Below are 144,179 nucleotides of genomic sequence, written 5' to 3' on the forward strand. Positions count from 1 at the left end.
AATCTGGTATGTGTTATTCTGCTCATTACTTAATGCAGATTTTGCTCAATTGTCAAGGAGAAACTCCTTCAGACCTACAAAAGTAGCCAGTGAATTTATGTAGTGTACACATGGCATAAAACTATTTAAAGGTTTGTGCCCATTATTTTTCTTAAGCTCAAGCTATTTGTACTTGATGAATCCAGTACTTCTGCTGGACACCACTGACATCCGTATTTTCTTTTTAAGTAAAAAGCAATAATTCCTTGTCAGATTCATTTCGTAACTCGCATGTTCAAGTACCCATATGTCAGCCCAGAGATTCAGTTGTTCAATAGTCGCACATTTCAGATTTGAAACACTACAACCAAGTTTCCAGTGCAGAAAGGCTTCATTACAATATGAAACATCTGGAAAGAATAGTTGCAGAAGAAAGAAAATCAAGCATATGACAGAAACAGTGTTAAATGTTGCACTAAACTTCATCAGTTGTTTCATATTCTTACAAACATTGAACTGGTCTCTCCTGCAAATTATATCTTTGTGTACTTAAACACTGTCACTAGGTGATATAGTAACATGATGGTACTGCAGTGTGCCAAATCTTCTATCTGCACTTCATAGAACAACTTGTCCTTGCTTGTTCATTGTGAAAATTTCAAATTAACATTGTGCAACATTTTTTGTCAGGCTGTCTTCTAAGATACAGCAGTTATAACAAGCGGTGGGCATTCCACACATCTCATGTTGAAGGCTTCAAACTAGGCCAATTTCTGGACCGTCATCAAGGGTTTGAGAAAGTAAGTACTGAAGAAAGTGATGATGAAGCCAACACAACCAACACAGACTTATCACTCAAGGCACAGTTTGCGTAGCAGCATACTGCAATCATGTCTAGTTTTTGTCTACTATTTCTTAAGCACATGGCACAGTTAATGAGGGTATTATGCAGTAAATAATATATTTGCAGTGAATCTCTTACAGTACAAATGGAAACATACAGTATATATTATGCTATATTTTTCTCCCTGAAATAGTTTGTCTTTATTGTTAACACTATATTAGATGTAAAGATAACAGAAAATGGTAACAATCTGCATGTTCTTTGCATACTTGATTTTCATCATGTTGAAATCACATAAGATGCTAAAACTTGAAATGCTTCAACGCAATGAGGATGTGATTTCTTGGAGAAATTTTTGGATCAAATAAAGGAATCAAGGCACTGCCAATTTCTGAAATAAGGAACATATTCATGCATTAAAATATGTAGATCAAAGTACAGAGAGAAAAGGGGCAATTTTTAGTAGAGATTACCTAATTCTTGTAAGAAAAGTAATCTGTCCAAGAGAATTATTGTTTCCACTAACGGTGCCAACATCAAACGAAGAGTGTAAAATGTGACAACTTTTTTCCACTCAGACAGGCTTAAACAAGTTTCCTCCGAGAAGTAGTCTTCACTTGGTATTTTCACACCAAGTCTTGCAGTGGCAATCTCACAGTAGCTGCATTAAATTAAAATTACACTTAATATGGAACTAAAATAGAGTATATCTGAATTATCATAAAAAGTGTAAAACCACAGCTAATGAAATATACATTTAGATTATTAAATACATACACAGAAAAATAAAACTGAGATGATAATAGCTGTGCCTAAAAATTGTAATGAACATACATGAAAGTACTAGCAATACAGAAACACATGATTTTGTGCATATGTAAGAAAAATACATCAACACAAACTGTACAGGCAAAATTGTGGTAAATGTATAAGAATATGAAAATATATGCAGAAGAGTAAAATCTTTCAGATAATCCTTCATCATATGATGAGCTGCAAACTTCATTATGGGCTTACAAGAAGATAATTGGAGAAGGCAGTATAATAGAGCTCATGCTGTGTGCTACCCTATTTACTATCTATTGACATATTCTTTTCCTTTCTAAATGCAAAATGAAAACATTATGTGGGGAAAAACCTAAAGACACTAAATGGTATCCAGAAAGTCCTAAAATAATGGAGACAGTTACAATATTAGAGAAGGAAAGTTGCAACTCACCATATAGTAGAGATGCAGAGCAGCAACAGGCACAACAAAAAGATTCACACAGTTATAGCTTTCGGCCATAAGGCCTTCGTCAGCAATAGACCCACATACACACACGCAGGCACACACGTCTGCAGTCTCAGATAACTGAAACCATACAAGTTACCTGAGACTGCAGACGTGTGTGTAAGTTGCATTTGCGCGCGCGCCTATTGCTGACAAAGGCCTTAATGGCCGAAAGCTATAATTGTGTGAATCTTTTTGTTGTGCCTATCACGACTCAGCATCTCCGGTTTATGGTGAGTAGCAACTTTCCTTCTCTAATATTGTTGCATTCCATCCTGGATTTTCCATTGTTTGATTAATGGGAACAGTTAGGCAGAGATGATGATGATGATGATGATGATGCTGTAACTACTGATTTAGGAGAGGAACAGCAGTGGCGGGGATTGGCAACTGTTTAGTCTTGACAATAGACATTACGAGGATTAAAAAAGACATGCTCTGAAAAGATTACAGGAACTGTTTTACATTTACAGTTTCAAATTCTCACAAGATGACCTCACATTTCCATAAATTCAGCTGTTTACACAAGCTCGAAGTATGATAAGACTCAAACAGATAACCTTTTGCGGCACTGAAGTGACTCCGGCAAGCTCAACATTTTTCTTCGACCCACTCAAACTCTTAATCAATGCTATTTAGATTCATCATTATACCATAAATGGATGTAAAGTCAATATAGATTAGCATATGAAAAGTGGTTTTTCAAAAACTCAAATCAAGAAATTAAAGTGCTATGGGAATCCAGCCTTACTTTATGAATTTTCATGTTTTTAATGGTTTATTTATTTATACACTTAAAAAAAAAGATCTGTCACAAAATGGGTCAGGAATGAGAGAGTAATGTGATAAAACAGCACATACAATGAAATAGTCTATTTAGTACATGACACAGCCAAAACTGACCCTAAATGTTACATGATATGAGCTTGGCTGTGACTAGTAAGAGTTTTGTTAAGTGCAAAGTGGTGCCTGTAATTTTTTGCTATAAGCTTAGCAAGTTATAACTCAAATCTGTTTGACTGTTTACCAACATTATTAAATTAACTGACAAAAGAGAGAGAGAAGATGAAAAGATGTCTGTGTATGCTTCCTACATTTGGAATTACTGCAAGATGGCAGTTTGCGAAGTACAGAATAGGGGACACCTTACAGGGGTGAGTGAAATTGCAAAATCTTTTCCAGAGAGGAAAATGAAAAGTACCCTTACTTAAGCACTTTTAGAATGATCTATGTCAGTGTACTATGAACTAGCTCTTATGTCCACTTGATAGGACACCACACGTCATAAAAACTCTCTCTCCATGCTATACAGAATACTAGCAAGCACCAACTCAATAGAAAGATTATAGATGATTTCTAGAGTAGCAAGGGACCACTGAGAAAATATCTATTGCTACTGCAGTTTTATTTTGAAAGATATAAATGTTGTAGGGAAGTTTTTGGAGAATGTAAATACATTAGGATTAAAGAAGACCACTCACCGAAAAACAGAAGTATTGCGTTGTCGATATGCACACAGAAGGAAAGAAAACTAGCTAGCTTTCGCAGTTATCCTTCCACAAGCTAGAGTAAAATACACATGCACACACCTGTGACTACATGGTGCCAGCTAGACTAACAGTCAATGTAGGATCATAAGTGTGTATGTGTGTGTGTATTTTACTCCAGCTCATCAAAGGATAACTGCAAGAGCGTGCCTTTCAACAACTCGACACTCTTGCTTTTCGGTGAGTGATCTCCTTTAGCACTAATCTGTTTTGAAAAGTGACATAGAATAATAGCAGTAGCAAGCTTGCACTTTTACAATACAACAAAGCATCAGAGTCCAAACAGGCAATGGTTTACAAATATAATACATCCATTAACAAATTAAACAATGAATGAGTGATGATAAATGACATAATGGCAACTTACTGTTGAAGTACAGTATTGGTCATCATTTGATTGTTGCCCCTTCTCCTATACATTCAACACATAGGATTTTGCAAGACAGTTTTTCATTTCACCAACAGCTCCTTATCCAAACTAAAATCCAGAAATATTTATTTAAATCTTGGGAGTAATATAATCAGTGTTTTCCCTGAAGCATAGATCCTTCTGTCACTATTATATCACATAAGAAAATGTGTAATTATTACTGGGAGTGACATATTCTGGTAGATAACAAAAGCTTAGGAACAGCATGCAACTAAATGAAGTGTTATTACTTGTGGTTAATTTGAAGATGATGATTACTCAGTTACAACTAACAAAGATCACAATATTGCAACATTGATTAATTGCAAGAATACTTCCCAGGATGAATCTTGCATTCTGCAGCAAAGTGTGTGCTATTTTCAAATTTTCCGGTAGATTAAAACTGCACACCAGACACAGACTCAAGCTATCCGTGATAGTTTTGTTGGAAAGAGAACTGGTTGCGAAAGGCAAGAATCTGAGTTCAAGTTCTGGTCTGGCACAGAATTTTCATCTGCTTGGGAGCTGCAATGATAATATCAGTGAAGTGTAACTGGCAAGGGGGAAGTGGGAGGGGGTGATGCAAAATGGTATTCAGATTATGTGTAAATAACACAAGATCTGTTCTGAATCTTTCTAGCTGCTCAATATTGCATCACAGCTGGCTTTCTTATCCTCAATCATTGTCTGGAAGAGCCCAAATACACACTTGCAAACTGTCCATCTGTCTTCACTGGATCGCCTTGAGAACTTTAAATATTGTCTTGATTTTTTTATTTCCCTATCACAGAACATCAAAACCGAAAGAAGGATTATTAGAAGTAAGAATGTTGATAATTATTTCCTTGGGATCTCAACTGAACAAAACACAATATTTGTGCCTACATGATTCGCCTTTATTCTTTGCAAGGCATATTCAGTAGCCTGGAATATCTACATTTTTTTTTACACTATCTGGTTTACATTTTTGACACTGTTAAGCAGTTCTGGCACTTTTCGTTTTTCTATGATGTAGTGATAATTTGAAAGTTCTACTCACAGATTTTGTGGGTGCTGATCTACAAGTGGTGCTCTTGTTTCTTTGTTAAAACTGTTCTTCTTCTATACATGCAATGTCCAAAACATAAACCAAATAGCACAAACAAAAATACATACATATTCCCAGGCCACTGAAAATGCCTTGCAAAGAATAAAGGCAAAATGTGTATGGCATAAAAATTGTGTTTTATTCAGCTGTGATTAGACTGTCCCAAAATAATAATTATCAACATACCATAATATTATACGCAACTGAGGACGATAGGAATACAAAAGTGAAGATGTTAAAATTAAGTATTTGCAAAAGGTGAAACATTAAATGACTGATACATGAAGAATATAAATGACACAACAGAAGTAATACATACGGACTAAAAATTTGAATATTTTTGAGATCTCACAATTTGCACAATGACTGTACGTTACTTTATTACCAACAACCAATTTCAGTCAGATATCCTCATGTATAAAATGACAGAAATTACGACATTAGATCATGAGATCTTGTATCTACATCATTGTTAAAGATTAACTGCATCAAAATCATGGAATGTAAGAAAGCATCCAAATAAGTAAATACCTTTGCAGAATGTCTTTTGGCAGTTACTAAACTAAAGCAATATCTTGATGTCGTTATAATCCATAGATTTTCTAGATGAAATTGTATAAATAAATTCTGAAAAGAAAAGACTGTTAATTTTGTTCTGGCAAACAGAATAACGGTAAAGCTGATTTCCTTCAACTGAAGGTTTGCAATTTCTGTTTTCAGAACCAAAAAGTAATATTCTACTGGAGAGATCAAATTATCACAATAAGAGATAGTCCTGTGTGCCTTTTCATGCTTTTGTAAAGCAGTTAATTACCAAGAACTGGCCACTGTGCTACCTGCACATTCAGTGCAATCCAGTAACATTGTAAACCTAGTAATAACAAAATCCTGCACCTTTTCTTCCTTCTCTATTAGCAAATGAATGCACTTATTCTTACTCTGCACAAAATATGGTGAAATTTTTATGAGTAACCAACGAACAGTTTTGTAATTTAAAAATGTACATTATTTCAGATCCAAGTATCAACCCTACTAACATGTTAATTTTCTCCAACATTCCTTGTACAAATGAGGCAAACAGAAAATCCGAAAAATATTAGTGTTCATGTTCTTAGGTTGTAAGAGCAGACTGATAGGTCAGTTTAAGTTTGCGATTAGTTTATTTAGTTTGTTAGATGAAAATCTGATTAACTAGGAAAAAAGGCTGGAATGTAATTTAATCTGAACAAGCATGTGAAAAGGTTTACTGTCCTCCATAAGAGCGCAATAACACAAACAGAAATTGTTACTTGTAGGATTTGGTTTCACAGGTACTGCGGACTGATGGAACAGAGGGTAAAATCAATAACTAACAACAACTATTTTGAGCTAATAAGGATGTGCACACAGAGAGTAAAGGTGACTTCAGTACATTTCGGCAAAAATGTTCACACCATACATTTTTGTGTCTGTTTTAGAAGCAATTTTACAATGTAGTATATCAAGCAATTGAATAAATATAAAGAAAAACATGTGACTAAAGTAAATGGAAATCTGGCTTCTACTTGATGAATAGATTATCTGAAAGATTTATCAATACAAACAAAAATTTGTTTGAGTGAGTTAGTTCTGTAAGTAAAATTTGTAAACTGAAGCATTCACAAAAGTTTTCCATCAAAGGAATCAGTATTTCTGAAAAAACAGCAAGGATTAATATTATGTGTAATTTTTTAAATAATAAATTCTGATGTTCCTAAGGAGAAACTGATGTAATGTATCAGCAGTGTAATGAGTTGGTGTTATGCGCCAAATCCCAGAATAAATTTCCTGCGACAATCAGCAAGTTTGTTTCAATACACCATCCTCTGCTGTGCTCTCTCTCTCTCTCTCTCTCTCTCTCTCTCTCTCTCTCTCTCCCTGTGTGTGTGTGTGTGTGTGTGTGTGTGTGTGTGTGTGTGTGTGTGGGTGGGTGGGTGGGTGGGTGGGTGGGTGGGGGGGGTTATTGTTATTAAGTCTCTCAAAATAATGGGAAAAAAGGAGCGGGGGGGGGGGGGGGGGGGGGGCAATATGGAAAAAAGATAAACTCAAAGATGAAAGGCAGAGGAGTGGCAACTGGTCTGTATTACAAGAAACTGACAATAGTTGGATTACATGTATCCCCAACTATTCATAGTGACCCATAATAATGACTTCACGAGGTTTTCATCTTTTATTATACCTCAACTAATTGTGTTTCATTATTTAAGTTTCTATACGGTGAGGTCTCTCTCTCTCTCTCTCTCTCTCTCTCTCACACACACACACACACACACACAAAGATTATCCTGAATATAAAACAATATAAAATTACCCCCACTTCCCTAGTGACATCCCTTCATGAATTTTTATTCTTAACATATTCTGACTGATCAAATTTATAAACTATTTTATTGATATGAAGTTTTTTAAATTTGCCTAAAAAAAGTTAGCAGTTTCTGTTGTAAAGAGTCATGGTGTTTTCTTAGATAGATTATATGATGCTGTACTTATCTGGTTTTTGTCAAAAGCCATGGGAAGGCGCTGAGCAAGTGCTGTTTTGTACCGTAATGTAAGCCACACCCTCTTCATTGTCGTCATGCACTAGCTGGTATTTGCTTTGAATTTCAAGACACATACAGCTGGAAAATTCCTCTATCACCGGCAGCTTCATTTGGATAATTTACCAGGTAACTGGGCAGCCTTAACTGTGTTCATCCTGCACTTACTGAACAATCTGCTACTCCAACCTTTACTTGGTTCCCTGAGTGTTTCGTGCATAGAACTGGTATCTCTAATTTATTCTTCATCTGATGCCACCTACAAACGTTCGCTTCTGTGACATCAAATTTTCGTCCTGCAGCACACTTTTTTGTGGCTCCTGCTTCATGAATAACCATTAACTTTAAATTAGTCTCATATTGTCTGTGTGAACCAACTGTGACCCACAGTCTCATAGATTTGCATTCATCCTCAAATGGTAGAATTTTACTGTGTTTTAACCGAATTTATTGGCTTTTAGCTTAGACCATACAGTCAGCTCATACATACGTGTGTTTTCTACTTCAGAAATAGGCCTTTACGTTGAAAGCTAAAATATATAGCAGTCTTTTCATTGTGCCTGTCTACAACTCAATGTCTCCTATATATGGTGAGTATCGATCTATCCCTTTCATAATACTGTTATTCCATCCTGGATTTTCCATTGTTTGTTTCTGCCTAATGGATTTTCTTCCATCCCTCAACCCAGTGCTGTTTTCATTTGTTGCTATCTTCTAATGCATTACTTTATTCAGTGTCTCTCCTTTTCTTTCTCTTCTTTCCTGTGTTTTATCTTTTACCTTCCAAACTGCACACACTCAGATTTATGAATCACACTGCATCAACAATCTCGTCCACTCACAACACATGGCTATGCGACTGTACAGATTGCTGGAACAGCATCTCTTCCCAACAATACAATTAATCCTTGACCTCCAAATTGATCACATTTACTCCCTCACTCTTGCATACTTTTTGTGAATTTTCCATACCTTCCTGCGCCACACAAATTTGTTGAACCTAGACCTTACCAACGCCACTCCCCCCCCTCTCTCGTTAGTTCCGCACATCACCAAATCCATTCATACCTGCTCTCCCCTCTCTTCAAATACATTCACCCATCAATCCACATCCCACTATTATTGTTTTTTGTTTATTTTTCTATTTGATGTCACTGTGTTTTCACATCATTTTTAGTTCATTTTTGCTTTCCACTTCTGGCCCTACTCCCTCATTTCACCTTTTCGTCCCCATACTTCATCCATTTCATTCTTTTTGTCAGTTTTTCCACATATTTTCACGCGTTTTTTATCCTTCACTATGGATCCTTGCCCCTTCCATCTGTGCCAATACAGAAAAGTTTCCCAACCCCTAGTCAGAAACGTGCATTGTTGCCTAGCACATGGAATCATCCCAAATGGCCTGACCATCAGATTACTCATCTCCAACTGCAACCAACCCTCCCACTATGACCTCTTATCAGTTCAAATTCCAGCAGTCCACAGCCCTCACCAACCTAGTCCTACAAAACCATGTAAATCAGGCTCAATCCTTCTTGCAATACCTCCTCTCCATCCATAAAATTCTCTTTCTCAAAGTTCCTGCATCCCCTCTTGCATACTGAAACTCTTTTCCTTCTTGGACTTCAGCTGCATGCAAAATGCCATCTCAAAAACTCTCCAACCTGTTCACCTCCTACTCCTTCCTTGGACTACCATTATCCATTACCTCTGCAAGAATCTCCAAACTTTCTCCCACATCCACTCATAAATGACAAACCTTGCCTCGAAGACTTACTACGTTCTCAGAAATTCACTTCCCCCATCATACTCAACTCAGAAACTGAACAAACCCAGCGCGGGATTAGCCAAGCGGTCTAAGGCGCTGCAGTCATGGACTGTACGGCTGGTCCCGGCGGAGGTTCGAGTCCTCCCTCGGGCATGGGTGTGTGTGCTTGTCCTTAGGATAATTTAGGTTAAGTAGTGTGTAAGCTTAGGGACTGATGACCTTAGCAATTAAGTCCAACAAGATTTCACAAACTTTTTTTGTTTTGTTTTTTGTTTTGGACAAACCCAAAACACAGTCTTCAACCTTTCCTCCTAAAGCCTTAGTCCCACAGAAATATCAATCCTTTCCAAAGGTCTTACCTTTTGTCAGGCTGGACTTGTTAAAGACTGTCTCTCCTTTTCTTGGTCTGTACAGTGGAAATACTTTATCGCCAAACCTACTAATCAGACTCAACCAATAATGAACACTGCCCGATTCTGTTCACTCCTCTATCTAACCATGACCTGACCCAACTGGCCCCAAATCACCCCCTGTTACATTACCAGAATTCCTTTACCTCAAATCTTGCCTCACCATTGTTAACCCCCAAATCTCTCAACATGGAAACCAACCTCATACGCATAAAAAGAACTGCAATTCATCACCTAAAAACTGATCCTGACCTTGCAATTCCACCTGCCAACAAAGGCTCCACCACTTTGGTTCTGAACCACATAGATTACCTGGCAGAGAGACTGGGCCAACTGTCAGATTCATCCACCTACAAACCCTAACACACAGACTCCGTTCAGAAAACCAACAGGGCCATCAGCCCCTGCTCAAATCCCTAGGCCCAATCCAGAATCTCTCTCCTCAGCTCTACCACTTCTTGCACTCGTGCCTTCTACATGTTTCCTAAAGCCCATAAACCCAACTACCTAGAATGCCTCATTGTGGCCGGTTACTGTGGCCCCACTGAGAGATTCTCTGCTCTCGTAGACTAAAGCCTTCAGCCTATTACCCATAACCTACCCTCCTATATAAAAGACACCAACAATTTCCTTCACTGACTCTCCACAGTTCCTGCTATTTACCACATGATGCCCATTCAGCACTATTGAAGCCACCTCCCTCTACACTAAAATCTCTAATGCCCATGGCCTTGCCACTATTGAACACTACCTTCCACAACACCTGCCTGACTCCCAACTTACAACCTCCTCCCTGGTCACCCACAATTACTTCTCCTTTTGAAGGCATCGCCTATAGACAAATCTGTGATGCATCAGTGGTCACCCACATGGCACCATTCTATGCTAAATTATTTATGGGCTATCTAGAGGAACCCTTCCTAACCACCAAAAATCCCAGACCCCTCAACCGGTTCAAGACATCTCCATGATCTGGACGAGGGTGAGGACAACCTATCCACATTCCCCCAAAACCTCAATGCCTTCTCCCCCCATCCATTTCATCTGGTCCTCCCCAACCCAACAGGATACCTTCCTCAACGTGGACCTCCAGGCCAAGGATGGCTACATCAGTAATTCCATCCATATTAAACTTACCAACCACCAGCAATACCTCTACTCAACGGCTGCTACCCAATCCATACCAAGGAGTCCCTTCCATACATCATAGCCACTCATGATCGTCACAGTCCCTCTCTAAATATACAGAGGATCTAACTGTGGCTTTCACAGACAGACCTATTACACAAACAGATCTCCTGTGCCTTGTACCTCCGGTCACTTACCGTCTCTTATATACCCACCATTTGGCCACAAAGGAGCACTCCCCTCATAGCTCAGTACAACCCAGAACCACAGCAACTGAATCACATTTTATGACAGAGTTTTGACTACCTCTTGTCATGCCCTGAAATGAGGAATAACATATCCACTATCCTTCCCAACCCACCCACAGTCATACTCTGCCACCCACCAAATCTATACAATATTCTTGTCCATCCTTACCTCCCCCCCCCCTCCCGCCACCAATCCCTTGCCTCATGGCTCATATCCCTGCAATTGACCTAGATGCAAGACCTGGCCCATATGTCCTCCCACCACCACCAGTATCCACTCTTGTCTGGTCACAGCACAGACATCCCCTATCTCATCAAAAGCAAGGCTACCTGTGAAGGCAGTCATTTATTCTACAAACTAAGCTGCAGCCGATGAGTTGCTTTCCATGTGGGCATGACGACTAACACGTTGTCAGTCCGCATGGATGGCCCCTGTATAAACTGAGGCCAAGAGACAGATGGGCCACTCAGTTGCTGAACATGCTGCTCAACACAATGTGCTTCACTCTGGTGACTGCTTTACTGCATGCACCATCTGAATACTTCCTACTAACACCAGTTTTTCTGAAATGCACAGGTTGGAACTCTCCCTGCGCAATATAGCCTATATTCCCATATCTCCATGGCCTCTACTTTCACTACTTCTTGCCCTCCATCAACTTAGTCCCTTCCTTGCTCCCACTCCAGCACAACACAGCCTTCCATTTCACCAATGCATCCACTAATCTGTTTTCCTTTCCCCTCACCAAACCTTCCCGAATGCAGCTTGGAGCTTTACCCTGTTCTCACTACATATCTTAACACTCCCAAAGGCAGTGCTAAATCTCCCCCAACCCAGTTGGCTTTTTGTTATTTTGGAGCTGTCAGTATATATATATGTTGCCTCCTGATGCTGTCTTAAAAACTGCACCAAAATTTTAATGTGATGCTGTCTTAAATATTGCACCAAAGTTTTAATGTGAATGTTAGCTTCGTGGTCAAAGGTAATGCCAGTTATTATGTTCACCTTAGACATTTTCAATGGGAATGAGATCATAAAAGTATTTAGTCTAGGTGCTCTAATGAAATGCTTTAAAATCTCCTGAGTATCTAAATACGCTTGGACTAGGGAGGAAGAGTTGTAGTGAACCAGAAGCACCCAGTTAAGCACTGTATGGTTAGGTTTGTGGCAATCAGTTTCAGACTGTTGGACTCATATTGCTTTCTTTTAGGAAGAAATTTGGCACACAGATGCCACCCATGTATATAGACTGGAGGTTCATGTGCTTTGACCAAGAATGCAATGGTAAGCATTGAGCACATAGCTCCCAAACAAGTTCTCAGTGCTTTATATTGGCATTTATTAATTCTGTTGAGGTTAACTGTTCAGTTGCAGATCCATACAACCACTCCCATAATCAACAACCGGACATATCATCATATGGTAAGGCATTAGTGCTTTGTCGACGTTCAAGACCAACCCGTCTTGTCATAGCTTTGATTATGTTGACAGCTGTTTCACATTCCTTAGCTACATGTTTTTGTGCGCCTTCAAGATTAGATTGTGGTCAATGAAGTCACAGGTATTTAACTACCATTTCCGAAGGGAAATGGTGTGGGCTTAGTGCTATTACCGCAGGCAGATTTGCACTGTGCCTCGAAAACAATACTGCATTTGATTCAGCTGTGGATACATCCAGCCAATTTCTTGTGAACACTGCTGGACCATAAACACTGCAGTGTCAGCTGTGACTTGCACTCTTCTAGGGATGTACTTTCCATGTAAATACATGTATCATCTGTGTATTCCCAAACTTTCACCTTTTCTGGGAATATCCTATGTAGGTCAATTGTGTAGGTGTTGAACAGAGGAGGTGTCAAAATGACTAGCAGCAAATGATCAGCGAGGTAAGATAACAGGTGTTCTGCAAATGCGAGGGGCAAGTGTTGTGCCTTAGTTTTGTGGCTAGCCACTGTGAATACATGAACACAGATGCAGCTTAGGGTCAGAAACAAAGCTAATAGATACATATTTTGGCTGAAACAGAGTTTTATGTGATTAACCACGTGCATGAGAGCATCTTCAATAACTTTCCCTGTGTGAAAATCTGCCCTATTATTATTACGGATTAGGTCATGATATTCCTAACTGGAATTTAACCATTCTTTCCACACTCTGTAGGGAAATTGTCATAATTAGGTATGAGGCCACCAAATCATGATTCTTCCTGGGTTAGAGTGTAGTTATCATTTTGCCTACCTTTTGTGGCTCAAGCTGTAATGTTCAGCCCACATTTTACTGTAAATGTGTATTGCAGAAATGATGCCATACTGTAGTGAGTTTTAAATGAGTTAGGGACTTCTTTTACCAGAGATAAAGTTGTCTGTAGCCCGACCACTGACAATGGCTGTAGAAGAGGGTGACTGTCATCAGGATCTTCATCCTTTGTGCTAGATGTGTATTTGAGGAGGGAGGTGTCTGCTTTTGTAATATATGTTTTGTAACACAATTCGTAGACAGCAAATTGGTTTCCACTTGCATTTTTTGCAGGCTGATGTAGCTTTTTGGTTTCTATGTCATTTCTGCAGTTCTTCCTTATGTTCACATATGGCTCTCTGACATTCAATTTCCCACCACATAGGATTGGCTCTGTTTGTAATGCAATACGGCTTCTGTTGAGGAATTCTCTCTATGGTGGCCTCAGCAATGCACTGTGTTAGTTTGGGATAGTCAGAAATTTGGTCCTTAGATGTCTCTAATTGTGGAAGGCTCACTTTTAATCTGACAACATATTTATTCCAGTTAGCTTTCCTGATTTTCCATCTCTGTGTAGGGTATATCCGGCTTGGGTCTTCCACTGCACCAGATAAAGTCAGAACAATTGGCAGGTGATCAGAACCCAAAGGTTCTACTTCTACTTCCAGTTGGTTAGTACTCCCACATGAGGTGATGTGAAGGTTAGGTCAATTGCTGATCTTGTCTGTAGCTGTAGGATTATTCTTGAGAGAGACATGTCATTCAGCAGCACTTGGTTTTTGTCTTTTAGGACTGCCATCAGTAGTTCACCATTGTGATAGTTGTGCTTGCATTTCCATGATGTGTGATAGGCTTGGAACTCCCCCACCACAAGCAGTGGATGACCAAATTGTTGTAACAGAGATGTAATACTGGAGCCTGATAGTAGCTTGTCAGACCAGAATCTGAGGCTCATGTGGATATTGCTTGGCATGTATGTTTTGTTTGCTGAAGTTAAGTTTAAGAAAATCATAAGGAATAGTCTATTATCATCAACATGCACGCATAAAAGAGAAAGAAAACTTGCTAGCTTTTGGAATAAATCCTTCCTCGAGCTACAGTATAAAACACACACACACACACACACACACACACACACACACACACACAATCATGCACATAAAACCTCCCACACACACACGTTCAGAATTTTTCTACTATATGTATAAGGAAAGTTTTATTTTAGAAGTATAGCTACCCCTCTGTATCCATTATTTCTGTCACTTCTAATGACGTAGTCAGGGAAATGGAAGTCCTTCATGGACCTGAACCTCACTTCGGAAAAGTCACAGATGGAAAATTTGTGCATTTTGGTGTAGTAGGTGAGACATTCTAAGTAGGTTTTCATAAATGCAGAAAAAAAACTTTTTTGCCCGCAGACTTTCTTTTACTCTAGCTGTTTGGGAAAGCATTTTTTTTCTTTTGATTACTCGTATTATAGAAGTGAAATGGAGCAAAGAGGCATTAAGCACCTTAACTCAGGAATACAGCAAGAAAAGGTGCCTATATGACCCGCTATATCATAATACAGTACATTGGCAATCGTTTCCTTCTAAGTAATATGCGTATAATGTTACATGGTGATTTTCGATTTGTATCATAATGCCTTAGCCTATGGAAGTTCAGATTTGATTTGATTGGATCTCTTGCTTTATTTCAGCATACCAGTAAAGAGAAACTGGCAGTGATGGCAAGAAAGTATGTGCAGTTTCGCCCAGTGCGACAGACGATGACTGCAAAGCTCTGAGTAGCATATTGCACATTGCATTCCATTTTCCAAACTTGGAACAATAACACAAGTTGCACCTTTAAGTATAGGTCCTTTAAAGTGTCACAAATTGCAGTGCATACACCAACAACAACTTTTGAAATGGTGGGCTATGCTATTCTGTGGCTAAAAGCTAAACTCTTAAAAGATTCTCCTGTCACCAGGAAACGTAATGTTACAACCAGCCTGCAACATAACAGGGCATGCACTGGTATTTTTTCAGTGATCTATGTTAGTATGATCACAAAACATGTAAACATATGATTTAATTCTTACTTTCGAGAGATGGCCTCCATCACGACTGTGTCACACTTTTTAATTCCATCTTCTATCATAGACAGCAGCTTCTCGAAACAGGCCATGTCCATTATCACGATGTTCCAAAATTCTTGCGGACCTTTGGGCCTCAGTTCTTTCATAAGCAATCTAATCCCCTGCCTTCGTTCCTTCTTTTCAGCCAAGGTCGAACTCAACATCATCTGGCTTTTCGTTTACATCGCTGTTCTGCCCTAATCTGAAGATTTACTGTCACTGCCAGGGCAATAGCTCCAAAAACAAGTGGGTGATCCACTTTCAAAGTGTAAATTTAGATATACATGTACCTGTGTAACCAAGTGTTGTAATATAAAACCAATTGTTGAGTCTGTAATTCAGAACTGTAGTAACCTACATCTACTTCTACATCTACATCCATACTCCGCAAGCCACCTGACGGTGTGTGGCGGAGGGTACCTTGAGTACCTCTATCGGTTCTCCCTTCTATTCCAGTCTCGTATTGTTCGTGGAAAGAAGGATTGTCGGTATGCCTCTGTGTGGGCTCTAATCTCTCTGATTTTATCCTCATGGTCTCTTCGCGAGATATACGTAGGAGGGAGCAATATACTGCTTGACTCTTCAGTGAAGGTATGTTCTCGAAACTTTGACAAAAGCCCGTACCGAGCTACTGAACGTCTCTCCTGCAGAGTCTTCCACTGGAGTTTATCTATCATCTCCGTAACGCTTTCGCGATTACTAAATGATCCTGTAACGAAGCGTGCTGCTCTCCGTTGGATCTTCTCTATATCTTCTATCAACCCTATCTGGTACGGATCCCACACTGCTGAGCAGTATTCAAGCAGTGGGCGAACAAGCGTACTGTAACCTACTTCCTTTGTTTTCGGATTGCATTTCCTTAGGATTCTTCCAATGAATCTCAGTCTGGCATCTGCTTTACCGACGATCAACATTATATGATCATTCCATTTTAAATCACTCCTAATGCGTACTCCCAGATAATTTATGGTATTAACTGCTTCCAGTTGCTGATCTGCTATTTTGTAGCTAAATGACAAAGGATCTATCTTTCTGTGTATTCGCAGCACATTACACTTGTCTACATTGAGATTCAATTGCCATTCCCTGCACCATGCATCAATTCGCTGCAGATCCTCCTGCATTTCGGTACAATTTTCCATTGTTACAACCTCTCGATACACCACAGCATCATCTGCAAAAAGCCTCAGTGAACTTCCGATGTCATCCACCAAGTCATTTATGTATATTGTGAATAGCAACGGTCCTATGACACTCCCCTGCGGCACACCTGAAATCACTCTTACTTCGGAAGACTTCTCTCCATTGAGAATGACATGCTGCGTCCGGTTATCTAGGAACTCCTCAATCCAATCACACAATTGGTCTGGTTCATTAAACGAATGTGGGGAACTGTATCGAACGCCTTGCGGAAATCAAGAAACACGGCATCTACCTGTGAACCCGTGTCTATGGCCCTCTGAGTCTCGTGGACGAATAGCGCGAGCTGGGTTTCACATGATCGTCTTTTTCGAAACCCATGCTGATTCCTACAGAGTATATTTCTAGTCTCCAGAAAAGTCATTATACTCAAAGACAATACGTGTTCCAAAATTCTACAACTGATCGACGTTAGAGATATAGGTCTATAGTTCTGCAAGTCTGTTCGACGTCCCTTCTTGAAAACGGGGATGACCTGTGCCCTTTTCCAATCCTTTGGAACGCTACGCTCTTCTAGAGACCTACGGTACACCGCTGCAAGAAGGGGGGCCAGTTCCTTCGCATACTCTGTGTAAAATTGAACTTGTATCCCATCAGGTCCAGAGGCCTTTCCTCTTTTGAGCGATTTTAATTGTTTCTCTATCCCTCTGTCGTCTATTTCGATATCTACCATTTTGTCATCTGTGTGACAATCTAGAGAAGGAACTACAGTGCAATCTTCCTCTGTGAAACAAATTTGGAAAAAGACATTTAGTATTTCGGCCTTCAGTCTGTCATCCTCCGTTTCAGTACCATTTTGGTCACGGAGTGTCTGGACATTTTGTTTTGATCCACCTACCGCTTTGACATAAGACCAAAATTTCTTAGGATTTTCTGCCAAGTCAGTACGTAGAACTTTACTTTCGAATTCATTGAACGCCTCTTGCATAGCCCTCCTCACACTACATATCGCTTCGCGTAATTTTTGTTTGTTCGCAAGGCTTTGGCTATGTTTATGTTTGCTGTGAAGTTCCCTTTGCTTCCGCAGCAGTTTTCTAACTCGGTTGTTGTACCACGGTGGCTCTTTTCCATCTCTTACGATCTTGCTTGGCACATACTTATCTAACGCATAATGTACGATGGTTTTGAACTTTGTCCACTGATCCTCAACACTATCTGTACTTAAGACAAAACTTTTGTGTTGAGCCAACAGGTACTCTGAAATCTGCTTTTTGTCACTTTTTCTAAACAGAAAAATCTTCCTACCCTTTTTAATATTCCTATTTACGGCTGAACTCATCGATGCCGTAACCGCTTTATGATCGCTGATTCCCTGTTCTGCGTTAACTTTTTCAAATAGTTCGGGTCTGTTTGTCACCAGAAGGTCTAATATGTTATCGCCACGAGTCGGTTCTCTGTTTAACTGCTCAAGGTAGTTTTCAGATAAAGCACTTAAAAAAATTTCACTGGATTCTTTGTCCCTGCCACCCGTTATGAACGTCTGAGTCTCCCAGTCTATATCCGGCAAATTAAAATCTCCACCCAGAACTATAACATGGTGGGGAAATCTACTCGAAATATTTTCCAAATTATCCTTCAGGTGCTCAGCCACAACAGCTGCTGAGCCAGGGGGCCTATAGAGACATCCAATTACCATGTCTGAGCCTGCTTTAACCGTGACCTTCACCCAAATCAATTCACATTTCGGATCTCCGTCAATTTCCTTCGATACTATTGCACTTCTTATCGCTATAAACACGCCTCCCCCTTCACTGTCCAGTCTGTCTCTGCGGTATACATTCCAATCTGAGTTTAGGATTTCATTACTGTTTACGTCTGGTTTCAGCCAACTTTCTGTCCCTAGTACTATATGGGCGTTGTGACCGTTTATTAATGAGAGCAGTTCTGGGACCTTTCTATAGACGCTCCTGCAGTTTACTATTAGCACATTAATATTGTTATTCCCTGTTGCATTTTGCCTACTCCTACCTTGCCGCGTCTCAGGAGGTGTCTTGTCGGGCCTAGGGAGGGGATTCTCTAACCTAAAAAACCCCCACGTGCACTCCACACGTACTCCGCTACCCTTGTAGCCACTTCCGGCGTGTAGTGCATGCCTGACCTATTCAGGGGGACCCTACATTTCTCCACCCGATAGCGGAGGTCGAGAAATTTGCACCCCAGATCTCCGCAGAATCGTCTGAGCCTCTGGTTTAAGCCTTCCACTTGGCTCCAAACCAGAGGACCGCGATCGGCTCTGGGAACGATACTACAAATAGTTAGCTCTGATTCCACCCCGCGAGAGAGGCTTTCCGCCTTCACCAATTCCGCCAACCGCCTGTACGAACTGAGGATGACCTCTGAACCCAGACAGCAGGAGTCATTGGTGCCGACATGAGCAACAATTTGCAGTCAGATGCACCCAGTGCTCTCTATCGCCGCCGGTAGGGCCTCCTCCACATCTCGGATGAGACCCCCCGGCAAGCAGAGTGAACACTGGCCTTCTTCCCCGACCTTCCCGCTATTTCCCTAAGGGGCTCCATCACCCGCCTAACGTTGGAGCTCCCAATAACTAATAAACCCCTCCCCCCGTGTGCCTGCTTGGACCTTGCTGAAGGAGCAGCCACATGTCCACTCACAGGCAGAGCGGGCGATGCCACACGGCCAGCCTCCACATTGACCCTCCGCCTCGTGCGCCGCGAACGCCGCTGAACCCGCCACTCCCCTTGGGGAGACGGTGGCCCAACCGCGCCCGGTACCCGCGAAGATGTCCCGACAGCAGGGACAGTGGGTGAAGCATGTAACACCTGGGGTGTACCTTGCGACGCACCAGACTCCCCACTGCCGCTGCGTCCGTACACAGCAGTCACACATCCTATCCATCCTAAGGAATCAATTTACTGAAGAGAGTTAATCAACCTTTAACTAGACTGCTAATTCACTAAAGGCGGCTGTTTATTCACTTAACTGTGGTTGCTAGCCACTTCTTGTAGAAAACAATGAAAATAGCACTACCTGTGTCTGGACTGTATTGAAAACAAACACTAGCACTACTGGCACTATGGTTGACTAAAGGGACTCTCTCTGACTGTATTCAAAACAAACACGAAATCTATGGAACACTATTAATAGCACCCGACAATTAAAGCTTACTAAAAGCAAATACACACGGAAGAAGAAGTGACAAGTAAGAAAAATACAGTTAATACTTAAATTAAGGTAGCTATTAATAGAATAACAATTACTTAATAAATAATGATAAAAAACAATTTCTTATTAAATAGGAACCTTGAGCTCACATAAATAATTTGAACAAATGATGTTCAAATATGCCACACGGTTCCCCTAGTGTTTCGCATGATAGAACAAACGACTTTACAAAAGATCAGATGGTTCTATTTGTGTTTTGCACGTTAGTACCATCTACTGCACATGTGCGCCATGTATATCCCATGTGAATTGTGTAATTGGTCTATGTAAACCAGCCTGTAGTTACAGATATGCACAATTGGGGCATTGGTGCATAAGTGTATGGTTTACGTGCATCGTGTAATAATGGCTTAATACTATCTGCTACAGTGTGAGCATCCACAGGTATGACTGGAGCATGTTGTTGCAGAATACTACATATGGAGGTATGGATATAATTAATTAGTGATCCACTGAGGTTGGGAATGGTACGGATTTCTTTGTATTGGTGTTCCAGGGTACCAATTGGTCTGCCACAGCAAGTGTTGCCTTTCTTGTTGCTTACTGATGTGCATGCTGAGAGCTTGCGTGTCCTGTATGTGTGTCAGAGGTGGCCGCGATACTGCCCTAGGTTGTAGTGGTGTGGCTAGTGGGGGCACTGGGTGCTGCGTCGTCACATACAGTGTAAACATGGGCTGCTGGAGGGGGCCACAGTTACTGAACGTAGTGAGGTGGCTGGCCGGCTTCTTGCACTGGCAATGGAGGAAATACTGTAGAATCTCGTACGTCGATCAGATGCACTGCCGTCTTGTTTGCGAGCTGCCTATTTTCATACAATGCACGATCTTCTTGAAAGCTGATGTTCTAGTATGACATTCTATATTTAATTTCTCTTTGTGTTATGTACTTAAGGGTTTTATGCATGGAGTTGTGAGTTGCTTGGCAGTGCACACATACTGGAACTGCTTATTTTGGACACATGATAATGTTATGTGTACCAGTGCATTGACTGCAGCGTTTAGTTATTACATAACTGTCCATAATGCAAACAGTTATGACACTGCAGCACTGGAAAACATAAGGCTCTACCCAGCAACAAACACTGCGTATTTTAACACAGCATGGTCTCTGCTGTGATTTGAATGTAACTGCACTTACTGGCTGGGACTCTTGTGTGCATCCTCTCACAGGTGATCCTCATATAAAATCCCATTACCGACACTACCAGTATGTCACACTCAGTTAATGCTCATGCGAATTATCCCTTGCGTTATGCGTCTGGGGTATGTAAGCTCCTGGATCGTTTGGAGAGATTATTTGCTGCTAATGAGGGTGTTTTCAATTGCAGTACTTAGTCTCAATTTTAACTCTATTCCTCCTGGGTGAAATGTTCAGTGTATGATTTGTTTGTTACTGCCTTGTTGTCTTAAGTTTTTTGCCAAAAGCCAACAGAGGTACTCCACCACTGTTTCTATCTATGCTCTCCGCAAATGCTACAAAAGGATCACTGCCCTGTAACTCATACAAGTTCACTGGTTGCTTATTTATAAGCTGAGTGCTGCTGCTGCTACTCACATGGTGTTTTGCTGCAGGCTGATTGCTGTTATGATGTGTAGGTGAAACTACCTGTTGGATATCCCTTGCAGGCTGTGTGACTGATATCTGGTGAAGTTTATTCACCTTGTTGAACAGCTGTTTGTCCTCCCCATGTTGCTGTTTCATAAGCTGATTGGTGATAGGCATCTCTTGGTTGTCAGGTAAGTTGATTTCACCAATGGATTCATCCATATGGTCTTTGCCAGTGTTCAGGAGCTGAAGAGCACTATTAAGAGCATTGGAAACACCATGTGGCACTATTGACAAATGATTGCAAATGTTCAGGGGCTACCACCCTTCACCATAATGGCCACTGTCCACCCAACACCCATGACAAGTTAACGATCGCTTTAGTGGATGCATGTGCAAAAACTGGGCCAACAAACTGTTAACTCTGTCACCAGGAAACCTAAATAATGTTTCAAAATAAGTTAAATCCTGCAGAGAAAATTCTGATTGTGACTTCTGTGGAACACTTGTTGCTAGGCAACCTCAATTTACTGTTCTTATAGCACTAAGCAAACTGAATAAAAATATGTTACTCTCTTGTGCTGAGATGGCAGAAATTGGACCACTTTTTTCTAACACATTTTCCTGCTGCCAACTTTGAAAATTTGCAAAGGTGTCAAGCAATAGTTACTCCAGAGCTGTTGCTGAAACTCTTGTTTCATTTACTATGCTGTGTTTCGAGTGTTCTTTGCAAACATATTTGTTAGAATTAATTTATCTCCTGTAGAACTGCATACTATTCCTGAGTATTGTTCATTTGTAAAGTCAGTTCAGTTCTGATTGCATTTATATTCAGGTGAACTGCAGTTTAAATGTGATAGGTGTTCATAAAAAGTGAGGTAGGCAGGATACATTCCCACATTTGGCAGCATGACGAAATTTACTGTGCATCTGTCACTATCCTCCCCATGTGGCCAATATGGCGCCACTGCATCTGTGAATATAAGAGAACCCAAAGAAAACATAAAAATGAACTCGAGTAACCACGGCTTTATTTGCGAATGTAAGATGTCTTTGTATTTTTTGTACGTGTGTGTGTGTGTTGGAGGGGGGCAGCAAAAATATGGAAGCACCGAAAACACAACACATTACCATGCCTAAGACAGTGTAGGAAACCTGTTGGCATTCAAAACAGCTTCCAGTTATCTCGGAATGGATCAATACAGGTACTATATAGTTTTCACAGGAATATTATACCACTCCTCCAGCAAAATAGAACAAGTTCAGGTAATGAAGACAGAATTCTAGTTCACCCTGTAATTCCCTGCTTCTGATGTTCCTTTGTGTATTTTGATGCTGACAAGGTTCATGAGTGCGACATTCAGTACTGCAGCGATTTTTGCAGCTGTTGTCCTCTTATTTTTGTCACAATCCTCTTCAATGGCCATCTGTCGTGATCATTCAACACTTTTAGTCATGTTGTGACTTAGAGGATTACGTTTTTCCACTTTCCCTGTATGCGGTATAAATCTACACAGGCACTGTTCTGGCCCTGACTAACACTTGCAACATATTGAGGTCACTGCACAGGTGTCATTTTAGGGGTAAAAATAAAATTTCGTGATTATTGTGAATGATGGTGTCCAAAAACATACCTTTTGATGTGTAATATCCTAATTTAAAAGGTTTTTGCTGATTGATAAACATTTGGCAAAATTTGTGTTTCATTATAAGATATATTGAAATTTCTGACAAAAGGGCATAATTTAACATAAACTCCATCAAAGTTTGCTCAAAGAGAGGTTTATTGACCTCAAAAATTTTTCTTTATATTCTTTCTCTATTCTTAAACACTGAAAACACATAAAAAACGTAAAAAGCTTCAACCAACAATATTCATCAACTCTTGTTTCGATTCATTCCTAGACATCATTCTTCTGCCTGCTTCCTGGCCTTTAATCTATCCTTCACATTTCTCATGAGTATACACTTTGCCAGAAGCCTCTGTTATGTGTTTCACATCTCTCTCTATGAACTGTCCATTTCATAGTCATTTTGGAACTCACATTGGCTCTTTAAAAAACTTTCTTATTTCTGATATTCTTAGTTTAGAAGTAAATGGAAGTTCATATACTTTTTCTGACTAGTCTATCAGTTCCAAAAGTGAAGACACAACTGGATTTCCTGCAATCGTTTTCCTAGGCAGAACAGGTAGGTCTCCATATGTGTCATGATCTTTATTCCTCAATTCAATTAACTTTTGTACCCACGCTTTCCTTTCTTTTTGGTCTTCCGAGTATAAAAGTATCTGAGGCACCATGTCAGTAAATGCAAACCATGACAAATGCTGGACTGTTCGCAAGACAATATCTGATATTGCCTTTTTCTGGGTTTTTAGGACCCTCAATTGATAAAGAATATGACGGGGTCCTTCCACTCAAGAGACTTTCGATTTGAATGTAAACCAGTTGTGACAGAAAATGCCAACACTGTGTTCCACAAGCAGTTGTAACACCTTCACTTTTAATGGCTTGTTTTGAAACCCATATGTGACAAATCTTACTTGCAGTCGCTAACCACCGGAGTGACTTTCTGGACCAATTTCTAATAATGTCACATCAGTTAGGACTGCACATTTCCTTATAGCTTGAGTTACCCTGTAACTAAAAGCTTGATCTGCAGAGAGAAATTGACAATAGTGTTACACAGTGGAATCAAAGGTTCTGGAAAGGTTATTGTCAGTTGAGGGATTGATTTCAAGTTCTGTTGCACTATCAAGCATGTTGCCAACCTTATCACTCCACTTGTTGTTAGACAAAAATTTCCCATCCAACTGTTTCATCAAGTGGCACAAGACAACTCATTAGTATGAATAGCACAAACCAACCAGATAAGATTACGATTCAGCTTTGTCTCAACTAACGTTAAAATTCGTTGAGTTACCACCAATAGTCTACAAACTTTTATCAATGTGTTTCTCTTTCTAAAAAAAATCCGCAGGTTGGTTAGCAATAACTTCAGCAGGTTTCCTTTCTGTTAAGTCTTTCTGGAAAAAGGTGGCAGAGATACCTTCCACCCGGCTCACTGCAAACAGTGCAATACTCTTCTTGTACAATACTAGGAAACTGATGACTTGAGTTATGAGTTTTTAACAGAACTTCAGTGGACTCTTGGCATCCATTTTGTCTTGCCTATCCTGCATCGAACACAGAATCCTTCAAGTGGCTTCGTAACTTTTTCTAGGGCTCTTTTTACTTTATTGTGATCAACCCTAAGTCTCCCATGGATGCCCATATGGTTATAATGGCCGACGTCAGCGGTCAGGCGACTGGCGTGGTGCTACAACATCAAATCCCCAGAGTAACCCAACCCTTATGGCTTTTCTCGTGGAAACTTACCGAATCCCAGAAAATGTGGTCAACCTTCGACCATAAGCTTTTGGCGATATACAAGGAGGTTCAGTACCTCCAAGATGACATCAAGAGCCGGCTGCTTACTATCTACACAGACCACTGCCCTCTGGCTGACGCTATTAGAAGACCACCAGCCAATACCTCCCCTCGATGATTCCACAATATACTATGGTTGTCCGCTATGTTTAGGGAGGAATATTCACAATATACTATGGTTGTCCGCTATGTATAAGGAGCAAACATGGTGGCTGACTACCTCTCACGACTTGCCACCACCTTGACTTCGACCAACCAGCACAGGCACAAGCAACTGACACCGACCTTCACAACCTGCTATCTGGACACCATCCAGCCTCAAGCTGTGCGCCATCACAGGCACAACCAAATTAGTTTGGTGCAACATATCCCATCGTAGGCATTGACCAGTCATTGCACAAAACTTCTGGAAGACAGTTTTCAACCTCCTCCACAACTTGCCTCACCCTGGAGTAAGCCCGACACAAACTCATAATGGAATGTTTTGTTTGGACTAACATTAAATGGGACTGCGCTGTATGGATGACAGCCTGCATCCAATGCCAACAGCCCAAGACAGGACATCACGCCCAATCACCCTTCGGGAAATTCCCCATACCGAAGGGCTGTTTCCTACATATCCACATAGACCTAGTGGGCCACTCCCAGATTCAAACGGATACAAGTACATCTTATTAGCCACAGACAGGACAATGCAATGGATGAAGGCCACACCCCTGACTGATATCTTGGTCGATACTGTTGCTTGAGCTTTTATGACCCTATGGATTGCACGCTTCAGCTGCAACAGCTTCAGCCCAACAAATGACTGGCAGTTCGTGTCGGCTCTGTTCTTGGAGCTCTGCCACCTCTGTGGGTGCCACTGGTTCCACACGATGGTCTAACATCCTCAATCCAACAGACTCATGGAACTGTGGCACCACACCCTCAAGACAGTGCTCGTATGCCACGACCAGGAGTGGACTGAGGCCCTCCCCTGGGTGCTGTTTGGCATATGAGCTGCCTACAAAGAAGATCTTGATGCCTCAGTGGCAGATGTGCTCAATGGGGAATCGATCACACTCCCAGCAGAGTTCGTGTCACAAACCACCAACCCCGTGGATGTCAACCTGCGGACCTAGTACAATGAGTCAGGGACCACACCCACCATGTCCGCATGCCACTGCCGTCCTACCACGCCAAACTGACCATCTCTGTGCAAAAAGATCTCCAATCACGTACACATGTCATGCTCAGGACTGACGCCACCAAACCCGCCCCCCACCCTGTGTCAGTGGCCTGTACAAGGTGTTGAAATGAGGGCGAAACACTTTTAATATCTTGCAAGCTGGAAAAACAACAACAGTGTAACTAAACCGCCTAAAGCAGGCGTGGACTTTAGCGGACACAACCAGTGTTTACCCTCCACTGGCCCCAGCTGAAGGCCTCCCAAGCCAATTTACAGTCAGCCTAGACCTGTGAGACATTTCCATAACACAGCAGAATTCACTACTCATGGTTATGGCCAAATTCGACAACAGCCGGGCTATAGCACGGTCTCGAGGTCATTAGGGTACTCCACACCCCTTCCGCCTATGATCGTCGATGGACCGACAGTCTCACAAACTCCAGACAACGCACCACCAGCCACCAACACCTCAACAGACATCGCCACCGCCCCATCACCACCACCGCTGACAGCATGGGCCAGCCGCCCTTTACAGTTGCCCAGGCACCTGGCAGATTACGATATATTGGCCCTTGCTATCGCCAGTGGGACAACACATCACAACATACACCAGTCAATGTGCTCCGCACTTGTGGGGGAGGGGCTCTGTGGGGACGTAGAACCCCCAATAATATCACTGCCCTACTGCAGCAAGAACAACTGTATCCTTGCCAGATGAGTTCTCTGTACTACATCCTCTATGCTACATGCATTGTGTATAGAGAACGAGTGATTATTTATCCTTGTAATTACCCTACCTGCTCTCCATTACCTACAAATCCAACCTTCTCTCTTTGATCTTTAATAAGCACTAGTTCTTTGATAGGGATCTTCATATCCTTAGAACAAGAGCAGGAGATGTGTACATCATGTTTACAGTCAGCGCCACGTGACCATGGACCCTGAAATTCAGAACATAGCTTAAACTCACACTTGCAATTGAGAATGTCAAAGTGTCAAAGAGTTTGTCTAAACTGCTATGAAAACCTCTTTCACTTCCATTTTCCTCTGCTAAGTGATATTTTTTGGCCTTTTCCCAGTTTTACTCTATCTTCTTCAGGACTGCAACTCTCGAATTTAAAATTGGCACCACAAAACAATTGTTTGCTATCCCCTATTCTCCAAGTACTTTTAGATAAATATCCTTTTCAAGAGCAGCTGCTGGGTAATTTTTGACATTCCTCCAATATTCTCTCTCAAGAGAACCCAAATCTTAGAACATCTTGCTGAGTTAGGAGTTCAGAAGGCAGCATTTATCAATCAGTTCCAATGAAGTTACCAATGTGAGTGGCAATTGCCAGTCTCATATTCCTTTTACTAGCCATGATTCCAGTTTTCAGATTTTGCAAGTGGAAGAAATTATCTGAGTCTGCAAAAAGGAAGACAAGAAAAAGTCACCTTTTATAAGACATTAATAAAAAGACACTGTCCTACACTTGAGTACTGCCAGTTTAAAAACTAAGTGGCATTAAAAAAGTTTACAGATTTTATGGTATATTCTTATCATTAGAGCAAGGGCAGAAATAATGATAAGAAGGCACTTCTTGAAAGAAGGCGGTTTGCTGTGTATTTTTAATGAAACGACAAAATATAATGAAACTGAAGTACCTATTTACCAAGCAAAACAATGTAATTGCCATTTCTTGTAAATATAATTGGGAATTGCTAACCAAAAGACAACTTTATGACCCCCTCATTTCCTGAAAAATGAAGTAAAACTATTTGACACACCCTACTGGAAGAAGAAGAAGAAGAAGAAGAAGAAGAAGAAGAAGTATGGGTTAAGGAGTGGACATGCTGGGAGCGACATACATGGTGGTAAAAGGATACAGTTCAGGACAAAAATATAGTTTCAAGGAAGGAGATGGGATGGAATAGAAGCAAAAAGAAATAGGAGGAGAGAGAGTCTGGTTTGCAGATGGGACGGAACGGGGTGAGAAAAGAAGATTGGAAAGAATTACAGTTCTTGTGACAGGTGATAAAGACTGATCCATCCTGTGGGCATTTTAGTTGCTGGCAGGCCACTTTGAAGTGATGTAAAATGCTAGTCAAAACCCAGTGGCCAACTGATGTTGAACACATTCAGTCTATAGAGACCCTATCCTTTGTTATATATATCCTATAATTGGTGCTGAAAGACGTATTTCGTACTGTACAGCATGGGCATGACAGGGCTGGCAACTCACATGTATAAAAATCGTTAGATAGACGGGATCATTTTGTGGTATGATTAAGAACCCCAGAAATATATTGTGGGTGTTAATTAGGAAGCCACATATTTATTTGGAATGGTAAAGAAGGATTTTGGATAGCTGTAAGTAATGTCAGGATATGACTTGTGGATGTCATACATCTTCTGTGGCTGGCAGTAAGATTCCAGTTCAGACTGGTATATCGTAACAAGGGGAACACTTTTATCATGTTTGGAGATGGGTCATGATAAAATTAAATTCAGGGATGGTAATGTATTTCCAGCATGTACCTGAGTTTCAGTCTTCTTTGTTTTATTGTGCCTTTGTCCTGGATCGGTGCTGGGTCAACATGATTATAAATGGGTTTGGCATGGTTGGTTAGTTTAACCGGTGGCTGGATGCTCTTGCTGTCGCGACTGGGTCATTCCACATCAAATCATGCAGGTCATGTCACCCCATCATCTCAGATCTTCATGAAACACTGCACATTTGCAACATTTATAACATAAGAATTTATGCACAATGTTTTTGCTCTCAGACTAACACTTTTTTTTATCGAGTTTTAAATGTAATGACAATCTGATAGTTGGGCTTTGCAATCTGATAATTGGGCTTTGCAAAATGGTACATATCTTCACAAATGCCCATGACTCAGGTGTTACTGAAGCTTTTGATTTGGAATTTTTTTCCTAAGTTAAGGAAAGCACATACTTAACAGACATGTAATTAATCAGTAAAGTTACAAAGAACAATACAAAAAAAATTATATGTGTCACTTCCCTTTTTTTGGAACAGTATAGATGTATTGAAAAATGCTGAAAACTGCATCACATTTCTCCAAACTGGTGGGAACATATAATTGGTCTTAAATAATTCCCTAGACAGTAAACACTGTAAGAAAATGAAATTATTAATGGGTTTTCTATGAATGAACACACAAATAAATCTGAAATCACAAGAGCCGACACCCACTGCTTTGTATCTTCATGAAACTTTTTCTACTTGTTATTTTCTGCTAGACAATAGTCACATACCTCATGTAGATTGAGGGGAAATAATGGACATTTCTTACACAAACGTAAATGCAGCAACTTAAGTTTGTCATTAGGATTGCATTATTTCAGACAAAAATAACAACAACAACAATAATAATAATAACAGAAAGTATCTTATTTCCAACACATTACTGTTGTATTTCCCCAGATATCACAGAAGGTATGCAGCTTTATTGGGAAAAAATTAGTAACTATTCTTGACTTAAGGGAATATAGAAAATCAACTTGAGCTGTTGTAGTCCAAACAATGATTTTTAAATATGTCAAACACTTTCTGGCAGCTGAGACATGATTTATTTTTATTGAAACTCCGATATTATTTTTTTAAAAAGGAAAAAGAACAAGTACCCTGTGTTTTGATAGATACTGGATGTTCATTTAACATATATCACATCATTGTTCGGAAGATCATTCAAATCAAGTTATGTAAACTGACAACCTATAGTAAGGCTGCCTCATGAAAGTACAGGGTCAAAAGTTATAAATTTAATTGAAACATTTTCATTACAAGGGTTAACTTTATTTATGGTATCAAATTAGCATTCTGTTAACTTCATATCTTTTTCATTAAAGTAATACATCCTGCCTAATGATGTTGATTTAGGTACACCAACAGTACATAAAGTGTTTTCCAAAGTCACAAAATAAAGCCAAAAGAATGATACTGCTGGTTCATCACAGACATTTCTGACGAAGGCAAAGTACCACATGTCATCAGATACAGCTGCTACAAACGAATTTTGTTGAGGACGAGTGCATGTCCATTGTGTGGCATTTTCATTTAATGAAAAAATCATGGAAGGCTTTTCAGAAGAATTTACTCTTCTCATCTCTAAAGAATCACAAGAAAGTGGTTTGTAATGGTGGAAATTCCTGGTACCAGATATTGTGCGAGTTGTCGAAAATCTATTCTCGAAGTTCTTGCATAGGAAATCTACATTGACTTTCTCTAAGAAGTGAAGAAAACATTTGTCAATAATAGCGTTGCAGAAATTGTGACCACCAGATGCATTTGTTATGTGTGCATCATCCACTAGTTGAAGACTAGCTCCTCTCAATATATGTTTTAAAGTTCCTCCCAAACCATCGCACACAGATTTACTGTGGCTAGTGGCGAAAAATTCTCAGCATCAATATAAAAATTGTTCTGTGATCACACAAATTTTTAAAGCTTTTTCTATTTTTATATATAGCACCATATCCATCAGGGAAATAATGCACTCTCTTCGCTTGTGGGTAATGCTCTGTCAGCCACTTAACCATTTCTTTCTGCACAGTATTTGCAAATCCTAAATCATGTCCCATATAATCACTTATAAAGCAATGGTTCACTATTACCAATTTACTTTCTTCATTTACCACATAAACACACACATGATGGATTGTACAGCTGTTTCTTATCCAGTGGTAACTCTGAACTTCGTACTGAATTATAAAACTATAGTTTTCAGCAGAGTCCATTAACAGAATTGCTTTTTCCAGGGTTAGATTTTCTTCAATATTTTCAATTATTTTGACTGACACTTCAGATATAAATGAGTGTAGTTTAAGTGCTTGTAATTTTGTTACCAACAAGTCTATGTACTCACCCACAGTTGCAGACTGTTTTACCAATTCTGCCCAACAATCTGTGTTTATCCACTGGCAATTTCATCATCAGTATCTTTGTAAGCTAATTTTTGTTTTAATAATTCTGGCAGTTTGTCATCACTGGGACAATTATCACAGTGATTAAGCATACAGTCATAGAATTCAGAGTCACACACAAGAAATTTTATAAGTTCGTTGTATGTTTCTTCAGTGTGTTCCGCACCCAAAAGCAGTTTTACGTTTTGGTGGATCGCTCCCCCCCCCCCCCCCCCCCCCTTTCCCCAACGTACACACACTCCGAATGTGTGCTGGCAGGACCAGCTAAAATACACCACTTCGGTCTTAGTGAACATTTAGATAGACCGATGTTAATGTTAGGATTCTCCCATTCAAAACAAGAGTGCAGTTCTCTTAAGTTTCAAAGAATGAGTCTTTTTAGCATATATACATTCTTCTGAATGCTAACTTTGTCTTTTGCTCCTGGTAACATTCGAGCATATTCATCATTTTGGTAGAAATTAGTGACAATCTATACCACTTCATCAGCAATAACTTTCCCCCTTTTTGGTTTAGGAATTGATAAAATACCCATTTCTGTCTTCAGTTTCCTTGCTTGTCGAACCACATACTCACTAACATTGAATTCTGACATTATGTTTTCTTTTGATCAAGATCGTGGAGCTAAAGTTAAAATTTGAATTTTTTTCAGGCATTCTAACACTAACCACTTTTTCTTTCACTAACAATATCATGGCATCAAAATCTTTAGCTTTCTTAACAATTTCATCATCAAATTTTTATTCTATGCGGTCAGAATCTTCAATACCGCAATCTAACGCCCGGCACACTTTTCTTTCTAAAACATGCTTCATTTTTTTCTACTTTCTTTTTGTTATATTAAGCCCTGCTGTGCTTTGGAATGGAGAGAAGTTTTAAGGGAGAACACCCCCAAATCATGTTAAGTTTTATTTGTATCCTCAATATTTTGATTTTGACGTTTCAGTAATGATTCATGAAATGTCACCTCTGGGTCATCTGCATCGCTTTCATTTCTATCACTAATGTCAGTTTCTGTTCACAAATCTTATGAAATGTAGAGCACAGTTTTTGGTCTGGTTTTACGTAGATTCTTTTAGCACTTAATGTTTTTGTTAAAGACAAGCAAACTGACCTCCAAGATTTTTTAACTATTTGTCTGCGTTTTTTGAAAGGATCACAACAAGTTCTTTGATGACTTTCTAAAACTTGTAAGTAATAGTATCTGTGATGTCCACGTATAGTAGCACTTTCTTGATGTTTTGGAAAGCTTATATTGGATCACAGCAATATCGAATCTTGTTGGTCCTGACTCAGCTCTTATGTTTTTTGTAAAGTTTTTACTAAAGTATAGGTTGTCAAATGACATAGTGCTTTTAGTAATTTTCCAACAATGCATGAATTCACATTTTCCATTGCAATTAACTGAGCACTAATTCACTTAAAACATACTTTAAGTGGAAGATAGGGCCACACCACAAACAGATGTGACCAATCTCACAGAAAGACAAAGAGCAACTGAGGTCAAATAGACAAACGGTTACATGCCAGTTATTCTAAACAATGAATTTTAGCAAATATTGCAGTGTTTTCATGCCGATACACGTTTTAAACAAGCTACTGCTGCCTAAGAACACTTTTTTATTGCTGTGAGCAGGTGATTGGCTGAATATATAAATCATATATATTACAGTCTATAAAAAAAAATTACTGAATTAATCAAATGTAAGGAAATCAATTTTCAGACTTGAAGTTAACTTTTCTGCCTGGAATGAGTTATACCTAAATATGCTAATTTGATACCCTTGCATCTGAGGCAGTGAGTGGATGAGCTTACTTAAAATGACTCTTTTTTTTCCAACACAGCAAAAAGTATTTTGATTTCAGATGTGTGTGTCAATTAGTAGAAGACCCTATAAAATTTATATTTTATTAGAAAGCTTACAATCTAGGGGATTATTTAAGACCAAAATCAGGTTCCCAGCAGGTTGGAGAAATGTGATATAAGAATTTTTCTACATTCATGCAATTTTTCTGAAATTGAAAGTTGACATACATTAATGCTTGTAAAAAATTTTCTTTGTAGCTTTGCTACTTCAAAACTGGATATCTGTTAACAATATGTTTTACTTAATTTATGAAAAAAATTCCAAATCAAAAGTTTCATAAACACCTGAGTGTGGGCATTTATGTAGACAAGTACCATTTGGCACTGAAATTCTTGCAGAACCCAGTTATCAGAATATCAATACATTTAAAATTCAATATAAAATAGAGTTGTGGTTTGAGCCCAAAAAGATTTTGCAGAAATTCCTAAGTTATAAGTATAAGCAAATGTGCAAAGTTTTGTGAAAATATGAGATTGAGAGTTACACATCTTTGAATTATTGCATGTTTCGTTGTGGAATGACCCAATCCTGTTACCCCCTGGGTCAGAATATCTGTACCCCAACTGTCTGTGTGTAGTGTTATTCATGTGAAAATGAGCAAACGTTTTCTCAATGTTAGGTACCAGTTCAGTATTCACCTAGTGGGATGAGGGAAACTCACTAAAAAGTATATTCAGGCTGACCAGCACACTGCCCTTTATTGTTAGTCTGTCAGGCGAATTCGATCTGAGGCCAGCGTACCACACTGTTGTGGAAATTGCACTTTTAGGCTGACCAGCACACTGCCCTTTATTGTTAGTCTGTCAGGCGAATTCGATCTGAGGCCAGCGTACCACACTGTTGTGGAAATTGCACTTTAACACACAGACTATCTGAGCAGGTACATAGTTGAGTTTCAGTGTGCAATTTAAACTAATTTTCCCTTGTTCTGTTCCTTCATTGTCTTTTTCTTTCTCTTACAAAGTCTATCCTCCTCCTTCATTTTTCTATTAGTACCTGTCTCCATTACTTCATACTACATTTTTGTCCCCTTTTACTTTACCCCTCATTACACCATCTTTCTGTTCAACCCTTCCTGCATTCTTCCAGTTTACACACTTTTGTTTTCTCTGAGTTGATTAGCTGTAAATCATTTCTATACTTTGGATTTTGAATCAAAGTTAGCAATCCATTGTTACTTCCCAATCTTTTCAGAACTTGTGTCCATTCTGATGTAAGGTTTGCCTGAATTCTTCCTTCTCTCCACTGGCTGCAGTGCTTTTGTTTTTATTTTGCCTATTTCTTACCCGTTTCTTCTTATAAAGATGCTGGTTGAAAGTTATCAATTAGATACAACATCTACTTTTTGATTCTTATGTCTATTCTCTTCAATACTGTTGCAGTTGTTTGTGTTTTAGTTATTAGCTTGTGTGTGGTCTCAACTGAAAGTACTATACAGAGAAAATTTTGGCAACTCCTGGGAACACAAATGCAATTTTCAGTGACTATCTTGTGCATTATCTGTACTTACTCTCGAAAATTCAGGCCACTGTAATGTTTGATGCTTTTGACAACAGTGTGCCGTAAATGAGGCCAATGCTTAACCAGTATCTTCTCAAGAAGAGCCCGAAAACAATGAATCTGAAACAGTAGTTACTTACTAAATATGTGAGTAACACAAGAAACTGAAGTTACATTAGAACATCAAATCTGAAACACACACTTGCTAATAGAAAACTGATGGACAATCTGCAATCTTCAATAGCAATTAAATATATGATACAAGCCTTATAACAGTACTAATGAATGATCACTTCTTTGTATACAGTAAGACCATGATAATTCGGCACTCGATAGTCTGGCAGACCTAATTGTCCAGCCTGCATCAGAAATTTTCCTTTATTTCTAGCTTGGTGTAGTTTGCTGTACAACCCAATGCCTCAAAGAAACATCCACACCCACTAATGAAAAGAGTGCATTTTCAGTGCAAGACACTGACAAAAATGTAGTTATCGAAGAAGAAACACCTACAACCCACATCTGTTGCACTGAGACTTCGGAAGCCTCACACACTTTTGTGACATTCATTGAGAGTAGTCAACAATAGAACACTTCTGAAGTTACAAAGGTGCACATATAAAAAACATTTTTTTTTTTTTTCAGAAATATCTCAATCCAAGAAACAAGTCAGCATTTCTGTAATGTTCCAGTTGGCTCTGAAGAATATCTCAGCTATACTATTAGTGGCATATACCAGTCAGACATATTCCATGACCACGAAAAAATCATATCTGTGCTATTCTTAAAGACAATGATTCCAATTAAACTGCACCATATTCTTGGCATAAATGTTTATTAATCAGCTTGTTGTTGATCTTTTGAAATTAGTGCTGCTGATTTTATTTTATAATGAGCGTAAAAAGGATTATTTATGTATATTGAACTTTTGAAAGCCTTTGAGCTTTAAACTGGTTTAATACAGCAGTGCAGAATTTGACTTTTAATTCATTTTTGTCTTTCCAGAAAAGTAATACACACTTTTAATTTTTTTGTAGTGTAACTTCTGCTGTTGTGTTTAATAAATAGCAGATACTTGTTTTGAACCTTAAAACTATATGTTTTACTTATATCCCTTATTTTAAACAAGGTTTTTAAAAATGATCGTGATAATCTGGTATATCTGATAATCTGATAATCAGGGACCCACTGGGAGACTCCCTAGAACTGATTGCAGAAAAATTTGATGGTGCTCTACTGGACCTGTTCAGGCATACACTGACAACCACGTATTTCCTGTATGGGAACCAATATTACTGGCAAACTGAAGGTGTAGCTATGGATAGCCCATTGTCTCCTGTGGTTGCCAACTTGTTCATGGAGAGATTTGAGGAGAGGGCATTGGAGACAGCCACATTTAAACTTAACTTGTGCCACCCGAATATCAAGTTCACCATAGAACAGGAGAAGAATGGCCAGCTGCCATTTCTGGATGTACTAGTAAAAAGGAAAGCAGATGGATCAATTAGCCACAGTGTGTATCGAAAACCCACACACACTGATTTATATCTGTCACCACCCGGCACAGAAGAACGGTGTTCTTAAGACTGGTCCACAGAGCATGTGCCTTGTCAGACCAAGAAAGTCTACCGACAGAAATAGAGCATCTCAAAACAGTGTTCTGCAAAAATGGATATAACCAAAACAAATTGAGATGGCACTCCAACCAGCCACTACACCACAAGCTCCAGAAGCAGAGCAAGATGAAGCAAAGAAGGTGGCGTATTTGCCCTATGCTGGCTCTATTTCTGCCAGAATCAGTAGGATCCTCCATAAACACAATATCAAGTGTGTTTTCTGTCCATCCAGCAAGATCGGGGGGGCTGGTGGGAAATGTCAATGACGATCTGGGTTTGCAGAAACCAGGGATTTATAATATACCTTGCCAATGTGGCATGTCCTACATTGGCCAGACGACAAGAACAGTAGATATCTGGTGCAAGGAACATCAGAGGCACACCCGATTAATACAGGCAACAAAATCAGCCATTGCTGAACACTGCCTAGAACTAGGTTATGCCACGAATTATGAAGAAACTGAGTTTCTAGCACAGACGCCCAGATTTTGGGACAGTGTAATAAGGGAGTCAATAGAGATAAAAGTGACCGATAATCTCATGAACCGTGACACGGGGTACCAGCTAAGTACAGCCTGGGATCCTGCTCTGGAATTGCTGAAGAAGCAATGGGGACGGCTGCAGCACTCCGCAAATAGAAGAACTGAAGGCGTAGACATGGAGAACGATCTCCATAGAGAGTTCCAGGTGCACCAGGCCGAATATGGAACACCCAGGGTCGGGACTGATGGGCGTGGACTGCAGAGGGAGCATCTAGAACCACAGCGGACTGAAAATGGAATGGCAATGCTCCAACAGATCACAGTGAGTGGGAAAGGACCACAAGGGGAATGCCTGGTCCCACAGATGGGATTCCAGGCCGAAGATGGAAGGAGTGTGTCTGGTGGGCGTGGACCGCAAAGAGAACACCCAGGACTGCAGCGGACGGAAAAGGGAATGGCAATGCTCCAAAAGACCGCATTGAGCGGGCGCGGACCACAGAGAGAGCGTCTGGTGGAGGGGGAAGGCCACAGGCATAAATACTGGGCTAGGTCCATTCGAGTAGTAGTCTCAGGTCACACCTGATAAAAGTAACGAGTTACACTACCGAAATATTGTGCAAGTACGATGCTGATATCAGGCAGAACACGACGCTGATATCCGGCAGAACACCCGACAACCCAAGATGTCATTAGATCGCCGGGAAAGCCTGAAGTATTACACTATATGACTCCTTATTTATTATACTGTAACAATGTCATCAGAGAATCAGAACTAGGCATGCTATGACTGATTTTGGATGGCCAGAAAGGAGTCTTTAAATGGCCCAGGAAGAAGTTGGTTAGGTAAATGCCATTCAAGTGCTCTCAATAGTGTCACAGCTTTGTTTGCAGAGGGTACATTTAAAGAAGACAGTTACTGTAGACGTTATTACCGAGACTATAATGAAAGAACTAGTGGGTTCGGAATCTGCTAAACTACGCCACAGACACAAAGGATTCCCAGTGGGAATATGAGTTCCACATGGTATAAACACAGAAAATGCAGAGAGCAAGTGGAAAAAGATAAAGAGATGTTTGTCTCTTTAATGTGTGAGGGTAGGTTGCAGGCAATAGACTGAAGTGAGGTTCTTTTAGAGGGGGCAAAGTAACTAGTCACAAAGGAATGTCCTGGGTAGCTTGATTTACAGGTCTTGAGAAGCACGTAGAAAAATGGAAGCCCAGAAAGTTGAAGGAATGAGGAACAATCCAGGAAAAAACTTTGTGAGGCTAGGGATCTGACAAGGGATTGGAAGTTATATTGCTGGACTTCTAGTATGGGTCACTATAAAAGGGGTTTGTAAGAGGATTTGCTCAAAAGCTGGCAGGATCCTTCTGTGAGGTAATTGTTGAAATTCAGAATGACAGTGATGACAGCTTTTTATGCAATGAAGAGAGGTGCAGGTGGCAGTTCTTTCAGTGTTAATGAAGTATGACTGGAAAGGGATCACTGAAGAAGAGGTTTGTAAGAGGATTTGTTCAAAAGATGGCAGAATCCCTCTGTGAGGTAATCACTGAAGTTTACGACAGTGATGGCATCTTTTCCTGCAATGAAGAGAGGTATAGGTGCTAGTTCTTTCAGTGTTTGGTTGGAAAGACACCAGAATCAACATCAACACTTCCTTAAAAAAAAAAAAAAAAAAAAAAAAGCCTGTTATAATGTTTGCTTCCAAATGACATTGTTCAGAGCTGCATTTGTAGAAGAGAAATTGTCCAGGATTTACATCTTCTTCTCAGATTTATCCTTTATTCCATCCTTTTGGTGTCACTGGGCACATGAATGGTCCTTCAGGCCTCAATACCTTATATTATTGAGACTTTTAATCTCCTATTATAGAAATTGGCATTCTGATTTTGTGCCATGGCTGTGGTTCCACCATTACATCATCTTATAACAGGTGCAACATAAGTCTGAGACTACAGATTTTTATGGATAACTTGTCTGCCCCCCCATGAACCATGGACCTTGCCGCTGGTGGGGAGGCTTGCGTGCCTCAGCGATACAGATGGCCGTACCGTAGGTGCAACCACAACGGAGGGGTATCTGTTGAGAGGCCAGACAAACGTGTGGTTCCTGAAGAGGGGCAGCAGCCTTTTCAGTAGTTGCAGGGGCAACAGTCTGGATGATTGACTGATCTGGCCTTGTAACATTAACCAAAACGGCCTTGCTGTGCTGGTACTGCGAACGGCTGAAAGCAAGGGGAAACTACAGCCGTAATTTTTCCCGAGGACATGCAGCTCTACTGTATGATTAAATGATGATGGCGTCCTCTTGGGTAAAATATTCCGGAGGTAAAATAGTCCCCCATTCGGATCTCCGGGCGGGGACTACTCAGGAGGACGTCGTTATCAGGAGAAAGAAAACTGGCGTTCTACGGATCGGAGCGTGGAATGTCAGATCCCTTAATCGGGCAGGTAGGTTAGAAAATTTAAAAAGGGAAATGGATAGGTTAAAGTTAGATATAGTGGGAATTAGTGAAGTTCGGTGGCAGGAGGAACAAGACTTTTGGTCAGGTGATTACAGGGTTATAAATACAAAATCAAATAGGGGTAATGCAGGAGTAGGTTTAATAATGAATAAAAAAATAGGAGTACGGGTAAGCTACTACAAACAGCATAGTGAACGCATTATTGTGGCCAAGATAGACACAAAGCCCATGCCTACTACAGTAGTGCAAGTTTATATGCCAACTAGCTCTGCAGATGATGAAGAAATAGATGAAATGTATGACGAGATAAAAGAAATTATTCAGGTAGTGAAAGGAGACGAAAATTTAATAGTCATGGGTGACTGGAATTCGTCAGTAGGAAAAGGGAGAGAAGGAAACATAGTAGGTGAATATGGATTGGGGGGAAGGAATGAAAGAGGAAGCCGCCTTGTAGAATTTTGCACAGAGCATAACTTAATCATAGCCAACACTTGGTTCAAGAATCATAAAAGAAGGTTGTATACGTGGAAGAATCCTGGAGATACTAGTAGGTATCAGATAGATTATATAATGGTAAGACAGAGATTTAGGAACCAGGTTTTAAATTGTAAGACATTTCCTGGGGCAGATGTGGATTCTGACCACAATCTATTGGTTATGAACTGCAGATTGAAACTGAAGAAACTGCAAAAAGGTGGGAATTTAAGGAGATGGGACCTGGATAAACTGAAAGAACCAGAGGTTGTAGAGAGTTTCAGGGAGAGCATAAGGGAACAATTGACAGGAATGGGGGAAAGAAATACAGTAGAAGAAGAATGGGTAGCTCTGAGAGATGAAGTAGTGAAGGCAGCAGAGGATAAAGTAGGTAAAAAGACGAGGGCTAATAGAAATCCTTGGGTAACAGAAGAAATATTGAATTTAATTGATGAAAGGAGAAAATACAAAAATGCAGTAAATGAAGCAGGCAAAAAGGAATACAAACGTCTCAAAAATGATATCGACAGGAAGTGCAAAATGGCTAAGCAGGGATGGCTAGAGGACAAATGTAAGGATGTAGAGGCTTGTCTCACTAGGGGTAAGATAGATACTGCCTACAGGAAAATTAAAGAGACCTTTGGAGAGAAGAGAACCACTTGTATGAATATCAAGAGCTCAGATGGCAACCCAGTTCTAAGCAAAGAAGGGAAGGCAGAAAGGTGGAAGGAGTATATAGAGGGTTTATACAAGGGCGATGTACTTGAGGACAATATTATGGAAATGGAAGAGGATGTAGATGAAGATGAAATGGGAGATACGATACTGCGTGAAGAGTTTGACAGAGCACTGAAAGACCTGAGTCGAAACAAGGCCCCGGGAGTAGACAACATTCCATTTGAACTACTGATGGCCTCGGGAGAGCCAGTCATGACAAAACTCTACCATCTGGTGAGCACGATGTATGAGACAGGCGAAATACCCTCAGACTTCAAGAAGAATATAATAATTCCAATCCCAAAGAAAGCAGGTGTTGACAGATGTGAAAATTACCGAACTATCAGTTTAATAAGTCACAGCTGCAAAATACTAACGCGAATTCTTTACAGACGAATGGAAAAACTGGTAGAAGCCGACCTCGGGGAAGATCAGTTTGGATTCCGTAGAAATGTTGGAACACGTGAGGCAATACTGACCTTACGACTTATCTTGGAAGAAAGATTAAGAAAAGGCAAACCTACGTTTCTAGCATTTGTAGACTTAGAGAAAGCTTTTGACAATGTTAACTGGAATACTCTCTTTCAAATTCTGAAGGTGGCAGGGGTAAAATACAGGGAGCGAAAGGCTATTTACAGTTTGTACAGAAACCAGATGGCAGTTATAAGAGTCGAGGGGCATGAAAGGGAAGCAGTGGTTGGGAAAGGAGTAAGACAGGGTTGTAGCCTCTCCCCAATGTTATTCAATCTGTATATTGAGCAAGCAGTAAGGGAAACAAAAGAAAAATTCGGAGTAGGTATTAAAATTCATGGAGAAGAAGTAAAAACTTTGAGGTTCGCCGATGACATTGTAATTCTGTCAGAGACAGCAAAGGACTTGGAAGAGCAGTTGAACGGAATGGACAGTGTCTTGAAAGGAGGATATAAGATGAACATCAACAAAAGCAAAACGAGGATAATGGAATGTAGTCAGATTAAGTCGGGTGATGCTGAGGGTATTAGATTAGGGAATGAGACACTTAAAGTAGTAAAGGAGTTTTGCTATTTAGGAAGTAAAATAACCGATGATGGTCGAAGTAGAGAGGATATAAAATGTAGACTGGCAATGGGAAGGAAAGCGTTTCTCAAGAAGAGGAATTTGTTAACATCCAGTATAGATTTAAGTGTCAGGAAGTCGTTTCTGAAAGTATTTGTATGGAGTGTAGCCATGTATGGAAGTGAAACATGGACGATAACTAGTTTGGACAAGAAGAGAATAGAAGCTTTCGAAATGTGGTGCTACAGAAGAATGCTGAAGATAAGGTGGGTAGATCACGTAACTAATGAGGAGGTATTGAATAGGATTGGGGAGAAGAGAAGTTTGTGGCACAACTTGACTAGAAGAAGGGATCGGTTGGTAGGACATGTTTTGAGGCATCAAGGGATCACAAATTTAGCATTGGAGGGCAGTGTGGAGGGTAAAAATCGTAGAGGGAGACCAAGAGATGAATACACTAAGCAGATTCAGAAGGATGTAGGTTGCAGTAGATACTGGGAGATGAAGAAGCTTGCACAGGATAGAGTAGCATGGAGAGCTGCATCAAACCAGTCTCAGGACTGAAGACCACAACAACAACAACAACTTGTCTGCACAATTTTTGAATTACTCTTCAACCATTTCCATTACAACTGATACATGGTGAACTGCACATGTCATGTTGCATCATTCTGATTACATTGTATCACAGTTATTGTTCTAATGCAGACAACACAGACTATCAAATTACATCAGTACAGGGAATCGAATACAAGTAAAAGGCTGTATTTTAATGCATAACTGATTAATTAATTTAGCCACATTAAATCAATAATTACCTTATAAATATACCTCACAGGGAGATTTCAATGTCAGAAAAAGCCTTTCTGCACAAATGAAAATGGATGACATGGATAAGTACATATTTTTAAAATTTTATTTTTTAGGGGAAAAGTAGATATTTTTAATTTTAAATGTTATTCATATTGTCGTCTTCTTGCAAACCCAGTTCAATCAAACAACTCTGAGTAATATTCCCAAATTAAAAGAACAGGCATTCCGCAAGGGATTCCTTTTAAACTTATATGCAATTATGTTATAAACTGGTATTCAGCAAAGAACAGTGACAGTCAAAGTGTATTTTGACTTATGATTGAACACACAGATTCTCAAATAGAACTGCTACAGGACAGCTGTGATAGTTGTTATTGAGCTCTTGTATAAACAAGATGTGTGTCTAATATTGCTGTCCAATGATGCTACAGCAGTGAACATGAGAACATTCATCCTCAGACAATGCCACCAAGTAAAAGATATGTATCTTTATTTATCTAAATGTGGACTTCACTGCACTTGGGGCATATTTCAACATAAAAATGCCATGGAAATGGTTAAGAATACTCAATCAGAAAAGTTTTATTCTGAGCTACTACTGTTAATGAAAAATGATTTAAGCTAATTTTTGCATATGAAAATCATTTTAAAGAGCAAAACCAATTTAATTGCCAAAATAAATTTGTCACCGTGTTTGAATGTAATTATTTTCTGTTTTCTTGTGCCCACAGTCCAACAATATTTAGAAAGGCAACACTTTCTGCCTGGACTGCTATTAAATGTATTATTCACTAGCATGATTTCGGTCTGTTAAGCCAGACTCAACTGACATGTAACAACATTAGTGCTTAAAGATCAGTTAAACTTTATGAACACATTCTGTTACCAAACATATTTGGTGAAAATAAAATTACTATTACCTTTTTTTCACAAAATTATCTCTTCTTTCTTCCCTATGAAATGCACAATGCATGTCATCCTTTTAAGAGGGCATTGTCCTCATGTCAACCACGTTTGCATATTTCATAAGTCGAGACCAGGTTATATGCATTTGTATATTCAGCTCCTTTTCACCAGTTATTGCATATTTCAACCAAAAACTAGTGATGATGCCTATTTTCACTCTATGTTTACAATATTGTAAAAAATTAAATGGGCGCTCTCTAGTTCGATCTAGTTTTGATGTCTCACAGATTGACCACGACCTGGAATGCGTGCAATTGCTAACCAAGAGGCCACTGCAAAATTGTTCTAACTAAAAACTACTGACGATCCCTAGCTCGATCTAGTCTTGATGTCTCAAAGATTGACAGCGACCTAGAACTGCGTGCAATTGCTAACTGAGAGGCCACTGCCTAGTGAAAACATTACAGAAGAGGAACAAGAACAGGCAGACATAGTCAATACTCCTCCGCCCACGCTCCCAGTTCATCCCCTCCACTGTCATAGCGTACACGTCGGCAACAATTAAATTAAACTACGCAAGCTTTTACTCACATCTCCATTGTTTCAGTTTAGCTTTCTGTTTACTTGTACACAGTTTGAATGTGTTTATGACGTGTAGTGTGTAACATGTTGTGCGCCATGCTGCTCGAAAAAAGAAACATCGTTTCGTGGAGAGCTGACAATCCTGGAACATTTACATAAGACAGAATTGTTTTATATTGTTGAGTTTGCAAGAAAAATGTTTCGTACAAAAAAAGGTTTCAAATAGACCAACATGTCGAGACAAGTCTTCATATCGCAGGGATGCAGAAGAAAGGTCCACGGCAACAACTTCTGAAAACAGCAAGTTGCAGTAGCAGGGATTTGTCCAACGGTAACCAAAAAAGTCAGTTTAACATGGATATATGTGAAGCATTCATTGCAAGCAATATTCGTCTTCACAAACTTACAAACCCTATCTTCAAAGGCTTCCTGCAAATATTGCTTAAATGAAAATATACCAGGTGGATCAACAATGCGTAAAAATTAAATACCAACAATTTACGTAAATGTTCTAGAAGAAATATGCAATGAACTCGAGGACAGCATTATCTGTATTTCAGTTGACACTTGTGGCTGTTACATTGCAACTTTAATTGTTGGTGCTTTAAAAGAAGAGCCTTCTTCTTCCTATTTAGCGGTCTGCAAAGAACTTGAAAAAGTAAATCATTCTACGATCACCAGATTTGCGAATGAGGGTACTAGAAAAATATTTCCAGAATATTCTGCAGATGAAAGGGTGTTTGTGTTTATTTCAGATGCTGCTCCCAATATGATCAAAACAGGAAAAGCCCTCCAAGTATTTTATCCCAATTTGATGCATGTGATGTGCTTCGCTCATAGAGTACATCATATTGCTGAAGAAGTGAATGTAAACAAACTAATTTCATCCACAAAGAAAGTGTTTCAAAATGTTCCTGCTCACGTCAAAAGACCTACAAAGAAAAACTACTAAATATGCCTTTACCTCCCGAACCAGTGGTAACTCGTTGGAGTACATGGGTCAAAGCTGTGTTGTTATACAATGAACATTTCTAAGCCGTTAGAAGGGTAGTAAACGACTTTGATAGTGCAGAGGCTTTGGCAATTTGCCAGTTCAAGGAAGCTTTTAATCACTCAGGTATTAAAAAAAGACGTTGCTGTGATTAGCACTCATTTTTACCATATACTGGCAAGTATTAGAAATCTTGAAACTCAAGATTTGGTGTTGAATGTATCTATTCTGTTAAGAATAAAACTATTCTAGTGAGATCCTCATTGACAAAAGTATTCGCAAGAAAACTTAAAGAACAGATTGAAAACATTTTAAACAATAACCCCGGCTTTGAACCCTTGGGCCAAATTGATAGTTTTATTAATGGGGTGGGTGAACTTTTACCAGAAACAATAAGTGCCAACATAGCACCCAAATTCATATACTGCCCATTTACTTCAGTTGATGTTGAACAGTCTTTTTCTGCTTACAAAAATGTTTCGAATGATCAAAGACACAGCCTTACTACCGAACATTTGGAACGGTACTTGGTCGTTTATATTTACAATAGTAGAAAAATGTAAAATAACTTGTAAAAATGCTTTGCTCCAATAGTATTAATTAAAAGTTAATGCTGATCAAAAAAATTCATGATTGTATGTTGTTTTTTAAATAAAATATTATAGACTTTTTGAACATGCCTTTCTGTGTGCAATATACCTCGAAGTTGGTCCTGTACATACTGACTGTTTCACTACGACTCACTCGCCTCACATCTGCTAGTTACTGACAACAGCAGCAAACAAGGAACTATTCTTGAAATACGGTATGCGTCCCCATTTTGCAACTTCTGAGAAAATAATCCCAGAAAGGCCCCCTTCCTAACCTCTACCAGAAAGTATTCAGAAAATTATACCAGCATTCTAAATGTACTGATTTTTCACATGGCCAGTGTTCTTCCTCATACCTGATATGCACAGCTTCGACCTTGAGATATAATGCATGCAGTAACTATCATGTTTTTTAATTATTTGATCTTGGATATTACGACACTTTTCATGCATTTTTAAGCATTTTTCATGCATATTTTAAGGTTTTTATTATGTACATAATCCAGTCTCTAATCATAAGTACATGACATTTTTACAGTTGAGAACAAAATGTATTCTTAAAGATGAACTGGTGTTTAACAAATACTGTCATAGCTGTTGCCTGAGGATGGCATTTCTTAATTTTTGAATCATCTGTCCTCTGAATGCTTTGACGCTGCCTGCCATGACTTCTTCTCCTGTCCCCCTTTTCATCTCAGAATGGCATTTCACCCAATGTCCTCAATTATTTGTTGAATATATTTCAATTTCTGTCTTCCCCCAACAGTTTTTACCCTCTACAGCAACCTCTTGTATCACAGATGTTATTCCATGATCTTTTAACACATCCATTCCTTTCTTCTTTTCAGTGTTTACCACAGTGTGGATAACCTCCTCACTTGACATCTTATCAGCCCACCTATCCTCAACATCCTTCTATAGCACCACAACCAAATGTCTCGATTCTCTTCTTTTCCAGATTTTCCGCAGTCCATGATTCACTCCAATATTTGATACTAGTAGCCTTGTTTTGCTCTGGAATGCCATCTTTGGCTGTGCCAGTCTGCGTTTTACATTCTCCTTGCTTCTTCCATAATACGTTACTTTGTTTCTGAGATAACACAACACATCCACTTCGTCTACTCCATGGTCCTCAGTTTTAATAAGTTTCTCACTAATCTCATTTCTGCTACTTATTACTTTCACCTTTCTTTGGTTTAGTCTCAATATACATTCTGCTTGTGGTAAGTGTTCATAACATTCAGTGTGACCTGGAAATAATCTCCTTGCTTTCACTGAGAATGGCAGTGCCATCAGTGAAACTGATCACTGACATTCCTTCACCCTGAATTTTAACCCTACTCTTGACCCTATCTTTTACCTGTGTTATTGATTCTTTGATTGTACTGGTAAAAGACTGCATCTTTGTCTCAAGCACTTTTTAATTGGAACACTTCATTGTTGGTCTTACATTATTACTGTTCCTTCTTGGTTCTTATACATAAATGTGTATTGCCTGCCTTTCCCAATAGCTTCCATCTACTTTTCTGAGAACTTTGAACATATTTCGCCATTTTCCAATGGCATATGCTTTTCCTATTTTGACAAATCATATGAACACAGGAAATGTATTTGTAGTTGTGAAATCAAACCACCTTCAGCTTTATATTACGACGACGACAATGAAAATTTATGCTGGACCAATATTTGACCCAGATTTCCTACAGCTATCCATGCATGAATTAATGCCAGATCCAAACTTACATATATCATTTTTCCTATGATGCATTCGTACATTACATATATTCCCATCCAGGAAGTGCATATTTATCGAGAGTTGGTGAATAAATACGAAATTGCAGTGCCTCTGTTATTAAGAAGTACGATGTAATGTTCCTTTGACATGCATGCACTGCAATTTTGTAAATCCTACAAAGGTGTCTTGATTTTCCATAAGTCTTTCTTCCATTATCAACTGCAACATCAGATCTGCTTCTCTGTTGCCTTTATCTTTCCTGAAGCCGAACAGAATGATGTATAACAGAACCTCAATTGCTCTCTTCAGAAGAGCATGGATGATATTCTCCACAATACTTATGGTATGTCTCCAGTCTCATAAATTCTGCAAATTAACTTGAATAGTTGCTTGTTCTCCATTCCCAACTGATTTTACAAAGTGCAAAGAAATGTTAGCCATCCCTTCTGCCTCGTTTGATCACAAGTCTTCCAAAGCTCTGTCAAACTCTGATTGAAATACTTGATTCCATATTTCTTCCAAATCAATTTTCTTTTCTTCTTCTTTTGCATCGGGTGGCAGTTCCTCTCCGTCATAGGGGTCTTCATTATACTCTTTCCACCTATATGACCTCTCCTCTACAGTTAACAGCAGAATTTCTCCCACAATCTTAATGATGAAATCTGTGCTTTTAACATCAGCTGAACCTATCATTCCAATGATCATTTCTTTTTCAATTTCATCAGACATACATTCTGAGAAATTTCTTCCTCGAATTATGGCCAATATTTGATACTTTTCCCTCTGTCATTCCCACTACCAAGCCCATATACTTCTGTAGTACCATATTCAATTCGTTCCCCTGTTACAGCATTCCAATCCTCCAATATTATCAGATGACATACTGAGTTACTCATTCAAAGCCCACTCTTTCTATCTCAGCTTCCTGTTGCAACATCAGTGTGTATTAATGTTGTTGGCATTGTTTTGCAGTCAGTTGTGATGAGAATAATCTTATCACTGAATTGTTCAAACACTCTGCTCTACCTTTCTATTCATGTCCGCCCCGGTAGCTGAGTGGTCAGCGTGACAGACTGTCAATCCTAAGGGCCCGGGTTCGATTCCCGGCTGGGTCGGAAATTTTCTCCACTCAGGGACTGGGTGTTGTGTTGTCCTAATCATCATCATTTCATCCCCATCGACGCGCAGGTCGCCGAAGTGGCGTCAAATTGAAAGACCTGCACCAGGCGAACGGTCTACCCGACGGGAGGCCCTAGCCACACGACATTTCCATTTTTTTTACCTTCCTATTCATAACAAATCCTACTCCCATTATATCTTTTTATGCTACTGTTGATATTACCCTATATTTGTCTGAGCACAAATCCTGAACTTCCTTGAATTTCACTTCACTGACTCTCACTATTTCTAGATTGAGCCTTTGCATTTCCACTTCCAGATTTTCTACCTTCCCTACCACATTCAGACTTCTGATATTTCACTTTCCAACTTGTAGAATTTGACTAGCAGAATTTTAGTGCTTTGTTTGTTACTCCACTTTTTTCTTCCGGTTCCCTTCCCCTTGGGAAACTAACCCAGAATCCTTTGCAAGTGGAGAGATCATGATGACACTTTTTCAGTCACAGGCCACATGTCCTGTGGATAGTACCTGCCTTTTTTTTTTTTTTTTTTTTTTTTTTTTTTTTTTTTTTTTTTAAGCAGTAGTTTCCAGTGCCTTGTTCATTCTCATACTACTGATCACTGCTGAGTCTTTCACCATTTAGGGGCAGTTTCTCACCCCAGTGGTAAGAGCCATGAACCACTGTTCGATCCTTCGCCCTCTTTGACAAGGTCATTGGCAGAATGAGAGGTGACTACTCATGCTGGAAGCTACAGCCACCACAGCTAGCGATTTTTATACAGCTTTTACTGGAATCAAAATTGGTATCTATGATTTAAAAAAATCATTCTTCCTAAAAGCTGGACTTGAGCTTCCTATTAGTACCAGCCAGAATCACATTATGCCAGAAACGCATAATAGGCCAAAATCAAAATTGTGAATAAACACATTTAATAACACTCCAGTTAGACAATATAATTTCTAAAATTATTTGGATGTCCTACAGAATACTACCTTCCTGCTATGTGAGCCACACATGCAAGCAAATGGAGCTAAGAAATGACTAATTTATAGAAGTCACGGAAAGTATAGATTGATAATCACTGTAAAGATGACAAGTTGAGTTGCAGACAGGCACAACAAAAAGACTTACACAATGAGCTTTTGGCCAAAGCCTTTTTCAGAAATGAAAACAAAACACATTCACACAAGCAGGCACACCTCATGCACACATGACCGCTATCTCCAGCCGCTGTGGACAGAATGCAACTGTCACACTGAACGAAAGCAATAATATGAAGTGCGGCAGGGAAGAAGGAGTGTAGCACTTTGTAAATTATTGGTGTAGCGAAAGATTGAGTAATTACCTAAATGTTGCAACAAATTAAGATTATATGCTGCACTAAAACTTGAATATGGCCACCTTCGTTTCTCAGTAAATACCCTTACCCCAATAGGTAAGAAATTCTACTCTATTTGTAGATTTGTAATTTCATAATTTTTCTTACAATACTGCACTGGTTCTGTTTCTTTAGTTCAAGGAATTAGATAACCTTTCTTTGAAAGAGATAAAATAATTAATTCCTTCAACATCCTCAAGAAATATGGTGTAGAATATAATGTGGCCATCAATGAAATCAGACTGCATGTGTCGAGCAACATCACCAATCAAAGAAGCAGAGATAAACTCTACCTTAAAATCAAATGCAAATCATAAAAACAGCAACATAAAGAATTAAAATGTTTGTACTTAAAAAGTTCTGACGGTTTGTCCTGGCTGGTACTAATGTTTAACCAAGTTCAACTTTTAGTAAGAATTATAATTATTCTTTATTTGAATGCAATGAGAGAGAGAGAGAGAGAGAGAGAGAGAGAGAGAGAGAGAGAGAGAAACGCAAAGTGCTGACAGGGAGGAGAGTTTGCTACACAAACGGAAATGAGTTCATGGCATAGTTATACGAAGTTGCAGAAATCACAACTGTAGATTTGTAACTATTTCTTGAATTCTATTATGGAATTAAAGTGAAAGAGAACATATTGATGTCATGATAGTGAGTTGCTCCAAACAGTCCCAAATCACTACCAGCATTTAAACTAAAAACTTTTATTTGCAGAGGAAAAAGTATTGTTAGGTGTGGTCTTTAGGAGGTGATATGGTTTTGCCTGTTCTGAGCCAAGAAGCAACTCAGCGTAGTTAAAGGAAGTACACAGTAATAGTAGTAGTAGTAGTAGTAGTAGTAGTAGTATGTTATTCTGTCTTACGGCGGGTCTTGTCATGGGTTAAGCCTCTTCCACTTTTGTCTGTCCATAGCCAGTCTTTTCATTTCTGAATATTTGTCCCCTTTGATATTGTCCAGCATTTGATATCTTCTTTTTCCTCTTTCCCTTTTCCCCTCCACCATTCCTTCTATTCCTTCCTTCAATAAACAGTCCCTCCTCAAACAATGTCCAATCCAGTTCCGTTTTCTCTTTCTGATAACTTTCAGCATGTTTCTTTCTTCTCCAACTCTTCTTAATACTTCTTCATACCTTACTCGGTCTTTCCATTTCACTTTTTCCATTCTTCTCCATATCCACATCTCTAGCACCTCCAATCTTCTTTCACCTTCCTTCCTCAATGTCCAGGTCTCCACGCTAAACAGTGTAATGCTCCAAATGTAACATTTGGCCAGTCTTTTCCTCAGATCTTTGTTTTAGTGGTCCATAAATTAATTTCTGTTTCCTCTTGAATCCTTCTTTTGTCATTGCAATTCTTTTCCTAATTTCTGTTGAGCAATACATATCATCCATTATTACAATTCCCAAGTAATTGAAGTTATTCACTTGCTCTATTTCGTCTCTGCCTATTTTCATACAGCATTTTCTCCCCTTTCCTCCAATTACCATACTTTTCGTACATAGGTAGGATAAAAACAGATTATTGTGGAACAGAGACACAGCATATTTTTCCACTTTTTCAAAAAAAAAAAAAATAAATAAAAAATAAACACAGAAGTAATCATTCACCAACAGCCCCCACCCCAAAAAAAGGGCACGAGGGTGGGATTTAGGCATACAAAGAACTGAAACTCATTCTATCATTTATGTGGACACATCTGCTCAGGCAACCACTTTGAATATGTATTCTAACTATTACCTAGAGTGTTGCCAAGACTTATTTACCTGCAAAAAGTACTTACTTTTAAATTCTCATAATCGCCAGCATGAAGACGATCTCTGTATGTCTCTATTGCATGGCATGCTATTTCACGTGCTTCAAAACTCAACATATGTGGCCTCTTGGATACAAAAGTGCTTAGTGGATAGCCCATGAACTTTGTTGTACTGTAATCAATACAAAGTCTTGATTAATAATACACATCACTATTATTTTTTGTCATTATCTATAATTACAAAAAAGTAAACCAGAAGAAATGGTGATTAACAATGGCTTATGGTCTGCTAAAGATGGATGACTGAAATATAAAATTTGAAGAAAAAGTAAAATATGGTGAAAATTACAGCACAAAACATAAAAGCAAAACTTTAAATCAATAAACATATGTGGAAAACCGGAATCAAATACAGTGCGTTTTCCACATACCTCCCTAAACCACTGAATTGATTTTAACCAAATTTGGCACACATACTATCTTTCAGCAAGTACTGCTGGGGTAAGGCCTACTGATAGTGAAGTCGGCCTAAGTTGATCCCTGACAGCTGGCAGCCCTGTTGTTAGCTTTCAACTATGAAACGCAAATGGCTGCAGCAAATGCAGTAGTTGTCTATAGAGCTCGAGCGACACAGAGCCATTGTCGTACAGATGTTTAGAAAATTGCATAATGTGACTAGTTGTCGTAGGCACATGGAGCTTCTGTGTCCAGCCCATTTTGCAACTGTCAGGGATCTTCTTATAGTGCCTTGATTACAGCTCTCATAGGCATGCAGGTGAGAATGGCTGCCCTGCACAACAGAAGTGTTGAGCAGGTAGCATCGAAAAGTGTTCCAGGGGCTATGTCCTATACTTCTTTACAGAGCATAGGGGAATGAAGCGAGAGGCCCGCGTCGTCTTACTAGGCAAGGTCCTAGTGCAGGTGGTTTCCCATTGCCTTCCTCCGACCGTAATGGGAATGAATGATTATGATGAAGACGACACAACTACACCCAGTCATCTCGAGGCAGGAAAAATCCCTGACCTCGCCGGGAATCGAACCCGGGACCCCATGCTCAGGAAGCGAGAACGCTACCACGAGACCACGAGCTGCGGACCAATGAAGCTTAACAGGATACAAATATTTTCAATAAATATACATGATTTATCGTGTAGGATTAACAACACTCTGAGGTTACTCCCTGAGAATGCAGATGTCTACAAAAATCTGTCATTTTTGGATGGTTTAATGAAGAAAGGAAGGAAGATTAGAGTTTACATCCCGCTGACAGCAAGGTCATTAGAGATGGAGCACAAGCTTGGATTATGAAAGAAAGGGGAAGGAAATCGACAGTGTCTTTTCAAAGGAACCATTCTGGCATTTGGTTGGAGTAATTTAAGGAAACCACAGAAAACCTAATCTGGATGGTTAAACGGTGGTCTGAACTGTCATCCACCCAAATGTGAGTCCATTGGGCTAATGGGTAATTTAAGAAAACATAGAAAGAATTGGGCAATGTTTCTTCTAAGTGCAAAGACCGGCAGCTCCCTCTGACTGGTAAATGCTAGGTAATACCCACAAACACAAAAAAGAACCGATAGTTTATAATTATAGCAATGGTGCCAAACTTTTGGAGCCTCTCATAGTGTTTGAATATCTAAGTAGTAACAATATGAAATTTAATGAACTTGTGAAAGCAGTAGCATGAATGAGAGACGTGGAGGGTTTTTCCATTAGATGCTAGACAACTTTAGCAACCTTCTTCAGTAAGTCACACTGAAGACTAGTATGATTTACTCTGGAGAACTGTCCCAATGTTTAGTGTCCTTGACAAGTTTGTCTTGCACCAGATGTCAAGCGAATTCAGTAAAGACCTGCCAGATTCATATATCCCTTATGGAAGCTTGTCACAAATGCTTAGTGAACTGAAATGACATTGCTAGTTTAATTGTATATTTTATATCAGGCTAGATACAAACACAAGTTGTTCTTTACACACAAGATAGGTAAGTTACATTACGCGGTGCTCGGAATAAAGTGAACAAGTGTGGAATACTTTCACAAACAGTATAAGCTGGGAGTTGGTGATGCATGGTTTCACCCAGGGAGTTCTAAGTCAACAATTCTACAATGGAGATCAAGCCTGTCGTAAGCAACATATGAAATGCCTTAGAATAAAAGTCCACAGTGAGGTTACCAACACAATATGTAATGGTGTGTAAAGGAGCGCTTCATGTAGAGTATGTGAACAGGTTTCCTGGCTATGGTGCCTGCTGATTTAAAGTGGCCAAGAAACCAGAGTTTGCCAATATCAGTCACACCTCCTGCCAGCATCTGCTGACTCACATCTCAATATCCATGCCCAGCCCCCTATAGAGGCTACTAATCGATCCTCTTCGATACTTGGGGAGAGATACAACAGTATATCTCGTGCAAGGATCATGAAAATAAGATAATGATAGTACATATGGAGGCACACCAACAGCCATTTTTTCCTTTGTCTTTATGAAAACAAGAAGTGGAAAGGAAGGGGCTAATATAGGTACAATGTACCCTCCACAATGTCACTGTACAATTGTTTACGGAGGATACACAGGATACCAACAATCTCGCAAGAGGATGTAGAGAAGGGTCACTAGATGAAACTATACATATCAGTACATATACCCAGAAACATGCATTTTGTCCATAAAAAGTAACAATAAAATGTTCTATGTTCTTAACTCTTGCACTGCAAGAGATGTTCCTTTGGCAGTAAATGTCAAAAATTTCTCTACATGACAATCACCATATTTGTTGTACAAACTGTATCCACACATTAAGTTTTGATGCACATATAAGGTGTATATGCAGGCAAGGAAAAAAAGTCCCAGATTTATTGGTTAAAAAAGCACTTTTCCCAGGTGAAAATACACTTCTTCCTATCTTCTGAGCATGAAATTCTTCTAAGTGGCTGGTCCTCAATGTGTTGAGTTTTAAATGAGAGTCAAATGCTCTGTGATTTAAGAGATTCATCCAACAGTCTCACACGTAATATAATTCATCTTGCATAAAAGGAAATTGACTTTGAGGGTAACACTTTTCAAAGCACAATTCAGAATATTTTCCCACAACCTGTTAGAAATACGTTCGTTTCAGGAGCTGTCAGAGAGCAGCAGAAAACAGGCATTACTGCACGTGGGCAGTTACTATGACATAGGAAGCCCATATAAAGGGTGTTTAAAAATGAACATACTGGTTTTAAGGTGTTGTAGCATTTATTACGTTCAATTTACAATTGTAAATAATACACCAAATGAAAGAACAATTCAAACAGTTTTGTTTGTATACCTGTGCGCAATGGGAAGAGTAGGGAATGACAAAGAGTGACTGAAAAAAGTGTTAAACAAATGCGAGTATTTCAAGCTTAGCCCTAAGAAATATCCCCGGGAGACTTTATGGGCCTTTATTTTTCGGTGAATCAACTGTAACTTATGTTTCTTACCTTGGTGTGCTACAGCTATGGCCCATGCCTCAACAGGAAGAAGCTGAACAACACATCTTTATTTGGGAGCAAGATGGTGAGCCGCCTCTCTGGCATAGCTCAGTACACAACTGGTTAAACAACGTTGCGATCATGTGTATGTGCCTCTGATACCAGCTGATCTTCCGACTTTAGAAACAGTTTATTGCAACAGTTATTCCCGACACACTGCACAAGGTTTCAGAACAACTCGCCTATCGACTCGATGTGTGATCAGTGTTCACACTGAATAATTGTAAGAAAAACAGTTTTTGTTTCTCTTTCATTTGGTGTGTTATTTATAATTGTAAGGTGATGTAATATGTGCTATAAAGCCTTAAAACCCATATATTCATTTTGAAACACCTTGTATGTACAGTATTAAGAGATCTTACATGATGTCATAAAGGAAATATATCATCATAGGATACTAGAGCATCAGAATTTCGTAAACCATACTAAAAAGCATACTTCAGCTTAAAGTGCACATTCATATGTCCAGATTCACAATAAAGTAGGCCCAAGGTGATATCAAGCTTTTCAGTGTGATTTTCGGGATACAAATTTTCTTGGAGTACCAGTACTGTATTATCTCATGTTTGGTTCTTTATTGTGACATAATGCCATACATACCAGAAGATGAAAATGTGCACTTGAAATTCAGTGAAAAGTGAAACTACCCAATAGTGTTGAATGAAACACTTTGTTTCTAATAAACTGACTATCTTTGTGGAAAAGGTTAATAAAAATCACATTTATTTAGCAAACTGACAAAAATAACTTCATTGTTCTGCAAGGCGATTAATGCTTGACTCAGGGTGTATATGCTCTGAGACAACTGGGAAATCTGGGAAAAACCCAGGAATTTTTTCATCTGGGAGAAAACTGGGAAAAACCCCAGAAATCCTTGGCAAAACATGGAAATAAAATAAAATCAGGAAACTGAAACTAATAATATATTTCAGCCTTTCATAATTACAAGAATTTATTTTAATTCACTTAACAACTCTCAGCCACAGAAATCTGTTTTGTTTTCGTTTGACGTGAGAGCTGCAAATGCGGAGGAAACACCAAAATCACTAAACGTAAACGCGGCTCATGTGGAGACAGACTCCCTCCCCACTACAACCCAGATTGCTCTGCACATACACGAATCTGGCAGCTTGGGCGCACCAAAAATAAATAAATAAAGATATAAATAAATAAATTTGCAGGATAGCATCTGGCTGCTTGTTACTACTGCTGATAAAGCTAACAGACGCACTTCAAGTAGCTGGGAGTGGGAACAGGTACTGCCCACACGCAACTCAACTGCGCATGCCCATGACCCTGCTGGCAACTACTAAAACAAACTTAATGTAAACAACTGTCACATCATTCTTATCAGCAGCACTTTACTGTTATGGAGAAATGCATTGTTTTTGTCCTAAAGGCTTTGACACTGTAGACTAAAACAATGAAAGATTTTCAGAATTCTAAAAAATTCTGGGGTTTTTCCTGGTTTCCTGCCAGATGAAAAAATTCATGTTTTTGTCCCAGATTTCCCAGTTGTCTCAGAGCATATATACGCTGGCATAATCAAAATGCTTGGTATGAAGTGGACCACTCCAATCACAGCCATAACCTGTGGAGTTAGCTCTTCATTTGACCACACAGCAGTCACATAAACAAAATCACAGGAAGACCCACAAGAGAAAATCAAAAGGTTCGTATTGAGTAACATTAGAGAGCAAGCACGTGGTCCACCTCAAGCTCTCCATAATTTCCCGAATATAATGTTCATATAGTGTACTAAGGAGCTGAGCCCATGTTTCTTTGCATATTTTCAGCTGTACCTCTACCTTTTTCAACGTTCTTCTAGTAAAAAAGCAAGTGCCTCTAAACCCGTTGGTGAGGTGGAGGAATGTATGCCCATATCGAACTGTCATCAATTATATATGTCCATAGATTGGTGTCAGAAGCCACAGCAATAAGTGGAATCAGGTTTAACTTCATTCCAAATGTGGCTTTTCCGCTGTTGAAAATAGATCTCTCAGAAAGAAAAATTTGCTAAATTAGAGAATGGAATTTAACAATGAAAATAATCAATTTTTGAGAATATAATGTAATTGGATAGATAAAGAAATCTACACACCAAGTGGGGGTAGGAGAGCACACACATAAAAAAAAGGTTTTACTTATGCAAGGTTTCGGAGTCATTAGCTCCTTATCCCGGCAGAAAAGTTGAAGGGGAAAGAAGAGGGGTGAAGGAAAATGACTGGAGAGGTTTAGGAAAAGGGGTAGAGAACTTCTCATCCAGTCCAGTAAGTCTCCCCTGACCCAGGATTCTGGGTAACTTTTCCTAACTCTAACCCTTTTCCTAAACCTCTCCTTTCTTTTCCTTCATCTGTCTTCCTTCCCCTTCAACCCTTCTCCCAGAAAAAGGAGCCACTGCTCTGAAAGCTTGCATAAGTAAAATTCTTTTTTATGTATGTTTTCTCCTACCACTGCTTGGTAAGTAAATTTTTTTTATCTATCCAGTTACATCATAGTGAATGGAATTTCCTTTGCAGACTGAGGAAATCCATACAATTGTGTAACAATCTAGAACATAATTTCCCATGTGATGCAAAACCTGTTGAGTCCATAGCCACTACATTCTGGTGGTATAAGTATGGACTTGCTGCTCATGTAGAACATGTTACAGAGTACAGTGAGGCACAATCATATTGTGTGCAATGGTTCCTGTATTTGTATTCAGGTCCTATTCAAGTCAATGAAATACATCCACTTCAAAGTTGAGACTGTGTAGACTCCTTGGAGCACCAACAGTGATCTGTTGACTATGAATGTCCCTGTTCTCTTGGTCACTACTGTACTGCTTCAAAAATCTGTATATGCTGGCATCTCATGACATGGAAAACACTGCCAATACAGGTGTCAAGCTTCTCTCCAATTATGTTGTGTTTAACTATAAATTAAAAACATGTTGGTATATTCTTACCACACATATACAAACTTACAAACTGTGGTACTGAACCATCTACATTAATGACTGAATGGCAAGTGAAAACTGAATGCAAGAGAATTCTTGTAAAGAATCCCCCACCACGTTCACTTCATTCACTCTACATTCATGCCTTCGTATCTGCAGTCTTTTTCTCTGTTCTGTCTCCCCTTACCAGTCCACTCTTCGACATCACTGTGTGCTACATATAGCTCCTCTGCCTGTGCCAGAGGGGATGACCAGTGCCATCCTCCAACCCTCCTCACTTCCTTTCACACCCCACTCACTCTACCTGATAAAACCCTTAAACCCCTCACCGAAGTCAATCCACAGTACTACAATGTTGTCAGCCAAGACAATTTATCTATGTAAGGCATATGTGTGTGTGTGTGTGGGGGGGGGGGGGGGGGGAGCTTGTGTTGTGGGCACATGCACATTCACATGCACTTTGTAATAGTTAGCTTTGAAGGACACTGTCCAAAAAATTAGCAGCATTTTCAGTCCTACTGAACACCTCAACTACATGGTGAGCTGGTGTTCCTTCACTATTTCATTATTTGCTTACAAATCACTAATATTTTCATAAGAGTTAACAATGTGGCTTGATTTTGTCTTCTTATAACATGGAAACAGTTCATTTTCAGACAAACATCCCTACAAAAACTTTGTCAACAGAGCACCTTTTACAACCTCTACGAATGTTTCATGGGTATGGTGTAATATTATGAGTGCAGATACAGAATCAATCTGCGGGATATTAAGCATCTGTCCTAATTTAACAATCACACAATACTGCAAAAAAAGGAAAATTTATGTGAGAAAGCTATAACATGACTAAGAGATGGAATGGCTGGCTAGTACATACTTTTAGGAGGTGAATGTCTAAGACTGCTGATAGATGCGTATAAAGCAAAAACAACTATCCTAGCTTTCAGATCTGTTAGCTTCTTCTTCATGGAGGAAAATGAGATAGGCTGAGAGAGGTTAGAAAGCAGGAGTAAGTCACTTGTACTCTAGGTTGCAAGGACAATGGAAGACAAAGGACCTGTCACCCCTCGTCTTCACAAATGGTCCCCCCTCAGCCTGGAGCCTGAGTTAACTGCCTTGCCTTTCTAACCTCAACCAACCTATCTCTCTTTCCTTCCTGTTGAAAGTTAGGATAGTTGTTCCTGCTTTTGAAGTGTGTCTACTGGCTATTCTAAGAATTTCATCTCCTAACAGATAAGTATGATCCAGCCATCGTGTTTCCTTGTAATCATAGGAAACTCGACAATTATAAGTGACAGCATGCAATAGTACTCTGTTTTTTAGGTAGGAACACAGAGTGAAAACACACGTGCAATTTTCTCTTGAAAGTAAAATATGAACATTAAGAACTACATGAACATGCATGCAGCACATTGATAAACCACATGGAAAAAGATGGATGAGAGGATGAATCAGTGACTTCCTTACATGAACTTGAGGTAGGAAGGTAGGCACACAAAAGTCTTAATAATGTGGAATTATTTCCAGAGTCTGTTAGTTTCCTCTATATCTGGGCACCTGGTATATCTTTGTGGGTTTCTTACAAAATGAATGAAAACTTTGATATATTAAGATCCGTCCCTTTCCCACCAGATGTTTCCACTGTAGCATGTTTCACACGAGAACAATTGGCCAAGTGTGTTACTGCTTAGTAAACAATTTATTTTCCAGGCAAAGTTATTATTCTCAAAGAAACTTTAAGTAATAAGGCATCCTTGGAGAGATGCTGAGTACCACTGTGAAAACTACTACCTCTTGGGCTGAGTGCAAAATAAGAATAGTTATGGGGAAAAACAAAGTTACAAACTTGTGTGTGTGTGTGTGTGTGTGTGTGTTTTGCACTACTTGGGGAAAAAAAGTTCAGTTTCTTTCCATGCAGAAGAAGCAAGCTTTTGTTGGTAAGAACACGAGTATAGCCTAAGTTTCATATTGAAAATGTTTCACTCTACTAAAAGCATCACAACTTGGCTAATAGATTTGCTCAGAGATTAGTAATACCAGAAGACAATAACATAATCCTATAAACTTAAAATACTGAGTAACAATCACTCTTATTTCTTTAAATGTACAGGGTTATTGCAAATGATTGAAGCGATTTCACAGCTCTACAATGACTTTATTATTTGAGATATTTTCACAATGCTTTGCACACACATACAAAAACTCTAAAAGTTTTTTTTAGGCATTCACAAATGTTCGATATGTGCCCCTTTAGTGATTTGGCAGACATCAAGCTGATAATCAAGTTCCTCCCACACTCGGCGCAGCATGTCCCCATCAATGAGTTCGAAACGGTAAGGCTTCTGCTTTAGCCTTTTCCATAAGATTTTCCAAACCGTCGGCTGTGGTACGTCTAGCTCCCTGCTTGCTTTATTCATCGACTTCCACGGGCTGCGCGTGAAACTTTCCCACACACGTTCAACCGTTTCTTCGCTCACTGCAGGCCGACCCGTTGATTTCCCCTTACAGAGGCATCCAGAAGCTTTAAACTGCGCATACCATCGCCGAATGGAGTTAGCAGTTGGTGGATCTTTGTTGAACTTCGTCCTGAAGTGTCGTTGGACTGTTATGACTGACTGATATGAGTGCATTTCAAGCACGACATATGCTTTCTCGGCTCCTGTCGCCATTTTGTCTCAATGCGCTCTCGAGCGCTCTGGCGGCAGAAACCTGAAGTGCGGCCTCAGCCGAACAAAACTTTATGAGTTTTTCTACGTATCTGTAGTGTGTCGTGACCATATGTCAATGAATGGAGCTACAGTGAATTTATGAAATCGCTTCAATCATTTGTAATAGCCCTGTACAAGATTTTGGTATTATCAGCAGAATCTGCAAGGATTCAGTAAAACCAACTTCAATAGTCTGATCTACATCTTGAGACAGAAATTCAGGGTTGAAAATAGTATTCACAAAGCCATTATTTGTGTCTCACAGGTAATAGTGACCATTGGCAAGCTTTCTAGCTCCAAAGTTTTCTTTTGAAACCGTTGTACAGTCATTTAATCAGAATTTAGTGATCAGACATAATGTCATGTGCCAGATACCACCAGCACTGCAAGCACAGCATGCCAAAGAGAAAGGTGTATCCTGATTCTGCAAGGTAGTGTAAATTAGTAAGTGATAACATAAGTATCCACCCTCCAGCTACACCACCATTACAAAACTCTATTCTTTACTATATTGAAATGGTAAACATGAGAAGAATTGCTGGCCAGTACTTAATTTTATGAGATGAAATGTTTACACTGCTGACATCAAAACTAAAAGTGATGACATTAACCTAGCTTTTGGAATTAACAGTTCCTTCCCAGCATCAAGTGCACAGTCAACCCAATGAATTTAATCCACAATGTGAGGAGGATGTAGTTTGGGCTGAAGGTGGTTCTGAGACACTGACGGGCTGTTTTTCATAGCACAACCTGCGCCCACTTGTTCACGTTATCATGAACATGAACCATGAAGTTTATTTCAACATTCTCAGCGAACAAGTGTCGTTATTTCTTCTATATTGTTCTGATGAGTATGCCGTGGATATACTGTATCCCAAGATGACAATGGTGGTGCCCACAGAGCAGCATGCATACTTAACTGTTTTGGCGAACACTTAGGTACTCTACTGAACCTCAACTGGCTCACTATGTCACCTGATTTTAATTGGAACAGCAGGTATAACATAGCAATCAACATCCCTACAATCAGGTATCTTTATAAGAGTTGCTTCAGGTGGATACAGCATGCCTGAAAAAAAAAAACTTGTGGACTCTCTTCCTCGTCAAAGTGGGGTCATTACCATGGCTGGGGGGGGGGGGGGGGGGGGGTTGTCTCGTGGGGGTTATTAATTTTTTGGCCAGTGAAGTTTATTGTAAATTAGGGATGGAGTGAATTAAGAAGCAAACACACACAGATAAACCTACTCTATAGCATATAGGTTACATAAAAGATCAAATTATATCTTTAAAATGGTTTTCTATCACAAATGATGAGGGAATGGACCAGTCTCAGATGTGGAAACTTGATCTGCAATTTTTTGCATGAAAAGACTACAATCAAGCAAATACTGTCAAAATTTTAGCTCTTTTTAAAATGTTGAAAACTGCTATTATCACAGCCTGCCAGGTTGTTAGTGAGGTGTACTCTCCTAGTGGAGTCAGAGCAGTCTGCAGATGCACTTCATTACTAGAGCACAGCTGTGGCTGACGGCACGTTGGCTATAGTGGCTGGCACGAAAGTAGAGCCCTCAAGGTCACGACCACTGCCTGCCGCCAACTGGAGCTGCGGGCTGCGATTCGCTCGCCTCTTGGCTTTGTCGCCATGTAGGTACTGTTAAAGGCGTGGTAGGTCAGAGCAGCTGAAAGCTTAGTGTTACCGTGCTAAATCGAGTGTTCTCGTCTGATCTCAGTGTCTTACTGTCTTTAGAAAGGTGCTTTGACATGTGTTTGGTGGTGAACGACAATGCAGGAGCAGTGGCCTACTTGTAGTACTCCTCCGGTCATGCATAAACGGCAGAGAGACATTCGTAAGCAATCAAAAATTATCATATTGAATGTACTCAAGTTTTTTACTGATCTGGCTAACAATGAAGAAGCAAGGAATAACTTAAATTTTGCACAAATTCATAAACTTACTGCTAAAGCGTGTGGTGTCTCCAAGTCAACTGTAGGCCGTATTAGCAAATCTGTGTCATTGGCAGAATCTCCAGACATGAATGAGTGTTTCAATTCTCCAAGAAAGGGATACAAATGAGAACGGAAATCAACCGACTTTGACGATTTTAACAAAGAGCTCGTGCGTAGAACTGTAGTTGGATATTACGGCACAGGAGAGTAGCCAACGGCTAAAAAAAATACAGGCTGAGCTCTGTGAAAAAATTAATTAATTGGGCTCAAAGATCTCCGTTCTTCATCTTTTCCTTTCCCTTGGTTTCTGATTCAAGAAGTGTAATGATGGACGGAATTTCTTAATGGAACGCAGAGACATTGCAGCAGTGAGAGCAAAGTTTATGCATACAATGCACTTCTTGTGTGCTGAAGACACCAGGCCTGTAGTGTACTTGGATGAAACTTGGGTTTCACAGAACCAAGCCAGTTAGTATATATGGCACGACTTGAAAGTAACGGCAGTTTGAAAGTGTCTACTGGTAGGCACCCATGCTGGTTCATTAACCACAGGCTTCATACCAGAGGCCAAACTTGTTCCTCCTGGTGGAAAAAGTTACTGCCAATCCAATTACCATTCAGAAATGAATAGAGAAGTTATTAAAAATTGGTTTATTCGACTGTTGTCCGCACTGTAAGAAGGGTCAATTATCGTGATGGATAATACCAACTACCACTCCATTCAAATAGAAAAGCTGCCACGTTCAAATTGGTGCAAGGCAGATAGCATGGAGTGGTTAAAGTGAAAGAATGTTTCATTTTCAGTTGATGAAATGAAGGCTGAACTCCTGCCTAAGGAAGAAATCGTAGGTGCCAAAAAGACTTACAAATTAGACCAACTGGCAAATTAAATGAGACACCAAGTGGTACGTCTACCACCGCATCACAGCCAGTATAATCCCATTGAATTGATATGGGCCCAAGTAAAGTGAGAAGTAGCAAAAAGAAATACTACTTTCAAACTTGCTAATGTCGAGAAGCTAACACACAAAGCTCTTGACAATGTTACTCAGCAAGACTGGGAGAGGTGAGTAAAACATGCAGAAGCATTGCAAGAAACTGATTTCTTGAACCAGGGTTTAAGAGAACCATAGTGGAATCTGTGATGATACACCTAGCTGAAACAAGTGATAATGAATCTGAAGACACGACGGAGCCAGAAGATCCTTCAGTTTAGGTAAGTGCTGTCTATGTAAAAAGCTGACTTGACTTAAATGTTTGTCTATTCATTTCAGTTATAGAGAACATACTGCCAATGTTTTTCCCTTACAGTAGATGTCTGATTAATTTATTACAAGTGGCGGCAATTAGTTTACTCGACGGTAACTGTCAATTAAAAAAAGATTGTCAATTCTGCATTAATTAACAACAGTTTTTCCTGAAAACCTGCATTGAATGTCTTTACATTCGGATATAATCTTACTGCATTCGGTTTATTTGTACATTCGAAATTTAACTCCTTTCTTTCATAGAAAGATTTACTGGCTGTTTCGTAGTGAGGGTAATGAAGTTCATAAAATGACAAAACATTGTGGTGCTTCTATATCATCTGTATACATAAACAGTGCAGTAACATCAGAACAGACCCAGCACCTACTCTGATTTTTCAGAAAGAGAATAGAACTCTATGATATTTGATGACAACACAAAACAGGGACATTGCAATAGTAAGAATGAGGTTTCTGCGCACCGAGCGCATATTGTGTGCCGAGAATAATAGACTTACAGCAAATTTAGATAAAACTTGGGTTTCACAAAACTTTTCGAACAAATATTTTGCTCAACTTCAGTGAAAATATTGGCTTCAAAATAACTACAATTACTTTTGCGTAACATATGTTGGCATTTTGAGTGAGAAATGCAATGACGAAGGATATGTATTAGCCGCCAGTAAAATATTTTCGGGAAGTAGGGAATATTCTTGGTCATATTAAAGCAAGCCGTCCGAACAAAACTCTTGGCGATGGCCAACAAAGACTTGCGCGCTGCTGCACACAGAATATCATGGAAGTAATTTGCCTCCATATGTGATACGATACAATAACGAGGTCTCAAATGTTACCAAATGTTTTAGTAAAAACGTTCTCGCGGGAAGTTTCTTTGCAGTCCTACAGAATGAAAATTCATCAGCGACTACATTTTTCGCTATGCAGTCGGCACAGCTTCACATCTCTTAAAATATTTTATTTTTATCTCAGAATACTTTTATGTTTCCAAAATAAAACCAGCAGTATGTGCACCTGTAAACTTTGAGTATGTTTAGTGATTCTGTTACTACCACAGGTTGAAGTAAAAAATTGTTTTCCTCTAAAATTTCTTGTAATGGTAGTTTTCATTTTTTTCCCTAGCAGCTAGTGAGAATTTTCTTTTGGAAAGTACTCCGTCATATTCTAGACTAAAAATAAGATGGCAAGATGACCTTGAAGCCCTATTTTCGTGCCGGCCACTGTAACACATAATATGACATAACATGATCTAATTTGCAAAGTTAATTTTATTTTTCAATAGTAGTTGCTCTAAAACAATTGTTTACAACTAGAATTCTCTCAAATTTGCAACCCATTTAATGTAAAGAAACAACAAAAATTACCTGACCCTTTCGTGGTATCCTTAAGTGTTAAAAGTAGGGATAAAACTGTATTAATATTCATATATGCCTACTAACAGAACCTGACTCTGAGCAGGTTCTAAATTTTCACATTAATGTGGAATTCGACTAATATTCTAAGTCTCACAATGAAGAAATATGAAGATTGACATCATCCATTTCTCCTGAGAACTGTACATGTGTAATCTGCTGATTAATTTCTTGGACATTACTTCAAATGATGCTGACATTTTGATAGAAACTTTGGAAACATTAGAGGAAACTTGAGAAAACTATGGCAGTTCAGGAAACTGCAGTTAGAGCGAAGATTTTTGGGTAATTGCGAGTCCAGAACAAGAATACCTTTTTAGTGGAAAGAAACAATATACCGTAATAGCTTTCAGTAACACGGAAAAGGTTGTGAACTTTTGCTTAAGCAAAGAAACGAAGGAGCAGTATGCACAAGAAGTTCCATTTCATACAATATGAATGTGAATTGTACTAATGGAATACAGACTTACACATGGAATTAGTATGCACAAAATGAAAATTCGAAAAGTATTAATGAAAAACTAGGACAAAAATTTTTAAACTGCATCTGACAAACAAAGTACTGTTACCAATGAAGATCCACAAAATTAGGCACTCTAAATTGCAATGGACATGAACATTAATGATTTCAAGGTTTCCTCAAGTTGGTTGACCAGGTTCAAGAAATCTTACAGTACAGGATGCAGCAAAATTACAAGGTTTAGTTTCAAGTTAACATGTAGAGAAGACGGCAAAATGTAAAGAAATACATGATCTGAAGACAAAGCTGCTGTTATTTCCACAACTGTTATTTATAAGGAGATCAGTCAGGTTTTGTCAAAAAAGTGCATCCAAAATGCACTTTTATTTCTTAAGAACAAAAATTAGGAAAGGACTATACACGTGCATAAATCTTTTAATTGATGTAACAAAGTCAAGTAAAATATGAAAGCATGATTTTTCAGCATTACAATTGAATCATTGTCATGCCAACAGCAAAAAATAATTCATTATTCTTGCTGGACTATTGGCCTGAACATATTGATATCTTTGTCTTTCAGCATGATTTTTCAGCATTACAATTTAATCATTATCATGCCAACAGCAAAAAATAATTCATTATTCATGCTGGACTCTTGGCCTGAACATATTGATATCTTTGTCTTTCAGGATGATAGTGGAAAGAGATTTTTGAAAAACTGATTGACAATATAATTTCCAATGGCTTTTTGTCAATTCAGGTTTATCAGTTAAACAGTATTCCTAAACTTCAGTCATTTGTGCATGATCAATTTGCATTGGTATATTTTATGAAATTGATCAAGTTTGTCTGGTACGTAGGACAATATGCAGAACAATGCCTGGGACAATCTTCCTACTCTATTCAAATTTAGGCTGAATAAAACTAGAAATGCCTAGATGCATTACATTTTCTTGCAAAGTTGACCAGCTGAGTTGCAGACAGGCACAAAGAAAAGACTGAGGAAGGTTTTGGCTGAAAGTTACAATGTGTAACTGTCTTTTCATCATACCTATCTGCAACACAACAGGTCACCTTAATGGTGAGTAGCAATGTATCCTTTTACTAATATTGTTGATATTTCAAGCTGGAGTTTCCATTGTTCGATTTTACATTTTTTTTTTCTCAGGTGCACCTGTTGTACAGTCAATGTTCGTTTTTCTCACTCAACAGACACTTTGCATTTTTGTGAGGACTATAAGAAATGAACAAAGAACTGTTACATCGTGAGTACAAAATTCAAAAATTATCACAATGATGTATAGGGTGGTCCAAAAGCCTTTAAACAGCCTTATAAAATCTGAACGGTATATCGAAAAGTAAAATAAACTTCCTACATGTGAGAAAGCGGAGGGAGAAAAACTTATAGGCTATGTCACCAATATGGTGGCCATCTTGGATTCAACTCTAAAATTTCCAATGGGAAGGCGACCATGTGACATATTAGACACATACAGAACTTCACCAGAAAAACAATGACATTATTATTTTGCACAGTTTTATTCATTCTCAAGTTATAACCAATTGTATGCGGCAGCAGTGATGCGCTTGGCAGCATGAGTGTCACATGCCGAAAAGGCATGAAGTGGAGTTTTAAACGGCGCAAAGTGCAAATCCCATGCCCGACATCTTACATGCATATAAACATTAGGTAACATTTACTTGTGGTCATGTTTTAACTGCTCTTTTCTCATTTACAGATTACAAAAATGTCATAACTGCATGAAGAATGCATCAAAAATTATCTTGAAGTCAGGAGAACGGAGCACACAGGTCACTGCTAAGGATTTTAACAGTCACCACCTGACCAGACTACCCATTTCTCACAGTGCAGTTGACAAACTTTTTGGCCAAATTCCGGGCAATAGGTTCTGTCGATGATAAACCAAAAGTTGGAAGATCAAAATCCACCAATGACAAAGCAAGGACAGTGAGTGTGCTGGCACCATTTAGCAAGAGTCCGCAACAGAGCACTTGTCACCTGTCGCAAGAATGTGGGGTTAGCCTTACCTCAATACTGTGAATTTTACTGCAGCATGAACGGCACCCATACAAACTTCAACTGCTCCAACACCTGAACATGGCACAGACTGTTGGGTACACATCGCAGGATGGGTGATGCAGCAACTGCAGGTAACACTTGTTTCCTGTATCAGGTATTGTTCAGTAACAATTTTTCCCTCACTGTTGACAGAGGCTGAGACATTTCCAGAACTCTTCCAGCATGTTGAAGTTCCACTGCATTATGGACACAGCATGCAAGCGAACCTGGATGTGCAGTTCTGCCAAAAGTGGATTGGTCATTGAGGTGCAGTGGAGCAGAGTGGCTACCATATTCCCCAGGTTTAACTCCTTTGTTGTAGTGTCACATCAAAGGACTGGTTTATGCTGTGAAAGTACAGGATCTGGTTCATCTTAAGCATCTAACTGTTGATGTGTGCAGTCAAATTCAGCAGAATGTGTTGGTCGAAGTTCAACAGGACTGGTTTCAGAAGATAGCATTAATACTGCGACGTAATGGACAGCATATCGAACCGTTCTCTCGGGAGTGTGTAACATCAGCTTAATGTCTTTTCGGTATGTAACACTCACACTGCCGCACATAATTGGTTATGCTTTGCCACACCAAACTGGTTAAACTTGAGACTGAATAAAGCTGTGTTCAAAATAACAATGTCTTCGTTTTTCTGGTGAAATTCTCTACCTGTCTGATATGACACATGACCACCTTCCCACTAGAAATTTTTTAGTTGAATCCTAGATGGCAGCTTTCAAGACGGCCGCCATGTTGGTGACGTAGTCTGTAAGTTTTTCCCTTCCCCTTCCTCGTGTGTAGGGACTTTGTTTTACTCTTTGCTACTCCATATGGATTTTATGAGGGTATTTCCAGACTTTTGGACCACATTGTACAGTTATACTATGCGCTCATGCCATAGGGTATTTGCTGTCAGTGAGGGAAGTGGCACATCATGAGCCTACAAGCTGCTGCTGCATCACCAAGCATGTGGATAGTAGTATTTCATTTCAACAAATGAAATTTACAGTTACCATGTAACTCCTGTGGTACTTGACAACATTATGCTCTCGTCACAGCCACTTTTGCTCATTTGCTGATTCATGCACTGGACAGAAATGGCTGAATAAACTACTGTTAAATACAGTTTTGTGTGTACCACAAAAAATACATGTAGTCCCTCTTAACAGAAAAAATATTGACATCACTTTTCTTTTGGTGTACTCTTCTTGCATAAAAAATTTCATAGCAGTTTTCACATAGCATGTGGGACTAATCCCTTGTGTGCCGCTTTTGGACACATAGGCTCTGGAAGAACACTTCAAAAGCTTAAATTCATCATCCTCCTCCTATGTTCTACCAGCTTCCAGAATATCTGAAATATTTGCTACAAGTGTTTACTGATGTTATGTGGAGTATTACAAATTTACTGTCCTGTTACACACCTCCGTGTGTACCAAAACTGTATGAGCAAATTATTAATGTGCGTTTCCAGTTTAATTGCATTTAATATACCAGTAAGTTTACACACAGACGTTGCTCATTCTTGAGACAACAAATGTCTATATGTCACATTAGCCTTCTTCAGGGGATGACATGATGAATTTTCTGATTCGTAACACTCAAAAAGTGAAAAGCATTCATTTTTTTAACATAAAAAGTAAGATATACTCCTGTTTAGAATTTAATGTGGAAATAAATTTTGTTGTCAGCAAAAATTTCCTGTAAAATCTATATCCTTCAAAATGCTATGTCAGCTACGCAATATTCATCACTATACCAGAACACTATAAGCAAGAGAAACATGAGTGATTTATAACAATAAATAAAATCAAATTTCAATACTAGGTTAAAGACGCAGAATTCCCTGAGATATTATAGAGTTCCTCAAATTCCCTGATTATTTTCAGGTAAAATTTAATTCCCTGAGAATTCCAGGTTTTGCAGAAGAATCACCACTCTGATCTCCCCCAACATGATACCCAGAGTCTACAGCATTAAGATTCACTGACTATATTTCTTTGCGTGCATCCATAACAGATTACAAAATTTCCTACCTTATGTGGTACAAATCAAAGTATAAGATAAAATTAGTCACAAAAAATATGAAATATTAAAACTAAAATTTACACACCCTTCAATATTTGTTGATATTTTCATGTAGCAACATCCAACAACATTGATGAATACAGCATCAGGGCAATCAGTAAAGAGCTTTAATAAAATAGGTGCCAAATCACCACAAGGATGTAAGCCTATTATTCCAAATTTTAAATCATTTTCACCAATTCCATATGCATTCCTCAGTTCCTGAAAATGGCAGAGCAATAAAAATACACAATCAGATCTTTTGAAGACCTAAATATTAAAAAAAAAAAACTCACTCACAACCCATCCTTTCTATTTACTAGAGAAGAGAAGAAAGGTGATGTACTAGGTCAGTTTGGACAAGGATAGGCAGCAGCAGTGGGAGCTTTCTTGATGAAGATTCAAAATGAAATTTGACATGAATAAATGAAATAACAAATATCTAATCAAGATAATATCCCAGACTGAGATTAATGTTTACTTCTACTGATTCAAAACATCGCCCACTTAATTGCAGCAAGATTTCATTTGATAATACTTCCTCTTCACTTATTTTGCCAAAAATAGGAAGGAAAGTTAAAGGAAAACAGATAATTCTCTCAGGATAACAGAGAGAATAATCAGACAGATGTGAACAAAATAGTGCTGGTGCTAAAATTTTTACAGTTGACCATTTACCACACAGCTATTCAATTCCCCTTACGTTACTTATTATTAAAGATTTTTTTTTCTCTCTCTTTATATTTTTCTATTTCTTTCTTGATACCTTCAGCTATCATTGCATTCTCTACTGATATAGCAACATAAATTCTGACAGCAGACGAAATCTTTGACAAATAATATGTCCAAATGCAGATAAACATGTGTCTAAGACAAGTGCATATTATATGGACATATAATAAACACAATTTCAAAATTCAAATTTTATTAACAAAGAAGATCTTATTAGGAGTTGATTTAAAAACAAAATAATATGGAATCGTATAGAAATTGCAACTGGAGAGATATGTGACTTGGAGTCACTGATTTTAAAATGATTTTGTGCATTGCCAAGGTTGTTCCGACTACGGTACCCTGCAAAAGTTTCACTGTGAAGCCCTTACAATCCCCCACACTGTCCGGATCTCTCCCCATGTTATTTCCCTATTTCTGGGGTCCTAAAGAAAGACATTTGTGGCTGTAGATCTGCTTTGGACAAAGAAGTGCACATCTGGGTACAACCACTGTTCCGCAGGCAAGTGCAAACTGTCTCACAGTGTGATAAATGTATTAACATTTATGGCGATTATTTTTGAAATAATAAACAGTTAACTTACTTTTTTCCATCTGTTTCATTTTCATTTGACTGTCCCTTATAATTAAGCATTTTTCCATGTTGAAAGTGTTTAACGAACCTCTGTAGCACAGCAAACCAAATACTTCCAATTTTTCTATGATACACATTTCATTTCTACATAGAACTAGACTGCAAATGAAATGTTTTAGGAACTCTAAGTTAATATACAGCACCCTAAGAGTTCTCTACCTTTGCTCTGTTTCATCCTCATTCTTCTTAGAATTTTGCACTTCTTATTGCATTCTATGTTATTAATGTTTTTTACTGGTTTACAAATGCTATGAAAGAGTTTTCTGACATTTTCTATCACTAACAAAAAAGGAAAGAAGTTTGCAGTTTAATGGCCCATTGAAAATAATGTCATTAAAGACACAGCTCAAGCTTGGAATGAACGAAGATAGGGCAGGGTCCTGGCCATTTCCTTTTCAAAGGAACAGTTTGCGTTAAGTGATGTAGGAAAGCTACAGAAACTCAAAATAGGATGACAAGGCAATGATTTGAACACTGTCACTGCCAAATATAATTTCACCTTCCTGATAACCAGCGCACCTATCCCATTCCAGTTACTTATAAAAAGGGTAGAACTGTTACCTGATTAACTCCAACTTTTCTAAATTAACTTCATCAGTTCAAAAGACAAGCTGATAATGATCCACAGTTTCTGATTTTCTTTTAAATTTGGCAGTTTATTATTCTTGTCACCAACATAGAAACTTGAAATATCAATCAAAAACTGTGATAGTTCTTGGTAGTGTTTAATTGACTTTGTATACCAAATTGAATAATATTCCGGTTCCTAAATTCTCCATCACATTAGTAATTATGGAGGTATGAATCCTGACGTCTTCTTCGAACTTATACAGATTAACTGTCAGTAAAACTTATATTTAAAAAATGATCAGCTGTTTACGCCACTCAAGCTACTTCCCAATGTTTACAGTATTACAGCACCATTGCCTTCTTCTACACGTGTACTCATGAAAGTACAACACACATACATGACCACTGCTACTGTCCACTGAGGTCAGACTGTGATCAGCCTGGCAATTGTTCACAGTGTAACCTCAGTGGCCAGAAACATTGGTCACGTGTGTGTGAGCTGTGTTTAAGTGAATGTATGTGTGTGTTTTGTTTGCTTTAGAAGAAGGCCTTTTGGCCGAAAGCTCACATGTTCAGCAACCTTTCTGTTGTGCCTGTCAGCTACTCAACATTTCCTTTACATGATTAGTCGGTACCTACCCTTCTCATAATACTGTCATTATTCCAATATGTATTTTCCAATTTTTGAAATTTTCTGTCAGTTAACTCTTCATACTCATATTTCTTTCTTACACACACATGCACTGCATTTTCACACTAATTATTTCTTATTTCAATATGTTAGACTCCTCTTCCACTGAGGCACCTTTTATCATCATTACCTAGCCTAGTGGTTAATGCAGAAATTTGATTTCATTTAATCATCTCCAGAGTTTTCACTGTCTAGCTTTGAAGATTGTACTAACAAGTTGAGTCTGTGATGTGTACTATGTGTACTGCACAGAGACAGACAGACAATATTTTGCAGTTTCCTCAGTGTAAGAATACTTTGCCATGTCACTCCCATGTCCTCTTCCTCTGCCCCACACCATGTGCTGCAACTGTTTTGTCTCACAATAAATGGCAAATACAAGGACTTGTTCCAAGTTGTTTCTGCTACTGGTTATCTCTCAGTAAATTTATATACAGGAACCTTACTGCTGTTGTCTGGACAAGTAACACTTGTTATGTTTTCTATATGACTCACATTATTAACACTACAGTGGCAAAACAGCTGTCATCATGCATGCACTAACACAAAAATCAATAAAATCAATTTTAAATGTAACCCAAACACGTTGTTCAAAGAGATGTACCAGAAACGCACTGCTGCCTAATGATTCCAGCTGAAGTGACTGAGGATAGTGTGTGGCAGCATTAAGTGTTAGAGGCATACAAATCTAATATAGTGACCTTTTTTAGTAATTAAGTTTTAGCTGATGCTTCATCATTGCCAGTTCACGATATTTGAGCTTACATCTGCATCCTGCCATGCAATATACTCCAGTGTCTTGTTTCTGAATAAACCTTCCTGGCACATTAAAACAGTGTACCAGAATAGGGCTAGGAACCAGAACCTTGCCTTCTCAGTCTGTCACACAGATTCTTGAGTATTCGATTTTAAATACTTTTGGCATAATTTTAATTTTTCAAATTTCTCGAAATGAATTATTCCCTCAGCAAGGTTACTTCCTTCAAAGTGCGCTAGTGCTCCATCTTTAATGACCTCAATTGCAACAAGTTTGCTATTTCGCTGATTTATGTGTTGCCAGCATAAATTCTACAAAGCTAAGGTTTTATGAAAGCTCCATTAACATACAATGCTGAACAGTCCTGAGACGCGAATTAACATACCAGTTCTGAGAGAGAGTTCCTCCACGTAAGAAGGATATCTCACAAATGATGTAGGTTCGGGTGAAAAGGGGAAGCTAACAGGAGAATAAGAAAGGCCGATAGGAATGCTAAATCCCTTCCCAGCTAAGGTATATGTTACCAAACTCCATGCCAGAACACTTATTACTATTATTATTAAAAGACTTCTGAAGGCTTTGGTGTTATTTCTCCAGAGGGCAACTGATACAATGACTTAATAATCACATCACTTTTTGTGTTTTCTGTTCTAAATTTGAGTAATTTATGATTCAGTGTTTTGAGTCATTATGCTTTTACACACATTTAAAAATTTCCTCCTACACATAACCCAAAGAAAGATCTCAGATTTCTATTGTCACCAGCTTCATTAAATATACTATTTTCTAAGTGAAGACCCTTTTATTATTTGCAGTAAAGTATGGAACTCATAATTTTGTTCAAAGTTACTTTAATTTTTTCTTCATTGTTTCATTCCCTCTAACATACTGTAATTATTAAGCATAAACATTCATCTAGTAAAACTATTGACTGTAAATAGCTATCACTATCATATACGATTTTATATACTTAACACACAAGTAATATATTTTAAAGCATAAATTTCAAAAGTTGAACATTAAGATCTCATTACGGATATTTGACTGTGATATCAGACTGTGACTCCACAATCTATGGGTGGTGTCTTTGACTAGTAATAATACCAATAATAATAATAATAATAATAATAATAATAATAATAATAATAACAATAATAATGATATGGGTGGAGGCCTGGGAAAAGAATAGGCCTCCGGTATGTTCTGCCAGTCGTAAAAGGTGACGAAAAGAACAAACCACTAATAGGGCTAACCCCCCTTTTAGTGTGATTAGTTGGTTCAGGACAGAACTAATGAAGCCTCGGACAATCGCTGTAATGGTCGGGGATGACGCTTGAACTCTATGCCCATCCACAATGGTAACGATACTGCTAGCCACACGGAAAATGATTTAAATCCAAATAGAGGTGTTTTGCAGTATATGCTTCCTGCAACCACTCTAGAAGGAAAACAAAGACAGAGGATGAGATGGTCAGATGAAGTTAATCGACACCTCATGTTCTGTTATTACCAAGCAACAGACTTAGGAACCAACACAACTGGATACAGATCACAAGTGTATACAACATTTATTACCAGATACCCAGAATTAAAATTTTTAACAGAACAACGACTAGCTCATCAGATCCGTGTAAATAAAAAATAACAGGATACCCCAGTCAGAATTAGAAAACATCAAACAACAAGTACAACAAATACTGGGACAAAATAATGTGCAATCAGAAGAAGAAGAAAAATACAGTAATGGACTCAAACATCCCAGAGCAAACAAACAAAGAACAACACGCATCAATTAAACAATCAGAGGAAAACGAAATCTTAAGGCAGCCACCAAAACAAGCACAAATAGAACACAAAGTGACACACATGTTAGATATAGAAGAAAAATTTCAGCTGACATACATAGAATACAAAGACACAAATACAGACATCAGACCATTCTTGCATAGACCACCAAATAACCCACACGTCGAAACAACAATAACAACTATCAACACAATCATACACAACAAAATAAATGAAAATACAACTATGGAAGAGTTAAAACTACTGGTTTATATAGGAGCACTCACTACACTAAATATACACACTAGGCAGAGATCAGAACCAACCAACACACAGAAGAAACCCACAAAACCAGCATGGCAACAGAGGCTACAGATCAGAATAGAAAAACTGAGAAAAGACATCAGACAGCTAACACAATTTATAAGAAATGAAATGTCAAAAAAAAAAAAAAAGGTTAGGTAAAATCTCACAACAAGAAGCGATAGAGCAATTAGATGAAAAGAAGCAGAAATTACAAGCATTGGCCAAACGACTCAGAAGATACAAAAAAAGTGAAAATAGAAGGAAACAAAACCAAACATTCAACACAAATCAAAAGAAATTTTACCAGACAATAGATAACACACACATTAAAATAGAAAATCCACCAAACATAACAGACATGGAACACTTCTGGAGCAACATGTGGTCAAACCCGGTACAACATAACAGGCATGCACGGTGGATACAAGCAGAAACAGACACATACAAGATGATACCACAAATGCCTGAAGTGATTATTTTCCAACATGAAGTCACCCAAGCAATTAATTCTACTCACAATTGGAAAGTCCCTGGAAAAGATAAAATAGCAAATTTCTGGCTAAAGAAGTTCACCTCAACACATTCACATCTAACTAAATTATTTAACAGTTACATTGGAGACCCATCACATTCCCTGAGACACTTACACATGGAATAACTTATCTGAAGCCTAAAGATCAAGCAGACACAGCAAACCCAGCAAAATATTGCCCCATAACATGCCTACCAACAATATACAAAATATTAACTTCAGTCATTACACAGAAATTAATAACACAACACAGAACAAAATTATAAATGAAGAATAAAAAGGCTGTTGCAAAGGAGCATGAGGATGTAAAGAGCAACTGATAATAGATGCAGAGGTGACATATCAAGCTAAAACTAAACAAAGGTCACTACACTACGCATACATTGATTACCAAAAAGCTTTTGATAGTGTACCCCACTCATGGTTACTACAAATATTGGAAATATACAAAGTAGATCCTAAATTGATACAGTTCTTAAACATAGTAATGAAAAATAGGAAAACCACACTTAATATCCAAACAAATTCCAATACTATCACATCACAGCCAATACAGATTAAGCTTGGAATATACCAAGGAGACTCATGAAGTCCTTTCTGGTTCTGCCTTGCTCTGAACCCACTATCCAACATGCTAAATAATACAAATTATGGATACAATATTACTGGAACATACCAACACAAAATCACACATTTGCTATACATGGTTGATCTAAAGCTACTGGCAGCAACAAATCAACAACTCAACCAATTACCAAAGATAACAGAAGCATTCAGGAATGATATAAATATGGCTTTTGGAATAGACAAATGTAAGAAACATAGCATAGTCAAGGGAAAACACACTAAACAAGAAGATTACATATTGGATAACCACAGCGACTGCATAGAAGCGATGGAAAAAACAGATGCCTATAAATATCTAGGATACAGACAAAAAATAGGAATAGTCAATACAAATATTAAAGAAGAACCAAAAGAAAAATATAGACAAAGACTAATAAAAATACTGAAAACAGAATTGACAGCAAGAAACAAGACAAAAGCTATAAATACTTATGCTATAGCAATATTGACCTACTCATTTGGAGTAGTGAAACGGAGTAACACAGACCTTGAAGCACTCAATACACTTACACGATCACAATGCCATAAATATAGAATACATCACATACATTCAGCAACAGAAAGATTCACATTAAGTAGAAAGGAAGGAGGAAGGGGATTTATCGACATAAAAAAATTCTTTCTAGAACGAGCAGAAACTAGCAAAATACACAAAGCAATCACTCATATAAATACATCGGCTACACCACTGCAATTTCATAACCACTTCTACAACCCTTTAGATCACATAACATCAACAGATACGAAGAAAGTAAACACTACATGGCAAGCACCCGTATCATCTAACACAGCCACACATCGATCAAGACGCATCCAACACATAGCTAAGAAAAGGCAATATATACAGTGAGATGGAAGGATTCATGGTTGCAATACAGGATCAAACAATAAACACCAGATATTACAGCAAGCATATTATTAAAGATCCCAATACCACAACAGATAAATGCAGACTTTGCAAACAACAAATAGAAACAGTAGATCACACATCACAAGCGGATGTACAATACTAGCAAATACAGAATACCCTAGAAGACATGACAACGTAGCAAAAATAATACATCAACAGCTTGCCTTACAACATAAACTTATAAAACAACACGTTCCCACATACAAGTATGCACCACAAAATGTACTGGAGAATGATGAATACAAATTATACTGGAACAGAACCATTATAACAGATAAAACAACACCACATAACAAACCTGACATCATACTCACCAATAAAAATAAGAAATTAACACAACTAATTGAAATATCCATACCCAATACAACAAATATACAAAAGAAAACAGGAGAAAAAATTGAAAAATACATCCAACTGGCTGAGGAAGTCAAGGACATGTGGCATCAGGATAAAGTTGACATTATACCAATTATTGTATCAACTACAGGAGTCATACCACACAATATCCCACCAGTACATCAACGTAATACAGCTACATCCAAACTTATATATACAACTATAGAAATCTGTAATTATTGATACATGTTCAATTACCCGAAAGTTCCTAAATGCAATGTAACATATACCATACAGTTAAAAGGAAGTCACACTTGATCAAGGTCCGCGTCACTTTCCATTTTTGACCAGACATAACGTCTGAGAAAAGAAAGAATAATAATAATGATATGGGGCCCGGGCTCAAACCCAGCCACTGCTTAAATTTTGTTAAAAATCATCAGCAATTGGAGCTGAAGACTTCCGGCATAAGATAAGAAATCACCTGTGCTGTGCCAACGGTCTAACCACAGAGGGCATTCTCTTGTTCTTTGAGTAGGAAACTGCCACAAGAAAGGCTGAAGAATCAGCAGCGATCATCGGAATGACGATGCATAAGGCAATGGGTACCACACATACGTGTAACCACCGCTCATGTGGCCTGTAACTAAAAACGTCATGATGATATCTCCATCTGCAAAAGATTAACCAATGAAGAAATAACATTCTACGACTCGGTGAATGGAATGCCAGAAGTCTGAACATGATAGGGGAGCCAGAAAATCTGAAATGGGAGATGCACAGGCTCAATCTAGATATAGTGGGAGTCAATGAAGTGAAATACAAACACAGAATTTAAGGATCTAAGGTCAGACAAATATAACGTAATATCAACAGCAGCAGAAAATAGTACAGCGGGAGTAGGATTCATTACGAGTAGGAAAGCAGGGCAGAGTGTGAGCTACTGTGACATTTCAGTAACAGGGATGTTCTTATCAGATTTTACTGCAAACCAGTGCTGAAAACAATGGTTCACATACATACATCAACGTCGTAAGCAGAAGATAAACAGAGAGAGAGAGGATACAAGGATTCCGATTGGGGAACTTGTTGAGGGTTGAGGGTTGTAGCATATCCAAAATGTTAACTGAGCAAGCAGTAATGGAAAACAAAGAAAAATTTGGAGTAGGGATTAAAGTAGAGAGAGAAGAGATAAAAGCTTCTGAGTTTTGCTGATGACACTGTAATTCTGTCAGAGGCAACATAGGACTGGGAAGTACAGTTGAACAGAACGGGCAGCATCTTGAAAGGAGTATACAAGATGAACACCAACAAAAGCAAAGCAAGCATAATAGAATGTAGTCAAATTAAATGAGATGATGCTAGGGGAATTACATTAGGATATGAGACACTAAAAGTAGTAGATGAGTTTTGCCACTTGGGCAGCAAAATAACTGATGACAGCTGAAATAGAGAAGATGTAAAAAGTAGACTGGCAATAGAAGATAAAATTTTCTGAAGAAGAGGAATCTGTTAACATCAAATGCAGAGTTCAGTGTAAGGAAGTCTTTTCTGAAGGTAATTTCTGGAGTGGAAGTTAAACATGGACAAATAAATAGTTTAGAAAAGAAGAGAACAGAGGCTTTTGAAATGTGGTGCTACAGAAAAATGCTGAAGATTAGATGGGCAGATCACACAACGAAAGAGGAAGTACTGAACAGAACCAGAGAGATAATAAATCTGTGCATCTTGACTAAAAGAAGGGATTGGTTGACAGGTCACATTATGAGAATAAAGGGATCACCAGTTTAGTACTGGATGGAAGTGCGAGGGGTAAAAATCATAGAGGAAGACCAAGAGATGAACACAGCAAGCAGATTCAGAAGGATGTAGGTTGCAACAGTTACTTGGAAACCAAGAGCATTGCACAGGATAGAACAGGTCCTCAGAACAAATACCACAACAGCAACATCAAACACAGTATGTAAAAGGAAATGAAAATCTGATAACCATGAGGGATTGGTACATAGGTGTAGGGGAAGAAATAGAAGGATTACAGGAGAATATGGGCAATGCAGTGGAAATTAGGAGAAAGACAAACTGAGCTCTGCAATAAATTTCAGATGGCAATAGCAAATCCTCTGTTCAAGAATAACAAGCAGAAAACATATACTTGGAAAAGACCCGGAGACATTGGAAGATTCCAGCTGGATTACATCATAGTCAGACAGAGATTCCGAAATATGATGTTGGATTGTATGGCATACCCAGAAGCAGATATAGATTCAGATCATAATTTAGTAATGATGATGAGTAGACTGAAGTTTAAGAGATCATATGTATGAATCAGTGTGGAAGGGAGTGGGATACTGACATACTGAGAAATGATGAGACACATTTTGAAGTTCTCTAAGGATATATATAGTGCAATCCAGAAAATCACAGTAGGCAGTTCAGTTGAAGAGGAGTTGACAGCTCTAAAAAGGTCAATCACATATGTTAAGGAAGTCAGGCACAGGAACAAGGAAGGCAAGACTACTTGGGTAACAGGATAAATACTTGATACCAGCACACAGTAAAATTTCATTCTGAATATTTCAACTGGTCAATGAAAGCAGGAAGTACAAAAAAGTTCAGGGAAAGACGGAATACAGCAATATAAAACACTTTGGAATGAAATAAATACAAAGTGCAGGGCAGCCAAGGCGAAACGGCAGCAGGAAACATATGAAGAAATTGAAAATGAAATGATCGTTGTAACGACTGACTTAGTATATAGACAAGTCAAAAAAACAACCTTCGACGAAATTAAAAGCACGGGTGGTATCTTTAAGACTACAATGAGAATACCATTGTTATGCGCAGAGGAGAGAGCAGATAGGTGAAAAGAGTACACTGAAGGTCTCTATGATGGGGAGTACGTGTCAGTGAACTTGACAGAAGAAGAAACTGGAGTGTAAAAGGAAGATGTAGAGGATCCAGTATTAGAGTCGGAATTTAAAAGAGCTCTGGAAGACTTGAGATCACATAAAGCAAAAGGGATAGATAACACTCTATCAGAATTTCTAAAATCACTGGTCGAAACGGCAACCAAACAAACGTTCAAGTTGGTGTAGAATCAGTGAGATTATCAACAAACCATCAAACATTTGGAAAAATATTACCCACACCAATCTAAGACAGCAAGGGCAGGTGTGAAAACAATATGCCAATTTAGAGTTTCTCAGCGAATCTTGACAATGAACTCCTCTCGGGTTATCAGCCGACTCAAGGTGTTGTCCTGGAGAAAGGTTTCAACAAGATTCCTATTTGTCATCTTCAGGTGAAGTGTCGGGTTTGTGTCCTAACCGAGTCTTTAAAGCCGCTGTCTCGTCTGTGTCGGCAGCACCAGTCACATGCCTCAGGAGGGGTATGCAACCCGTGCTGGTGGGATCACCATCAGTGGTTGTGGTGACACCCTGCAGCCTGACATGCCCAGGCAATATCCAATCCACTGTCTTCGCCGGTTTCACATTGTAGAATTCTAGTCATATTTTTGTTGAATCCCAAATGGTGTTAAGTTGAAAACCACTATTTCCATTGAGAAGGTTATCAAATGCTCGGATATTCACAGCCTCTTTAAAGATCGAATACCAGAATCCGTTTGCCCTGCACAACAGCTTTGTTTGTTCAAAATCAAACAAATGATTTTTGTTGAGACTGTGTTCTACCACTGGAGATTTGGCCTTGGCAAACGCTCCTTCCGTGTTCTGAGCAGTGCAGCGATATACATTGCTGCGTTTGGCTGATGTATTGTTTACCACACCTGCAGCTGATGCTGTAGACTTCCAGGTGCCCCTATTTCAAGTTTATACTTCACTGAGCCCAGCATATTCCTCATTTTGGCCGATGAGTGAAAGATGGTTTTAATGTTGCTCTTTTCTAATATCCTGGCAAATATTTACCATGGGTGACCCAGCATGCAGAAGGAATGCCAAGTGCTTGGTGTCTTCTTTGCATACACCTTCTCTCTCCTTCTCACTTGGTTGGAAAGTGTGTCTTATCTGCATCTCAGAATAGCCAATCTCATGAAATGTTCAGAAGGTAGAGACTCCTTGTCACATATGTCTTGTACTCTGCGCACCATGATGGTGAAGATGGATCTGGATTGTGTTGGATAGGGGCAGCTACTGGCGTTAAGGTACAGGCATTTTTGTCAAGTTCAATAGCCAAACACCTGGCACAGCTATTGAAACCTCTTGTGGGTCATTGTCTTCATCATGTCAAAAAGCTGGTGGAGTTTGTGAAGACACTTCAAAGAACACTTCTGGACAAAGGTGACATCCTAGACAGCTTTGATGCCACACCCCTCTTCACAAAGGTACCTCTTAAGGAGTCCTTGACTTCAATGCAGACACAGTGGAACTGTTCTGCCAAGCACTCACTGTCACATACTTTCAATGTGGTGGTAAATTCTACCAACATATAGACCATCTTTTGCTTATCAGTCAAAATCAAGAATATGCTGGGCTCAGTGAAGGATAAACTAGGAATATGGACACCTGCAGTATACAGCATCATCTGTGATTGTGGCAAGCAATTCATCAACCAGACACAGTGATGTATATCCCAGTGCTGCTCAGAGCATGTAAGAAGTATTCGCATAGGCCAAATGGAGAACTCTGCAGTGGCAGAATACCAGGGTGTATACGTGGACAAGGAAAAAAATTTCCCGGATTTCTCGATTAAAAATATACTCTCTCCCAGATGAAAATAAACTTTTTCCATGTTAAGTGACAGTATACTTTTCGTCAAACAGTAAAACTTATCAAACCTTTCAATGGTTATGGTTTTAACACTGGCGTAAATTTTCCCGGCGCTTTAGAAAACAAAACTCAGGAAAAACACACGCTTTGGAAGGATGTCTGATGTGCAGCAACGTGTACACTGTATATTTTCATATTACAAAAGTATAAATTCGAATTCCACCAAATACTGCATGTTACTTTCCGAAGCCCTGAAATCAAGATTGTGATGAGCTTTTGTAAGCCAGCCATAGCTCATGTCACGTGATCTCGCCAGCCGATGACAGCGGATATTCAGAGTATACCTTGATGCAATAATTTACCAACAGCCGTATGTATTGTAGAAATTTATTTTATTTTATGAACTTCAATGTGCTACCAGTTTCGGCATTACATTGATGCCATCTTCAGGCCCCACTCATCATAGTCGTAAAATCGCTATACACGGAAGGAGCCATATAACTGGATCTGTGAATCAAATCGTCCTGCAACAGCTCTTGGTGGCCAGGCGACACAGATTGAGGACAGAGAATAGGGCATGTGATGCAGTCAGCCAACAGCAACATCACTGTTAAGTAGCGCGAACACACAAATAGGAAAAGGTAATGGTTTAAATTAATATACATAGTGTTGCTACAAAAAAAGAAAAGCTTTTCACATATAATATGGTCTCAAAGATTAATAAGCTGCAGGAGAAGCTAAGCTTCCACATATAATGTTGATCTTTTTTGCAATTGTTACACTTTAAAATACATCACACAATTGCGCCGGTAAAATTTTTAACAATGACATAAATGTCTGATCTTCTGGGCTAGAAATTATTCTGAATGGTCGTCCTCATAGAGCTGATTTTTAAATGATAGTTAAATGCTCTGTGATTTAAGAAATTCATCACACATTCTCGCACATAATTCATCTTGCGTAAAAGGAAATTTACTTTGAAAGTAACGCCTTTGAAACAACCATTTGCAATATTTTCCCGCAACCTGTTAGAAATAGGTTCGTTTCAGCAGTTGCCAGAGACAGCGAAATAACAGACATCACTGCGCTTGCGCAGCTATGATGACGCAGGAAGCTCGTATTTTCGTGCATGTAAAACGTTAAAAGATCTTACATTATGTCACAAAAGAAACAAGACATTAGAGGATACTCCAAGAGCATCGGAATTTCATGAACCATACTAAAATAGATAATGTGGCTTGAAGCTCACATTTGTATGTCCAGATTTGGACGTCAATTTTCGTGTAGTACCAGTACTTTATTATCTTATGTTTGGTTCTTTATTATGGTATAATGTCGTACGTGCTATAAGATGAAAACATGCACTTGAAATGGAGCAAACAGTTGAAACTAGCCAATAGTATGGAATTAAATATTTCATTTCAAATAAATTGACTGCCTCAGCAGAAAAGATTAATAAAAGCCAAATTTCTTTAGCGAACTGACAAAAACAACTCCATTGTTCTGCAAGGAGATTAATGCTTAACTGTCAGAAAGGTGGGAATAAAATAAAATCTGAAACTAATAACATATTTTAGCCTTCCATAATTATATGAATGTATTTTAATTCACCTGATAGCTCCCGGCCACAGAAATCCGTTTTGTTTTCATTTGACATGAGAGCAATAAACGAAGATGAAACAGCAAAAATCACTAAACGTAAACACGGGTCACAGGAGACTACCCACCTTCCCACAACAACTCAGACTGCTCTGTACATCATTCGTGCATGTAAAACGTTAAAAGATCTTACATTATGTCACAAAAGAAACAAGACATTAGAGGATACTCCAAGAGCATCGGAATTTCATGAACCATACTAAAATAGATAGTGGCGCTCCTCCTATCTAGAGCGTTTGATGTAGGACAGCAAAAATTTACGTAATCTTTCTGACTAGTCTCATACATAAACTGTGTGTTTGAGGAAATCTGAGACATTTTATTTGGTCTTAAGTGTGCCAAAGTGCAGTGCCATGCCTCGTTCTTCTACCACAAGTCACTGTACTTCGCTCTGTGGAATTCAAATGTTTAATATTTTGTAATGGGTACCACAAACTATATTCAGGACAGTTGAAATTAAAATGTCCTATGGTGTCCATCCTGCTCCCAGTCGGCCACTCTGACATCCTGCCCCTCTTAAAACAAACTTGCAATTAATACTGGATGGAATTATTTGTAACTAGGAAAACATGAACCCTTCAGAAAATTTGCACTCTTTTCTGCCTATTAGCTAATAACTTGTTATTTTGCGTGATATTAAATATAGGGTACATAAAACCAGTAAAGACAAGAAACAAGCAAGACAGTTCACATTTCTTCAATCCTTAAGTCGTAGCATTTTTTTCCTCTAACCTTGCAACAGCTTTACATGGCGTACTTTCCTTTCTGCAAAAGAATCTATAACCTTATCAAAGTCTGTCAAACAGGAAAACTCAATGTCGTTGCTTAATACTGGAAAAGCTGTTGATAAAAATAGTACCTAAGACTGGTGTGGTTTCTTGATCTGATTACACGTATTTTGTCAGTGTCTGCCAGATAAAACGAAATAGGCCTGCCTAATATTGCAGCAATTGTAACACACACCAAATAAACGAGACTGTTTTGGTACAAATAGTAATATTTATAATACAACAGAATATAATTCACGAAGTACCAATGTCAAATGCCTATTAGGCCTACAGCTGTGGCTGTCCGGGATACTGTCCACATTGAGGCTGACCCCTCACCCATCTGCAGGTGGTCGCTCATGTCGGCACCAATGATGTGTGTCGCTATTGATCAGAGGAAATCCTCTCTGGCTTCCAGCGGCTATCTGATTTGGTGAAGATTGCCAGTCTCGCTAGCGGGATAAAAGCAGAGCTCTCCATCTGCATCATCATCGACAGGACTGACTGCGGACCTTTGGTACTGAGCCGAGTGGAGAGTCTGAATCAGAGGCTGAAACGGTTCTGCGACCGTGTGGGCTGCAGATTCCTCGACTTGCGCCATAGGGTGGTGGGGTTTCGGGTTCCGCTGGATAGGTCAGGAGTCCACTACACACAGCAGGCGGCTACATGGGTAGCAGGGGTTGTGTGGCGTGGACTGGGCGTTTTTTTAGGTTACATGGCCTTGGGCAAGTACAGAAAGGGCAACAGCCTCAAAGGGTGTGGGGCAAAGTCAGGAGGACATGCGGGGACCAAGCAGCAATTGGTATTGTAACTGTAAATTGTCGAAACTGCATAGGTAAAGTACTGGAACTTCAAGCACTGATAGAAAGCACCAAAGCTGAAATCGTTATAGGTACAGAAAGCTGGCTGAAGCCAGAGATGAATTTTTTACAAAGGCACAGATGGTGTGTAGAAAGGATAGATTGCATGCAACCAGTGGGGGCAAGTTTGTCGCTGTTAGTAGTAGTTTATACTGTAGTGAAATAGAAGTGAATAGTTCCTGTGAATTATTATGGGTGGAGGTTATACTCAACAACCGAGCTAGATTAATAACTGGCTCCTTTTACTGACCTCCCAACTCGGCAGCATTAGTGGCAGAAGAACTGAGAGAAAACCTGGAATACATTTCACATAAATTTCCTCAGCATGTTATAGACTTAGGTGGAGATTACAATTTACCAGATATAGACTGGGACACTCAGATGTTTAGGACGGATGGTAGGGACAGAGCATAGAGTGACATTATACTGAGTGCACTATTTGAAAATTACCTCGAGTAATTAAACACAGAACCGACTCGTGGAGATAACATCTTGGACCCACTGATAACAAACAGACCCGAACTTTTCGACTCTGTAAGTGCAGAACAGGGAATCAGTGACCATAAGGCCATTGCAGCATCCCTGAATATGGAAGTAAATAGGAATATAAAAAAAGGAAGGAAGGTTTATCTGTTTAGCAGGAGTAAATGGAGGCAGATTTCAGACTACCTAACAGATCAAAACGAAAATTTCTGTTCCGACACTGACAATGTTGTGTTTATGGAAAAAGTTCAAGGCAATCGTAAAATGCATTTTAGACAGGTACGTGCCGAGTAAAACTGACAGGGACGGGAAAAACCCACTGTGGTTCAATAACAAAGTTAGGAAACTACTGCGAAAGCAAAGAGAGCTTCACTGCAAATTTAAACGCAGCCAAAACCTATCAGACAAACAGAAGCTAAAAGATGTCAAAGTTAGCATAAGGAGGGCTATGCGTGAAGCGCTCAGTGAATTCGAAAGTAAAATTCTATGTACCGACTTGACAGAATATCCTAGGAAGTTCTGGTCTTACGTTAAATCAGTAAGTGGATCGAAACAGCATATCCAGACTCTCTGGGATGATAATGACATTGAAACAGAGGATGACACGCGTAGAGCTGAAATACTAAACACCTTTCTCCAAAGCTGTTCCACTGAGGAAGACCGCACTGCAGGTCCTTCTCTAAATCCTCGCACGAACGAAAAAATGGCTGACATCGAAATAAGTGTCCAAGGAATAGAAAAGCAACTGAAATCACTCAACAGAGGAAAGTCCACTGGACTTGACGGGATACCAATTTGATTCTACACAGAGTACACGAAAGAACTTGCCCCCCTTCTAACAGCCGTGTACCGCAAGTCTCTAGAGGAACGGAAGGTTCCAAATGATTGGAAAAGAGCACAGGTAGTTCCAGTTTTCAAGAAGGGTCGTCGAGCAGATGCCGAAAACTATAGGCCTATATCTATGACTTCGATCTGTTGTAGAATTTTAGAACATGTTTTTTGCTCGCGTATCATGTCATTTCCGGAAACCCCGAATCTACTCAGTAGGAATCAACATGGATTCCGGAAACAGCGATCGTGTGAGACCCAACTCGCTTTATTTGTTCATGAGACCCACAAAATATTAGATACAGGCTCCCAGGTAGATGCCATTTTCCTTGACTTCTGGAAGGCGTTCGATACAGTTCCGTACTGTCGCCTGATAAACCAAGTAAGAGCCCGTGGAATATCAGACCAGCTGTGTGGCTGGATTGAAGAGTTTTTAGCAAACAGAACGCAGCATGTTGTTCTCAATGGAGAGACATCTACAGGGGAGTGTTATCGGACCATTGCTTTTCACAATATATATAAATGACCCAGAAGATAGTGTCAGAAGTTCCATGCAGCTTTTCGCGGATGATGCTGTAGTATACAGAGAAGTTGCAGCATTAGAAAATGGCAGCGAAATGCAGGAAGATCTGCAGCAGATAGGCACTTGGTGCAGGGAGTGGAAACTGACCCTTAACACAGACAATTGCGAATACATAGGAAGAAGGATCTTTTATTGTATGATTATATGATAGCGGAACAAACACTGGTAGGAGTTACTTCTGTAAAATATCTGGGAGTATGCGTACGGAACAATTTGAAGTAGAATGGTCATATAAAATTAATTGTTGGTAAGGCGGGTGCCAGTTTGAGATTCATTGGGAGAGTCCTCAGAAATTGTAGTCCATCAACAAAGGAGGTGGCTTACAAAACACTCGTTCGACCTATACTTGAGTACTGCTCATTGGTGTGGGATCCGTACCAGGTCTGGTTGACAGATGAGATAGAGAAGATCAAAAGTAGAGCAGTTCGTTTCATCACAGGGTTATTTGGTAAGCATGATAGTGTTACGAAGATGTTTAGCAAATTTAAGTGGTAGACTCTGCAAGAGAGGCGCTCTGCATCGTGGTGTAGCTTGCTGTCCAGGTTTCGAGAGGGTGCGTTTCTGGATGAGGCATCGAATATATTGCTTCCCCCTACTTATACCTCCCGAGGACATCACGAATGTAAAATTAGAGAGATTCGAGCGTGCATGGAGGCTTTCCGGCAGTCATTCTTCCCGCGAACCATAGGCGACTGGAACAGGAAAGGGAGGTAATGACAAAGGCACGTAAGGTGCCCTCCGCCACACACCGTTGGGTGGCATGCGGAGTATGAATGTAGATGTAGATGTAGATGTAGAAGATAATATGTAATCTTTGTTACCTGTTATTCCTGTTAGTCATTTATTTCCAGTCTGGTAGTCTGACTCTATGGATTTCGCTAATAATTATAACAACGCTGATCATTTGCTAACCCAGTCAACCACATATACAGTGACTGGAACTCATCCGTTCGGCTTTATTTTGCTCAGCTCCTATAGCCCTGTCCCTTTTTTCTGCAGGAAAATTTATTTCTAGATGTGACAAGGAGTCCTGTGGCAGGGACATCACACTAATTCATTCAGAAGTCAACTCTCGACGAAAGATCCGTACCCTAAGACTGGAAAGTTGCATAGGTCACACCAATATTCAAGAAAGGTAGTTGGAGTAACCCACTAAATTACAGGCCCATATCGTTAACATCGAAATGCAGCAGAATTGTGGAACATATATTGTGTTCGAACACTATGAATTACCTCGAAGAAAATGGTCTATTGACACACAGTCAACATGGATTTAGAAAACGTCGTTCCTGTGAAACACAACTAGCTCTTTATTCACATGAAGTGTTGAGTGCTATTGACAAGGGATTTCAGATCGATTCCATATTTCTGGATTTCCAGAAGGCTTTTGACACTGTACTGCACAAGCTGCTCGTAGTGAAATTGCATGTTTATGGAATATCGTCTCAGAAATGTAACTGGATTTGTGATTTCCTGTCAGAGAGGTCACAGTTCATAGTAACTGACAGAAAGTCATTGAGTAAAACAGAAGTGATTTCTGGCATTCCCCAAGGTAGTGTTATAGGCCCTTTGCTGTTCCTTATCTATATAAAAAATTTTGGAGACAATCTGAGCAGCTTCTCTTCGGTTGTTTGCAGATGATGCTGTCGTTTATTGACTAATAAAGTCATCAGAAGATCAAAACAAACTGCAAAACGATTTAGAAAAAATATCTGAATGGTGCGAAAAGTGGCAGTTGATGCTAAATAATGAAAAGTGTGAGGTCATCCACATGAGTGCTAAAAGGGACTCATTAATCTTCAATTACACGATAAGTAATTCTATCCTAAAAGACGTAAATTTAACTAAATACCTATGTATTACAATTACGAACAACTAAAATTGGAAAGAACACATAGAAAATGTAGGGAAGGCTAACCAAAGACTGTGTTTTATTGGCAGGACACTTAGAAAATGTAACAGACCTACTAAGGAGACTGCCTACGCCTCCGTCCTCTTTTAGACTAATGGTGCATGGTGTGGGATCATTACCAGAGAGGACTGACGGAGTACATCAAAAACGTTCAAAGAAAAGCAGCACATTTTGTATTATCACGTAATATGGGAGACAGTGTCACAGAAATGATACAGAATTTGGGTTAGACATCATTAAAAGAAAGGTGTTTCTCGTTGCGACGGAATCTTCTCACGTAATTCCAATCACCAACTTTCTCCTCCGAATGCGAAAATGTTTTGTTGACACTGACCTACATAGGGAGCAACGGTTGCCATGATAAAATAAGGGAAATCAGAGCTCATATGGAAAGATATAGGTGTTAATTCTTTCCGCGCGCTATACGATATTGAAATAATAGAGAATTGTGAAGGTGCTTTGATGAACCCACTGCCAGGCACTTAAATGTGATTTGCAGAGTATTCATGTAGATGTAGAATTTGTTCAAAAATGTTCAAAAACCAACAGGGATGCATTTCAAAATTTTATGAATAAGCGATTGACCAATGTGCGCTAGACGCTAGGTACTTTGTGAAACAAGGTATTTTTCCTCAAGAATATGAATTTGGCGCCCCCCGCCCCTCCTGAAATTTCCGCCTGGGGCAGATACCCTGGTTTGTCCCCCACCCCTAGATCCGGGACTGTTGCGCTGTGCATGAATCTGACATCTTAGGCGCAGCAGTAAAATTTTTCCGGGTAGAGTCTGGCTGCTTGCTTAGACAGCTAACTGCTAAACTTCTGTAGCCAGAAGTAGGACAAGGTACTACTCATATGTGACTGAACTGCACATGGGCATGAGCTTGCTTGCAACTGCTTGAACAAATTTAATGTAAGCAGCTGTGACATCATGCTCATCGGACGCAATTTGTTCTGAAGCACTGCAGTCTTCCTAAAGCCTTTGACACATTTTTCTGTTAGCAGACGCTTGTATGAGCACTGTGTCTTGTTGTTGTATATGGCACATTTACTTTGCAACTTAAGTACTTTTTCATCATTTCTTTCCTCTCTCAATCAAGTTTTATTGCTGCAGTATTATTCTACAGCAGTGAGATACAGTAATATCCTTTGCTAGAGTATTGGTTCTTACTAGTCAAAGTTATAAAAATTTAACTGAAAACTAAAACAATGAAAAATGAAAACTAAAATAATGAAAAGTTCCTGGAATTCTAAAGAATTCCCGGTTTTCTCCTGGGTGAAAAAAATCCTGGTATTTTTACAGATCTCCTGGGTCATATACACCCTGAATACAGTCTCAATGAAAACCATATGTTTGATTTTGAACAAACAAAGCTGCTGTGCAGAGCAAACACACTGTGAGACTCGATCTTTAAAGAGGCTGTGGGGATACAAGTCCATGACAACCTAGTCATGAGATAAGACAATTCCAACCTAGCACCATCTATGTTGCAGTGATAACAAAAATACGGCCAGAATGCTCCAATGCGAAACTAGCAGATGAAATATCGGCTTACCCGCCAGCATGCAGGGAGCCCCCCCCACCATCACCGGCTGCGACTCCACCCCCTCACCCCAGCATGGGCCGTAACAACCCCTTCTGGAGGCGCATGATTGGCGCTGCCACTACAGACGAGGCAGAGGAGCCAGCAGCTATAAAGACTCGAACATGACAAACTGGACACTTCGCGTGAAAATAACAAGTAGGAAAACTTGATGAAACCTTGCCCCAGAACGGTGCCTTGACTCTGCTGACAACTCAAGAAGACTTCATCATCGAGATTTGCCAAGAATGTCTAAATTCACATATAGCACACCTCTATGGGGAGGAGACAGAGTGCAGCTTCATGATGCTGCAGAAACTTTATAACAAGAAAGCAAACTTGCTCAGCAGACTAGCCTACCTGCAACAATGTCAGGACAAAAATGTGCTGCTACAGTTCACTCACCTCCATCATCACATCAACGTCATGAGGTCAAGACACATTTTACACGCTAACTTGGAGCACAAACACATCACGAGGTGTGATCTAGACAAAATTGGTCAGTCTACTCACGTGCCACTTGAAACTGGCATCCAAACTCTCACCTTGGTCATGGGAGTGGGTAGATGGTAACACATTAGCAACCAGTGAATTCTTCAAATGCAAAGCCATCACAAAACAACAAGACAATTTCCACCAACTGCCGGGGCTCAACTGCAGCACACTGATACAAAGGGTTCGAAGACCATTATCAACTTAATTGGAAAGGAACTGGACAAGACATCATCCATGCTGTCAAAAGGATTAAATTTTGCACCGGTTCCAACCATATTACCTAAATGGGAGATCATTAGTAGCACTGAGCAGGCCATTCAGAGGCTTCCCTCTGACACAGCCAAAGAGAACAGAAGGGAGACTTGCAGTTCTGGAAAAAGCAAAAACACCAAAAACCAACATCTCCACGGCTGAATCCAGGGCACTACATGACCTACAAGAAGACGAAGGCACGGTCGTCCTAACGGCAGACAAAGGCAATGCAATGGTAGTGTTATGATCAGTTGACTACTGGCAGAAGAATGAGATTGTCTTACAAGAGCCAGCTTACAAACAAATGAAAAAAGATCCTATGTCAGCTATGATGATGAGGAAGACCATCTCACTGCTCAACAACTCAGGAATGGACAAGGATATGGTTAGAAGGCTGTACCCCAGAGCACTGATACCACCATGCCTGTACTGACTTCCAAAGAAACACAAGAAGGGAGTGCTACTACATCCAATTGTGGACACAATAAATTCACTGACTTACAAAACAGTCAAACACCTGGCACAGCTATTGAAGCCTCTCATGCATTACTGTCTTCACCATGTCAAAATCTTGAAGGAGTTTGTGAAGATACTTTGAGGAACACGTCTGGACAAAGGTGACATCCAGGTCAATTTTGATGTCATGTCCCTCTCCACACAGGTACCTCTCGAGGACCCGTTAACAGTACTAATGGGTCTTTTTGACGAAGGCACAACTGAACTGTTCTGCCACGCACTCACTACCATGTACTTCCAAAGTGGCAGTAAATTCTACTAACAGATAGATGGAGTGGCCATGGATTTGCCCCTGTTGTCATGTATCACAAACCTATACATGGAACACTTCAAAGAAATGACTCTCGAAATGGCATGCCTGACACCGAAGGTGTTTTACCAGTACATGGATGACACATTCGTGATTTGGCTACATGGCATAGAAAATTTACAAGAATTTCTTAACAACCTCAATGGCACACATGACAATATTAAAGTCCCATACATGCAGAAGAAAACAGATATCTGTCTTTCCTACACATCACGATAAAGGAAAAGATTGATGGCATGTTAGGTTATTCTGCTTACAGGAACAAGACACGTACCGACCTGTACCATAATGCCAATAGCTGCCACCATCCAGCACAATGCAAATCCATGCTCACCACTTTGGTGGGCACAGCACAAGACATAGGCAACATGGAGAGTCTACCTTCCGAACTGTAGCACTTGAAAAAAATCTTTCATGAGAACAGCTATTCTTACAAACCAAGCAAGAAGAAGAGAGAAGACTTACGCAAAGAAGACACCAAGCGCTCGGCATTCCTTCTGTACGCTGGGCAGCACACGGCAAAAACTGCCAGGATATTAGAAAAGAGCAACATTGAAACCATCTTTTGCTCATCAGCCAAACTCAGAAATATGCTAGGCTGAGTGAAGGATAAACTTGGAACACCGACACCTGGAGTCTACAGCATCAGCTGGGAGTGTGGCAAACAATATGTCGACCATACGCAGCAATGCAGAGCACCGCACTGCTTAGAACATGTGAGGAGCCTTCACCTAGGTCAAACAGAGAACTCACTGTGGCAGAACATAGTCTCAACGAAAACCGTATGTTTGATTTTGAACAAACAAAGCTGCTGAGCAGAACAAATGGGTTCTGGGACTCTATTCTTAAAGACACTGTGGAGATGTGAGTCCAAGACAAGCTTGTCAACCAAGATAATGGTTTCCATTTTAGCACGACACGGAATGCAGTAATAACAAAAATATGACCACAACCCTCCAATACGAAATCAGTGAAGACAGCAGATGGAATATTGTCTGGATCTGCCAGCATGCAGGAAGCCCACACTACAAACGACTGCAACTCCACCCCCCCCCCCCCCCCAACATGGTTCGCAACACCCCTTCAGGAGAAGATTTCATCATTAGGTATGAAAACTATTGTACAATCAGCTTGACATCTCATGCGTCCAAGAATTGAAGAATTGAAAGGAAAATTGAGGATCTGTTAGATAACAAGCAGATTGGCTTTAGGAATGGTAAAGGCACCACAGAGGCAGTTCAGACTTTGCTATGATTTGTCAGGATAGAAAGTAGAGGGTAAAAACTGTAGGGGCAAGACAGAGACTGGAATATATTCAGCAAATAGTTGAGGATGTAGCGTACCAAGTGTTACTCTGAAACAAAGAGGTTGGTGCAGGACGGAGATTAATGGTGGGCTGCATCAAACCAGTCTAAAGTCTGATTACTTACTTTCTTTCTCTCGCTCTTTTTTCTTTATTAGAGAAGTTATTGTTCACACTACTTGTAATTTATTCTTAATTTTTTGTCTTCAAACCAGCACATATTAATTTATTAATTCTATATTTATGCATTTATTTTACCTAGTAATGGTACCCTCAGTTCTGAATTAATAAAGTAATACAAAATTCTCATGTTTGTTAATAACACTTGGCAGTGGTCCCTCAGTTCTGAATTAATGAAGTAATATAAAATTTAATGTATGTTAATAACAGCTTTTCTATTATTTGCGAAACATAATGATGTTAAATGTAACAATACCTTCATGAGTGAAAGGACTGTGAATTGTGAATCAATGACAGCATTTATATGCACTGGTCGACATAACTTCTTCATTTCTTCGGCCGATAAGTATTTTGACAAGTACTTCTCTGTATCATGATCTAAAATCCTGAAATTTAAGAATAAGCCAACTATGTGCAAGATACATCAAAATAACAAAATCATGGGATAAGGAATGGACCACTATTGAAAAATACTTTTAATGAAAACTAAATGGACGACAATAAATGAGTTTATAAATCAGAGAAGCACAAGAAACAATTTACAAGACATTATTATGTAACAAAGTAATGTATTTCTTCTTCTAAATGAGATCCACTGCTATGTGATGTGTTGGGTTTGAAATATATTCTGAGCATTCAAGGAAGGAAAGGAAGGACAATTAGGTCTTAAAGAGACCACTGAGCACGAGGTCATTAGAGACAGAGGACAGGCTCAAATTGGGGAAGGATGGGGAAGAAATCAAATTGTACCCATTCAAAGGATCCATCCTGGCTTTAAATGATTTCAACCGAAACAATGGAAAACTTCAATCTGGGTGGGCAGATGACAACTTAAATGAAGATACTTTTGAGTACAAGTTCAGTATCTCACCATTGTGCTGTTTCAGTAAGTCTGTATTTAAGGACTACATCTGGAATATAATAATATATACGAAAAGACTCACTAGTGTAGCTTTGCAATTTGCAGTGAGATGTACACTTTACTGATACTGAATGTTAATTTTGCAAGGTTGAGGTAGCAGTAACTTAAAAATATATGCAAACAAACTGCTTAAATTTGCAGTGTCAATAATATGAAAATGTAAAAGAAAAATATTGTATACAAAGTAAAAATTTGCTGTTTGTATTTTGATGATCATAAAGTGCATCAAAAGAAAATTCTTACAGGTAAGTTGGATCTGCAGTCCACTGTCTGTCTGTGGATGAATGACTTCCTCTGTCGTCATCATCATCAGGAGTTATCTGTACGCCATATGGTACTTTAGTTACTTTGCCAAAACATCACAAAGTCATTCCATATGGCATCACTGATTGTATCAGTCTATGAAGGAAGAACATTGTTAGCTATTTTGATTTTGTTTATGGTACTATGCTTATTTCCTGTTGCTTTATATCTTTGTTCCCCATTTTCCAATAAAGACTGTGACTGTCTGCTATCACTACACATAAATCGGTCTTTCTTCTGGATTAGTACTTACTTTTTAATACTGAGTTGAGTGCACAAAAGTTTCAGCTAACGAATCAGTTACTGTAATGCAGCACAGTATCCCAATGACAAAAATAATCTCACTGCCCAAGCAGCACAATATACTGGTGCACAAATGATCAGCCTGAAAAAGATGATTCAATAGTCTCTGTCAGATAAGCTGGATCTGCAGTCCACTGTCTGTCTGTGTACGAATGTCTTCCTCCGTCATCATCATCAGGAGTTATCTGTAGGCCGTATGGTACTTTAGTCAGTTTGCCAAACTATGTCATGAAGACGTCACGAAGTCATGGAACTACCATATGGTATCACTGATTGTATCAGTCTATGAGGGAAGAACATTGTTAGCAATGTTGCTTTTGTTTATGGTACTATGCTTATTTCCTTAGAGCCTTTCAGCATCAAGCACCACTTCCATGCACCACTAAGGGTACAGCTACTGTCCCAGTTAACATTATTGGTGTTCATTCTGATCTCAATAGCTTCCTTAATGACAGAATCCCAGCAGATGGTGATTAAGAAGACTAGCCTATCAATTGCTGAAGCAAGAATATGGCATAAACAATGTGAAGTGGATGTTAATGCCCACTGTTTATATAATTGCTACATCTTTTTATCTGCGATCACCTCACCTTTCAACAGAATGGGCTGATTTGGCCACAGCAGTCCATCAAAGAGCTAATCTCAGCAAAACTACAGTGAAACAAACGAATAAATCAGAGCAAACTGCACAGTAACAACTGTGAGTGTTGCCTAACAAGATACTACAGACAGACATCAACTTGTTAAACATGAATATTGACAAAGGAGCTATCTTTGGACTGAATAGAGGTGTCACCTTTGGTCATACACCACAGACACAACATATTGTGGACATCAACAGTTGAGCAAAATAGGCAGTATGGAACCTCAAACAGGATGTTGCAAATGAAGTAAGGCTTGCTACACGTCACATATTACTATCAGACAAACCACCGTAGTCAAATATTAGCAAAGCACAGAGAAAAAAAGAGAACATGAAGATTCTCGTAATCATTGAAATAACAGTAAAGAATTAATGACTAATAGTTATCCATTTTATCTACATATTTGGTATATCAAGTATCCTGTAATGTAGAGAAGCAATACTTTCTCTGGATTACTACCAAAAATGTTCATTGCACATGGAAGTTATTCAGCTATACAAAAATTATGAAGAAATCTACTGTAGCACGAAACTGTCAAATAAATTAAATATTCATTGGAATATTTCTCAAACGATGGATGAGAACCTGAACATCAATGGAAAAATTTGTTGTATTAATACATTTCCACAGTAATTCTAGCACAGACCATATTGCAGCAGGTGTTTACAGAAACTTACAGAAAGTTTTGCATGCCAAAATTCCCTGAAAATCAGCTACACTTATAAGTGTCAATTGGATCACACAGAACTTATCAAAATCATAATACTGCCCCAGAAAGATGGAGGAACACAAACTGATGTGCCAAAAATTATGACCACCTGCTTAATAAAGTGATGGTCCATATTCACAGTGAATTACAGCATTTCTGCATTGCATGTATTCCACAAACTTGTAGATTTCCAGAGGAGTGTTCCACCAGGTCACACAATTCCTGCAAATTGTGCTGAAAGTTTATGGGTGTAGAGCTGGGGCCTGAAAGTGTCCCAGATATGTGCCATTGGGTTCACATAAGCCCAAGATGTTGGCCAAGACATCAATGTGATTTCACTATCATGCACTGCAAATCACTGTAGCACATTTCTAGTCTTGTGATATGGACAGTTATCCTGCTGGAAGATGCCATCACCAGCAGTGAAACATGAAGGATTGGAGGTATCTGCAATAAGGTTCACATAGTTCACAGCTGTTACACTGCTTTCAACTAACACCACAGGTCCAGGAAGCACAGGTAAATCCCGCCATAGTATAATGCTGCCCCCACTGGCCAGTATCAGAGGCATGGTGCATGTCTCAAACAGCCACATTAATCAAGATGATGCAGTATCCAGACAAGATCATCATCCCAGTGTAACAAGAAATATTACTCATACGACCAGGCATGTTTTCACAGATCCACAGTCAATCATGATGATCCTGTGGCCACTGCAATTGCAACTTATGATGTTGTTGGACCAACATGGGAAAGTAGAAGCTGCCTGCCGCTGAGCCTCAACAATATGTGCTGAATGTTGTGTTCAAAAATACTTGTACCTGAAACAGTATTACAATCTGTTATCAGATCTGCTACAAATCTTATCCTGCTTTATAGAGAGGGTAAGACTCCGGAAGTCCCACACTCTGTCACCTACTCATGGTTTCACCATTCTTCAACCACTTTCTGTAGGGGCTCATGACACTAGCACATGAACAGAGTCAATTTTTTTCACAACTTCATTCCCAGGAAAAACAGCATAACAATTTTCCCTTTGTCAAAGTCCTTACGTCAGTAAATTTTCCCATTTGTGGCCTGTTTTGACACTAGAATCTTCATTCATCTCTGCTTTGCTTATAAGCTTTCCGTAACGCATTATATGCCTGCAATGCCACCAGGCTGCATTCAGTCTCACAGTGGGCAGGGTTCGCAATGTTTTGGTTCATCACTGAATTTAAGGGACAGAAAACTCTAATTAACCTAAAATATTTATCACTGAAACATCAAACTGTCACTCACACGTGTGTGGGTCCAGTGGTTCCATGCAAGATTATCACATTAATAAACAAGGGTTTTCTATGGCCATCTGTGAAAAAAGAGGGAAAATATTTATAAGAAGGCTGCTGGTCTTTCTTTGGTAAGAATTATGGCTTATGTATGTGGATGGACAAATATAAATCTTGCACAACAATCACTTGGCTATGCACTCCCTCCCACAAAAAGGTCACTAACATAGGAAGGCTGCCTAGAAAAATATGTCTAATGTGCAATTTGTCCTCCAGAATATGCCACAAAAGTGCAATTAAAATAAGATCATGGGAATGAGAGAGCAACACAAGGTGGTGTACTTTGTTACTGTGTTTATTAAACCAGTCTCAAACAATTCAAGACAAGTTGTTGGGAGCTTGATGGTCTGCTGTTACATGAGGATGGTTTCCCAGAATATTGTCATTATGCTATGATATAACATGTATATTCAAGAAATGAACTGTGTTCAGCCTATAGAGAAATAATGCACCCCACAGCAATATGTTTCACAGCACAATAGCCACATTCAGCATGACAGGTTTCTGCCAGTATTCTTCAAACTGGTCAGGAATAATGTGGAGAACAAGTCATACAAGCAGTTGGCATTCTCCCATCACTGTCTCATGTTTGTACAATTATGACACCTATTTAGTCATTTCAAAGCATTGCATGATGTGATTAATCCTTCTGAAATAGCTGCTCTACATTGAATGTTTGCCACGAGCATTTAACATTGGATAACTTTGGATGATACAGCTTCCTGTAGTTGTGTCTTCTTTTCAAATGTTACCTGGGATGCTGCTCTAACTAGTTAACTTGCCATAATCCACTTCAGAGCCCTTCTGTCACAATTAGACTGTTGTAGTTTTTGATAATGTTTTTCCTTATTTGATGGAGGCTGTCACTATAGTCTACATGGTACTTTTCCGGAAACCAATAATGGTCACCATTTTCATTACTGAGGCTCTGGCAAGATGAGTTTCAACATCCATGCCTGTTTTTAAGTCTGAGAGGTTGCCATAACACAGTTTCACAACATAATTCACATACAACTGCTATCACTCCAAGTAATAGACTGATGTATGAACATCCTCCCCTGCTATGTGGAACATTTCAAAATTTCCATCAGCAGTATGTGAGAAGTTTTCTTTGAATACTGTTATCACACAGACTTCCATACAGATTGGTGCATACTGAACCTACCAAATCATAAGTGAAACATTGTGAATTCAAGTAGTGACTTAACATTATTATGAAATACAGGAACATAAATTAGCACTTACTATAGTATGTAAAACATACTGGTAGGCCTCAGTAAACCTTACCAATCACTTTGCCCTGAATATCTTTATTTGTATGGATGCACTGCTGAAGATGTCGTGGGTAGGCTTCCACAACATGTCTAACATAGTCCATTGAATGGTGCTTATTTCATAGTAGAGGGCAATCTTAGATTTGTCAGCTGTCTGGAAACAACTGGCAAAGACTCTTTCCTTCAGCTAACCTGAGAGGAAATAATCCGGAGATGTTAAATCTTGGGAATGGATGGGTACATCACAGTGTCAAAGCGATAAATCATACAATTTGGAAATGTTTGTCGAAGTATAGCCAAACTTTGGTGTGCTGCATGAACCTAGTACCGACACGTGGAAACCGTATGTTATTCAGGAATCCACTTGCCTGCAGTTCTGGAATGAGGAAATTCGACAACATTTTGCAGTAGCATTTGACATTCATTGTTACAACATGTACGGCATCATTCTTTTTAAAATATACAGAAATTAAAAAGGCTGCTTCACCAGACATCAGCAGTTGCTGGAGAAACAGTGTTTCTCAATAAATCAGTGCAAGTCAGTCAGTGCAGTTGGTGAGTCAGTTTTGTGTAGCAATGTCTCTCAATGTTTGAACCACCTGGAGTTTGTATAAATGAAACATCAAATCATCAAATACATGGCAAAATGAACATTGTGATGGGGAGTTCGTAAATTTCACTATGCTAAATGGTACAGTATTCGAGTGATATACACACTCATTTTAGGTTCTCACATGTTCAATCACTTCTTCCCCAATCTGGTGACTGGCCGTCCTAAACACTACCAGTTGCCCTCCACTGTCTCACCCACCAGAGAATACTGTTCCTCTCAGGTAATGCCACATGGCTATCATTACTGTTCTGTCACAATGCTGTTGAAACTCCATGACAAAACTAGTTCGGGTAATGGTTCCCATCATCGTAATTTGTGTCAACGCAGGCCACTGCTCCAAGCCACACAAAATTTTATGATTTGCTCCTATTCAGCAATGTAAAAATTTGAAGCATACAACACACATTTGGTCAGGGTTGCCAAATGCAACTGGTAGGTGCGGTACACTAAACCATGACATATTTTGACCAAATCCTGTCTGTAGTTTATCATTATGTTTCAAAATTAAACAGCCAAGTGAAAGTTGGGAACATACTGCCACCTCCCCTGTTCTTTATTTCTCCCTTACCCTTGTACAGGGAAAAAACCAACCTTGCTTGTTCCAGAAGGTTACCTTGAGCTTCTATACAGCACACCTGAAGCCCATATTTGTATGCCAGCATTCGTGACAAATGTCCCAGTCCTGATCCGACGTCCACAATCAACTTCACATCACAATGTTCAGCTGCTTGCGCAGTTACCTGTCGACAAGAGATGAAGGTAGAATATATTAAAACACGCGAAGTTTAGAGCCATGTAACCCATAAACTAACTTTAATGCAATATGAATATTATGTGCATCACAATACAGTCATTACCTTTGCCATCGAATTTATTTCATACTGCTTTTTTGGTTTAACATGTCTTGTCAAGACTTTATCTACTTTAGAAATTAGATGTTCTCCCGATGTTTCATTAACTTTGGCTATAGGTGCCAAAACAGAAGGTACTTTTATTTCAGTTCTATGTTCATGGCAATTCTTTCCATGACAGTGTGATACAAGATGTGCTTGAAAACTTTCTGCCACTTGTTTCCTTGACAGTGGCAGTTTCACTAACAAGTACCTTAACGTCAGTAAGCTAAGTGGCCAGGGTCTCTTGGACCTGTAAGTGAACAAAACACGACATTCTTTAATAGACAGTATCAAAAACATCAACATAAGAATGATAGGGTACAGACAATAGCATGCAAAATAAATTTGATACCATTCTGTTCACTAACCTCAGTTCATCGGTTTGATTATTTATTAGTGAACTGAGTTCTTGAGGATCAACATCTTTAAAAGTATTTTGCCAAGATGGTGGCAGTTTTTGCCAGTGCTTGTCCACATAATAGTCCTGGGAAGATATAAGCAATTTAACACACACACACACATATATATATATATATATATGAAAACACTGCTCTTCAAACTGTAATGATAATACTCCAGTAGTACTCAAAATATGTTACCAGGACATATGAATCCAAAAGCCACGAATACATTTCAGTAATAGTAAGGGAAATATCTATTCTTTGTTGTAATCTACTGCATTCCTTGCAAGTCTCCATCGCGAGGCTCCAGTGTATTACCAAACTGTTCTAAAAAACAAATAATTTAGTCAGACATAACTATTTTTGTAGTTCATATATATAAGAACAAAGAACAAAGGTTTCTCGTTTAACTCAATTGTATTAGCCATGTTTTTTTTTTATTTATTTATTTTTTTATATCTGGCAGTACAGACTCGCCGCTTTTCTTTCCTAAAGTGTAGAAATTGTTCATCACAACAAAGTCAAAGTAATTATCAATTAAGGCTCTATACAGGGTGAACATTAATAAAACCAACAAACTGCAGGGATGGATTCCTAACTGGAAATGGAGGAAAAAAAGGTCCTGTGAAGATGTATATGGAAATCCATCACAGCCACAGCAAATGACTGTTCCTCTGATCACGTGCTGTGTGTTGCAGGCTGTGCAATTGATGCAGCATACTGTAAGCAACAGAAATGTCCAGTATTCTCGTTGGGAACAAGCCGAGATGGTGTTTGTGTATGGCCATGAAGATGGAAACTGTTAAGAGGCAGCACAGCTATAGTATAACAAGTACCATCACAGACATCAACCACATCGCACAACACCTCAAGCCCTTTTTGGGTGTTTGTGTGATCACGGGTCCTTTCAGACACATGAACATGCAGGAAGGCGCTGGATTGTGTGTACACAAGACTTGGAGGACAAGGTTGTACAGGATATTGAGGGGAACACTAGTACAAGCTCCAGACAAGTGGCCCACCAACATGGTGTCAGTCAAAGCACAATTTTATGTATCCTGCATGACAATCGCTACCAAGGAGGCCATTTTTCAACATCTGTTGTGACGTGAATGCAATGTCTGTTGTGACATGGATGCAATGCAGCTCTTTATTGTGTTCCGGGATGATTTGTTGTTGTTACACAGGCACTGTCCATTTCTGAACAAATGTTCATTGGACCTTTTTTCCTCCATTTCTTGTCAGGAATCCGCCCCTGCAATTTATCAGTTTTATTAATGTTCACCCTGCATGAATGCCTGTTGCATAACAGCCCAAGTTCTTATTAAAAATGTATACAAGAGCCATGAGTTCCCTAACAATTCAGTGACACACATAACCCATCATAATTTGATAAATTTTGCCTGATTTGACAGTAGCAAAGCGATACATTTTTTTGGTCAGTGCTCATGATGACTATGTACAGTGATGACCGTAGCATCAATGCTGCATCAACACTGCAGAATCAACTACGTAGTGCAGCAGATGATACAGAAATGTCGCAAGAACCAATTATGAAGTGACTGGAGAGATGACACACCAAATGCGGCATGTTCAAACTGTGACAGTTATACACATGAAGAACTTGCAAGGACAACAAATCAGCATGACAGAGGGAGGATTCGACCGCTATGTATCAATGCGAACCAACACACAATAGAGTCTCATCTCAACAAAGTGTAAGTGTTTGCAGTACCAACTTGTAGACAGCTAATGACATAGGTTATATTTTTTTAGTTTCAGAAAGTAAGGACAAGTATGTACACAGGCTGCACCTTATGGCTCTTAGTAAGCTTATTAGGCATGACTGAAAGTCATTATTCAAACACATAATTAACATTACAGCCAAATGAAGGTTGGAGGTATGTCATGGCTAACCACAAATGCCCTTGTCCAAAATTCTTCTTTAAACAAAGAAAATTTGAAGGCCTACAGTCCGTAGTCCTTTGTTACCAAACACGGCATCATTAGCAATGCAGAAATCAATGTAAGAGTCTAAATTGCAAGGCATATTTATTAAAAGGTGAACACTTTCAATCATCACATGATCATCTTCAGGCCTATAGTCATACTGGTGTATAGTGGCTACACATAGAGCAGGAACTGCTGAATGATGATAGTCAACTGCTCAGAAACATCAATAATGAAGGAAGAATTGTTAACTGAAATAACATGTGACACAGTAGCAGTCAGGTGATTTAGTAAACTCAGAAATATGAATGACAAAGAGGTAAAAAAGCCATTACCAGTTTTTTTACTACTAACACCTACAACACTTTGTTTATATTAACAGAGTTCATTATCCAGTAAAAGTCTATTTACCATCCATCTCGTAATGCTCTAACTGACTGAGGTTTGAATATAGCAGCAAATAGTGCTTAAGTACAACCTGATATGGGCTTTGCAGAGGATCACAGTACCACAATCAAATTTTGTCCAGTAAATAAGGAAATTAACAGAATTAATCTCTTTGTAAGCTTACCTTCCAAGAAGGAGCAACTGCAGGTAAAAACAGAATTTATGCTAGTGTAGTCAGTTTTCTCCCAAATCGAGATGGGAGGACACATAATCCCCCCCCCCCCCCAACTTGGAAACTCCCGCACTGCCACTCATGGCCTATACAACCAGCTCATACCAAGGCACAAACAGCACAGATGACAGGAAAGAAAACTTTGAGAGCCACAATGCCAAAATCACCATCTTCCTATGCTGTACAGCACAATAATAGCAGCCTTTTGTTGCTTATCTCGGTCACAGAGGATGGTGGCCTAAATCATGTTATTTCCCACACCTATATAAGTTTAGTGGAGATCATGAGTGTACTGATGACTGAGATAGTGCTGTTCTGCTCTGACCAGTGACAATACAGTTGACACGACTTTTAATGGAGGTTGTGTTGCCAAAATGAACTGTACCAAAGCTCGAAGTCTAAGTTAAACTAGATGAGAATGTTTGGTTGTGAGTTAGTGAAAGTTGTGGTGATAGGCTGATGCACAGACAGAGTCGTAGTTTAGGCTGTGGATGCCAATTTGATTGCAAGTTTTTGATGTCGATGAATGCATATTTTTTGTGCATTCCCGAGTTACATTTGTATCTCTAACGTAGACCCCTATCTCCCAACGGATATCGGGTATTTTCACGTTTTACGTATGTCTGGAGACGATAAAAGGAGGATAATCACCGCAAAAATGAAAAAAAACTTATTACGGTAGAAGATCCGAGAGGTCATCAGTTTCCTTTCTGTTAATGTTTTCGTTTTGTTGGTGACCCGTCATTCTTTTACAGTAAGTCATTTCTTGAGTATCGAACGTCTTCCGTGTTAGTGGACGGCGTCGAATTAACTAAAGCGTTCGATACCACTTCGCCTACTCACAATACACTGTCGTATTTCAACCAACCACGACCGCGTATTACGTTACATATCTGAATATCTCTACTGGTGCGTTATCGCGTTATTTATTAATGCTCACATAAGCAATCATTTGATTTACGATCACAACAATAACGTTGACGAAGTTCAAGGTGTCATCACTAGGCTCCTCCATTTCACAGGAAACAGTCCTTAGAAAAACGATGACTATTCTTGATGAGCAGTGTTTACAACAATTACTGATGGGCTGTTAAAGGTTCCATGACGCAAAAAATCACAAACCCAACGTTCAATACAATGATCACGAGAAACTCATCGTTGTCCCAGTACTTTCACAAACAAGTGAAACCTCTATCTAGTTCGCTATGTATGTGACAGCTTGACATTTTGTAACACTGACTTGTAAAAGCGAACTGTTTGGGTAGTCACACTTCCAGACGTTCTCCATGTGACTATGTGATAATTCTCTGCAAGGATAGAGTCATCACGTTAAAGCGGATTCTACAAAAAGCGTCTCTATATTAATATTGTTATTATTATTATAAGCTCTGACAGAACCCAATCTTCCTCCCTTGGCAATACAAGAAATATAGACTTGGTTTTCCTTCAATTGTAAGTAAAACATTTGTGATTATTCAACAACGTCCTAAACGTATTCCTACTGGTTGTAGGGACTGAAAGAAAAGCTTCCAACATTTACACCAGTTTCACCATGCAACAGGTCACCACGAGGTGGAAATTATACACTGCAGTTGCAACTCGCTGAAAATTTGCGGAAACAAGTATCTTTAACAAATATGTTTTCGTTCACTGACAACCAACATGTTTATCCGCACACCACTTCTACACTGAATGGAGTTGCGACGCGTCGTACCTAAGTAACACGCTACGCATCATTTCATGTAAAGTGTATTTTTTCTTTATTAAAATAGCGTAATGAACACTGTTGTGATCGAATATCCAAAGGCGGCAATAGCGTTCATATTTGTACCTTACGATAACAGTGTCATTACACATAATAACTGTTGTCTTCAAACTCTGCTGAGATTACGCATTTTCATTGTTGTCAAACAAATTCCTGCCTCAGGGTTGATCACAATACACGAAAAACAACAGCAACATCTCACTGTTTACTTCGTACTCAATTCAAAACAGCAACACAGCCTCTTTGGCTTTGGCATAGCATCAGCCAGTAGAGATCACTGGCATCAGCAAACCAAACACATCACATCCACGATGATTTTCGACCAAAGATCTTGTAAAAATTTCGACAGCGGCATTGGCAGCTAAAGAAATGGGAGATGAAATACCGCTCGAAGTGCAATTGACGTCATACTAAGTCATCCAGTGCATTTGTCAAGTTTCGTGGTCGCATCGAGTCTTCTACATCTATCTACATCTGCTGTATACTTCGCAAACCGCTGTGAAATGCAAGTCAGAGGGTACGTCTCATTTAACCCTTAACTACTCTAGTGAAATGCTCATACACTAATACTCTAGTGGGATCTCGGAGTACCCCAATAAGAAAAAAACGAAACTACAATTTAAGGAAATTTTATTCTGAATTGCACTTTTATCACTGAATATTATAAACATTTTTACATACTTGAGATATGATTACAAACAATTTTGGCACACTGCAAATCTGTGGTTGGGGCAAACATGTTTTGAACATTTTTCACACACTATTTTGGTTTTCTTGTCCACATTTCTTGCGCAAATGTAGCATCTTGCTTTCCTCATGGGTTCTGGCTCTGAAGTAAGAGGAGTACCACCAAGTTTAACAACAACGTCTCTCATTTCACGAGAAAGGGGTCGGACATCTCGACGTTGTATATGGGGCTTTACTAAATCTATTCCAAGCTTTTGTAGCAATTCTCTTCTTTTTAAATCATTTGTTTCATCACGTTGTTTGGTGCACTGAAGCAAGACAGCAGCATTGACTCCTACTATGTTTAGAATGGCATAAAATACAGACATTGGCCATCTGCGTGTTCACCATGATAACGAATAGTTGGAGCACATTTGGTCCAGTGCATCTGCTCCTCCTTTTGTGGCATTGCAATCAATGATCATTTCAGGTTTTTTCTGTTGAGTACTACTTTTATGATCGTGATGCATAGATGAAAGCAACACAACAGCTCGACCTTTCTGAGGAACATAAGAACAAATTGTCTTTCCTTCGTTATGCCCCAATAATGTAGATTCTACTGGGCGCTTTCTGTTTGGTTTGAATTCTTCTGGGATCTGCGGTTTATCTTGCTTCAGAGTGCCTAAGACGGTCAAATTTTTGGCTTCTAGTTGATCACAGAGTTCAAGTGACATGAACCAATTGTCTACAGTCACAAGTCTATTGCTTCCCTCAATTGGTGTTATTAATTTCAAAACATGCTGTGCTGGGATTGATAATGTACTTTTATTTGTCCCTTTTCATGTGTAAACAAATGCATTGCATAAATAGAATTTTCGTGAGTCACAAAGGCACATCACTTTGAGGCCGTATTTGGCTGGCTTCTTGGGCATATACATGCGAAATTTGCACCTACCACGAAAGGGTACTAACATTTCATCGATTTTCACGTACACTCCTGGGGTATAATACTTTTGACATTTGTCTATAAAGAGTTCCCACACATCTCTAATAGCTGCATGTCTGTCATCAGCCTTCCTAGCATCTCTTGTAGCAGCACAATCGAATCGCAAACAAGACAAAATGAATAAAAATCTCTGATCGCTCATAGTGGCTCGAAACACATAACGACCAGTTCCATCATTGGCAAAAAGTCCAACAACATTTTCGTGATTGGATTTCATTACTCCAGATAAATAAAGCAGACCCAGAAATGCTCTCGGTTCTATTATATCTAGCGGCTTTATGAACGCTGGCTTAGGAGCTCTGTATTTGTTTGACATGTCATGTATCTTCACATTTGTATTGGTGAGTATTAGTTGCAATAAATCTTCACTAATGAACAGTTACCAAGCAGATAATATGTCAGTTGAATCAATCGTTTTTGCTTCACGTTTACCACCTGGAAGATGACAAACTATATTGTGAGCATGGGTACGAGTTGTAGGAGGAGCTTTTTTTTTCTAAAAAAATATTTGTCAGCGTAAGGTCTAATGCACGCCTCTTCATCTGATTCTTCACAACTACTTTATGATGTAGCTTCAGAGGTGGAATCATGATCACTTAGTATAAATTCATCCTCATCTGCTGTGGTTTCTTCATCAGATTGCAAAAACGCAGGATCATTCACTATTATTTCCAACTCGTCATCTGTTAATGACTTCGATGATGCCATTCTGAAAAATAATGCATTCATACTCACATAACCTTAACAATTAACGTTATCATGGAAAGTGTGCTGTTTGCGAAGTACTCTAAGATTTCAGTCGCGTAAAACACTAATTGAGATAGTCAAAAACAACTTATGTTAATACTCTGGTGGGGTATTCTGAGACCTCTTTTTCTTTATTTCACACAATAATACTGGAAACACCGCATTCAACACTGGGTTCCAAAAGTCCTGTACAGTTGTGCATTTCCTGGTTCTCGAGCTTCGTCTGCTTGCCGGTGTTACTGCTGATGATGGTGGAAACACATCAGGTGTAGCAGGGCCTTGAACTGCTGTAGATTGTGCAGGAAATAAGACTGATGAAGCGTCTTGAGCCACTGCTGTAAGGTCAACAATAGATCAGATTGCTACCACTGCTGCTGGCGAATGCAGGGGGAGAGCAGTTGCAGGTTTGATAGCTACCTTTTGAGATTTCACTGTTGCTGCACCTGAAGTTTGGGGTTGTATTCCTGCTGAGTAATCTGTTCTTTGCACAGGTATAGTTGGATCATCAATACTTGTCACTGCTGGTAGGGGAAACGGGATATTGTTTATTTTACTTGTTGATAGAAGAGCTTTCATTATTTCAGCACACGTTGCATCTTTACCCCTGGTATTTCGGTGCAAACCTTGTTTTGTAAAGTGCTCTGCAGAGCTGTCAACTGGTATGAAACTTACATTGGGATATGATTTAAAAATTTTTCGTAGTCTCCCATTAGTGTTCGTGATTTCAATATTAACACATGACGTTTCTATTAAATCATACCTCCATGAAAGAGCAAGAACACAAATGGTAACTTGTGGATTATTTCGAAGTTTGTTTGCCAAATTCCTCAATGCCCACCTAGTTTCATTACAGTAGATGTCGTTTTCGCCTCCTATCACAATACACTTGCTTCCAGACTGTAAAGAACTTTCACAGTTTTTTAGAGTTTCAGAGTGTTTTAGAGTGTCAGTTTCATCAAGTCTTTGCTGAGCATTACGTAAAATTTCGGCGATTCCTTTTCAATGGCTCTCTGCCATTACGTGTATTTTGCTATTTTTCTTCGCTATGTGGGTATATGCACGATTTACGTTATGTACGTTTTTGTTAACAGTGTCTTTCACATTCATTTCATTATTACGTACAATGGATGGTATGCACAGCTTCTCGGCGCCACTGTTTTTTTCTAATGCTAAATTTATACGATGTTTCAACATTCTGTCGACACAGTGGTTTTGAATTTCATTTCCACTTGCCGGTATTGGTTCAGTCTCTTCACTCACGGAAAGAGCTTGAAATGTTTTTTTAAGCGCTAGATGTTCAATTTTTCACTTTCTAGCTATTTTTTTGTGCTCAGACTTTCGTTTTTATATGGTAATTTAGTCCACTCATTTGAATTTTTAAGCGATAAACAAGTGGGCCTTTGTTTGCCTAACTGCTCACTCATTTCTTTTCGAAATTCAGAGATATCACTATTCAGTGCACTAATGATTAACTGAAGGCTAGAAATATGCTCTTTTAACTTCACAAATTCGGTCGTACAATTCGCACACACATTACTTTTACCGTCATTTTTTTCACTTTTCACGGGAACGCTATTCATTTGCGCACAGAATGCCGCCATCTTGTTAACGGAAACTGTACCAGTCGTTTCCCAGGTGTAATATTTAACTGGGACCTAAGTCCGATTCAGACCTTAACATGTAAAAACGACAGCGAAAAACGGTTTTCAAAATTCCGTTTTCATCCTTCAGAAAATGGGTCACATGTAAATTAAGATTCGTCAATGGATTAGGGGGGTTTTCTGCAAGAAGTTGATTGAGCACTGACGGGACCCTCCTGTAAAACGATAAAGACACAGTGATTAGATTAGCTGTAATTTTCGGTTCAATTGATACATAGTGGGAAGATTCTCCAGGCTGTAGAACATACCAGAAAAGTAGAACGCACAATAACTGTTTACAAAAAAAGGAGTTATACTGATGTATCTTCCACAAAACCCATGTGAAATGGTCCTTGTGGGTGTTGAATAGGTCAAAACATATTTTTATTCCAAAGATAATACCATTTGTCACAAAACATGTAAATGTTCAGTACACTGAAGTTTGTTAGATAATTCTTAGGCAACTGTAGTGACGTGTCATGAGGCAGAAAAATCATTTCACTATATTTACAATGTCCGAATTACTGCAATGAATTTGAACAGAAATCAGATTCTACTAATACTAATACTATTCGATATTAGTAACATATATGCATCAGCTGGTTCTGCTAAGAAATTCTGCAATGGAGGAGCAGAAATTGGCCACCAATAAACCCTTTAAGATTCTCTAAAATTGAAAATTATTCGTAGTTAACTTTTTATAGGTGCTGGAAAACTACTGAAAACGTGTGTTCCTGAATAATGGGAACCTTTCTGGAAAGATGTAATCTACCATTAAAACTTTTGCGAAAATTACTCTTATTTTAATATTGATTCTATGAAGTGAGCTGTTAGTTTAAAACAAAGGTATATTTTTAATGACGAGTTCCATTTAGGAATAAATATATTGGGAAACAGTAGTTAGTATTGCCAATTCCTCAAACAGGTACTTGCAGGACTTTCTCGAGTTTGCATGACAAATATTTCAGATTGCACATTTTTGGACTTGATACACTTTAGCTTGGTCTGATGGGTTACTGTTGACAGCAGAGAGTTTGTTGTATTGAGTTTTTTTTAGTGGCTTCAATTTCAGGTTTTGTGGTGTGAGGGCGCCAGATATTTATGTTCATTCTGTGTGCGGCCGTGTTCCGTGACATTATAAAACTGTATATTTGTTTTTTTGTTTTGTTGTTATAGTTTCGGTGTAACTTTTGGTTGCAAGAAAGAAAGGAGCAATACGTTATTTTTACTCCAATTTATCGTGTTTTGCTCTGTAATTCTCTGCCAGACATAATTAAAGACATCAGCTAACCCAAAAAATAATCCTGAATGATGTTACAGAATGAAAGTAAACTAAGTTTGCTATCTTTTTTTATATCCCCTATGTTTGACAACATTAGCATTGCTGATAGGGATCTGTTTAGGTCACAACCAGCCAAGGTGTGCCAAACTTCATGTGTGTGGCATGTGCGGGTTGAGTGCAGCCCAAGGCCCAACCTGTCTTTCAGCTTTACTCACTCTTTCTTGGAAGCACCCAGAACAGCACGGCACTTCAATTCGTATTACGGTGCGTCGTTTTTCGACTGACACAGCTCTCTGAGTTTGGCAGTATCGTCGTGTCAGCATAGTTAACCCTTCGTTGTTTGTTCATGGTTTGAAGGACGTGCACAGGTCCAGTGGCTTTCAGCACAAAAAGAGGCAGTCTAACGATCCATCTTCACAATCCATTAAATTAAAAGAATGGGAATAACAGAAGAGAGGGTTGAGAATTTCTCAGTTCGCCTAAGAAACGAGTACTACGTCTTTGCTATGAAATGACAATCAAATACCATGCAGAAAGTATTTAAAGATTTAGTAGACAATGAAAGAGCAAAAAATGAAATAACCAACAGATGGATTCATTGCTCTGCATATCAAGAAACGTTCTGAACAAAATTTGGAGGCATGGAGCACATGAAGAAATTGGTGGTACGAATAGTAAAATTTCTGAAGTCGCAAGCATTGCTACATTGCCAGTTGTAACAGTTTGCAGTGGAGCTCAACAGAGAGTATGCAGATTTCGTATATTACTGAAAGTACGTTGTTTAAGCCTGGAAAGACTTTTCGATTTAAAACTCGCTGTTGTTGAATTTATGAAGGAAAAAGAAGTGCAGGATAGAAAATTAGAACAAGTGGAGTGGACTTCAGACGTCGCACTTTACGAGGACTTGACTGCACACTATCCACAGTAAGACATTTCAAGGTAACTTCTTTCTGATTTGATGCAGATGCATTGTAACGTACAGGGCTATAGTGTGCATCAAACATCCTTACTTACTTAGTGCTATACGACTTTCACTCTGTTTAACTGCACAAATAATACGCCCAATACTGTTTGCATCAATTTTGAATGATAATTTCTGTTAATAAAAACTTTTATTCACAATAAGTGGTTTACAACCTATGGAAATGATAATAAATTTAGTTATGTATACAATCAAATAACAAATTTATTAATTAAACACAGGATGAGCAATGTTACTAACATAAGACATTACAACACCAATCAAATTAACTCCCTAAACTAACTATCCTACCATTGGGACAATGGAAATTCTATTCATGATCGCGCCCCTTTCCCTTACTTATGTTGGTTCATGCAGGTCACGCAAGTCGTTGTTCTACTGAAGCTCCACCTACACGGACACAGAATCAGGGAGCTCAAGCAAAGAGCTAGTGGAACATAGTCATTTACAATTACAGTGCCCTACTTTGCCAGGTGTTTGCGCTAATATCACCATAATTCAGTGCGAAGATTACGACGGTCGTCCCAGGCACCGGCGTGATGTCGTCTTTCCCCTGTGAAAGCTCAACTTTACCTAAAAACGTGTACGTGATTTCCGTCCGAAAACTCCTGACCGTAAGTTGCTCAATTGCGGAGTCCGTCACGAGTCGATACACAATCTACAGGATTAGTTGGTAGACTCAAGTGTGCGGCACAAATGAGCACAAATCTGTTTTCTCTTCTCAGAGCAACAGATGATTATGCTTTTTTGGAGATGTATGCACTAATTCTGAACAACTGGAAAGGGATCACTGGTCGAAATGCCAGCAATATCACCAAACCTATGCCTAGGCCTCCACTAGCCGACCAGACACTCCCTGTCTGCCCAGCACCACATCAGACACCAGAGTCCTTATCTCTTGTTGCTGCCAAACTTTACAATTCCTCTCACATGATCCCTACGCATTTTCGGGCAATGAGGACTCTGAAATTTCGCGCGGTTCTCCCACCTTTCATGGGCGCTCCGTATTTGTGTCCCGTTCCTACCATTGTACTGCCGCAACGGTGAGAAGCAGTCTCTCTCTCTCTGTCTCGCATGTACGCTCTCTCTCTCTCTCTCTCCTTCCACTTGTGTGGTCTCAGGCTCCCCCGGTGGCTCCTGCGGTCACTGGTGCCACTCTGCCGCCAAAACATCCGCCGTGTGCGGCTCCGGCAAGCCGCTGGCTACCTCGCTTGTTCCACAGCTCAAAACAGTTCTTTCCTGTGTCCGTCCAAACCACCTTCCCAATGATAATAAGCACAGTTCTCAAAGTCATACATACCAGTATGAACATTGGTATGTTGGTATTAGTATTCTTCCGTCTAATGGCTATACCTATCTGTGTGGTATTTCTCATTTATTTTCTGAGTATATCTCATGTAAGATGCTAAAATCTGCCCATTACAGTATTTTAAAAAAATCGCGTTGTAGAAGAGACACTTTCTGGCAAATATAATACAGTTCCCTAAGCTCACTGTCATTAAAGAAAACACGACATTTGAAGAAACTCTTTGTGATCCTCATAGAATTACAACGACAGTTTCCTAAACGTTTTGATGACACTTCCAATCTTCTACTTGTTTTCAAGCTGTTTTTGGGACCGTTTGTCGTTTCAGTTGAAAGCGCCTCTGTGCATGTGCAGATGTAACTGTTTGATCTCTAAGGTAATTCCCATTTTAAAGATGAATACCTGTAACGTTGCAACTGTCTAGGGCGTCTACATTGCTTTCCTCAGTAGCATTTCTACGTCTCCATAATGAAGGTGCAAAAATGTTACAATATTCGATCAACATATGCTAGTGAAAGTCGTCTTCTCGATTATCTACATCTACATCTACATCTACATCTACATCCATACTCCGCAAGCCACCTGACGGTGTGTGGCGGAGGGTACCTTGAGTACCTCTATCGGGTTGTGATATTCGGTATTTTTGACTTCATTAAAACAGCAAATACGAGTAGTTAATACTTTCAGCCAGAAGGCAAATACTTGTTTATAAATAATGATTAATATATAATGAGGCGTCGCATGGCGACGGTGGAATTTTCTAAATAATGTAATCCGTCGTCTTTAGGCGGCAATGTAAACAGAAAAATACGGATAGATATGCGATCCTTCACTATTTTGTTCGCTGGAGAACAAATGAAGCCTTGAGCGCTAAAAAGACTTGTACTGTTTTTCTCGAGTAAGACGGACGCAGATTTGTGGTAGTCTGATCTAATTTTTACTAAATGTATATAAACGTGTTATGTTAAGTTTGAGTGAAGTGTAAAGAACTGTTATAACTTACCATGACGACGCACGAGCGACTCAAAGAAGACAATGGCTATATAAAAGAGCGCTCAATGGACATGATATGGACATAAAAATCTACCGTCATTGTAGTATTAAGCTTAAGGTACGATATATGTTTTAGTTATAATAAATATTTGTTCTGGGAATACTGAATCATTTAGCAGTGCTCATTTCTATTATCTCCTCAGTATTATTTTCATTTTAATTATGCAGTTTGCTAATATTACGGACACCAAGATCAGCAGTCCAATGTGCGTGTTACATTGATAAAAAGAAAACTGTTTTATCGTCTTCTTGCATCAGCTTTAATATTGAATTTCCCTTTTGTGTGATGTTACAGTTGTTTTTGCGCCCTTAAGAACTTTCTGGTCCCTTAGGAAATTGTTTTGTCATAACAATAACTTCACAACCGGGTATGATCGTATCTACGATCATGAAGTAATTAGAAAGACGATAACGCAACTTCTTAATCAATAGCACGCTAGTTGTTACTGCCTCAAGCCACGCGAAACTGCAAGTAAAAACTATTCACATCTCATAATGCAATATTTTATGACAATGGTCAATCCATGATTCTTACACCAATTGTGATTGATAAAACAGTTAGTTAAATCTCAATTTCCAACTTTCCATTGAATAACAACATCGCTTTTATTTTGTAACATCACAGGGTCTCCCTTCTATTCCAGTCTCATATTGTTCGTGGAAAGAAGGATTGTCGGTATGCCTCTGTGTGGGCGCTAATCACTCTGATTTTATCCTCATGGTCTCTTCGCGAGATGTACGTAGGAGGGAGTAATATACTGCTTGACTCCTCGGTGAAGGTATGTTCTCGAAACTTCAACAAAAGCCCGTACCGAGCTACTGAGCGTCTCTCCTGCACAGTCTTCCACTGGAGTTTATCTATCATCTCCGTAACGCTTTCGCGATTACTAAATGATCCTGTAACGAAGCGCGCTGCTCTCCGTTGGATCTTCTCTATCTCTTCTATCAACCCTATCTGGTACGGATCCCACACTGCTGAGTAGTATTCAGGCTTTAATTATGAAATTAAATAATGAACGATTACCATATGTTGGCAACCTGAGTGCCGAAAACTGTAAAATTGTCTGCGCCTGTTCATGTACTGACAGTTTGCATCAGAAAAAACAGATTGTATTTAGCACGCCCAAAATAATTAAATAATACTGAAAATTTGTTTTGCTTTTGGTCTATGTTGAGAAACGTGAAACGTAAAACCAAGTCGTATGCAGATGACTGCATTGGCATTTAAATACGAACGTTCCTAGTTTCCTCCTCTTACCCCTCCTTGAGATCAGGGGGCATGGCGTCGCGGTGAAGGGAAAGTGCCAGAGAGGTTGAGCACTGTGACATTCATTCCAGGGTACAGTTCATGCGCCAGACTCGTGGCCACCACTGGGTTAGGTCACAGTTCAACACTGTCATCTACTTGTATCTACTTGTCGTCATATTTCAGGTATATACTGGCAGAAACCACTTACAAATTCTAGCAGAAACCACTTATAAATTCTAAACAACATGTACTGTGTTTTTTCAATGTTTAGTGAGAAAGAACTGGCTAGGGGCTATCTATGAAGGTACATTAAAATTTCGTAAACCAGTCTTTCTGAGACTATACTTGATTTTCCATTTATTGAGTGCATGTGTCATCTGCAAACAAAACAAACTTAGCATTTGGTAATCTTATGGATGAAACCTCATGGGGCATGACTTACAATTTGTTCCTAGTTGGATGATGTATGATAGCTTGATACACGTCTCTTTCTTATTAGCACCCTTTCTTTCTGTCAGAGATATAGGACTTATTTCACAGCGTTTACTGTTATACTATAATATTCCAATTTACTTAAAAGGATATTAACACTGTAATGTGCACGAAACATTACAGATTATATTGAAACTTAGTCATAATATAATTATTCATCCTATCTCAAAACGACATGATGTATAACATCTAATTCAAAAACAAAAGCAACAATTATACAGTACAGAAAATAAATGAGTCAAGAAACGCAAACGGAATAAGAACAGCTGTTAATTTGGAAATGGAAATGCTAGGTCGAAACAAATGTACCTTACAAGGCTTCTAATTAAACACAGAAGGCCAAAAACAGATATGTGAAAGACTGGCGTTTCTTATTAGTAAGAACAAGGTAAAAATCGCAACTGTTAACAGTAAGCTTTAAAAAACTGAAGACAGGGAAATAACAAAGGAGAAAGCAGAAGGCATGTGGAAGACAATGTCTAAAACAGTACAAATTACAATTTGGCACTACTCCTGCTCCCACCCGGCCAGTTTGGCATCATACCCCCCCCCCTTAAGTAAAAACCCACAATTAATATTGGGTAGGATTTAGGATTATTTGTGAGTGGTAGAGTAAGAACTCTTCAGTAAATTTTCATTCTTTATTACCTATTACCTAATAACTTCCTGTTTTGTGTGACATAAAATTAAATATAGGAAACACAAAAGCAGTAACGACAAGAGACAAGCAACACTGTACAAATTCCTTTAATCCTTAGGTCCCAACAATTTTTTTCTCTCTAATCTTGATACAGGCTTACATGGAGTGCTTGCCTTTCTGCAAAAGAATCTGTTACCGCAGCAAACGTCTTGCTTCATGAAATATCAAAGTAACATCTAATAATGAAAAAGCAGTTAATATGAATTGTACCCAAGAATGGTCTGGTTTCTCGATTTGATTACGTCTATTTTGTCGCTTTCTGCTAGATAAAACGAAATAGGCCTTTTTAATCTTGCAACAATTGTAACACACTGCAAATAAGCGAGACGTTTCGGCATAAATGGACATTTTTCCCTGCCTCATTTACATAAATAACACAAAAGTACATAAATCACGAAGTATAAATATCAAACGCCTGTTAGGCCTACTACAAGCAAAAAGTTTCATGTTAGAAAATAGTTTAACATTTCATACATATGCTCCAGTTTCTCAAGCATGAGATCGAAAAGTAGTAGTAGTAGTAGTAGTAGTAGTAGTACGAAGTTTTTGTTTAAATTTGGAATCATCATACTGTTCCATATAATGTCCCTGTTTCTTCTCCTTCCCAGTCATTACTAATTTTGTAACTATTCCTGTCACTGACAATACTTTCAGTTATCCCACCTTTATTCTCCAAGTAAACGTTATTACATGTTTGTGCAACGCGTTTTTCGTGCTGTTACGAGAACAGAATGAAACAGCTGCTAACTGGGGACTGTACAACTGACCCTTGTATTGTGTGTTGTGTGCGTGTATTGAACTGGCGACCTAGAAACGACACAGAGGCTTCGTCCTGCCGTAGCCCTCAGTGCTTCACAACCCCCCACAGCAGGCCACAGCAGTCCATCCATCTCACCGCAGTCTCACACTGAACCCCCCAGCCCCGAGAACGTCTCATATTGGACGAGTGTAACCCCAAATGTTTGCTTGGTCGATTAATTATGGTGTACGCGAATGTGGAGACAGAGTTTGCCCAGCAATCGCCGATATACACTCCTGGAAATTGAAATAAGAACACCGTGAATTCATTGTCCCAGGAAGGGGAAACTTTATTGACACATTCCTGGGGTCAGATACATCACATGATCACACTGACAGAACCACAGGCACATAGACACAGGCAACAGAGCATGCACAATGTCGGCACTAGTACAGTGTATATCCACCTTTCGCAGCAATGCAGGCTGCTATTCTCCCATGGAGACGATCGTAGAGATGCTGGATGTAGTCCTGTGGAACGGCTTGCCATGCCATTTCCACCTGGCGCCTCAGTTGGACCAGCGTTCGTGCTGGACGTGCAGACCGCGTGAGACGACGCTTCATCCAGTCCCAAACATGCTCAATGGGGGACAGATCCGGAGATCTTGCCGGCCAGGGTAGTTGACTTACACCTTCTAGAGCACGTTGGGTGGCACGGCATACATGCGGACGTGCATTGTCCTGTTGGAACAGCAAGTTCCCTTGCCGGTCTAGGAATGGTAGAACGATGGGTTCGATGACGGTTTGGATGTACCGTGCACTATTCAGTGTCCCCTCGACGATCACCAGTGGTGTACGGCCAGTGTAGGAGATCGCTCCCCACACCATGATGCCGGGTGTTGGCCCTGTGTGCCTCGGTCGTATGCAGTCCTGATTGTGGCGCTCACCTGCACGGCGCCAAACACGCATACGACCATCAATGGCACCAAGGCAGAAGCGACTCTCATCGCTGAAGACGACAAGTCTCCATTCGTCCCTCCATTCACGCCTGTCGCGACACCACTGGAGGTGGGCTGCACGATGTTGGGGCGTGAGCGGAAGACGGCCTAACGGTGTGCGGGACCGTAGCCCAGCTTCATGGAGACGGTTGCGAATGGTCCTCGCCGATACCCCAGGAGCAACAGTGTCCCTAATTTGCTGGGAAGTGGCGGTGCGGTCCCCTACGGCACTGCGTAGGATCCTACGGTCTTGGCGTGCATCCGTGCATCGCTGCGGTCCGGTCCCAGGTCGACGGGCACGTGCACCTTCCGCCGACCACTGGCGACAACATCGATGTACTGTGGAGACCTCACGCCCCACGTGTTGAGCAATTCGGCGGTACGTCCACCCGGCCTCCCGCATGCCCACTATACGCCCTCACTCAAAGTCCGTCAACTGCACATACGGTTCACGTCCACGCTGTCGCGGCATGCTACCAGTGTTAAAGACTGCGATGGAGCTCCGTATGCCACGGCAAACTGGCTGACACTGACGGCGGCGGTGCACAAATGCTGCGCAGCTAGCGCCATTCGACGGCCAACACCGCGGTTCCTGGTGTGTCCGCTGTGCCGTGCGTGTGATCATTGCTTGTACAGCCCTCTCGCAGTGTCCGGAGCAAGTATGGTGGGTCTGACACACCGGTGTCAATGTGTTCTTTTTTCCATTTCCAGGAGTGTAGTGTACCTGAGGCGGAATAAGGGGAACCAGCACTCACTCGCCGAGGCAGATGGAAAACCACCTTAAAAACCATCCACAGGCTGGCTGGCACTAGAACTCGACATTAATCTGCTGGGTGGATTCGTCCAGGGGACCGGCACACCTTCCTGCTTGGACAGCAGCGTGTTTGACCACGTGGCTAGCTGGGCGTCCTACAACTGGCCCTTAGTATTATAGCGATCTGCGAAAAATTTCCTGTCAAAACTTCATTTTCCTGGATACACCAAGAAGATAACATGTAATCTTTCTTACCTGTTATTCCTGTTAGTCGCTTATTTCCACTCTGGTAATCTCAATCTATGGATTTCTCTAGTAATTATAACAACGCTTATCCTTCGCACACCCAATCAAGCACATAAATAAACAGCGTTTGGTATTCACCCGTTCAGTTTTATTCAGCTCAGTTCATGTAGCCCTTTCCCCTTTGTCTAGAAAGTTTATTTATTTCTAGACATGATGGGGATTGCCCTGCGAGAGACATCAAGTAATCTACACTTGCATTCAAAAACCAACTTATGATTCGTTCAGAAATTAACTTAGAATGTGTTCAAAAATCATCAGGAATGCATTTCAAAATCACATGAACAATCGATAAACCAACGAGCGCCGGATGCTAGACGCTTTGTGGAACACGGCTTTTTTCTTCAAGAATATGAATGTGGCGCCTCTTGAATTTGCCGCCCAGGCCAGATACCCCAGTTTGCCTCCCTCCCCCCCCCCTCCCCCGTTCGGTAGGCTAAGCTGTGACTGCTCGTATCCCATTGGACAGGGACTGACGGAAGCCAAGATGGTGAATGTCCTAACTGTTCTCTGTGTTGATGTTGTCTGGCTGCTTAATAATTTCAGTCACATCACGGATTTTGAGCTGGCACCTCAACGACTCTCCCACTGGCAAATGGGCTTCCTGGAATAAGATAGTGCTCTGCTGCCGCCGATTTATAACACTGTGGTAATCGCATATAACGTTCATGTTCTGCTACTCGTGTGCTAACTGGTCTTACAGTCTCGGTCGCCTTTTTTGTAATGTTGTTGCCATAACCGTTGGCGCGAAATGTGTGGTGTACCTCCCTCAATTGTTCTTTGATATTGTTAGTGCCCAGTAGAAATGGGCTGTCAGTGTGTGCAAAACTGAATACTTCTGAGTTGGGTGATGGTAGTTTCCCATGAACAGGTATCGATTTGTGTGGGTTGACTTCTGGTACACTTTGTGTCCCAGTGTAACATTACCAGGTCTCTATACCTCCACGTCAAAAATAAAGACATTTTGTTGTTTTCACTTTCGAGGATGAACCGTATATTCTTAAGCAGACTGTTTAAATGCTGAAGGAAGCATCCCAGCTCTATCTCCCCATGTTGCCAGACAACGAATATGTCGGCTACATACTGTAGTCAGCAACAGGAGTATAGGAGTACAGAAGCTACAGCCGTTTGTCCAAAAGCTCCCATGAAGTTGTCTTCAGCGACTGTGGAAAGGGTGGAGACCACTGCCACTCCATCTACTTTCTTATAATATGAGGGCTGCCCAGAAAGTAATGCCCCAAATTTTTTTCTTCAACAGATCTTTATTAAACATAATGAGAATTACACACACGAAAAATTGTGTTTTATCTACATCCCCAATTTTTCCACGTGATCTCTATCCCATTCTATGGTTTTCCTCCAGCGCAAAACAAGTACGCCCTGTAGGTACCAATCCTTGTCCTGGTGGCAGAACCTGTGCTTCTCTGCGTGAATCACCTCCTCATCACCCTTAAAATGTCCTCCACGAATGGCATCCTTTAATGGCCCAAATAAGGGGAAGTCCGAGTGGGCTAGATCAGATGTGTCAGGCGTGACAGCCATGGATGGTCTCCTCAACCGCTGCAAATTGTGGAGCTCCACAGAACCGCCATCTGATGCTCTCACCCTCCGTGCCCAGCAACTAACTGAACGTCTGTCGACAGCACATGCTCCATAGACTTTGCACAAGGGTTTGTGAATATTGCCCACAGTTTCTTTCTCTGAAGTGAAAAATTCAATGGCAGCACGTTGCTTGTAATGTATATCTACTACAGACGCCATTTTGAAACTGTCCTGCAGCTGCGCTATCTGTCGGAAGTGACGGAAACTTGGCGCACTCACTCAGGAGACTTCAAATAATACATATGTAACGTTTCGCATTCATAGCATTGTTTTTGGCTGAGAAAAAAAAATGCGGTGCATTACTTTCTGGACAACCCTCGTATTTTCCCAGACAGGTGAAGTGCACTGGTGACAGGCATATGCGCACCGAATCACAAATCTCAGGTGGGATCTGTTCCTGTAGGATTGACTGGTCTCTTCTGTAGTGTATTGATAAAGAGAGACTTGATATTGAAACTAACCATAATGCCAGTTGGCTGTATCTGTTGCTCTTCCTTCATCAGTTGAACAAAGCAGGAAGAACCTTTGAGATAGAAGTCTGTTTGTCCCACAAGACGGCGGAATTCTGGTGCTAGATGTTTCGCTGCATAATAGGTAGGTGAGTCGATTCCGTTCACTATAGGCCTCAGTGTGTAACCCTCCTTACGTAGCTCAGGTACTCCATAAATTCTAGGAGGCATGGGAACATTAGTGATGAGTCTCTTGGCCTGGGAGTTACACCACAAGTTTCCCATCAATGGTTATAACAACAACATTGTAAGAAAGGCGACTAAGGGCAAAAAGAAAAGAGAAGGTTCCGTTAGTGCACTTGCCACATGTGAAGGGCGTCAGTGGACAACTAGGCAACGTCCTACGCCGATGAGGTTTCAAAAAGATTTTCTGCAGTAACCACAGAATACACAACATGATTTACGTTTTCTGAGTCATCTGTCGTCTGACTGATTTGATGTGGGCCATGATGAATTTCTCTATGCCAATCTCTTCATCTCAGAGTAGCACTTGCAAAGTTACATCCTCAATTATTTGTTGGATGTATTCCAATCTCTGTCTTCCTCTACAGTTTTTATCCTTTATAGCTCTCTCTAGTACCATGGAAGTTACTCCCTGATGTCTTATCAGGTGTCCTACCATCCTGTCCCGTCAGTGTTTGCGATATATTCATTCCTCGCCGATCCTGCAGAGAATCTCCTCATTCCTTACCTCATTGATGAACCCAGTTTTCAAAATTAGTCTGCAACATCACATCTCATAAACGTAGATTCTCTTCTGTTCCGGTTTTCCCATTGTCTCTGTTTCACTACCATACGATGATGTACTCCAAATGTATATTCTCAGATGTGTCTTCCTCAAATGAAGGTCTATATTTGATACTAGAAGTCTTCTCTTGGCCTGGAATGCCCTTTCTGTAAGTGCTAGTCTGCATTTTATGCCCGCCTTGCTCAGTCTGTCATGGCTTATTTTGCTGCCTAGGTAGCAGGATTCCTTAACTTCATCTACTTCATGATTACTAGTCCTGATGTTAAGTTTCTCGCTGTTCTTATTTGTGTTACTTCTCATTACTTTCGTCTTCCTTCGATTTACCCTCAGTTCATAATATGTAGTCATGAGACTGTTCATTCCAGTCAGCATATCCTTAACTGTTCTTCACTTTCACTGAGGATAGCAAAATCATCAACGAATCTAATCATTGATATCCTTTCACTTGGAATTTTAATTCCGCCCTTGACCATTATTTTTGTTTCCAACATCGCTTCTTCGATGTTTAGACTAAACTGTAGGGCAGAAAGACGGCATCCCTGTCTTGCATCCTTGCACTTCGTTCTTGTTCGTCCAGTCTTACTGTTCCTCTTGACTCTTGTACACATTGTATATTACCCATCTTTCTTTATAGCTTACCCTATTTTTCCTCAGAATTTCAAACATCTTGCACCATTTGACATTGTCGAACACTTTTCTAGGTCAACAGATCCAATGAACATGCCTTAACTTTTCTTCAGTATTGCTTCCATTATCAAGCCCAACGTCATAACTGCCTCTCTGGCGCCTTTACCACTCCTAAGGCCAACTGATTGTTATCTAACAGATCCTCAATTTTCTTTTCCATTTTTCTATATATTCTTCTTATCAGCAACTTGGCAGCAAGCACTTTTAGGCAGATTGTGCCTCAATTTCCACACTTGTCACTCTTGCTGGCTTCGGAAATGTGTGAATGATATTTTACAAAAAGTCTGATAGTATACCGCCAGTCTCACACATGCTACACACTATAACACTAACCTGCAGTGACACAAGCTAATGTTACCCTCTGAGAGGATTTGGGAAATTTTTAACACGTGTTTACCTAGTGAATGAAGGTATCGGTTTGTAATTTTGAATATAGTGCAATTAATAGAAAAACTAAACAGGCTTTAACGTTGGGGTTAATGAGAGTAGTAAAATTCAAATACGAATGAAAAATCGAACAGTCGCCAGCCAAATTAGGCACGTTTATTTGAAAATATATGTTTAAGAAAATTAAATATTGGTTGTTGAAGTGATTTTCATTAAGATTCCCTTTGAATAGCACACAGGATACAAATGGACACAGGGCAGTCTAAGCTGTGGCTATCAGTAGTTACCAATATTTCACAAACCAGTAATCATAGAAAGCAAAACTGTACCCAACTCATAATTATAACAGCTACAATCACGATCATTACTTGACTCCATACTGAGATGTTACTACAGGAAGCACTGAACTAAAGTTGGTCATGGAGGTGCTTCTAACTGAACTGACATGTAACAACCAGAATTTAAAAAACAAATAATATCACAATTACACTGTTTATACTCCCATTTAAAGAAATAAATCAGATTTCCTTAGTAGCAATAATATTCCAATTATCTTTCTAATATGAAAAGAATATAGTGGGGACCCATAAATTGGTAAAGTATCACTATTCAAGCTCTATGTGATTATTTCAGTAGCAAAATTTAATTCAACTTAAGTTAATTCTTAGATTCACTTGGAATAGTTTATGTTTTTACTATTCAAGGCAAATTGTTCAACACTGAACTAAATTAACTTCAAATAAATCGTTCATGATAGTAATCAAGGCTAAATTATGTTTCAAATAAGTTTAACTTATGTGCCTTTTTCACCACCTGTGGAGCAGGTATTTTAGACAGTAACATTTACACAGTCTAGCACTGATTTTTTGCAAAACCATACTTGGAAATAAATTGATAATACTTTAACAAAATTATAACTAACTTCAACTTTTGCTAATCCTTACACATTTTACAAACATGAATAAATCACTAGTTCATTTGAAACATGACAGTCGGTTTTATAAACACTTAGGAGAGGACCCTGCATTGATTCATAATCACAGGTTTATAGCACTTGGATTATTATTAAAATTAAAAAAAAATTAGCTGGTCCATGCTCTGATACATATCTGTATGCATGAAGTTAGTGGAGCAGTGGTGAGGTCGTGGTGGCAAGTGGCATGGTGGCTAACTGTACTCACAGCTCTTGATGTTGGAATGCTCTATAGAATCTCTTCTTGGCGACGGATTTTTAACATGTTAGAGCCTTTCCTTATTGCCAAGAGTACCATGCAACAGCCAAATCCACATCCGAGGCAAAATTCCTTGCAAAGCGACTTCTAATTGCCTCCCTTGGCACCGTCGATGTGTACCGTGCAATGGCTAGCCACTGACTGCGTAGTGTTCCCACCAAGTAGCCACCCAGTTCGACCGCCAAAACCACCTTTTACATGGCGCTGAGCCACTTCCGTTGCGGAGGGACTTCCCCACAGCTTTTACATTTTACAATACAAGTGCCCTAAGCATGAACCAGATTCCCATACACAATGTTTTCCTTCTAAATATACACATATTATACAATTTCATTATTTTAAACATAATTTAGCTTTTTCCACATATACATTACAATACTTTAAATTTCCTGTCACAAATCAATGACCTTAATCAACAAAGAATGCACACTTTGTAATTACAGATACACAGTTACATAATATAAACCTACTTCTAATCGATGTAAGTGTTACAACACCAATGTGAATAGTCGTTTTGTCACCATTTCTCCCGACAATTTTGGAACTCCTGATGGAATGATATCTGTCCCTTCTGCTTTATTTAACGGCACATCTCCCAAAGCTCTTCTGAATTCCGATTCTAATACTTGATCCTATATCTCTTCTATATCGTTTCTTGTTTCTTCTTCTATCACGTCATCAGACGAGGTTTCCCCTCATAGAGGCCTACAATGTACTCTTTTCACCCATCTTCTCTCTCCTCTGAATTTAACTGTGGAATTCCCATGGCACTCTTAATGTTACCGCCCTTGCTTTTAATTTGACCAAAGGTTGTTTTGACTTTTCTGTGAGGTGCATTCAAGTTTTAAGGCCTCCGATTTTTTTTCTCCGGACTGGAAAGAGATAGAAACATGGGCATTGTTTTAAAATGAGGCCGCGTTCATTGTCAATACGTCCCAGAGATGGCAGCACGATACGGCAGATGGAATTTTACCACCAGCAGTGAGAATGAGAACTGTTTTAAATACTTAAAATGGCGATGGTGGTGGTGGTTGTTGGGATGTTTAAGGGGGACTAAACAAAAATGGCGATGTTTTCCTTACTTGAACAGTGTGCAATCATTCGTTTTCTGAATTTGCATGGTGTGAAACCAATTGAAATTCATCAACAGTTGAAGGAGACATGTGGTGATGGAGTTATGGATGTGTCGAAAGTGCGTTCATGGGTGCAACAGTTTAATGAAGGCAGAACATCGTGTGACAACAAACCGAATCAACCTCGGGCTCGCACAAGCCGGTCTGATGACATGATCGAGAATGTGGAGAGAATTGTTTTGGGGGATCGCCGAATGACTGTTGAACAGATCGCCTCCAGAGTTGGCATTTCTGTGGTTTCTGTGCACACAATCCTGCATGATGACCTGAAAATGCGAAAAGTGTCATCCAGGTGGGTGCCACGAATGCTGACGGACGATCACATGGCTGCCCGTGTGGCATGTTGCCAAGCAATGTTGACACGCAACGACAGCATGAATGGGACTTTCTTTTCGTCGGTTGTAACAATGGATGAGACATGGATGCCATTTTTCAATCCTGAAACAAAGCGCCAGTCAGCTCAATGGAAGCACACAGATTCACCGCCACCAAAAAAAAATTTCACGTAACCGCCAGTGCTGAAAAAAATGATGGTGTCCATGTTCTGGGACAGCGAGGGCGTAATCCTTACCCATTACGTTCCAAAGGTCACTGCGGTAACAGGTGCATCCTACGAAAATGTTTTGAAGAACAAATTCCTTCCTGCACTGCAATAAAAACGTCCGGGAAGGGCTGCGCGTGTGCTGTTTCACCAAGACAACGCACCCGCTCATCGAGCTAACGTTACGCAACAGTTTCTTCGCGATAACAACTTTGAAGTGATTCCTCATGCTCCCTACTCACCTGACCTGGCTCCTAGTGACTTTTGGCTTTTTCCAACAATGAAAGACACTCTCCGTGGCCGCACATTCACCAGCCATGCTGCTATTGCCTCAGCGATTTTCCAGTGGTCAAAACAGACTCCTAAAGAAGCCTTCGCCGCTGCCATGGAATCATGGCGTCAGCTTTGTGAAAAATGTGTACGTCTGCAGGGCGATTACTTCGAGAAGTAACGACAGTTTCATCGATTTTGGGTGAGTAGTTAATTAGAAAAAAAATCGGAGGCCTTAGAACTTGAATGCACCTCGTATACGCTGAGTCAGTCCTGACCATCACTGCATCTTTTTCGATTTCTTCATCTCTTTCATGGAGCCATTTCACCTTCGCTTCCCTGCAGCTCTTATTAATTCCATTCCTAAGCGTCTTGTATTTCTACATCCACATCTACATGAATACTCTGCAAATCACATTTAAGTGCCTGGCAGAGGGTTCATCGAACCACCTTCACAATTCTCTATTCTTCCAAGCTGGTATAGTGCGCAGAAAGAATGAACACCTACATCTTTCCATACGAGCTCTGATTTCCCTCATTTTATCGTGGTGATCGTTCCTCCCTATGTAGGTCGGTGTCAACAAAACATTTTCGCATTCGGAGGAGAAAGTTGGTGATTGGAATTTCGTGAGAAGATTCCGTCGCAACGAAAAACGCCTATCTTTTAATGATGTCCAGCCCAAATCCTGTATCATTTCTGTGACACTCTCTCCCATATTTTGCGATAATACAAAACGTGCTCCCTTTCTTTGAATTTTTTCGATGTACTCCGTCAGTCGTATCTGGTAAGAATTCCACACCGCGCAGCAGTAATCTAAAAGAGGGCGAATAAGCGTAGTATAGGCAGTCTCCTTAGTTAGGTCTGTTACATTTTCTAAGTGTCCTGCCAATAAAACGCATTCTTTGGTAAGACTTCCCCACAACATTTTCTATGTGTTCTTTCCAATTTAAGTTGTTCGTAATTGTTATACCTAGGTATTTAGTTGAATTTACGGCTTTTAGATTAGACTGATTTATCGTGTAACCGAAGTTTAACGAGTTCCTTTTAGCACTCATGTGGATGACCTCACTCTTTTCGTTATTTAGGGCTAACTGCCACTTTTCGCACCATTCAGATATCTTTCCTGAATCGTATTGCAGTTTATTTTGATCTTCTGATGACTTTATTAGTCGATAAACGACAGCATCATCTGCAAACAACCGAAGACAGCTGCTCAGATTGTTTCCCAAATTGTTTATATAGATAAGGAACAGCAAAGGGCCTATAACACAACCTTGGGGAATGCCAGAAATCACTTCTGTTTTACTCGATGACTTTCCGTCAATTACTATGAACTGTGACCTCTCTGACAGGAAATCACAAATCCAGTCACATAACTGAGACGATATTCCATAAACATGCAATTTCACTACGAGCCGCTTGTGCGGTACAGTGTCAAAAGCATTCCGGAAATCCAGAAATACAGAATCGATCTGAAGTCCCTTGTCAATAGCACTCAGCACTTCATTTGAATAAAGATCTAGTTGTGTTTCACAGGAACGATATTTTCTAAACCCATGCTGACTGTGTGTCAATAGACAGTTTTCTTGAGGTAATCCATAATGTTTGAACACAATATATGTTCTAAACTCCTGCTGCATATCGACGTTAACAATATGGGCCTGTAATTTTGTGGATTACTCCTACTACCTTTCTTGAATATTGGTGTGACCTATGCAACTTTCCAATCTTTGGGTACGGATCTTTCGTCGAGCGAACGGTTGTATATGATTGTTAAGTATGGAGCTAATGTATCTGCAAACTCGGAAAGGAACCTAATTGTTATACAGTCTGGTTCTTGTTTGTTTCTTACCGCTAACATACTTCACATACGACCAGAATCTCTTCTGATTTTCTACCAGGATTCGAGACAAAGTTTCGTTGTAGCAACTGTTATAAGCATCTCGCATTGAAGATTTTACGTCTGTTTAAATTTGGAATGTTTGTTTCGTTGTTTCTACAACACTGTTCTAACCCATTTTGTGTACCAAGGAGGATCAGCTCCGTCGTTTGTTAATTTATTTGGTATAAATCTCTCAATTGCTGCCGATACTATTTCTTTGAATTTAAGTCACACCTGGTCTGCACTTATATTATTAATTAGGAATGAGTGGAGATTGTCTCTCAGGAATGCGTCAAGTGAATTTTTATCTGCTTTTTTGAGTAGGTGTATTTTTCGCTTATTTTTCGAGGATTTGGGGATTACAATATTCAGTCTCACTACGACAACCCTGTGTTCACTAATCGTTGAATCGGTATTGATGCTCGTTATTAACTCAGGATTATTTGTTGCTAAGAGGTCAAGTGTGTTTTCACAACCGTTTACTATTTGCGTAGGCTCATGAACTAACTGCTCGAAATAATTTTCAGAGAATGCGTTTAGCACAATTTAGGATGATTTTTTATGCGTACCTCCGGAATTGAACAAGTATTTTCGCCAACATATTGAGGGTAAATTAACGTCACCGCCAACTATTATCGTATGAGTCGGGTACGTGTTTGAAATCAAACTCAAGTTTTCTTTGAACCTTTCAGCAACTGTATCATCTGAATCGGGAGGTCGGTAAAAGGATCCAATTATTATTTTATTCCGTTGCCAACAATGACCTCTGCCCATACTAACTCACAGGAAGTATCTACTTCAATTTCGGGACAAGTTAAACTAATTCTGACAGCAACAAAGAGGCCACCGCTAACCGCGTTTAGCCTATCCTTTCGGAACACCGTTAGGTTCTTCGCAAAAATTTCGGCTGAGATTATATTCGGCTTTAGCCAGCTTTCAGTGCCTATAACGATTTGAGCATCAGTGCTTTCTATTAACGCTTGGAGCTTTGGTAGTTTCCCAGCACAGCTACGACAATTACAACTGTTAAACCAATGGTTCCTGTATCTACGTTCTTCCTGTGTTCAGCCTGCACACTTTGTGACTGAAGCCCTTCTTGTATTTTCCCGAGACCCTCTCATCTAAAAAACTGCCCAGTTCACGCCACATAGCCCCTGCTAGCCGTGTAGCCGCCTCCTGCATATAGTAGACTCCTGACCTACTCAATGGAACCCGAAACCCAGCCACCCTTTGGCGCAAGTCGAGGAATCTACAGACTACACGGTCGCAGAACGGACTGTGCCTCTGATTCAGACCCCCCACTCGGCTCTGTACCACAGGTCCGCAATCGGTCCTGTCGACTGTGCTGCAAATGGTCAGCTCTGTATCCCTGAATTTCCCTGAACACTTTTGTACTTCCTTCTTTTATCGATCTGTTGAAGTAGTTCTGTTGTTGACCATGGTTCCTTCGCAATTATCTTCTTTGCACTCATGTTTTTCTTTCCAACTTCTGTGATTACCGTTTTAGAGATGTCCATTCCTCTCCAACTGAACTGCTTAGTTATCTATTCCTTATTGCAGTATCTATAGCCTCAGATAACTTCAAGCATATCTCTTCATTCCTTAGTATTTTTGTGTTCCATTTCTTTGTGCATTGATTCTTGCTGACTAATCTTTTAAGCTTCGCCCTGTCTTCATCACTATTAAACTGTGATCTGAGTCTGTATCTGCTCCAGGGTACGCCTTACAATCCAATATCTGATTTCTAAGTTTCTGCTTGACCATGATGTAATCTAATTGTAATCTCACCGTATCTTCCGGCCTTTTGCAAGTATACTCTTCGTGTTGTGATTCTTTAACAGAGTATTCACTATTACTAGCTGAAATTTATTGCAGAACTCGATTAGTCTTTCTCCTGTCTCGTTCTCAGCGCCAAACCCATATTCTCTCGTAACCCTTTCTTGTGCTCCTCCACCTACAGGCGCATTCCAATCCACCCTGACTACGAGGGTTGGAACTTTAATAGTGGCAACTATTTATTTACAGCTCGTACAAAATAGATACGTGTTTGAAAGTTTTACTGACCTTCATAGTAGTTACCAGCATTGTGTATAACCCGTTGCCAGCGATGGCGGAAGCCGTAGGACACTGTTAGCAGTGCCAGTTGTGTTGACAGTTCGAGCGATGCGATCTATTGCCCGACGAATTTGTAGCAGTTGTGAATCGAATGCCGTGAAGTGCTTCCTTCAGTCTAGAAATCGAGTTGATCTCACGAGGGCTTAAGTCAGGGGAGTGCAGTAGGTAGTATTGCACTTAGCAGCCCATCACTCAAACAAACCAGTAACAGCTTGCACTGTACCTACTTGAGCATTGCCCTGCATGCTGGTCATAGGTTGTGTTCCAAAAATGAACAGCATAGAGACAAAAGTGATGACACTTTCTGCAGGACCTGATCATCATTTTGCAGGATAATGCTCAAGCCCATACAGCTCAAACTGTTACTGATTTGTTTGACTGATGGGGCTGCTAAGTGCTATACCACCTACTGCACTCCCCTGACTTAAGCAGTCGTGAGTTCAACTCGATTTCTAAAATAAAGGAATCACTTCTCGGCATTAGCTTCAGAACTACTATAAATTTGTCAGGCAATAGACCGCGCCGCTCGAACTGTCAACACAACTGGCACTGCTAAGAGTTTCCTACGACTTCCGCATCGCTGGCAACGGGTTATACTTTGAAGGTCAGTAAGACTTTGAAACACGTATCTATTTTATATGAGCTGTAAATAAATAGCTACCACTATTAAAGTTCCAACCCTCGTATTAGCTTTTCATGTCCCTTTACGTACTGAATTACCCATTCAATATTCTCATTTATTTTCTCTATCCCTTCATAAGAGTCGAGGGACATGAAAGGGAAGCAGTGGTTGGGAAGGGAGTGAGACAGGGTTGTAGCCTCTCCCCGATGTTATTCAATCTGTATATTGAGCAAGCAGTAAAGGAAACAAAAGAAAAATTTGGCGTAGGTATTAAAATCCAGGGAGAAGAAATAAAAACTTTGAGGTTCGCCGATGACATTGTAATTCTGTCAGAGACGGCAAAAGACTTGGAAGAGCAGTTAAACGGAATGGACAGTGTCTTGAAAGGAGGATATAAGATGAACATCAACAAAAGTAAAACGAGGAGATGGAATGTAGTCGAATTAAGTCGGGTGATGCTGAGGGAATTAGATTAGGAAATGAGACACTTAAAGTAGTAAAGGAGTTTTGCTATTTGGGGAGCAAAATAACTGATGATGGTCGAAGTAGAGAGGATATAAAATGTAGACTGGCAATGGCAAGGAAAGCGTTTCTGAAGAAGAGGAATTTGTTAACATCGAGTATAGATTTAAGTGTCAGGAACTCGTTTCTGAAAGTATTTGTATGGAGTGTAGCCATGTATGGAAGTGAAACAATGGACAATAAATAGTTTGGACAAGAATAGAATAAAAGCTTTCGAAATGTGGTGCTACAGAAGAATGTTGAAGATTAGGTGGGTAGATCACGTAACTAATGAAGAGGTATTGAATAAGATTGGGGAGAAGAGAAGTTTGTGGCCCAACTTGACTAGAAGAAGGGATTGGTTGGTAGGACATGTCCTGAGGCATCAAGGGATCACAAATTTAGCATGGAGGGCAGCGTGGAGGGTAAAAATCGTAGAGGGAGACCAAGAGATGAATACACTAAGCAGATTCAGAAGGATGTAGGTTGCAGAAGGTACTGGGAAATGAAGGAGCTTGCACAGGATAGATTAGCATGGAGAGCTGCATCAAACCAGTCTCAGGACTGAAGACCACAACAACAACAACAACATCCCTTCATCTCCTTGAACGGCATGTGTACCTGAACTATCACTGACGGAGTTGGTTTGCGGTTGATTCTGATGACAACACATGTATCACTAAACTGTATACAGTAACACGCTCTCTGCCCTACCTTGCTATTCATAACGAATCCTACTCCCATTATACCATTTTTTGCTGTTGTTGATATTACCCTGAACTCGTCTGACCAGAAATCTTTGTCTCCTTTCGATTTCACTTCACTGACTCCATTATATCTACACTCCTGGAAATTGAAATAAGAACACCGTGAATTCATTGTCCCAGGAAGGGGAAACTTTATTGACACATTCCTGGGGTCAGATACATCACATGATCACACTGACAGAACCACAGGCACATAGACACAGGCAACAGAGCATGCACAATGTCGGCACTAGTACAGTGTATATCCACCTTTCGCAGCAATGCAGGCTGCTATTCTCCCATGGAGACGATCGTAGAGATGCTGGATGTAGTCCTGTGGAACGGCTTGCCATGCCATTTCCACCTGGCGCCTCAGTTGGACCAGCGTTCGTGCTGGACGTGCAGACCGCGTGAGACGACGCTTCATCCAGTCCCAAACATGCTCAATGGGGGACAGATCCGGAGATCTTGCTGGCCAGGGTAGTTGACTTACACCTTCTAGAGCACGTTGGGTGGCACGGGATACATACGGACGTGCATTGTCCTGTTGGAACAGCAAGTTCCCTTGCCGGTCTAGGAATGGTAGAACGATGGGTTCGATGACGGTTTGGATGTACCGTGCACTATTCAGTGTCCCCTCGACGATCACCAGTGGTGTACGGCCAGTGTAGGAGATCGCTACCCACACCATGATGCCGGGTGTTGGCCCTGTGTGCCTCGGTCGTATGCAGTCCTGATTGTGGCGCTCACCTGCACGGCGCCAAACACGCATACGATCATCATTGGCACCAAGGCAGAAGCGACTCTCATCGCTGAAGACGACACGTCTCCATTCGTCCCTCCATTCACGCCTGTCGCGACACCACTGGAGGCGGGCTGCACGATGTTGGGGCGTGAGCGGAAGACGGCCTAACGGTGTGCGGGACCGTAGCCCAGCTTCATGGAGACGGTTGCGAATGGTCCTCGCCGATACCCCAGGAGCAACAGTGTCCCTAATTTGCTGGGAAGTGGCGGTGCGGTCCCATACGGCACTGCGTAGGATCCTACGGTCTTGGCGTGCATCCGTGCGTCGCTGCGGTCCGGTCCCAGGTCGACGGGCACGTGCACCTTCCGCCGACCACTGGCGACAACATCGATGTACTGTGGAGACCTCACGCCCCACGTGTTGAGCAATTCGGCGGTACGTCCACCCGGCCTCCCGCATGCCCACTATACGCCCTCGCTCAAAGTCCGTCAACTGCACATACGGTTCACGTCCACGCTGTCGCGGCATGCTACCAGTGTTAAAACTGCGATGGAGCTCCGTATGCCACGGCAAACTGGCTGACACTGACGGCGGCGGTGCACAAATGCTGCGCAGCTAGCGCCATTCGACGGCCAACACCGCGGTTCCTGGTGTGTCCGCTGTGCCGTGCGTGTGATCATTGCTTGTACAGCCCTCTCGCAGTGTCCGGAGCAAGTATGGTGGGTCTGACACACCGGTGTCAATGTGTTCTTTTTTCCATTTCCAGGAGTGTAGATTGGACCTTAGCATTTCCCTTTTCAGATTTTCTAGCTTCCCTAGCAAGTTCAAACTTCTTACATTCCACGCCTCGACACGTAGAACGCTATCCTTTCTATGGTTAATCAATCTCCTTCTCATGGTGACCTCCTCATTGACAGTCTCCATCTGGAGATTCAAAGGAGGGACTAGTCCGGAATCTTTTGCCAGTGGAGAGATCATCAGGACACTATTTCTCTTACAGTCCATATATCCTGTGGATATACCTTATGTCTCTTTAATGCAGTGATTTCCATTGCTTCAGCATCCTCGTGCCATTGATCGTAGCTGATTCTTCCGCCTTTAGCGGCAGTTACCCACCCCAACGCGCATTCGGGAGGACGACGGTTCAATCCCGCGTCCGGCCATCCTGATTTAGGTTTTCCGTGATTTCCCTAGATCACTCCAGGCAAATGCCGGGATGGTTCCTTTGAAAGGGCACGGCCCACTTCCTTTCCCATCCTTCCCTAATCCGAGCTTGTGCTCCGTCTCTAATGACCTCGTTGTCGACGGAACGATAAACACCAATATCCTCCTCCTCCTCCTCCTCCAACCCCAATGGCAAGAGAGTGCTGGTCGCGCCTCCGCCCTCTCTGACAAGGCCCTTCGCTGAATGAGGATGACTTCTTATGCTGGAACTGTTCGATCACTACTGCTTCAAAATTTAAGCAGTGGCACGGTTCGAATCTGGGCCGAGAACGTTTTAATCACTAATCAAAGATACTACCCCTAAACCTCGGGTTCCACAAAATGATAGATTTTATCAAGGTTGCAGTCAACAAACTAAACACAGCAGGAGTATATGAACTGCATTGCGAGAGTGAAGCTTCCTACAGAGGGGAGACAGAGAGGCGAGTTAGCATACGAGTAGCAGAACATAACCGCTAAGAATAAATCGGCGATAGCGGAGCTCTACGGTGACCCATCTTATTCTAGGAAGGCTGTGTGGTCGCGCCAACGCAAAATTCTAGAGGCGATTGAGATTGTTAAGCAGCCGGAGATCATGAATAGAGAGGTAGGCTACGAACTTCCGGCATCCTGGCTGCCGGCTACTCTGTCGGACGGGCTCCGAGCGGTCTCTGGGCTGAAGCCTCAACGTGTCCACCACAACCCGTGTGCTGATCTGCACCACAACCCGTGTGCTGATCTGCAGACGGTCGCTAATCACTGACAAGTCGACTAGCCCACAAATAGCTTCTTTCCCACCCTCTCCCTTTCCTCATGACTAGTCTTTCATGATCTATGATCAGGAAAGTTTCAGAAATATGATAGTCTCCAATAAACAGAGCCACCTGCCCTCCACCAAAATAAGTCTTTCCGTAAGAAAGTGCATTGTAATACGGCCGAAACGTTGGTCTCACAGTTTATAGTTAAAGTATTTTATACAATGAAGCGGTACAACACCCAGAAGAATTTTAATCATCATGACACCGGCCGCGGAATGGTACGTAGGTAGGTTTTAATACTCTTTCCGATATATCGGCAATGTAATTAATCTAATTTTGCCAGTAATTTCACTGTCGGCTTTGGCATGTGCGAAGAGGCGACCTCTGAACGTCTTGTGTTCATAATTCCACTAAAGAGCCAAAGAAACTGGTACACCTGCCTAATATAGTGTAGGGCCCCGGCGAACACGCAGCTGTGCCGCCAGACGACGTGACATGGACTTGACTAATGTCTCAAGTAGTGTTAGAGGGAACTGACACCATGCATCGTGCAGGGCTGTCCATAAATCCGTAATAGTACGAGGGGGTCGAAATCTCTTCTGAACAGCACGTTGCAAGGCATCCCAGATATGCTCAATAATGTTCTTGTTTGGGGAATTTGGTGGGCAGGGGAAGTGTTGAAATTCAGAAGAGTGTTTCTAGAGCCTCTCTGTAGCAATTCTGCAAGTGTGGGGTGTCGAATTGTCCTACTGGAATTGCCCAAGTCCGATGCAGGTGACCAGACAGGATGCTTACGTAAGTGTCACTTGCCAGAGTCGTATCTAGAGGTATCAGGGGTCCCATATCACTACAACTGCACACGCCCCACACCATTACAGAGTCTGCACCAGCTTCAGTAGTCCCCTGCTTATATGTAGGGTCCATGGATTCTTGAGGTTGTCTCCACACGCGTACGCGTCCATCCGCTCGATACAATTTGAAACGAGACTAGTCCGACCACGCAACATGTTTCCAGTCACCAACAGTTCAATGTCGGTGTTGACGGGCCCGGGCGAGGTGTAAAGCTTTGTGTCGTGCAGTCATCAAGGGTACACGAGGGGGTCTTCAGCTCCGAAAGCCCATATCGATGATGTTTCGTTGAATGGTTCGCACGCTCATACTTTTTGATGGCTCAACACTGAAATCTGCAGCAATCTGCGGAAGCGTTACAGTCCTGTCACGTTGAACGATTCTCTTCAGTCGTCGTTGGTCCCGTTCTTGCAGGATCTATTTCCGGCCGCAGAGATGTCGGAGATTTGATGTTTTACCCGATTCCTGATATTCACGGTACACTCGTGAAATGGTCGCACGGGAAAATCCCCACTTCGTCGCTACCTCGGACATACTGTATCCCACCACTCGGGCGCCGACTATATCCCCTCGTTCAAACTTACTTAAATCCTGATAGCCTGCCATTTTAGCAGCAGTAACCGATCTAACAATTGCGCCAGACACTAGTTGTCTTATATAGGCGTTACAGACCGCAGCGCCATATTCCACCTGTTTACATATCTCTGTATTTGAATATGCATGCCTATACCAGTTTCTTTGGCGCTTCAGTGTACGTCTGATTAGTGTTTATTCTCTCTTAAATATGTCGCAAAAGTGTGATAATATTCTTTCCAGTACTTCGCTTGTTTAATTAACTGTACATGGTCAATGTTTTCGTTATCTACCTGGACATGTAATGGCAGGTGATTATAGTGGGTCACGTGTACCTGTATGCGCTAGCTTTGGGCTGTCACATGAGGCGAGAACAGGTCACTAGCTACTCGTGCGTGTGTTCTCTGCATCATGTTTACCATCCATATAGGACCTAATAAGTCATTTCTCCGCGAACATGTGAGGTAATTAAGTAATGCGACTGTCCCTCGTTATATTCTTTCTCGTGTCTACATATGGCATGTTTGGTCACCTCCTGATAATAATATTGTGTTCTCTGCTGTTTAATTAATCATTTTAAGACTGAAACTTCCTGGCAGATTAAAACTGTGTGCCCGACCGAGACTCGAACTCGGGACCTTTGCCTTTCGCGGGCAAGTGCTCTACCATCTGAGCCACCGAAGCACGACTCACGGCCGGTACTCACAGCCTTACGTCTGCCAATATCTCGTCTCCTACCTTCCAAACTTTACAGAAGCTCTCCTGCGAACCTTGCAGAACTAGCACTCCTGAAAGAAAGGATGTAGCGGAGACATGGCTTAGCCACAGCCTGGGGGATGTTTCCAGAATGAGATTTTCACTCTGCAGCGGAGTGTGCGCTGATATGAAACACAGAAGTAAGGCTGCGAGTACCGGGCACGAGTTGTGCTTCGGTAGCTCAGATGGTAGAGCACTTGCCCGCGAAAGGCAAAGGTCCCGAGTTCGAGTCTCGGTCGGGCACACAGTTTTAATCTGCCAGGAAGTTTCATCGCAGCGCACAGTCCGCTGCAGAGTGAAAATCTCATTCTGGAAACATCCCCCAGGCTGTGGCTAAGCCATGTCTCCGCTATATCCTTTCTTTCAGGAGTGCTAGTTCTGCAAGGTTCGCAGGAGAGCTTCTGTAAAGTTTGGAAGGTAGGAGGCGAGATACTGGCAGAAGTAAGGCTGTGAGTAGTGGGTGTGAGTCGTGCTTCGGTAGCTCAGATGGTAGAGCACTTGCCCGCGAAAGGCAAAGATCCCGAGTTCGAGTCTCGGTCGGGCACACAGTTTTAATCTGCAGGAAGTTTCATATCAGCGCACACTCCGCTGCAGAGTGAAAATCTCATTCTGCATTTTAAGACTAATAATTACGATGGAAATTCGACGGCGCTGCACAAAAGGCGCAACAATAATGAGTTCGCTCGGGAGCGCGTATCTCAGCTAATCAACGCACAGCGGCGCGCGCCAGTCAGGCTTATTGTTTTTCGTTTGCACGAAAATTCTGTAATATATAATATTGGATTATTAGATGATAGTTCTTCGAGCCTTGAAGTTGTTTACCTCCTCTTCTTCTTTGAAGACAATTTTACAGCGTCCGGCTTGTTCTGCTTAAATTTATCGCTTCTCCGAAGTATTACAGATACCGGTGATGCAGACAGATAGATCAGGTGAAATAAGGAACTACTAAATGAAGTTGAGTTCGTACTATAAGAATTAATGTACTTCATGTTATTAGTGAACTAAACAGAAATCCACGACCTCTATCTTCGACAGGAAAAGACAGACGGTACAAGATCGATGAAATAACAGATAGGAGTTTTTGCATAACGTAAGATAATTAATGTTCTTCTTCTTTCCTCGCTAGCTCCGCAGGCTTGATGCTGCAGGTATACCGCGTTTTAATCTTTGTCGTACACTACTTAGGCGAATAAATGGATAAAAATAGATAGAAAAAATAAAACATATACTCATATAGGTTGTAAGGGGTCCGCAGGCCCTTACTACTAGGTTTGCACTCACACAGGTCGACAGGGCAACTATCGATTAGTGTGTCGGGTCGCGAGAGCGGGAGTTGAGTCAGTCAGAGTGTGTGTTGTAGGTTCCCGCGAGGCGGCCAGAGCTGAGCAGAAGCCAGCAATTGATAGAAATTACCGACAAAGGGAGTGGCCATCGCCGCAGTTCAACCCCTTTGTGGTAGTATTATACGGGAAAGTGAGAAAGTATACTTAACAGAGTGATTCAGTGATATATATGTGCCGTTATTTGAGATTTCGCGTCTACCGCGCTGGCATCATTTGGATTGCAGTGATTGGATTTGCGTGTGACGATAATGAATAACGAAAAGGCCTGTGCTGAGATTAGCCGTCTTTAAAAGTGTATGACGAAGGCAGTGGCTGTCTCCTTGTTCTTGTGTTTTTGAGACAAATATAGGTATTGACTAGTGAAGCTGTGTTGACATTATTCTTGTCACCAGACATTCATTATTACAGCATTGAGAAGGACAGAATGGAATGTAACAACTCCGTAGCGGTCCATTCCGATTGCCAGCCCCATTAGGTACACGGTCACATTAATTAATTATTATCTGGGCTGCTATCAGATCCCGATCGAGCGGGAACACGTAAAAAAAATTAATAGGGAGTGTTACAAGGTGAACCAGCATAAGTTCCAACAGAGTTCCTTTCCAATATGTCGCTAACTGATGAATTAATTTCCTGTATGTCTCTATGTGGCGTTTGAATTACAGTTCATGTAAATCGAATTATAGTGCCGAAGTGTGCATCATCAGTTAAAATAAATGTTAATATGAATTCATCTCTGTTTTATTGCGAATTCTAACAATAACATTCCCCTTCTTAATCGACTTTGGGAATAAGACTACTGTGGTTTGCTTCCTACTGGTGCAAGTCAGGGCTTCTAATTAAAACAAACAGCAAGCGGGCTACTTGCAAATTATAACAAGAATTCATGCTACTGCGCTTTATTAATGAGTTGTCACGAGGTTCGAAAATGGAGCAGTTCTCGATCATTGCTGCCATCAGCCAAACCTCCCATAAGATTACGATTTTTGACGAGGCCAGCCAGCATCATGAGACTCTAAGATTTATATTTGAAGTGATCAGTGACTTAAATTGTAAATCACAATGACTCTTGAAAACAGTAATTTTCCTATACAATACTGTTTTTTATCAGTGCAGACTGTATGAAATATTATTGACCTACATCATTATTACTTGGGATATAATCCTGATACCATGATTTCTGGTTATGGCTGAGTATCATAAATAGGTAACAAAATTTAATTGAATTTGTCAAATCTTGTTCCGTTGAAAAATTCATGAATAAGCGAGGCCCAGATTTTAATGCCCTAAAAAACAGCGAAATATGTAAGTATTTATGACGTAATATTCGTATAAAATGTGATTTTACGTAACTTTTTTAAAAAACATTCTTGTTAATTTTTTTGTGTATGTAATACAAAATTCACTTCTGAACAAATTCTGAGTATAGTTCTTACTTTTGGTAGTGTTTGAAACTAACTGGCTACCACTTTTTTGAAATGATTTTTAAAACGTCTGCATGTGTCTGAAATTAACACAAATTATAATGAAAACAATAACACCTGTCAAAACAATAAAACCATGTTTTTACTACTGCTCTCCACGTGTTTAAGGTATTCCAGATTAGTTAACATGTCCTGTCAGTCTTTAGTTTCTGCAGAGTTGCATTGAACCACAAGGCAGATTTTCACGTTTTCCGTTTTCAAAGATCTACGATTGTTATATTTTGACTAAAGTTCAGTCTTGATCACACCATTTATGTTTCAATGACATAGGTAACCGGTTTCGGTTATTTTTACATAACCATCATCAGACCCATGGCTCCCTTAGGATGGTAGGCGGAGCTCTCCTCAGCTGCTACGAAGTCAACTGATCGTAGCAGCTGAGGAGAGCTCCGCCTACCATCCTAAGGGAGCCATGGGTCTGATGATGGTTATGTAAAAATAACCGAAACCGGTTACCTATGTCATTGAAACATAAATGGTGTGATCAAGACTGAACTTTAGTCAAAATATAATAATCTATTGATCACTGTATTCCAAAAAATGTTTACCAAAATCTACGATTGTGTCTGTGGATAGTTTTGTACCTGGAAAAGCTCCTTTCCAAGTCACAGTAACGTATTTAAAGGTGGCGAGGCCTCTGCATGCCAGCGCTGGTTCGTTGTCTTCAAGTGTTGTGGCATTCCCAGAAAGAGTGTCACTAACTTTGCACATTGTAGAATATCCAGGATTCCACCGGAGAACACTTTGCACTTTGTTGTTCACTTTATCGGATATATGACAATGAGCTCGAGATATCTCACTCTACGCATATTGCACAGTATTCAGGGCATCACACAGTTGAGTTCCAGCAGCTTCTAGTCTTGTGACGGCTTTTAATACCAGTGAAAAGCTGGCGTTGATGTACACCAAGTTTCCAGAGAAGGTGTCTGTTATGACTTCTTTCACTGGTTAGCACACTGGACTCACATTCGGGAGGACAACAGTTCAAACCTGCATGTGGCCATCTTGATTTGGGTTTTCCATGATTTCCCTAAATCGCTCCAGGTAAATGCCGGGATGGCTCCTTTGAAAGGGCACGGCCGACTTCCTTCCCCATCCTTCCCTAAGCCGATGAGACCGATGACCTCGCTGTTTGGTCGCTTACCCCACACAACACAACTCCCAACTTCTTTCACAGTTTTGATAGCATTTGATTCATCGCTTTCAAGTTCACAAAAGATTGCCTTGATTTTGGTTTAGTTGATGCAGTAATACTCAGTAGCATTAAGCCAAGAAACCCATCATGTAAGAAATGTTAGAACAGGCTGAGTGGGGTGGGGGGGGGGGGGGGTGGGGGGGTGAGACAGAGAACATGCTTGTTCGCTGAACTTCTGCACACATAGCGGAGCTTTCACGTAGATGTTCTTGCCACAGGAAATTAATTTGCCCACATCAATGTAATCTGATCGTGCCTCTCTTCTGCAACTCAATGTAACGCATGTGTAAGGCATACACCATAGTGGGGTAGAGAGTCTGAAGCCCCTTGGCTGATTTAGCCATGTGTGAAGAACCATTTGTTACTTCCAGAAAAACGTTATCTGCATTCACAGTATCTGGCCACAGTAGCTTCATAGAGTTGTCAAACAAAATGACAGTTGTCTAGTTTTTTACTCTCTGGAGAACTTCACACGTTAGGAGGAACGTTTCTCCAGTTCCGTCTACTTTTAGAACACCAACAACATTTGCGACATGATGCCCATCCATCCACATCGTCGGTCTCATCTATGGACACCTAGACTTTATGGTCAGCAACACTAATTCGTATTTTGTTGAGCACCTCCTCGTAGCACACTGATGAATATTTCTTTCTCAATGTAGATTCTTCATGCAACTGGATGTGTCGTGTACTCCTCCAAGAACAGTCTTAAGTGTGGATTCTTCAGCTTCTCCAACGTGATGCTGCAAGACACCATGTCTCACACAAGTCCTCGAAGGATGATTGCATTGTTGAAGAGGGACGTACCTGCTCAAATAACAGCCTATGTCGGCTGTAATTTTCGGCAGTTCTCATCACACAGTTACTGTGTTTCGGTATTACAGTGTTATTGCATATTAAAGCGCTTTCCTGCACTAACTTCAAATTCACATAGTTCACAAAATAATATTTTCCCGTCAGCAAACTGCTCTGCAAAATCATGATCAAAATCTCGAAACGTAATGCTGTTGGAGCACTTTGCTTTCGGAATATTGAACCAGTTTGTATTGAAACTGAACATATGACGACTTTTGCGATACTTATTGCTTTGGAAGCCGCCTTTGTTGGCTTTGAGAGCGTTTCCTCGACACCACACAACATTGTCTTACGTCATGGAAACGACTACAGTAATGTGTTATTCTGCTTGTCTACTGTAGATCTGAGGCAAATATGTGCATTTCTGTCAAAAGTTGGCTGAAATATGGCTTATTCGTAAAAATATATAAATATGACTTTATATACACAAAACATACTTTTTCTATATTACAATACCTGGATTCGAGCATAAATTATTGTAAAATCCCCCCTGAAACACAAGAGAGAAATATGAGTTGTAAAAAACCTGGGCTCTAGTAATACGTTAACTAACAGCCAGATTGCTAGTAACAAGCCTTTATCCTAATATTATTTTATTTGAAAGTAATTACTCGTATTTTATTAAAAGAAAGTTGCATTTGCTCCCATATCGTTATGTGTTGATTGCTTTGTGTGCAGTATTTCAGCAATGTTTCAACTGTTGCCATTTCATAGCTATTTTCAGTGCTTTGGGAGTTTTATTTTTCTTTTCTGCTTAATTCATCCAAAATAAATTTGTCACATTACATGTCAGTATACTGTAATGTATATGTGTTGTAGTGTTCAAGGGCATTTCGATGTTCCAGTTCTCAGTATGTTTTATCTTTAGAAATGTTCTGTCAAAATTATTGAAAAGACTGATTCAGGCATACTAAATTCATTAATTTCAGGAAATATTTGCATCAGCAATTTTGATATGAAGTCATGCAATCGAATTGTACCAAAATCGTAGATTACACACGCCACTGCAGTAATGAACAGAATTTGCATTGAAGTTTGCTCATGTGGACTGGCAATCATATTATTTCCAAATTATCCAAGTTCATCTCAAGCAATTAAATTATTCAGCCACTGCAAATATTTATTTCCATGAAATATCAGTACCAACGTTAACTGTTTTATTCATTAATAATTCCTCATCAAAAGCTTTGTAGGTGGGTGAGCTGTTAATGCCATTCTCATCAGTGAGTTGCATATATTTCACCATTTCGATCTGACGTTATTCAGAATCAACAGTGGTTCTAAAACTGTATGTACGTGATCACATGGCAAGTGGTTTAACCGATCAGAATCTGGGGACATTACAGTTCTTTTCCAAGACTAACAATTATGCAAAGAGGAATTGCACTTGAATTTAACAGTATCAGCACTGCAATAATACGTTTCTTCCAACTCACGTTTTCATCAGCATGTACACCAAAAAACTGTGAGCATTCTACCCTGTTTTCTGACTCTTGTTCATGTGCTACGTCAATATTGTTGATATGACTATATTCCTCGTACTGAACTGAAGCTAGTTTGTTTTTCTTAAAATTTAGGGTGAGTCAATTTTCAGGGAACCACTTAATAATCCTTCGATAAATATCATTAACTGTATTCTTCCATTGATTCATCGCTAAAAGGAATTATTATAACGCTGGTTTCATCTGCAAAAAGTACCGATTCTGCTGGACGAGTGGAAAATCATTCACATAAATTAGTGGCTTAATGCAACAACAAAAATTTGTGGCTTAATGCAACAACAACAACTGTCAGTTTTCATGAATTTGAGGTACATTATGTAATCGTCTAAGAAAGTTACCAAGTTTTAGGTCTAATTGTAAGAATAACCAAAATATAACATGGCTTCCAGAAAACCAAAGTCATATCATAATCACGGAAGTACTCATGCAATAATAACGAATGTATACGTTCGTGAAGGATTCTTCTATGTTTTTCACTGTCAACTTTGCTTAATC

The 144,179-nt window shown here is 39.9% G+C and overlaps 1 protein-coding gene across 6 annotated transcripts; it reads right to left on the bottom strand.

The window, feature by feature from the left end:
• Positions 1-986: 986 nt before the first annotated feature.
• LOC126190950 (methyltransferase-like protein 25B) lies at positions 987-105,953 on the bottom strand. 6 transcript variants are annotated; one of them, XM_049931597.1, is made up of 12 exons: positions 105,596-105,835; positions 104,726-105,071; positions 101,394-101,522; positions 101,163-101,278; positions 100,759-101,044; positions 100,493-100,641; positions 94,062-94,191; positions 69,520-69,695; positions 51,113-51,257; positions 34,442-34,551; positions 1,297-1,484; positions 987-1,214 (listed from the first exon to the last, which is right to left on the bottom strand). In XM_049931597.1, exons 2-12 carry the CDS (start codon positions 104,777-104,779, stop codon positions 1,126-1,128), a joined length of 1,572 nt encoding a protein of 523 aa, XP_049787554.1. In that variant the 5' UTR covers positions 104,780-105,071; positions 105,596-105,835; the 3' UTR covers positions 987-1,125. The 6 variants fall into 6 exon arrangements, with proteins under 6 accessions (XP_049787554.1, XP_049787555.1, XP_049787556.1 ...); XM_049931598.1 differs by lacking the exons at positions 104,726-105,071; positions 105,596-105,835 and adding an exon at positions 105,915-105,953; XM_049931599.1 differs by lacking the exon at positions 104,726-105,071 and having other exon boundaries at positions 101,394-101,517; positions 105,596-105,833.
• Between the last annotated feature and the right edge of the window lie 38,226 nt (positions 105,954-144,179).

Source organism: Schistocerca cancellata, chromosome 6 (genome assembly GCF_023864275.1).
Source record: "Schistocerca cancellata isolate TAMUIC-IGC-003103 chromosome 6, iqSchCanc2.1, whole genome shotgun sequence".
Classification (NCBI taxonomy): Eukaryota; Metazoa; Arthropoda; class Insecta; order Orthoptera; family Acrididae; genus Schistocerca; species Schistocerca cancellata.

What these genes read in the sequence shown, in the direction of transcription:
- LOC126190950 (XM_049931597.1), bottom strand. Translation starts at nt 104,779, where the DNA reads ATGGAGGAGCCTAGTGATGACACCTTGAACTTCGTCAACGTTATTGTT. An exon ending in TCAACGTTATTGTTGTGATC is followed by an intron (nt 101,523 to 104,725) that starts GTAAATCAAATG and finishes TTTGTTTTTTAG; the next exon opens with AACAGTTTGGTAATACACTG. An exon ending in AGTGGCCTGAATTTTCGAGA is followed by an intron (nt 1,485 to 34,441) that starts GTAAGTACAGAT and finishes AATTTAATGCAG; the next exon opens with CTACTGTGAGATTGCCACTG.